We start from the raw sequence: 144,179 nt of genomic DNA on the forward strand, positions 1-144,179 counted from the left end.
CTAAACGTTGCGACAAGATGACGCCACCAATCGGCTGATAACCCGAGAAAAATTCATCATTGGAATACGCTGAGAAAGACTGCAATCGCAAAGGCGTTTTTCGTTGCGACGGGATCTTCTCATGAAATTTCAATCACCAGTTTTCTCCTCCGATTGCAAAAATGTACTGTTGACACCCTCCTACAACAGGAGAAATGATCATCACTATAAAATAACAGAAATCAGGGCTCGCACAGAAAAATTTAAGTGCCAGTTTTTCCCGCACGCCGTTCGAGAGACAGCTTGAAGATGGTTCATTGAACCCTCTGCCAGGCACTTTATTGTGAATATCCGAGTAATCACGTAGATGTAGACTGCTCAAGTGTTGGGAGCCCTACGCGACAGGACTAACAGGGGATATTGAGCGTATACAGAGAAGGGCAGAATGAATTGTCACAGGTTTGTTTAATCCATGAGAGAGTGTCACAGAGATATTGAAGGAATTGAGATGGCAGACCCTTGACGATAGACGTAAACTGTCCCTAGAAAGTCTGTTAACAAAGTTTCGAGAACTGGTTTTATATGATTACTCTACGTATCGTTCACACAGGGGTCCGTGAGGATAAGATTAGAATAATTACTGCACACACAAAGCACTCAAACAATCATTCTACCCGCGCTCCACACGCGAATGGAACAGGAAGAAAACTTAATAACAGGTACAATTGGACGTATGCTCTGCCGTACACCTCATGGTGGTTTACATTACATTATTACATTTTCCATAAATCATGATTGTGACATTCTGTAATGATGTGGAACATGTCAGTTTAACCTAAGTTTTGATTAGACTTTTTTTTATAGTTACTACTTTATGTCTTAAGATTCATCTGTTGAGTAGAAGGAATTGTCATTCAGAATTTTTTTTAAATTTGTTTTTAAATATTGGTTGGCTATCAGTCATTTGACAAATGACCAAAGATTTTTGTGACAGCATAGTTCACCGTCACCCCCTTTTGTGCAGAGTATAGATGCAGATGTAGATGGCCACAATTTGAAATGCACTGTGGAATGTTTTGATGCCGTGGGAGATAACATGTGAACTGACCTTTAACGAAGTATAAAAATCCGCTTTTATTGTTGTTATTATATTTTAAATGTTTTGTATGCGACACGGAATTTAAAAGGACGATGAACGAGGCCATCGATCTGCAAGCAATATCTTTGGGTTGACAGCTGGCGAATAGCAAGTGACAGCGGAGTCTGTGTAGTGTTGCAAAACATGTAATTGTCAGGGAATGGAAGTTATGGACAAGAGGAAAAGGAATAAATGAAGGTTTCTGATTTGAACCTTTTTGGTATTGCATTGTTTTGTTTTTAAATTTCAGGGTCATCAATGAGAGGGAAAACAAAGGGTTAAAACAATTTTGTGACACGAGTTTTATTTTACGTGTTATATCTGCAGATTGCAAGTGAGAGATGGATGATAATACTGTAATTATCATTAGTTACTTGTAGCTACTTACGCCAGTGTATTAGGACCTAGAGGAGGGTTTCATAATATAATTATCACGAGCTTAAAAAATGATTGTATTTCGTTATTAATATATCTTGAGTTGAAATAGAGATTCGTATTTTTGTTTGCGTGGACTGTGATAAGAGGGGAAAGCTGTATCGGTTTCATGTTTCATGGTATAATTACTGGCTTGTTATTCATGCCGAAAGGTTATAATAAACAGCTCCTTCTTTCACCGGAATTGATTGGGGTGGGGAGAGAGATTTGCCATAGAGTTTTTTATTGGGTAAGACTGAATTCCCTTCTCTAATTTTGCGATATAACATACTCAAACAGCAATGCAGTTTTTTGCTATGACAGTTGTAAATAGACGATTCCATTCCTTTGCTAATCCCCTAATGCAAAAGTATTCAAATCTATTTAGAAGTGTTCTGTCTTTTACCATGTTGAAAGCAGTAATTGTCTAAAACTATACCTGCTATTTGCTGTTTTTAATCAATGGCTTTTATAACAGTGGTTATGCATTCACCATCTCAGTTGATTTCTTACTTTGAAACCATGTTGGGAACAGGCTAATACTCCATTTTTGATTATAAAAGTTATTAACTTATTATACTTTCTTTCCAGCATTTTTGGAAACAGGATGTTAATGCAAGGGGCAATGGTTTATCACTTTATCTTTGTCACCAGCTTTGAATATTTTAATAACTTTGGATGTTTTTAGCTGATGAGGGAAGATGCCCGTTTCAAATGAGCAGTTACATGCATGAGTGAGGGGACTCAATAATGTATTGGACAGACAGTTGTAAGATTTGGCTGGGCATGCTGTCAACTCCTGCTGATTATGTTGATTTTAGTTATGTAACAGCCCGGACTGCTTGCTCCTTGCTTACAGATCCACAAACACTGATAATTTACAGCTGTTGATCTGATTTTCTGCTGGCTTCTGATTTCCAACAAAATTAGTTCTCAGTAAATTTTCAGCTATTCCAGTGAAGTAGCTGTTGAATAGATGTGCTATTTTGCTCGATTCAGTAATTACTTTATTTCTTTGTGTAACAAGACAGTTTCTTGCCTGTTTCCGTATTTATGATGTCCCACATTGCTTTTACTTTACTTGTAGAATTTTTATATGCCTGTCAGTCATTCTGCATTCTTTTTGTCTGTATTATAACCTTTTGCAAAATTTTTGTGTTAGTTTTGTAGTGGGCGTGCATATCTGCTGTGACATTATTTTCCTTGCAGATTTGGTGCAGTTCTTTTTCTGGCAAGAAATTCTAATCCCCTTAGTAATCCAGCCATTGTCTCTTTTATTCTTTCTGTATTTACTGTTTTTAGAAGAAAGGCTGTATCAAAGTGCTTTATCAGTTCTTGTAGAAATATTTTGAATTTTGTATTCAGACTTCGATTTTCATAGACATGAGACCAATCTTCATTGTGAACCCTCTCTAGAAGTTCATTTGTCATTGAACTTCATAATCAGTTTGTTGAATCAGACCTGTATCTACTGTTATTGAATGCAATTTACATTGTGTGTATTCCATAGAAAGCGTAATTTGTGATTCACAGTAGATCAACAGTTGTACTAAGTATTTAGCCAACAGTGGGGAGATTTCTCTACTGCTTGTTGCAAGTTTTCAGTCCCCTTTCAAGCAAAATGTAATTGGTTCATGTTTTGAAAGGTTGTGCTTAAATTTTAGTCTCATTTTGTTCCTTTGTAGATTCTGTTCTATTGAATCATTTGTTTTTCATGCTATTCATTCTTGACTCTTATGCTCTTTGGAGTTGTTTATCCCCTTTCCCGGAGGCAGGCTACATGTTCGCAGAGTACATTCCCCCCCCCCACATCTTTGTACTATGCTTTCTAAGTGTAGCTGTTTTTGCGTATGCTCATGTGAATCCAGTTGGTGATTTCAGTATTAGTGAATCAACAAAGTATTTGTTGCACTTCTATTTCAATCTCTCCACATAAAATTAAAAAAAAAACTATTCTTCTGACATTACTTTGTAGTGTTAGGGGTGGAATTTACATTGAAAGTTGTTAAATAGTGCTGGGTTTGGGTCGACAGAAGCGTCCGATCCCACGTGTCGGCTTTGACCCGTGACGTAAGGGTGTTGTCGTGTGTGACGTCATGACGGCGCAGAGTTTGGTTTGAGTGTGGCTGTCTCCAGTGCTGTTTTATCTTATTTTATTTACTTTTCTGATCTGTTCGTTCTATCTCGTGAGATTTTTTTAATTTAAAAACGCTTATTACTTATTTTAATTATCTGTTTCCTCCAATTTCTGTTTTAGTTTATTATATTTATCTTTCTGATCTGTTCGTTCTATCCTGTGAGATTTTTTTTTTTTAAAAAGACAAACACTAATCAGCTACTGAAGCATCGTTATCTTCTATGGGTTGCAGGGGTTTATTTATATTTAGTTTGCCCCCCCCCCCCCCCCCCCCTGCCCAAAACACCCCATTTCCCGCGCTTGTCCCGTTAGTGTCATTAGGCTTCTTGTGGAAAGTGTGTGTGTTTGTTTTTGTTTCCGCCATATTTGTGACGTCATGGGTCAAAGCAGACGGGCGGGATCAGACGCGTCCGTATTTCCCTGGGTTTCTACATTGGTTTCTTTCTTAACATTCATGACCTCAAAATATTTTTTGTTGATCGATTTTTATTTGTTTGATAAATTGTAGAAATGGTGTAATTTAAAACTATAGATTGATGTTTAATTTATTCTTTATCATGTGACTAGTTTTGGTCAAAGAACATTATCCAGCAGAGAACTTTGCTAACAGAATGTTTTGTATGTAAAAAAATACAGATGCAAAAAAAAACACAATGTCAAAATATAATATTTATAAATAATCCAGAATGAGATTTTTCACTCTGCTGCAGAGTGTGTGCTGATATGAAACTTACTGGCCGGCGTGAGTCGTGCTTGGTTTGCTCAGTTGGTAGAGCACTTGCCGTCCGTGAAAGGCAAAGGTCCCGAGTTCGAGTCTCCGTCCGGCACACAGTTTTAATCTGCCAGGAAGTTTTATAAATAATGTTAAGTTGTGCAGCAGTTAGTGGACCTTCTGTGACTTACATGTCCTCTCACTGTTTTTTTCTTTCCTGACCCACCAATGCATTGATGTCCCCTAATAGTATATTAGCAGGTCTGTCAGGGATAGCAGATGTTATCAGCTCAAATTCTTCATTGAAGGCTCAAACTTTTGGCGATTGTCTCCACTGCTGTTATTGACTGAGACATGCATACTTACTTTTGGGGACTGGAAGTCTGTAACTGTTTTTGAAATCCTTTTGTCAATTATGATATATGTTCCCGCCTACAATCCCTAATGGCTGCAGTGATTTCCAGCAACCACCAAGGCACTGTCTTCCGCCAGGGGCAACTTGAGGAACCAGGAACTGTTGATTTATCCAACTGGGGCCCGCTCCTGAATTTTATACACAACCTTTTGTCGCTCCTCACCTTCAGAGTTAGAGTTGGTGCTTTACACACTTCCTCCTGTATTCAAGAGAATAGGATACTGCAGGGCTCTGTACTGAGCGTCCCACTCTCTTTAGTGGTCTCACAGCAACTCTGGGGTCCTCATTATCGCCCTTCTTATATGCTGACAACTTTTGTATTTCATTTTGCTCATCTATTGGTGGGGCTGAACGTCGACACAGGGAGCCCCGCGGAAAGTGCGATCGTGGGCCCTCACCCACAGCTTACAGTTTTCAGCCTCCAAGACTTGCATCATACACTTCTGTCACCGTTGTACAGTTCTCAACTTTATCTTGATGATCATCTTGTTAATGTGGTAGACTCTTAATGCTTTTTAGGATTGGTTTTTGATGTCCGCTTAACACGACTTCCCCATCTTCGTCAGGTTAAGCAAATGTGCTGACAGCACCTTAACATTCTTCGATGCCTGAGTAACACCGACTGGAGTGCAAATCGCACTACACTGTTACAGCTATACAGAGCCCTTGTACAGTCCAGTTTAGACTACGGGAGCATGGCGTATGCTTCAGCATTGCCCTCAGCATGGCAGGTGCTGGCCCCTATACACCACTGTGGAGTTTGACTTGCAAAGGGAGTGTTCCAAATGAGCCCTGTGAGTAGCCTACTCGTGGAAGCTGGCGTTCCTCCATTGCAGATCGGGCGATAACTGCTGCACACATTCGCAGCGTGCCCGACTGTCAAAATTACCATCTCCTTTTCCCTAACACGGCAATCCGTCTCCTGCAATGGCAGCCCAGATTGGGGATTACAATTCTATTCCTTGTCCAGTCCCTTCTCAATGAGCTCTAGTCTTTTCCTGTCCTCTGGGTCCACTCACATACACCACCATGGCGTTTACCTCTACCACAGCTTCATCTAGACCTCTCACAGGTTGCAAAAGACTCGGTTCACTCTGCGGCCCTCCGCAGCCTGTTTCTCTCTACTCTTGTCTCATCCCAGGGTTCAGAGGTAGTTTACATGGATGGCTTGATGGTTAATGGCTACGTCGGGTTTGCTTATGCTCATGCAGGACATACTCACTTGCACTCCTTACCTAATAGCTGTAGTGTTTTCACTGCAGAGCTAGTAGCCATCTCTTGCGATCTTGAGCATATCTGTTCCTGCGCAGGCGAGCTCTTCCTCGTTTGTCGCGACTCCTCGAGTGCCTTAAAACCTCTCGACCAGTGCTGCAGTGCTGTCCTTGCCCATCCTTTGGTAATAGCCATCCAAGAGTCTGTTTGAGGACATAAACAATGTGGACGGTCAGTGGTCTTCGTATGGGCTGTGGGACATATTGGAATCCTGGGAAATGAACTTGCTGACAGGCTAGCCAAACAGACTACTCATAAACCGGGTCCATAGATCCACAATAAAATTGGAGATTTCATTTGACTTGTTTAGTGCAATGAAGTACATGAACCCGTATTTAGCTCCATCACACAGTACCAGAAATTTCGCTTGACCTACGTAGCTCATCTACATCTATGTGATTACTCTGCTATTCACAATAATGTGCCTGGCAGAGGGTTCAATGAACCACCTTCAAGCTGTCTCTCTACTGTTCCACTCTTGAATTGCGCACAGGAGAAATGAGCACTTAAATTTTTCTCTGCGTTCCCTGATTTCTCTTATTTTATCGTGATGATCATTTCTCCCTATGTAGGTGAGTCCCAGCAGAATGTTTTCGCAGTCGGAGGAGAAAACTGGTGATTGAAATTTCATGAGAAGTTCCCGTCACAACAAAAAACGTCCTTGTTTTAATGATTACCACTCCAATTCACGTATCATGTCTATGGCACTATCTCCCCTATTTCGCGATAATACAAAACCAGCTGCCCTTCTTTTTACTTTTTCGATGTCATCCGTCAGTCCTACTAGACGCTGATCCCACAGCACACACCAATACTACAGAATAGGGCAAACAAGCGTGGTGTAAGCAGTCTCTTTAGCAGACGTGTTGCACCTTCTAAGTGTTCCTCCAATGAATCACAGTCTTTGATTTGCTGTACCCACAACATTATCTATGTGATCATTCAAATTAGGATATTTGTAATTGTAATCCCTAAATATTTAGTTGAATTTACAGCCTTCATATTGGTGTGACTTATTGCTTAATTGAAATTTAGTGGATTTCTTTTAGTACTCATGTGAATAATTTCACCATTTTCTTTATTGAGGGTCAATTGCCACTTTTCGCACCATACAGGTATTTTATCTAAATAAGTTTTGCAATTCGTTTTTGATCATCTGATGACTTTACAAGACAGTAAATGACAGCATCATCTGCAAACAATCTAAGAAAGCTACTGAGATTGTCTCCTACATCTTTAATATAGATCACGAACAATAGAGGGCCTATAACTCTTCCTTGGGGAACGTCAGATATCACTTATGTTTTTTCATCTATTACTACAAACTGTGACCTTTCTGACAGGAAATCACAAATCCAGTCACACAACTGAGGCGATATTCCATAGGCACACAGCTTTCTTAGAAGATGCTTGTGAGGAACGGTGTCAAAAGCCTTCTGGAAATCCAAAAATATGGAATGAATTTGACATCCCCTGTTGGATTCACTCAATACTTCATGAGTATAAAGAGCTAGCTGTGTTTCACAAGAACTGCGTTTTCAGAATCCCTGCTGACTGTGTCTCTTCAAGGTACTTCATAATGTTCAAATACAGTATATGTTCCAAAACCGTACAGCAAATCGACGTTCATGATATGAGCCTGTAATTCGACGGATTACTCCTACTTCCCTTTTTGGGTGTTAGTGTGACTTGAGCAATTTTCCATTCTCAAATGAAGTCTATGATACCTATCACTCAAAGTCTACCATACCACAGAATCGCACACAACTCGACAAATCTCCAAAACTTACTCATATAACTAATATCGAAACTCCAACCTTACCAAAGTATGTAAAACAAACTTGTTGATACCTGCCAATCACAGTTGAACATCATTACCAACAGCTAACAACACAGCCTAAAAATTCATAAAAACTGCATTAACATCTATTTCTATGTACAAGAAATGCACAATTATGCACCTTAACAATAAAAAAGACACTTACCAACCAAAGTCAGTTGACACACGAATCTAGCGATAGCAAAAACAATGTCATAAACTCAATCTCTCAAATGGCCAGCCTAAACTTCTTAAATGAGGAACCTCTCCACATAGAAGACCCTACATTTGCGTCTTGCCAACAACACGACGTTATACTGGTCGGTAGCCTGAGATGCGGCAACTTTCCTCAATCATCATATCCATAAATAAAAAATAGAAGAAAAAGAAACGTAAAAGTAAATCTCCAACTATAAACAATACACTGCAGTAATAACCCCAAACATGAAAATGAATCTATTACCCATAACTGCCAACTTGAAAGTAACTCACTTGCAAATTGCCAGAATACTACTATCACAAACAGCACTCAAAAGAGCTCAGTAAATCACTAACATCTTACTCGGTTGACAAACATAAACATCCCACACTAGAGAGCACCACGGCATACTCAAACATGCCCTCTACAAACTTGGTCCATTTCAAAAAACATCACACACACCGTGGCGTCACACCACACAGTTAGGTAACTGGTCAAAGTGGACGCACATTATCACAAACTTTGGTTGATGCATGAGAGACAAAAATTCTCTTTCTTCTGTTGTGCTCTAAGCTAATAAAATTTATCGACAATTTGGGTTGTCGGGTGTTCTGCCGGATATCAGCGTCGTACTTGCACGATATTTCGGTCACGTAGCTCGTGACCTTCATCAGGTGCGACCTGAGACTGCTCCTCTGGACCAGAGACATGGAGATGGAAAACGGGCCCCTGACGGACTGCCAGGCGCACCAGACTGAAGATGGAACACCCAGAAGTGGGACTGGTGGGCGCGGACCGCAGAGGGAACATCCAGAACCACAGCGGACGAAAAACGGAGCGGCAACGCTCCAGCAGGTTGCAGGGAATGGGTGCGGACCACAGAGGAAGCGCCTGCAGCTGTTGGTGGAGGGGGAAGGCCATAGGCGTAAATACTGGACCAGGTCCACTCGAGGAGCAGTCTCAGGTCGCACCTGATGAAGGTCACGAGCTACGTGACCGAAATATCGTGCAAGTACGACGCTGATATCCGGCAGAACTCCCGACAACCCGAGATGTCATTAGATCGCCGGGAAAGCCTGAAGAGTTAATAAAAATTAATTAATTAATTTATTAAAAGATAATACACACAAATCAGAAGTTTACCCTTCAGAAATGTGTTGCTTATAAATAATCTGAAAGGCAAGAGAAATGAATGAGCATTATTTGCATTCCACAGAATTATTTGCAAAAATAAAATAATGAATTTTTCACATTATGGTAGTGTGTACACTGGTTTCAAACTGGCTCCCATTTCTATCCAGGACAGCTATGTATATAGTACTTTTCCTGCAAAATGTCAGTTGTCCAGTTTCAAGTCTCAAATAACAAGTGTTTCAATTTGTCAGTAAGTTTGAAGTATAAACACCATGATGCTGAAAATATGTTAACTTACATGTAATTTCTCATTCTGTTTTATTTGTAAAGACTTGTGCTTATAGTCTCCTTCTTCTTCTTCCTCCTCCTCCTCCTCCTCCTCCTCCTCCTCACAGTGTTAGACATTTGCCAGTCATATTCTTTAGTTTGGTGCCTCTGTTGTCTGTGTTCTGTTGCTATCAGATATCTCCACCTTATTCTTGGAGTACCTATTGATCTTTTCCCTATTGGTTGAGAATTCATTACTATTTTAGACATTCCATTTTCATTCATTCTTATGACTTGATCTCTCCAGTCATTTCTTTGCTCCCTGATCTGTTCATTTATGCTTTTTAACTCCCAAGTTCTTGTCTGATTGTCCCATATCAAATCAGATAAACAATAGCCAGCTGTTATTTTCATAAAAACTCCATTGTTGTGGCTAGTATTTTTCGTTGATACCCAGCTATTATTGCCAAAGTATTCCAGCCATAACTTTAGGTGGTATTGCCATTGTTTTGTAGACCTTCACTGTGGTTTCTTTCCTCACTTTTTATCCAGTGTTCTGTATATGGTTCCATTAATACAACTGAATCTTTCAAATTTTTTGCTCTGTCTTTTTCATTTGCAAAGACGTGGTATTTTCCAAGACATTGGATTCATTCACTTGCTCTATTTTCTATTCATTTATTGCAGTTTTGCTTGGAACTGTGTCTTGACCCTTAAAAGCTATAACTTTTATTTTTAAGTTTAGCACTTGCCAGTAATATTTAATTTATGAATGGGTTTTTGAAGGCTGTCCTTGCTGTCGGCTGTAAGAAGCTGGTAATCGTTAAAGACTGTTGGATACTTCTGCCGGATAGAGTAATGGGTTTAAAACTCGTACGTCTTTCAACGATTGTCTCCACATATTGTAAATGTGCAGTAGATATCGAAAGCATTGGAGACGAGCTGCATCTCTGTGGTAAGCTTAAATTTGTCGCTACTTTAACATTCTCTTTTCTGGTAATGGCAATTTTAGAACCTTATTGCATTTGTTGGATTGCTGTTAGTAAGTGGTGTGGTGTCTCTCTTCTGTTTACTAGTCCCTGCAGTGTTCTCCTATTTACACTGCCAAAGGCTTCCACATAGTCAGTAGGTAGCAAATGTGTTTCTCTATTATATTGTGCATGCTTTTCAATTATTTTTCTGATTACGTGTGTTGCCCGAATGGCAACCGCCCCCTCTGAGCTCAGTTTGCTCCTTTAATAAACTATTCCCAAAAATTGCAGCGAGTTTTCGTGTTACTATCTTGAAAAACATCTTGGTCCAAGGTTGTGTAATGAAATACTATAATTGTCGCAGTATTTTCCTCTCCCCTTTCTTAAGTATATTTGTTACTGTGACTAATTTCCAGCTGTTTGGAATTTCCTTCATAGTCCAGCGTTTGTTGAAGAAGAGAAGTAACATAGATTTCATAAGAGGAGACACAAACTTCATCAATTCAGTGTGTGTGTCGCTGTATCCTGATGTCTACCCATTTTTCACTTTTTGTAGCACATCCTCTAATTCTGTCACCTCTTCCATTTGCTTCGTACTCTTTTGTCCGAAGCTTTTTATAGAAATCTAACCATTGTAACTTACTTATCACTTAAACATTCTTATTTTTTATCTTTATTAAAGTACTTCATTACATTGTGTGAAAATTCTTGCCTTCTATGAATAGAGTTTTCTACTGTCTAACTGACCTGCTGTGACTTTACCCTAATTCACATGTGCTAATATGCCTCCGGTAGCTGTGCCCCTGTCGAGTCTGTCATAGGCAGGCTATTTTATATTGTGTGTTCCAAACCAGGTTTACAGTTGAAAACACTTCAGTTGCATTTTGACATTAAATAACTGTTTATGGCCAGCTTGAGTCTCAATTATCATAATTTAATGTGCAGATAAATGTTTGGTCACATACTATATTCTGATGATGTCCCATAATATGATTGTTCGAGTGCAGTAACTTTGCATAGACATACTGATTCACAATAATTTACGTGTGGTGAGTAAATCCTTAAGACATTTTTACAAATCACTTTCCTTGCAATATAACAGTCAACTTGGTACATAGACAATGTGTACAGTAAGTATGATTTGGAAATAGTGTGGTTCACAGTCCAATACTATTGTCAGAGATTGCAGAATGCATTGTTCAAGATAACTCAGTTCATGAAATTGAGAGTTCACAGTCAATAATTGAAAAATAGTCACTCTATAAACTCTCTAACATGGAATTTACATAAAACTCTGCCCAACGTGATTTATGCTAACTTGTCTGCCTACATTGTGCAGTAATTTTGAGCACAGATCTTGCTCATATTATGACCTTCCACAGACTGACTAAAATGGCTTCCAGCAGTCTCTCTTTTATAGGATTACAGTAATTAAAACTGAAGTTTCTGTTGTTGTTTGCTGGAGTTTTTAAGTGACAATTAAAAATTTACATTCCTAATTAACTGAATAGTGGACAGAGTTTCTTCTGAATGTGAACTTTTAGATACAACAATAACTTCTATTGAATTACGCTGTCTAGCGTGCCAAAATATGGGATCCTACTTCAGTAACAATGTTTTAGTTAAGAATGCTAATTAATCTGAAACTAAAGGTGTGCAAATGTTACTGCCATATCTTCGACATTGGCTGTACAATTGCTTCACTCATTTGTATATATTTTTGATCCATTTTATCAGGTCATTAGTTATTGGGTATATGTTTACATATGAATTATTATAAAAAAGTTAAATGTTACTGGTATTTGTAATTAGCATGGTTTTGAGGTAAACCAATTACACTTATGAGTTCTGATTAACCAGAAGAATCTGATCGATCTTAAAGAAGACATGTTAAGTTGCAGACAGGCACAATTAAAAGACACTTACATAAAGCTTTCAGTCACAGCCTTCATCAGCAAAAGAGAAAAACACACCATTCATAAACACAAGCACACGTCATGCACACATGACAACGAACTCCAGTATGTCGGGCCAGAATGCAACTATCACAGTGGATGCAAGCAGTAATCTGGAGAGGGGGGGGTGGGGTGGAGATTGTTGTAGTGTATGGGTGCAGAGAGAGAGATGAACGCTGTCTGGTGGAATTTACAGAGACTAGACTAGAGTGCCAACAGGGAGAGTGTCAGGAGGTTGAGGTGCAGGGAGGTTGTGGTGCACCACATCATCCTGACTCTCTCCCTGTTGGCACTCTAGTCCTAGTCTCTGTAAATTCCACCAGACAGCGTTCATCTCTCTCTCTCTCTCTCTCTCTCTCTCTCTCTCTCCACCCATACACTACAATCGCTTCCCCTTCTCTCCCCACCCCCCCCCCCCCCCAAAAGCTTTATGTATGTGCTTTAGTTGTACCTGGCTGCAACTTAATGTGTGTTCGTTACAGTAAGTAACAATCTATCTTTTCCTATATTGTTGATATTCCTACCTGAAGTTTCCATTGTTCAGTGAATAATAATAATAATAATAATAATAATAATAATGACATAATAATAATAACCAGACATAACATCTGAGAAAGGAAAGAAATAATAATGATAATTGGGTAACTGTGATTTAATAGTGAAGATTTTGGGTACTGTGCACAGACCATATAAATAATGCTGTAGAAAATATTTGCAAAATCAAATTTTAAAAAATAAAAATTTTGGGGAAAATAAAAACATAATGGGAAAAAATACACCTGCTTTGTTACATCATAGACTTGCTTCACTCCTGTTGTTAGTTATTTTTGTATTCATCTTTACCTTATCTTGTCTGGTTTTGTAGTAGTTTGTGATATACAACTTTTTTCTTTTAAGGAATCTCTCTGAATCATCGTTCTAGTATATTAATGTATTTTAATTTCTTGGACTTCTTCCTTTGATTTCTACAACTAGTGACTGCTTGAGCAGTTTTTGCTATTATAGTTCTGATGTTACCCCACTCTTATTGCAAATCTCTCTCTTATTGTGTACTTATGTTTATACAGTCTACAGTCAGTTCTCATATAATTTTCTGAGGAGGGTTTTATATATATATATATATATATATATATATAAAAAGAAAGATGATGAGACTTACCCAACAAAAGCGCTGGCAGGTCGATAGACACACAAATAAACACAAACATACACACAAAACTCTAGCTTTCGCAACCAACGGTTGCCTCGTCAGGAAAGAGGGAAGGAGAAGGAAAGACAAAAGGATGGGTTTTAAGGGAGAGGGTAAGGAGTCATTCCAATCCCGGGAGCGGAAAGACTTACCTTAGGGGGGAAAAAAGGACAGGTTTACACTCGCACACACACACATATCCATCCACACATACACAGACACAAGCAGACATTTGTAAAGGCAAAGAGTTTGGGCAGAGATGTCAGTCGGGACGGAAGTACAGAGGCAAAGATGATGTTGAAACACAGGTGAGGTATGAGCGGCGGCAGATTGAAATTAGCGGAGATTGAGGCCTGGTGGATAGCGAGAAGAGAGGATATGCTGAAGGGCAAGTTCCCATCTCCGGAGTTCTGACAGGTTGGTGTTAGTGGGAAGTATCCAGATAACCCGGACGATGTAACACTGTGCCAAGATGTGCTGGCCGTGCACCAAGGCATGTTTAGCCACAGGGTGATCCTCATTACCAACAAACACTGTCTGCCTGTGTCCATTCATGCGAATGGACAGTTTGTTGCTGGTCATTCCCACATAGAACACTTCACAGTGTAGGCAGGTCAGTTGGTAAATCACGTGGGTGCTTTCACACGTGGCTCTGCCTTTGATCGTGTACACCTTCCGGGTTACCGGACTGGAATAGGTGGTGGTGGGAGGGTGCATGGGACAGGTTTTACACCGGGGGCGGTTACAGGGGTAGGAGCCAGAGGGTAGGGAAGGTGGTTTGGGGATTTCATAGGGATGAACTAAGAGGTTACGAAGGTTAGGTGGACGGCGGAAAGACACTCTTGGTGGAGTGGGGAGGATTTCATGAAGGATGGATCTCATTTCAGGGCAGGATTTGAGGAAGTCGTATCCCTGCTGGAGAGCCACATTCAGAGTCTGATCCAGTCCCGGAAAGTATCCTGTCACAAGTGGGGCACTTTTGGGGTTCTTCTGTGGAAGGTTCCAGGTTTGAGGAGATGAGGAAGTGGCTCTGGTTATTTGCTTCTGTACCAGGTCGGGAGGGTAGTTACGGGATGCAAAAGCTGTTTTCAGGTTGTTGGTGTAATGGTTCAAGGATTCCGGACTGGAGCAGATTCGTTTGCCACGAAGACCTAGGCTGTAGGGAAGGGACCGTTTGATGTGGAATGGGTGGCAGCTGTCATAATGGAGGTACTGTTGCTTATTGGTGGGTTTGATGTGGACGGACGTGTGAAGCTGGCCATTGGACAGGTGGAGGTCAACGTCAAGGAAAGTGGCATGGGATTTAGAGTAGGACCAGGTGAATCTGATGGAACCAAAGGAGTTGGGGTTGGAGAGGAAATTCTGGAGTTCTTCGTCCGGGTTATCTGGATACTCCCCACTAACACCAACCTGTCAGAACTCCGGAGATGGGAACTTGCCCTTCAGCATATCCTCTCTTCTCGCTATCCACCAGGCCTCAATCTCCGCTAATTTCAATCTGCCGCCGCTCATACCTCACCTGTGTTTCAACATCATCTTTGCCTCTGTACTTCCGTCCCGACTGACATCTCTGCCCAAACTCTTTGCCTTTACAAATGTCTGCTTGTGTCTGTGTATGTGTGGATGGATATGTGTGTGTGTGCGAGTGTAAACCTGTCCTTTTTTCCCCCTAAGGTAAGTCTTTCCGCTCCCGGGATTGGAATGACTCCTTACCCTCTCCCTTAAAACCCATCCTTTTGTCTTTCCTTCTCCTTCCCTCTTTCCTGACGAGGCAACCGTTGGTTGCGAAAGCTAGAGTTTTGTGTGTATGTTTGTGTTTATTTGTGTGTCTATCGACCTGCCAGCGCTTTTGTTGGGTAAGTCTCATCATCTTTCTTTTTAAATATATTTTTCCCACGTGGAATGTTTCCCATATATATATATATATATATATATAGGGTTTCTGCTGCTGTTTGGTCGTACAAAATTTTATTCGGAAATTGTTTGGTCATGGAATGGCTGACTGTTTGTCACTACACTCTTATTGGTTAACTACTAATTACCAGATTCGTGAGAGCTCTATTTCACAAATATGTAGATTAAAACCACCCAAGTCCAGTTTCTTCATTATAATTAGTTACCTGCTATAGCTCTGACTTTGGTGCATTATCCATCTTGATTTGCATCTTTTACCTAAAGAGCTCTTACTTTCTCCCAGTGATGTAACATACCCCCAGTTGTTTTAGTTTTGCGAGGCAGGCAAAATGCATTTGGCCTGGGAAATATCTACAAGACTGACTTTGCAAACTGCCCATCACAGAAACTGATGGAAACTGTGATTTCGATGCACCAGTCAGTTGTTGTCACACCTCTGCGCATGCATGTCCTCTGTATGCTCTGTACCAAGTACTTCACTGAATCATTATGTGTGAGTTAGTGAGAGGAACAGTTGTGTTTTGTCACCAGCTAAATACGACACAAAATGATGGTCGTGATAAAATGCCATGTGTTTGTTGTTGAGTGTTATGCGCAAAAAACAGCGTTCGTGCGAATGTGTGCAGAACTGTTTGTGCGAGCGTCTAAGACGGGAAGTGTTTTGGCAAAACCTCCAGCAAAGTCTGCAATGTAAATCTTGGTGAAAAAGTGACACAAAACAGGCTCTGTAATGAATAAAAACCACAACCATCCAAAAAGTTTGAACATCTTAAACTGTGAATGCTAACTTGTCTCTTCAGAAACATTTAACCCATATGTGGATCAACTCACAGAAGATGAACAACTGTACGGATAGTTTCAGCTAGACGAATCAATGGCACAAATTACGATGACAACCTTGTCGCGAGCACGTGAGTTGTTTGGAAAAGAGTGGACTTTCAGCAGAAACACTGCAATCTCCTGGGTACCTTGATCATGTGGTCTCCCTGTGATTGTTGGGTGTGAGGTTAACTGAAAAGTCAGCTGTACTCAAATAATCCACACTCTACAAGAGCTAGCAAAACACTGAAAACACTGTCACTATTGTGTCTCGGGTAGAGCTGCTAAGCGCACCTCAGTTTAGTAAAGCGATCAAAGCAGTGCATCAACGTCAATGGCAGCATCCTCTGTGATGTTCATTAACAAGGGACAACTTTGTGTCAGTCTTATTATAAACATTTTATGGGGCCATTTTTATTTTGCCCACCATGTATATTTTTTAAAAATGTTTTACATTCTCGAGCCTTAATGTTTTTACCGTGCTTTTTATATACCTCTCATTTTCTTCTAGAAGTTTACTCTTTCCTTCTTAACATTACCAATGTTGCATCTTAGTTCTTGCAAGCAGTTGCTTCTGTATGTGTTTCTGTGGACTGCTGTTGATTCTTTTGTTGAACATTTTGTGTGATGAGGCGGCATAGAGTCTTTCAGTTTGATTGTTTCAAGTATATTGTATATGCCTTTCATATGAAATCTGATAAAAGTAATATCTTAATTGTCAACCGAATGAGGTGCCGCAGTGGTTAGCACATTGGAACCGCATTCAGGAAGACGACCGTGCAAACTCATGCCCAGCCATCACGATTTAGGTTTGCCATGATTTCCCTTTCAGACAAATCCTGGGATGATTCCTTTGAAAGGGCTCAGCTGACTTCCTTCCTCATCCTTATCTAATGCTATGGGACGGATGACCTTGCTGTTTAGTACCCTCCCCCAAACCAACCAGCCAACCTATCTTTATTGTCTTGGAACTCAGAAACAGACACTTCTCTCTTGGCCTGTGCATTTTCAAACAGAGAAAATCAATTCATAACTCAGTGTTTTACAATGTTAGGTCGTACTGCAACCAATATTATTCTGTTTGCCTGGCTCCTGTACTTGCCTTTAGAAATCTGTAATAACTTGAACAGAAGACAGTTGTGACATCCTTAAAAAAATTCATAGGGAGCGTTATTAAGTGCAGGCAGTGTGATCTGACTAATCTTGTGGAAGAACTCCCAGCTAAACTTGAGGTTGCGGTTCCACTGACTTATACCAGAGAAATATTGTGGGAATGTTCTGATCTTTGTAATTTTAGTACATGTACTAATTGCAAGGGTTTCCAATCATACTGTTTAAAAGATGCAGACATGCTTCAACAGATTTTAATGGCAGAGCAGTACTATAGTGCACGGGTTGACGTTCCATTGAGTAAGTAGCTAACATCGCAAATATACAGGGTGTTCAGAAACAGTCTGAAAAGTTGTAAGGGTGTTGCATGGTATGTTGTGCTGAGAAATAAATGTGAGAGAAAAAACTCAACACATACACCATTTCTGATTTAATTAGCACTGAAGTTTGCCAGTCAGGCCATTGTGCGCACAAATTCAAGTGACCCACCAGAGGTGATGTCATCAAATATGTTTTTCATTTAGTTTCCTAAAACTCAACAAGCGAGTGATACAAAAATTGGATGTGGGGCATTAGTAAGGATCAATCCCAAACCAAAGGCTAAGCAGTCTCGTGCAGTAACATGTACACTTTGAGAACAACTGACACTAATTATGTCTAGCGGGCTGGTTGAATTTGCACACACAATGACCTGATTGGTCAACTTCAGAGCTAATTAACTTGGACATTGTGCAGTCTATTGAATTTTCTCTTAACAATTATTTCTCAGCAAAACTTACCCTGTAACACCGTTACGAGGTTTTCAGACTGTTCCTGACCGCTTTGTACACTCCAGGAAAATATGTTTGGAGCCAGCAATAAAACAGGAAATTTTTCAGTACGAAATGTGTCTGTCGTGCTTGTCAGTCTCCAGAATGTTCAGAAAGTAGAATTTTTTTTTAGTTTATAAGTTAAAAGTGTGTTTTTATTATTCTAGAAGGTAAATAGTATTCAAAGATGCCTTAGAGACACTTTGAAGTTGGAAGCTAAATAGTCCAACAGTGCCCAATAAAAAACATTTGAATTTTTTACTGTGGAGAACTGCAGCATATATGCCTGCAAGAAACTAGAATTGTTGGTAAATGCAGTCGTTGCCATTGTAACATTGCAACAACACAATATCAGAATTCCCACCAACCAGCTTTTATTCTGCTTCCACATGAAGGAATATACTAAGGCACTGAATGACACAATAGTCACTACACACACACACACACACACACACACACACACACACACACACACACACACACACACAGTAAGGCACTGTGGCCAGCTGTGGAGACACGCACTGTTTAATTGCTCGCGCTCACTGTATAGGGTTGCAGCATTCCTTCCCTGTGGAGAAAAGAAGTCTGTGTCATCACACGAGAACAGTCTGAAATGGTGTGACAGACACCAACAGCACCCACTCCTCCACAAGAGACCGTAAAGGAGCATTGGTGACGGAGGCACCAGATCCGTGTCCACCTCCGTGCAGGCACTCGACAACAGAGAGGGCAGAAAGACGGGAGAGGCAGTGGTGGTGATGTGCCGTGGAGATGGAGGTGGCACCGTGCCAGTTACTCCGCCCGGTGATGGTCACACCTAGCACAGAGGTGGCGCAGGAGCCGGAGGTGCTTGCCCCGTGCTGCGGGAGCCAGCAAGGTGAGCACTGGTGGCTGGCCGGGCTACGGCTGCCAACTGGAGTGAACCTAGAAGAGCTCAAGAACTTGTTAAGGGCTTCCGTGGGAGGAGACTGCATGATATATTTTTTCATCTTAGTTTTGAAAGTACAGACCATCTGCTCTGCCCCACCATTAGACTGTGTATGAAATGGATGGTTTGGGGGGTGGAGGAGGACGAGGTGGCATAAGTTGCCTTGTTTGTCACAGGGGTATATGGCAATCCTTCCAAGCAAAAAAATCTTTGTGAGAGCTGTGACCATAGCTACTGTGTATGCGAACGGGCAGTGAAACACGTGAGGAAATTTTGAGAAAATGTCAACTACTACAAGCCAAAAGGAGTTAAGGAAGGGGCCTGCAAAATCAGCACAAATATAGTGCCAGGGCCGCTGGAGCTTCATTGGGGAGAGAGGCCCATGCTGCTGCTAAATTGGTGGCACATATCGCACAGGCTGACATGGGATATGTGATAACATTTCCAATTCTTGACCAAAACATGTGGTCACGGGCCAGCAATTTTGTATGAGAAACACTCCATCGGTCCAGGTGGAGAAGTCACATGACGACGTGCCACAGTGCAGACGGGATCACAACACTTGGCATCGATTCTTCATTAGTGGACAGTAACACACCTTCAGGAATGGAGCGGCAGTGGCAGGGAGCATATAATAAATGTGCAAGAGATCTGATGATGCCCGACCTGGTGGTTTATGCAGCCAGTTGCGACGGACAAATTGAACAACGTGGCATAAGACAGGATCAGCTGCGACAGTTTTCAAAATCCGAAAACTGGTAACAGGAAAACTACCCACAGTGTTTTGGGCTTTGACATCCACATGGAAACACAACAGTTCATCCTCATAAAATGCTGGATTGGGTTGCTGTTAATTTTTACAACAGTTACCAATGGAGTAGATCATTCACTAGAGGAGATAGACATGACAACAACCAAGGACATAAGTTGTTTGAATTTTGATTTTACTTGCTCCCATAAAGCTATATGGATTGGGCATCCATGTAAGAGATGGGGTCACCACTGGTTTCATTGTGATGTGAGCCTTGAAAGTGACAGCGCACACTAAGCTTCCAAAAGCAGGAAGGAAAATTCCGAGCAGAGCACATCCAGTTGTTGACACAGAACTTGATCCGATACCAGATGCACTTTGACAGAAATAGAGAATCCACAAATTTTCTGAAGACGTGTAACCCAAGTAAGGTATCAATGTTGGCATCATCCACCAATAGAAAGGCCAAAATGCCAAACAACTGCTTTATACACTGCTGGGGTAGAAAACTGTCCAATATGGGTATTTGGTGTTTGGTTTGACTCACCAACCAACGAGAGATGGGATAATGTTGGTGACCCCAGATACACAAATGTCTTAGAATTTAACATAGTCATTGCCACACATGTGTCTAATTGCATTTTTTACATCTTGTCCATAACAAGTACCTCAATATAAAGTTCTTTTAGGGCTACAATCACTTGGGAAACACTGTTCACATCCATGTTCATGTCTGATGAAGGGGGTTGATAGTTGCACACAGATGCAGTGTACATGTTTTTTCTAAAACAGTTGCACATTGCCCAATAGTTTGGGCATGCGGCGTGCTTGTGTTGAGCAAAACAATACGGGCATGATGAGAGAGGAGCACAGGGCCAGTGTTGTGATGATGTCTGCTGTTGCGGTTAGCATGTTGCTGCCCCGTGTGTCGCGAAGGCTACGATTGCACGCTTGTGATGTCATCTTCGCCCTTTAAACTAACCGACAGTGGCCGAGGAGGAGAAGCAAGAGTGGCTACTTCACATCAAGCTTCTATCTGTTTTCCTGCTTCCATAGATACACTATGGGATCAAAAGTATCCGGACGCCTAGCTGAAAATGACTTAAAAGTTCATGGCATCCTCCATCGGTAATGTTGGAATTCAGTGTGGTGTTGGCCCACCCTTAGCCTTGATGACAGCTTCCACTCTCGCAGGCATACATTCAGTCAGGTGCTTGAAGGTTTCTTGGGGAATGGCAGCCCATTCTTCATGGAGTGCTGCTCTGAGGAGAGGAATCGATGTCGGTCAGTGAGGCCTGGCTCAAAGTCGGTGTTCCGAAACATCCCAGAGGTGTTCTATTTTTATTTATTTATTTTTTATTTACACATCAATTTCCATAGGACCAAATTGAAAAGCAAATCTCCAAGGTCATGGAACATGGCAGTACGTGAAATTACAACATAAAAGTAATAATGGATAAAAATAAATTGTTTATGAAACCGAAAAAAGTCAATCCATAACTTTAAGTAAATGCAATCAACAATACAACACGAATCAGCTTAATTTTTCAAGGAACCCATCGACAGAATAGAAGGAGCGACCCATGAGAAAACTCTTCAGTTCTGATTTGAAAGTGTGTGAATTACTACTACTATTTTTTAATTCAAGTTGTAGTTTATTGAAAATGGATGCAGTAGTATGCTGGACACCTTTCTAAAAGAGTTAGGGAAGTCCGATCCAAGTGCAGGTTTGATTTCTGCCGAATATTAACTGAGTGAAAGCTGCATATTCTTGGGAATAAGCTAATATTGTTAACATGAAATGACTGTAAGGAATATATATATTGAGAGGCCAATGTCAAAATACCCAGACTCATGAACAGGGGTCGACAAGTGGTTCGTGAACTTACACCACTTATGTTCCAAACTGCCCGTTTCTGAGCCAAAAATATCCTTTTAGAATGGGAAGAGTTAACTTAAAATATAATACCATAGGACATAAGTGAATGAAAATAAGGATAGTAGATCATGTCAAACAATCACTCACTTCAGATACCGTTTGAATAGTAAAAATGGCAGCATTAAGTCTTTGAACAAGATCCTGAATGTGGGCTTTCCATGACAGTTTAATATCTACCTGAACATCTACAAATTGGAACTGTTCAGTTTCACTAATCATATGCCTATTCTGTGAAATTAAAACATCAGGTTTAGTTGAATTGTGTGTTAGGAACTGTAAAAAATGAGTCTTACTGTGATTTAGGGTTGGTTTATTTTCTACAAGCCATGAACTTGCGTCATGAACTGCCCTATTTAAAACCGAGCCAATGTTGCGCACAACATCCCTTACTACCTAGCTAGTGTCATCAGCAAACAGAACTATTTTACAGTTACCCGTAATACTAGAGGGCATATCATTTATACAGGGTGTTACAAAAAGGTACAGCCAAACTTTCAGGAAACATTCCTCACACACAAATAAAGAAAAGATGTTATGTGGACATGTGTCCGGAAATGCTTAATTTCCATGTTAGAGCTCATTTTAGTTTTGTCAGTATATACTGTACTTCCTCGATTCACCGCCATGATTTCATATGGGATACTCTACCTGTGCTGCTCGAACATGTGCCTTTACAAGTACGACACAACATGGGGTTCATGCACGATGGAGCTCCTGCACATTTCAGTCGAAGTGTTCGTGCGCTTCTCAACAACAGATTCGGTGACTGATGGATTGGTAGAGGCGGACCAATTCCATGGCCTCCACGTTCTCCTGACCTCAACCCTCTTGACTTTCATTTATGGGGGGCATTTGAAAGCTCGTGTCTACGCAGCTCCGGTACCAAATGTAGAGACTCTTCGTGCTCGTATTGTGGACGGCTGTGATACAATATGCCATTCTCCAGGGCTGCATCAGCTCATCAGGGATTCCATGCGACGCAGGGTGGATGCATGTATCCTCGCTAACGGAGGACATTTTGAACATTTCCTGTAACGAAGTGTTTGAAGTCACGCTGGTACATTCTGTTGCTGTGTGTTTCCATTCCATGATTAATGTGATTTGAAGAGAAGTATTAAAATGAGCTGTAACATGGAAAGTAAGTGTTTCCGGACACATGTCCACATAACATATTTTCTTTCTTTGTGTGTGAGGAATGTTTCCTGAAAGTTTGGCCGTACTTTTTTGTAACACCCTGTATAAATAAGGAACAGGAGTGGCCCCAACACTGATCCCTGGGGCACCCCCCTACTTGACTGTACCCCACTCAGACCCCACATCACAGCCGTTCTCAACATTGTGAATAATGGCCATTTGCTGTCTGCTGCTAAAGTAAGAGGTGAACCAATTGTGAGCTACTCCTTGTATTCCACAATGATCCAACTTCTGGAGCAATATTTTGTGATCAACACAGTCAAATACCTTAGTTAAATCAAAAAATATGCCTAGCATTCAAAACCTTTTGTTTAATCCATCCAGTACCTCACAGAGAAAAGAGAATACTGCATTTTCAGTTGTTAAACGACTTCTAAAACCAAACTGTACATTTGATAGCAAATCGTGTGATATAAAATGATATATTATTGTTACATACATAGCCTTTTCAGTAACTTGACTAAACACTGATGGCATAGAAATAGGTCTAAAATTGTCTACATTATCCCTTCCTCCATTTTTATAAAGCGTCTTTATTACTGAGTACTTTAATCTTTCAGCAAACTGACCATTCCTAAAGGAAAAATTACAAATAAGACTAAATAACATGTGCACCACAGTACTTTAATATTCTGCTAGGCCCTCCATCATATCCATGAGAGTCCGTGGTCTCCAGTGATTTAATTATTGACTCCTGCCCCCCTTGTCTGTATCACAGAGGAGCATTTCAGACATCAATCTCAGAAAGTAATTTGCCAAGAAAGTTATACGATTCCCTGTAGAAACTAAATTTTTTATTTAATTCACCAGCACTGCTCAGAAAATAATTGTTAAATACTTTACATATATCTGATTTATCAGTAACAAATATTTTTATTACAAACTGACTTTATATCATCTACCTTGTGCTGCTGACCAGACACTTCCTTCACAACTGAACATATGGTTTTAATTTTATCCTGTGACTAAGATATTCTATTTGCATACCATACACTCTTTGCCTTACTGATAACATTTTTAAACACCTTACAATACTGTTTGTAATGGGCTACTGTATCTTGATTGTGACTACTTCCAACATTTTTATAATTCCCACTTTGTTCTACATGATATCCTTATCCCACTAGTCAGCCACCCAATCTGCCTATTACTGCTAGTACCCCTTTTACAACCTTCTAATGGAAAGCAACTCTCAAAGAGCATGAGAAATGTGTTAAGGAAGGCGTTACATTTATCATCTGTGGTACTGGCACTATAAGCATCCTGCCACCCTTGTTCCTTGCCGAGGTTTAAAAAACTGTCTGTTGCTGTTGGATTAACTTTCCTACATAGTATGTAATTATATGTGACGTGTGTGAGTACAAAAGACTTTTAGTGTTAAAATTTGTGCATCTTGGTCTGAAAGGCCATTCACCCTTTTAGTAACAGAATGCCCATCCAGTAATGAAGAATTAATAAAAACATTGTCTATGGCTGTGCTACTGTTCCCCTGCATCCTAGTTGGAAAACACACAGTCTGCATCAGATTATATGAATTTAGGAGATCTACAAACATCCTTTTTCTTGCAACATCATATAAAAAATTTTATATTGAAGTCACCACATATAACTAATTTCTGGTACTTCCTACAAAGTGAATCAAGAACCCTCTCTACCTTGAACAAAAATGCTTTGAAGTCAGAGTTAGGGGACCTATAAACAATAACAATTAGAAGTTTAGTTTCACTGAACTCAACTGCCCCTGTACACCATTCAAATATCTGTTCAATGTAGTGTCACGATACATCTATGGACTCAAATGGAATACTGTTTTTTACGTACATAGCAACTCTCCCATCCCGCAAGGAACTCCAGCCAGCTAATCTGTATCCTGGTAAAGTAAGCCTCTGAATTGTCAAATTATTTAAGTGGTGCTTCGATATACCAATAATTTCAGAGTCAGCATCTTTAAGCAGTTCACTAACTTTATCTCTAATACCTCTTATATTATGATAAAATGTACTAATTCCTTCTCCTCTGAGGGTGAGCCCTCCACGAGTGATTCCACCACCACCCACTGCACTGTCACCTATAAGCTTTGCCAGCCTCCCCTTCCCATACCTATTTAGGTGCAGGCCATGCCTAGTGAAACCCGATCTGCTGAGAGACCCATGCCCTCTGCTATTAGCACCCTCTCCAGCCCCATGATAATGCACCTAACAGCCACATTAAGATGATGAGGATTCAGGTCAGGACTCTGTGCAGGCCAGTCCATTACAGGGATGTTATTGTCATGTAACCACTCCGCCACAGGCCGTGCATTATGAACAGGTGCTCGATCGTGTTGAAAGATGCTGTTGCCATCCTCAAATTGCTCTTAAATAGTAGTAAGCACACTGGCAGGTGATGTTTCCATCGGATCGCTACATTGTGTACCATGATTCGTCTCCACACAATGTTTTTCAACTGTTTAGTTGTCCAATATTTATGCTCCTTACACTAAGCGAGGCTTCGTTTGGCATTTACTGCCGTGATGTGTGGCTTATGACCAGCCGCTTGACCGTGAAATCCAAGTTTCCTCACTGTCATAATACTTGTAGTGAATCCTGATGCAGTTTGGAATTCCTGTGTGATGGTCTGGATAGATGTGTGCCTATTATACATTACGACCCTCTTCAACTTTGAGTAGTCTCTGTCAGTCGACAGACGAGGTAGGCCTGTACACTTTTGTGCTGTACATGTCCCTTCATGTTTCCACTTTGCTACCATATCGGAAACAGTGGACCTAGGGATGTTTAGGAGTGTGGAAGTCTCATGTACAGACATATGACACCCAATCACCTAACCATGTTCGAAGTCCCTGAGTTCCGTGGAGCACCCCATTCTGCTCTCTCATGGTATCTAATCACTACTGATGTCGCTGATATGGAATATCTGGCAGTAGGTGGCAGCACAATGCACCTAATATGAAAAACGTATGTTTTTGGGGGTGTCCAGATACTTTTGATCACATAGTGTACTTCAAAAGACTGGGAAATGTTCAAAACCTCTGTGTGAGAAGGATTTTAATGTTATAAAGCACGTTCACAATCTTCTCTATCAGGGGCTAAGTGTATTGTAATATCAAGAGCCATCAAATCAGCGTATGAGTCACACTGAGCTTCAGTGATGACTAGGCCGTTGCCATTCCACTGCCAAATCTCTGTACGACTGTTGTGGCCACTTCTGACAACAGTAGAAATCAAATGTGAACAGCAATAACATCTGTATGTTTACAGTAATAAGTAGATAGCAGCTGACAAATTGCATCAACAGTGAGACAGACAGATTCCTAAAGAGGAGCAAGCTGACACAAAAGTTGATAAATCACGATGAGAAATCCACTACAGAAGAAAGTCTTACACACGTGGGGGTCAGTAACGCTAAAAGGTTGGAAATGTTGCCAAAGGTATCTTTATATGCATCCCAATCTTCTGCAGAATCATTGTGCAGAGGAAACAGTGAGGGTGGCATCAATTGCAGTGAACCCTAGTGCGTCAACGAGGCTGCCAAATTGATTAGTGTCACGGAGAGTGCCTGCTGTCGGCTGGTGAGAGATTGCTGCTGTTCGACATGGGAGTGAAGAATTTCCTCCACTGAAATGCCGGACATAGTGCCCCGTGAAACAAAACACGTGTAGTAGAATACCGCACTCATCACAAAAAATACTGGAACATTGCACAAGCACAGTACCAGAGTTCCCACCAACCAACTTTTATTCCACTTCCACGTGAAGGAGTATACTAAGGTACTGAATGAAATAGTAATCATTATATATACATATAACCAAGGAGTACAATAAGGCACAGTCTAACAGTGAAGTGTACATTTGTCACATAAACATTATAGTGGCTGAAGGTCTGGCGTTGTGGCTTACATCAGTCTTTTTTTGCACACAGTGCTGCACCTGCTGTGCCATCTGTGTTGATGTGAGGCAGCCTCTTCAGGCCAGCCATGGAGGCATTCACTACTTATTAGGCATGCACACGGTGTAGTGTTACAAAAATTACAAAGAATTATACACTGCATCTGTAAAGTCATGCCGTAGTTGTAATCAGTCACAGGAAAGCGATGAAACAAGTTAGCAATGTGAAACAGGATGGAAATGAAAGAGAAACTCTCAAAGTGTGCATTCCTGCTCAGTGCAGTTTGCTGTAGCTTGTATTTGTATGCCTACACACTGTAAACAATATTCTAGTTCTTCCCACACACGTGCAAAGACATCTGGTGTAACAGAATGAATAGCCTCTGTGGTTATCTGTTTTAAATGATAAATGTCGTCGATACATTCAGTGAAGACTTTTGTGTGTAACAGCATTAGGTTCAGAGGACCATGTTGACCGTTACTTATAACCAGCCCTTCCTATCCACTGCTGGAGAAATTTTGTATCCAGATACTCACAAACAGCATTGACGTACTGTGGAGTAGCACTCTCGTGTTGAAAGATGACACCTGGAAATTATGGCACTGCATACAATTGCAACATGTCAAGGTTTGACAGCACAGTCTGCTCAGAAAAGAAAAATGGGTGTATAACTTTATCACTCATCAGGGCACACCACACAGTCACCTTAAGGAGCGTTACTTTCATACTCGATATAACTGTAAGGATTTTTCAGAAGCCCATATTCTGATGTTACAGTGATGAATATGACCACAGACATGGAAAGTGGCCTCATTGCTAAACTTGATCTCCTTCATAAATCGTTTATCATAGTTGATATCATTAAGTGTTTCTGTAATAAACTTGAATCATCTGGGTCTATCAGTCAGTTTGATAGCACGACAGTTTTTTTTGGGGTCTCCTTAGCTAGCTATCCCGTACAGCTTCTGCGGCACCCACCGAAGGCCTATCAGTACAGGGTTTGTCCAGCAAACTGCCAGTATGCTCTAACTGCTTATCTCGCCGATTAACATTATTTCTATGTGGTGACTCTTTGTGGCACACGTGATGATATTCGTACTGAAAGTTGGTCACGGATTCAAATTTAGCAAGCCACAGAACACACTGAACTTCCCTCTGTACCATCCGTATCTCGATTGACAAGGCTTGATCCACTGCAGCTAAGTGGTTTATTGCATTGAGTTGTCACCTGTACGTGCAGTGAACACCACACTGCAGAAACACTTATGATAGCATCCAGCGCAGCACAACTTTCAATCCTTCTGTTTCATTTATGTTAGCCACAACAGGCATTCATAACTGTACCATGACTTTACAGACGTACTTCATTTCATTCACATTTAACAGGCTGGTGAATGAGGCTTGCCAACATTCTGATTATGCTGCTTCTTGAAAAAACTAATGTTGTGTGCTTCTATTCATATTCTATTGTGCCTACATTTTTTCATTCTTCCAGCATACCAGATTCCAGCTAAAGGCTTCTTTCGAATTAATTGTATTTCAAATCTTGTACTCTGTATAATCAACCCTTCCCCCATACACACACACACACACACACACACACACACACACACACACACACACACACACACACACACATTCATGTAGAAAGCACTATAGTATCACATTGTAGTATATACACTCCTGGAAATGGAAAACAGAACACATTGACACCGGTGTGTCAGACCCACCATACTTGCCCCGGACACTGCGAGAGGGCTGTACAAGCAATGATCACACGCACGGCACAGCGGACACACCAGGAACCGCGGTGTTGGCCGTCAAATGGTGCTAGCTGCGCAGCATTTGTGCACCGCCACCGTCAGTGTCAGCCAGTTTGCCATGGCATACGGAGCTCCATCGCAGTCTTTAACACTGGTAGCATGCCGCGACAGCGTGGACGTGAACCGTATGTGCAGTTGACGGACTTTGAGCGAGGGCATATAGTGGGCATGCGGGAGGCCGGGTGGACGTACTGCCGAATTGCTCAACACGTGGGGCGTGAGGTCTCCACAGTACATCGATGTTGTCGCCAGTGGTCGGTGGAAGGTGCACGTGCCCGTCGACCTGGGACCGGACCGCAGCGACGCACGGATGCACGCCAAGACCGTAGGATCCTACGCAGTGCCTTAGGGGACCGCACCGCCACTTCCCAGCAAATTAGGGACACTGTTGCTCCTGGGGTATCGGCGAGGACCATTCGCAACCATCTCCATGAAGCTGGGCTACGGTCCCGCACACCGTTAGGCCGTCTTCCGCTCACGCCCCAACATCGTGCAGCCCGCCTCCAGTGGTGTCGCGACAGGCGTGAATGGAGGGACGAATGGAGACGTGTCGTCTTCAGCGATGAGAGTCGCTTCTGCCTTGGTGCCAATGATGGTCGTATGCATGTTTGGCGCCGTGCATGTGAGCGCCACAATCAGGACTGCATACGACCGAGGCACACAGGGCCAACACCCGGCATCATGGTGTGGGGAGCGATCTCCTACACTGGCCGTACACCACTGGTGATCGTCGAGGGGACACTGAATAGTGCACGGTACATCCAAACCGTCATCGAACCCATCGTTCTACCATTCCTAGACCGGCAAGGGAACTTGCTGTTCCAACAGGACAATGCACGTCCGCATGTATCCCGTGCCACCCAACGTGCTCTAGAAGGTGTAAGTCAACTACCCTGGCCAGCAAGATCTCCGGATCTGTCCCCCATTGAGCATGTTTGGGACTGGATGAAGCGTCGTCTCACGCGGTCTGCACGTCCAGCACGAACGCTGGTCCAACTGAGGCGCCAGGTGGAAATGGCATGGCAAGCCGTTCCACAGGACTACATCCAGCATCTCTACGATCGTCTCCATGGGAGAATAGCAGCCTGCATTGCTGCGAAAGGTGGATATACACTGTACTAGTGCCGACATTGTGCATGCTCTGTTGCCTGTGTCTATGTGCCTGTGGTTCTGTCAGTGTGATCATGTGATGTATCTGACCCCAGGAATGTGTCAATAAAGTTTCCCCTTCCTGGGACAATGAATTCACGGTGTTCTTATTTCAATTTCCAGGAGTGTATAAATGGGAAGAGCAGTTACAAGTACAAGCCAGTATATTTCACATAAGACAAAATAATTTGTTAAATTTTTTGAAGTGGCGATTAAAAAAAAAGAGAGAGAAATGGTTGTATGTACGTAATGTTGATAGTAGAGTCAAATGTCACCGCTGCACTAGCATTTCATTTCAACACTGATCGTGACATTACAGAGCGTGCATTCCATCTAAACTTGAAGACGTTGTGGACTCTTATTGGCCACTGACGTGCTGTACTTTGAGCAATGCATCATTAATTTGTCTGTTCACTATTGACTGTAGAGCTGTGCAAGTATTTAGTGCTTACTTGTGTTTCTCAGCAGTAAAACAGTACAAATTGCTTGTAAGTAGGGAGCAGTATGGCAGCAGTTTAGAGAATCCAACAAAGAAAGCAAATAAAAGGAAGTATCATTGTGTGATAGTACTCAGAGCCTCCATTAGCAAATTATTTTAAGAAAGAAGTAAGGTGTGATCTAGTTGTTTCTCAGAAATCAGCTTTTTGTTTGTAGTGATGGTGTGCCAGAGAACTTCTCACACTGATAAACAATGGTAGAGATTTGAATGAATCGTATCAAATTCAGGGATGTAGTTATGATTCAGTGACGTTTGAGTGATTTCATCCAGCTACCATGGCCGTAAAACTACACGCATAAAAAAAAGTTGCATCACCCTGGTTCCCAGAACTCCTGAAGATAGACATTGACTGTAGATATTGCATCACAGACACAGTCCCTCTGACTGTTCAGAGATGTCACTAATCAACCCACCCAAAGATGTAAACAACACTGCATGAGCAGCGACTATTAGACCGAGGGGCTCCAAAGCTGATTGGTTCCAGTCTTTCCACCAGGAAGGAGGTACACGGCTCATGTTGCCTGTAGTTCAACATGCCTAGACAGTCAATACCGCAGTTCGATAGCATCCACATTCTTACTTTGTGCCAGGAATGGCTCTCGACAAGGGAAGTGTCCAGGTGTCTCGGAGTGAACCAAAGCGATGTTGTTCGGACATGGAGGAGATACAGAGAGACAGGAACTGTTGATGACATGCCTCACTCAGGCCTCCCAAGGGCTACTAGTGCAGTGCATGACCACTACTTATGGATTATGGCTCAGAGGAACCCTGACAGCAGTGCCACCATATTGAATAATGCTTTTCATGCTGCCACAGGATGTCGTGCTACCACAAACTGTGCGCAGCAGGCTGCACGATTCGCCACTTCCCTCCCGACACTCGTGGCGAGGTCCATCTTTGCAACCGTGCCACCGTGCAGCACGTTACAGATGGGCCCAACAACATGCCAAATGGACTGCTTAGGATTGGCATCACATTCTCTTCACCAATGAGTATTGCATATGCCTTCAACCAGAAAATCGTCGGAGACATGTTTGGAGGCAACCCGGTCAGGCTGAATGCCTTAGACACACTGTCCAGTGAATGCAGCAAGGTAGAGGTTCCCTGATGTTTTAGTGTGCCATTTTGTGGGGCCGGTGTATGTCGCTGGTGGTCATGGAAGGCGCCGTAACAGCTTTGCAATACATGAATGCCATTCTGCAACTGATAGTGCAACCATATCGGCGAGGCATTTGTCTTCATTGGCGACAATTCGTGCGCCCGTCGTGCACATCTTGTGAATGACTTCCTTCAGGATAACGACATTGCTCGACTTAGAGTGGCCAGTATGTTCTCCAGACATGAACCCTATCAAATATGCCGGTGATAGATTGAAAAGTGCTGTTTATGGACAACACGAGCCACCAACCACTCTGAGGGACCTACACTGAATCACCATTGAGGAGTGGGAGAATCTGGACCAACAATGTGTTGTGAACTTGTGGATAGTATGCCATGACAAATACCGGACATGCTACTGGGTATCAGAGGTACTGGACCACCACCTCTGAAGGTCTCGCTGTATGGTGATACAAAACGCAATGTGTGGTTTTCATGACCAATAAAAAGGTCGAAAATGATGTTTATGTTGATATCTATTCCAATTTTGTGTACAGGTTCCAGAATGCTTGGAACTGAGGTGACGCATTAAAAAAAAATTTTTTTTTTATGTGTGTGTCTGAGAATTGTCGCTCTGTGACAAACATGAGACACTTTCCTCCTTGTCTTTTTGTGCCACATTGCTGTGTTAGTCAAACTCGTTATAGTCACAGTGTGTCCCCTTTCTGGAGGATAGTATTATCACTGATAGTACTCTAAAATTACTGCTGTTGGTACTTTTTGGATATGAAGATATGGTCACTTATGATAGGATTAATTACAAGACTCAGGGACTGTAAGAGAAGAGAGACTCCCCTCAGGAACACTGCTCCCCTTTTATTTTGAATGTTTATAGTTTTGGTCTTCATGCACATTCCAAATGTAGTGCCATCCCGAGGCATCAGTAAGTTGAATGTACAGGCCCACATGCAAATTTCTACCACTAATTTTAATATACACTTCTAATAGATTAGATTAAACATAGTTTTTGTTCCATTAGATCCTAGAGAGGTGATCATCCAGTATGTATAACATGTTACAAAGCAAGAATATGCTATACATATTTACAAAGATAAACAAATGTGCTAATGTATCTTTTAAAGATCTGAAGTAGAATGGTCATCATGAATGCAAAATAAATAAAAAGATCACAAACATGTTTTCATTTACAAAGTAATATCAGACTTGTTGCAAAACATGTAAATGTTCAATGTACTAAACAGTGACATTAAATCTTTGTGAAGGTTATTTTTATTTCTAGTATTGATTCCTCGAACTGAACTGTTGATTTTAATCAGAAAGTTCAGTATAGAAAAATATATCTCTCAGTTCCATAAACAGGCCTCTGAAAGATGTTCCTGAGCTCACACCACAAATAATTCTTATTACACATTTTTGGACTCTGAAAACCTTTCACTTGGCTTTATGAGTTACCCAAAAAATAATTGCATTTGACATTGTGGAATGAAAGTAAGTATAGTATGCCAGTTTAAAAAAAAAATCACCTATGTCTGACAACAATCGCTTTACAAATACGATTTGTGTAGATGCTTCAGCAGTTTTATATTATACTCCTCCCAGTTGAATTTCTTATCAAACTTTGATCCTCGGACTTAAAACTGTCAGATTCTGAAAGTGCCTTTTCAAATGTTTAGTGACAAAGAATTGGCTGGGAACCATTCACTAATGCCCATGAAAAATTCATTATTTTTAGGACTGTACTTGATTTGCTGTTTGTTGCATTGTTTGTATCACCAGCAAATGAAACAAATTATATATGTCTAGCTGCTGCACTAAACATATATTGCCCATAAAGTTAAAAAATTTCAGAAGTAAATGACAGCAGAATATAATCTTACGAATGGGCGTAAGATCTGTTTTGAAGATGCCACCATTGTACACCATGTTTCAACTGGATTTCTGTAGTAAAAGAAGTGATAGTTATTTGCATGTGCACCAGTACATGTAATAGAGACAGCGGCTATGAACTTGGTGCTGTGAGGTGTAAGCACTAGATGTAGAATTTTCTCCAAGAACAGAACTTAAACCCACTCCAGTGCTACATAGCTTTCTACTCTACCTCATCTTCCCCACTCTTTTTACCCCCACCACCCAGATTGCTTCTCACAACACGCACAGGTGCTCACGGTCCGGCCTCAGTGGCCAGAGGCAGTGGTCGCACGTAGTTCATAATATTGTCATTATTCCATATCAGATTTTCCATTGTTTGACAATGTCTAGAGAAACTGGTTGACACAGAGAGTGGTCACCATTCCCCTTCTGTTCCACAGATCTAGATTGAAGAGGGAGGCAATAGGGTTGGACTGTACTATCTCCCTAACTCCATTGCCAGTTGCTCACATTTTCATGCGTTTATTCTACTCCTGAAGTGATGTCGCACTAAATGCAGAAAGCTTAACTGATTCAGATTTGTCTCTCTTATATAGACACACATTTCTGAATCATTAATAGGTCATATCACGCTGACAAAGACTGTCCAAAAATCCAAATGTTCGAGTTAATTGCATAGTACTGGTTATTGAAACCTCATAATTAGGCTTTTATGGGATAGTTAATGTCTGACTTGGAAAACCCGTGAAAGTTCGCATTTTTCAATTTTACCGTGATGCTCTCCAGTGAGCAAACAATCTGTGGTTATCCCTGCTGTTGTTCTTCTCATACATTCGAGACATCTTCGTAGCCCTGTTTTATATGGGTCCCGTACATTTGTACAATATCCTAGGATGAGTTAGACAAATGTTTCGTAAGCAATCTCTGTGAGATTTTTTGATGGACTGCATTTTTCAGTATCCTACTAACTAACAATAGTCTGCCATCTACTTTATCTACATTTAAAACTAGTTGCCAATTTTTGCCACACTTTGAAGATCAGACTGAATATTTGTGAAGCTTTTTCAGACAGTGCTTCATAGATAACCACATCATCTGCAATAATTCTGAGGTTACTATTAGTATTGCTTGTCAGGTCATTAATATACAGCATGGACAGCATAGGTTCCAACACACTTACCTGGGGCACTTTTGAAATTAATTATATGTCTGTTAACAGCTCTTGATCCTTACTCCAGTCACAAATTTTGTTTGATATCTCATTTAATCTAGTCTCATTAATAAGTACTGGTACTGACTCAAATTGTTAGTGTGGTACTGACTCGAATGCTTTTCGGAGTCAAGAAATACTGTGTCCACTGACTTGCATTGCTCTGTGACTTTCATCGTGTCATGTTAAAAATGTGTTTGTTTGATTTCACGTGACCAGAGTTTTCAGGATCCTTGCTGGTTGGCATGGGGGATGTTACTTTGGTTGATCTCAAAGTATGTTCTAAGATTCTACAGCAGAGAGGTGTTAGTGATGTTGCACAATAGTTTTGTGGATCACTTCTGTTGTGCTTTTTGTAGATAGGTGTGACTTCTGCTTTCTTCGAACCACTGTGCACCATTTTTGTTTTTGGGAACTTCATGTTCCTTCCTAAGCAAAGGACAATAAGCTGGGGAAGGAGAGGGAGGGGGTTGGAGGGAAGGGGCAGATCATATTCTATACAGAATCTGACTGCACATTCACTGTGCCCAATTGCTGTGTTCGGTTTTAGCGATTTCAGCTGTGTTTCTTAATGCTAGTGACACTAATATCTATGTAACTCATCTTTGCAGTGGATTGAGAATTAAGTTGAGGCACTACCCCTGGATCTTCCAGTACAATGTGACATTTCACCATTTCTGGTTTTGCTTTGCTGTCCTCATGTTCGATTTCTGTCATCCATGTCTTTCTGAATACTAACAGCCATAACATATGACCAGAATTTCTAGGGATTGTGAGGGGTCCTTCTATTCAACACTGCTGTGGTAGTCAATGAGTGCTTCACACTTTGCTCCTTTGACAGCCAAACATATTATTCAGCACATCTCCATCTACACTATTATGGCATATTTTACATTTATTGTGCAGTAGCTACTGTTTATTTAGAAATTTATTTACTGTAACTTACACCGTGGAAAATACTCCCATCATTAACTGTTTTACTAAGTACATATGTCTCCATTGATTGGTCATCTATTTTGTTAATTTTGAGCCATAGTTTGTCTAGCTGCTCCTGCCCACAGCTAAATGTTTCTACTTCTCCCCTGAGATACAATGCTACTGTCTCTTTAACTACTTTACGGAAGATTTAGATCATTCTAATTTTTGTAGCTGTGCTGGTGCCACTTTCATTGCCCTCAGAGAGTTCAGGTCTATATGAGGTCATTAAATATAATTTGTTTCTGTTATGAGTGGACCTCTGAACTATTTGTTCTAATAATTTTCAAAGAAAGCATTTAGTACTGTTTTGCGGGATTCTTCTGATAACTACCACTTACATAACTTGCATTAGCTCAGTCGATCTTCAGATGATTAAATTTTCCTCCATTGAGGGGTTTACATTTGAGGAGCATGTCTAAAATCGAGCTGAGGCTTTATTTAAAGTTTTTGGTTTCTTGTGGGGGATAAGTCTCCTGGCTGGTAAAAAATCTGGTTATAAGTTTATGTCCACCCTTGATAATGAGTCTTCCTCAATGTATCTGACATCCAGCTTCAATTTATACCACACTGGGTTTGCATTTCTTGTTTATTGTGACAAATACATCATCTCTATTTTCTTCCTTTCTTTCCTCCCTGTTTGAGTGCTTCAAACTCTAATACTTCATTATTAATGCTTCAGCAGCTGATCACTAAGATTTTGATAGTTTCATTTGCCAGTTTCTTTGGGTATAGTAGTAGTAGTAGCTTTATTTATCCGTAGATCTCTTTTTACAAGTATTTACAAGTGTAGACCAATTTAAAATGGGCTAATTTGTATACACATACCTGTATATTTACAGACTTCTAGTTAGAGACAATCATTAGATTTTACTGCTGGTATACAATATTTTTTTTTTTTTTACAAATAATTTATTAAATAATGTAATGCCACACTGTACACTCATATCTCACTATCAGTCACTGCACACACTATACATACATTGTTTCATAACACGTCATTCAAAACATAAACAAACACACACACACACACACACACACACACACACACACAGAATGGTGATCTCTGGGCCATTTTCTGTACCTCACCTTCCTATTTGCTGTCCTGAAAAACTGAGTCAGCATCCCTCCATAATGAGTGAGATGTTGAACTCAGAAAGAGGAAGAGGTGTTAGTATTGTGCTATGCATAGCGTGAGAGGAGTGTGTTTCTAGAAAGGAAAAAAGAAGGGAAAAAACATAAAGTGAAGGTGTTATGTGGAATGTTGGATGTTTTATTATCATTATTAATATTATTATTTATTTGTGTACATATTTTATCAAACCCCTACTCTGTTTTATCTAAGTAATCCTTCAATGTATAAAATGTATTGCATAACAGGTACTTTTTAGCTGCATTTTTAAATAAGTGTACTTTTGCAATTTCTTTAATCTCTTTTGATATTTTATTGTACAGTTTTATTCCTTAGTAGAAAATGCTGTTTTGAATTTTATGTTTATTTTTTCTTGGTAAATGTAGGTTGAGTCTTTCTCTTGTTGTATGGTCATGGACAGAGCTGTTTGTACAGTAATTACCAATGTTATTTTTGATGTGTACAACTGACTGGTAAATGTATTCACTTGGAGCAGTTAAAATCCCCAGTGTTTTGAACAGATCCTTACAATGAGCCCAACTAGTATTTTTGGTTGTTATTCTTGAGGGAATTCTTGAGGGAATATGCAATAGTTGTAGGTAAACAACTAGAATTCTCTCAGATACAGATTTATTCACACTTAGCTTCTACACAGATACAAGTCCGGAGGCTAACATCCTGCCCAAAGCCCTCTCCTCAAAGATAGCACACTTACACACTGAACAAATATCGATATTTATGGCTCTCTACGCCACATAGCCCCCCCCCCCCCTCCCAGTATGGAGTACGTCCCTGTGAATGGGGGTGAGAAGTTAGTTCTTCTGCGTCAGGCGGAAGCGGTCAACTGGTAGGAGACTGGGGGGTGAAACCCGGTATGTCGACAGCGAAGTCAGCAAGCGACACCCCGTCCTGGAGTGGAGGTGTAGCACTTCGTCAGCCGGCAGGCGGAGAATCACCTTGCCAGAAGGCCTAACAAAGGCACGCAAATAGCCACACGCAGCACTTCTGCTCAATTTAAAGTGGCGCACCACACGAGATTCTGCACTTCCTCCCTCAACATTGTCACACGCAGGTACCACACACACCGTATCGCCATCTATGACAACAGATAATTTATGTATGTCATCAGGGTGTACATGTGTTGTGAATTCTTGGGGGGCACCTGTACGAGCAATGGTAGGGAGGCAGGGAGGTGTGGGAAAGCCATGGCAGGGGGAAGCATCTGCTAAGAGGAGGGTGGCAGGTGCACTGGACTGCGCAGGAGACAACCTCGGGCGATCAGCTGACAGACGAGGGAGCGTGACCGAAGGCAATGAGGAGCAGATGAACGCGGAGAAGGAGCAGTGCTTGGCAGAGAAGCACGCTGTGGAGAATCAATACCCGAATGCATGGTATGGGAAGATGGATGGCCGCTCGAAGCAGGAGTGGGAGAAATAGGGGCAGAACCAGGGAGGTTCACCTGAGGCTCAATGAAAGCTGGTTTCACTCGGTTGAGTGAGACCGTGGTTACAGAGTCTCTTATGAGGAGATCCATGTTATTCTCAGAGCGTTTGACGACCTTGTAAGGACCTATGTAGGGCGACTGAAGCGGGGCTTTGACTGAGTCATCTCTGAGAAACACGTACTCTCAAGAGTCTAGTGTGTGCGGTACGTACACGCGTGGAGGTGTATGAGCAGCCGGAGGTGGCGGCTGAATTTTGCTGCAGTGCAAGCGCACCCACTTGAGAAGTGAAGGGAGTTCAGAGGGCCGTGGAAGTGGGGTGGGAGTGACTAATTCTCCAGGCAAAACCAGAGGTTGGCCATACACAAACTCGGCTACGGAACCCTTGAGGTCTTCCTTGAAAGTCGCACGAAGGCCAAGAAGCACGAAGGGCAGTGCCTCTGTCCATAGTGAGTCATGGCAACGCAGGGCAGACTTTAAGGTGCAATGCCATTGCTCGACGAGCCCATTGCTTTGGGGGTGGTATGCAGAAGTATGAATTTTGACAATACCACACATTTTACATAAGTCAGAGAAAACTGAAGACTCTAATTGTCGCCCCTGGTCAGTGGTGAGGTAAACAGGTGAGCCAAATCTAGAGATCCACGAATTGAAGAATGCTCGACTTACTGTCTCAGAGGTAATGTTCGGAATAGGCACAGCCTCAGCCCACCGAGTCATCCTGTCAATAACTATAAACAAGTAACGGAAACCCTCGGAGGGGGGCAAAGGGCCTACGAGGTCGACATGAACGTGGTGAAACTGGCCTGGCGGTTGGGCAAAACAGCCGAGGGGTGGGGAAGTGTGCCTGAAAACTTTGTTCTGTTGACACACCATGCATGCCCTTGCCCAAGACTGACAGTCACAGCGCATGTCTCTCCAGACAAACCGTTCAGCTACCAGACGGTTGGAGGCTTTGACACTGGGGTGTGCTAATGTGTGTCGTTTGTCAAAGACCTGGCGTTGAAGGGGCTTAGGAATGAATGGCTGCAACGTACCAGTCGATTCATCACACCACACTAAGTCAGATATGCCAGGGAAAGTAGAGCGTACCGGTTGGAGAGAGGAGCTGTGGTCCGAAAGTAACTGCACGGTATCGGGGTCTGCCGATTGCAACCGAGGTAGGTCCATTAGGTCAATTAAGGTTGTGACAGCACCAACACGCGAGAGAAAATCAGCGACCACATTGTCCGCTCCTCGGATGTAGCGAATGTCATTTGTAAATTGCAAGATGTAATCGATGTGACGAAAGCGTCGTGGGGGCGTATCAGCCACAGGATTTTTTATGGCAGGAACCAACGGCTTGTGATCAGTGAGTACATAGAAATCTCGTCCCTCAACATCAGTTCTGAAGTGTCTTATGGCCTCGTAAACTCTGTCGAATGCTGAGTATTTCTTCTGCGCATTGTTTAGCTTTTTTGAGAAAAACTGCAGGGGGGTCGTAACATCGTTGTATGTCTGACTCAGTACTGTGCCGATAGCATTGTCACTAGCGTCAGTAGTGATAAACATTGTGGCGTCCGCACGTGGGTGAGCAATAGTGACAGTGGAGGCCAACAGCTGTTTGAGTTTGTTAAATGCCTTGTCCATGTCTGGTGTCCATGGTACCTGGCAGGTGCCAGAAGTTTGTGGGCCAGCGAGAGCATCTGTGAGAGGAGCCTACACCGCAGAAGTAGCTGGCAAATGTTTTCGGTAATAATTAACTGTTCCGATGAACCTGCGTAATTCCTTATAGGTCTGGGGGCGTAGCATCTCGAGAACAGGCTTGATCTTGTCCTGTGGTGGTGTCAGACCGTCCGATGACACAACATAACTTAGGAATGTGACGGATGACTGGTGCAATTGAGTCTTTTTATTGTTCAGTTCAATACCAGCGGCTGCTAAAATATCTGTCACGACTTGAACACACTCCTCACTCTGTTCCAAAGTAGAAGCAAAAACCAATATGTCCATGTATATGAAACAAAAGTCTAGATGGGATAAAGTTTGATCGATGAAACGCTGCCACGTTTGGGGGGCGTTTTTCAACCCAAACGGCATAAATTTGTATTGTAACAGCCCGAAGGGGGTGGTTATGGCAGTCTTTTCAATATCCTCCGGAGCCCTAGGAATCTGATGAAATGCGTGCTTACAGTCCAAAACAGAGAAGTACTTTGCACCTGCGAGCGCATGATTGAAGTCTGCAATGTGTGGGACCGGATATTTATCAATGATGGTGCGGGCATTTAAACGCCTATAGTCTCCGACCATATGCCAAGTACCGTCTTTCTTTTGGTCAAACAGGATAGGACTAGCCCAGCAACCGGAAGAAGGTTCAATTATTCCCTTTTGTAATAGATCATCCAATTGTTCTTTTGCAATTTTCATAAATTCCAGCTTGAGGCGGCATGGGTGTTGCGATATGGGCGGCCCATCGGTTAGACGTAACCAATGATCTGTGCCATTAGTGACCACTGCAATACGTGGCGTGGCACGACAGTCAGATGTCCGTGAAGCGGAGCAGGCAGTCGCGGACGGGCAAAGCTGTGGCACTGAGGGCACAGAAGTACAGGTGTGCCAACCGCTCGTACGCTATGTAAAGGCTGCACGCGTGTTAACATGGGCGAGGTTGGTACACTGGTTCTTGGTAGCGGGCTGCGCCGCTACGAGCGCTGTAGGCATGAGTGGGCATGGCCGAACAGCAGATGGCCGTAGTTCATTGCCACGAGCTTGGCAAGTTGACTGTCCATTCGGAACACAAGGAGCATGAGCACTCGGGCATACACTATCATTACAAAAGGGGGTGCTGATATAGTTTACAGAATTCACAACATTGTCGTTAACGTGCGCGGGCACGGGAATACCAGATTGGCACAGACTGACCTTGTCTGTAGCCGACGAGTCGTCTGCTTGTAGTGCCGCGAGGCGTTGTTGTGTGGAGGCCAACTCGTGGTGTATGTTGCGGAGATGCAGCAGCATTTCCGTACGTTCCATCCGCAACTTCGAAGACTTGGCGCACTTCACTAGCCGCTTCTTTGTCCAAGATTGCAGCTCCAAGGATAGGTTTACACACTTCTTAGCACAGCACACATGTTTGGTGTTAGCCGAACTGTCACTCGGTGGAGCAAAAGGAATATGTTTGTTAAGGGGGAGGGGGGGGGGTAAAACACAGTATTTTGCACAAAATCTTGCGACAACTGATAGTGCTTGAGGAAATCAATTCCGAGAATAGGTTCTTCAGTTGTTGGCACTAGAAACATCCACTCCAGCTTGCACTCAGGCGAAAGTTTCACTGTATACTAGAGATGGGCAAAACTGTTCTTTTCAGAGATCGGATCAGAACTGATCACTCCCTGAAATGAACTAGCTCTTTTTCATGACTCACCACTCATTCACAATAGAAAATAAATGGAAGGCACATTGCCCTTTAAACTTGGTTTATTCCAGTACTATACCTGTATTTTGATCTTATTTGATCCTATTTTGAAGTAACACAGATAAAGAGTAAGAATTTTGTATTGTTTATTGAAATTTCCACGATATGACAAAGTTTTTGATTATTGATTTATTTTGCACTATCGTGGTTTTTTGGGTGATCGGACAATGTTGTAACTTGAGATTTACATTAACAATATATTTGGCTATAATGTATTAAAATTTCATTAACCTCGTACAAATACATTGCAAGCCATATATTTTTAAAGTGAACGTTTCCTTCCGAAGACGCCTAAAATCACAAAATCCCTACCAGAATAAGAAAAAAATATATATAAATTTGACTGTAAGACTAAAGTGCTGCATATAGCCTTACGCAGAATAAAATAAGGAAAATATTGGTGTATCACATTTTGCGATATGTTTATCGGTTCGCTCGTAATTAAAGCGTAAATTCGAGTGTCCATAATAAAAATCCTATAGTAAGAGGAGTCGTCAGGGACCTAATCTGATCAGTTTAAACAAATAAAAATAAAATAAAAACAAATGATGTATACATAACATAATAATGTAATATACATAGCGGTATTACTACGAAGAACAATATCCAGTAGAGACGAACTCCGATGCAGAGGCGCTGAGTCAAGCAGGTCGAGCTGCGAGCTGTATTACTGCGTGAGCTAAGACCACAGCGACCAGAGTGACACCTGAATTGCTTTGCTCAACGCTCTGGCTAGAGTCGAGAACGGTGGGGTGAGCGTTGAGCGGGCGCGTTCCGAGGGTGGGGGGAGCAGTGAACGGCCACCAGTCACCCGCTCCGAGACAAATCGTCCGTTCTCTTGCGAGTAGGTTGTTGCAAGTAGTTCTTGTGTTCTCTGCTAGGAGGCTCTCTGTCCTGTTGCTCACATCAACTGCCCAGAGGGCAGGACGTGCGACTGAAACGATCGCCGACAGAGTGCGATGCTAAGTTAAGCTGCGCCAGACACTGCAAGCGGCAGACGACGCACAGAGATGGCACGGCATATGTGAAACACAAAATCCAATGGGGCACTGCACAATGCAGGCACCCAAGGTAGAAGCAGGGCAGAGGCCGGCGCCGACTGTGTTGTGTGGCGTGCACTGTGCTCTGACCAGCAGAGGCGCCGCTGATATGCTCCGTCTCTCTCTCTCTCTCTCTCTCTCTCTCTCTCTCTCTCTCTCTCTCTCTCTCTCTGCCGTGGGAAACATTTGGAGCTACCGTTCTTTTTTTCTGAATCACTGATTGTTCACTCCTTTGAAAGATTCAACTCTATGAATCAGTTCAAGAGCGGATCCCCCATCTCTACTGTATACAAAGTGGAACCCAAACACTGTAGGGTAGACAAGTTCACTGCACGAAGTACTGTTTTGTGTGGTTGCACTTTATTGGTTGCTAGGCGAACCGGCAGCAAAGAGACGTCTGCGCCAGTGTCTACCAGAAAACATACACCTGATCGTAAATCGTGAACATAGACTCGACCACACTTACTGTTGTTGTCCGAAACGGAGTGCAACGTGGGATGGTGCCCATTGTTTGCATTGCAGGAGGTAGCACCGTAGCCTACCTGCGGTTGGAGTTTGGGTAAGAACACGGTGACTGGCATTTACGAGCTTGCTCGCTGAGTCTCGCGTGGAAGAAACAGTAAGGTTGGGCGGGCCTGTGCTCCTGTGGGTAGTTGCTAGGTGACGGAGTATGTGCCCCAGAGTCTCCCACAGAGGCCGATGCACTGTCGTTGCGGGGAGTTGAAGGTGCAGGCAGGGCGGCTAGTTTAACGAACTTGTTATTAGCAGCACCAGAAAAGGGCGTGGCGTCAGAAAGCGTCTTAGTGCGGTCATGTCCAGAATGCAGTGCACGGAGCTCACGTTGCCTGGCGGAGTATGCTCTGTCGGCAGCGCGTAAACGTTCATTTACTGGCCTATCTTCATACGCAGTGATTGCAGTCTGGACAGGCAAAGGCAGCTTTTCAGTCCAGATTTCTGCGAGTGTGTCATCAGGCATAACTTGCTCATCGACGAGAAGACGGATGCACCGCCACAGCTGGGACGGAGACCTGTCGCCGAGACGCTCTTCGCAGATGAGCTGTCGCACATTTTCTCTCCTGGTTTTAGAGATGCGCTCCAGTATCGTCTGTTTCGCCACAGCATACTTCCCTGCTAGGGGGTGGTGCTTTGACCGGATCGTAAATTAAATCGACGCGGTCGTGAAGATGGTTCGTGAGGCTTGCGAAGCGTGCGTCGTCGTCCAAAGCACAGATATTGAATGTTTGCTCAACCAGGTTAAACCAGAACTCTGGGTGAGCGGGTTTGAAGTCTGGTAGTTTCGGCAGATTCGGCACTGCAGTCACTGCAGAGGTGCGCCTATTACTTCGGACGGAAGTAGAGCATGCAGAAGATTGCGAGTCCGAATTATTGACGTCCCGTAATGCAGGAATCACGAAATTCACTTGACGCCGGGGGGGGGGCAGCTGAGAAGCGGCGGAAGCTCGAATGGTGTGAGGATCGTAGTCAAAATGTGCATTCTCATGGACATGGTAGCTCGGAGAGAAGCCACAAGTACTTAAGTGCGCCGGTGAATGTCCGTTATGCACACAGTATTCACTCGACCGTAAGTGATGGGGCTGGTTGTAGATGTCGGAGTAATTACTGTCCAGCACAGAATTGTTGACTTGATTGAAAGCAACACAAGGATCCCACACACATCCACTAGGATGCACACTCGTTGTGCTGTTTGGCGAGCATTGAACACCTGTTGGCTAGCCGACGCGGAATGATACACACGTGGCAGGAACTGATTTGAGTTTGAATTTACTACTGGATTTTCCAAAGTAGCAAAACCTCGTTCGACGCCACGAACTGTATTGAATTGTGCGTTCAACACAGGAGTAGGAATGTTCCAACCAACACTCTGTGGAGAACACGTGGGAAGGTCTAGGATAACAAAGCCAGAGTCCACGACTGTTGGCTGTTGGAAGAACCTGGCGGCACTCGATGAATTCCACTGCATGTTCTGGCTGAAGGATTCCGAAGATTCTTGCGACATGTGCTCTACGACGGCAGGAGTACTGGAGAGATGTTGCTGAAATCCGGGCGGCGGTGAGCGCTGAAAGGCCATTGTCTGGAGCTGAACAAAGGCCCTCGCGATCGCGGAGAAATCCGACGCGGTAGGCGCGTAAATAACCTTCGGGCGGTAACTCGGACGCGTATTACACAAAAAAACGGTGTCACCAGTGAGGGAATATGCAATAGTAGTAGGTAAACAACTAGAATTCTCTCAGATACAGATTTATTCACACTTAGCTTCTACACAGATACAAGTCCGGAGGCTAACTGCCGTTAGCATCTAACATCCTGCCCAAAGCCCTCTCCTCAAAGATAGCACACTTATGCACTGAACAAATATCGATATTTATGGCGCTCTACACCACATTCTTATGGCTCTTTTCTGGAGTTTGGAAATGCCATAACTAAGAATGCCATAGCTAAGAATTGAGTCTACATATGAATAATACGTAACTAAAAGACATTGTATGCTACTCAGTGATGATAAGATTGTAAGGGCATAACATGCTGATGACATTCTGTTTGCAAGTACCTTTGTGTTTTCACATCACTTCAACTGAGAATCAATATTCATTCCTAGATATTTTGCATTTGTTACACAGTCTGTAGAGGTGCCATCTACATTTAATTTAACATTGCCATTTTTCCTCTTCAAACTGAAATTCATGGCATTAGTTTTCTTTATGTTCAATGTCACTTTATTGCTTATTGACCAATCATAAACTTCCGTGAGAGTTTCATTTGCTTTCTCAGCAAGGAATTCTCTTGTTTTCTCAGTGACTATAATATTGCTGTCATCAGCAAAGAGAATTTTTTCACCATGAGTAACACTACTGGGAAAGTCGTGGATGTATATCAGGAATAGTATTGGTCCTAATATGCTACCTTGCGGAACCCCTATATTAATGTATGTTGTTTCTGATAAGTGTATTAGTAAATGTTTAGATCTATTTGAAGTATGTGTTATCTCTACTCTTTGTAACCTATGTGCTAGAGTATGATCGAAACCAGTCATTAGCTACCCCTCTTATTCCTAATGCTTCTAATTTATTTAATAGAATCTTGTGGTCGACTGTATCAAATGCCTTTGAAAGATCCAAAAATATGGCTCTGACACACTCATCTTTATCAAGAGCATCAAGTACAACCTTTGTGAATTCTACTATGACTGATTTCGTATTTTTGCCACTTCGGAAACTAAACTGTGATTCGCTTAAAAGATTGTATTTATTCAGGTAATTCATTAATCTGTCTTTCATAATTGCTTCTATTATTTGTGAGAATGCTGACAGCAGGGAAATGGGCTGGTAATTTTCTATGTCTTCTGCATTACCTTTCTTAAGCAAAGATACAACTCTTGCCTGTTTTAGCTGCTCTGGAAATGTCCCTGATGTGAAAGATTCATTTATTATATTTGTTAAGGGGCCTTGTATGTTTCAGTACACACATTGGTACTTCATCTAAGCCTGCTGACTTTTTATTTTTTAGTTTTTGAACAGTTTTATTGACTTCTTTCTCTGTGGTTGGAAATAACATCATTTTATTTAGTGCAACATTATTTACAGGTGTTACATTTGTTTTGGGGAATTTTTGCTGTAACTTCTCTGCAATACTCGAAAAATGCTCATTTACGTAGTTTGCTAAGTGTTGTGGATCATTTATTGCCTTATCCCCCTCCCTTAGCAGTATGCTATTCTGCGTTTCTTTGCCTCTCCCTGTTCCCTTTTTCATAACATCACAGACTGTTTTGCTTTTATTCTCTGCATTATATATTAGTTTGTCATTAAATGACTATTTTTCAGCAATCAGCACATTCCTATAGATCTTTTTGTATCTATGATAGAAATTTAAGAATTATGGATCCTTGTGAATCTTTTACATGGAACTTAGGTGTTTAAGTGTTTGGGAGGACTTCGTAATAGATGCTGTTATCCATCTGTTTTTGTGAGATGTTGATTCAGACATGCATACTTTTGGAAATTCCTTTTCAAAGTTCAATTTAAACAATGTGGTGAATTTAGAGAATTTCATGTTCACATTGGTTTCCTTATACACTTCATCCCAGCTTTGTTTTTCTAGTTCTTTTGAAAAATCTTTCAGCGAAGAAAATCATGGCTTCTGTTTTTTGGGACAGACAAGGCATTCTTCTGTTGGAATTTATGCCTCCTGGAATGACAATTAATGCTGCTGCATATTGACAGACTTTGAAATGTCTTCGAAGGACAATTCAAAACAAGCACAGGGGAATGCTGACAAGTGGAGTCTGCTTGCTTCCTGACAACGCTCAGCCTCTCACAGTGCCCCTTGTTACTCAAAAAATTCAAATGGGACATATTGGACCATCCGCCATACAGCCCGGACCTTGCACCCACTGACTTCCATGTCTTCCGTTACCTGAAGTCACATCTTGGTGGAAAATCATTTCACGATGATGAAGAGATCAAAGACGAAGTTGAAATGTGGTTCTGACAACAGGCAGCAACCTTCTATGACTGTGGGATGCAAAAGCTTGTGCGCCGACTTAACAAATGTTTGGATAATAGGGGTGATTATATCGAAAAATAACAAATAATCCAGTTATGAATATAATAGAGGGAAACATTCCACGTGGGAAAAATATATCTAAAAACAAAGATGATGTGACTTACCAAAAGAAAGCGCTGGCGGGTCGATAGACACACAAACAAACACAAACATACACACAAAATTCTAGCTTTCACAACCAACGGCTGCTTCGTCAGGAAAGAGGGAAGGAGAGGGAAAGACGAAAGGATGTGGGTTTTAAGGGAGAGGGTAAGGAGTCATTCCAATCCCGGGAGCGGAAAGACTTACCTTAGGGGGAAAAAAGGACGGGTATACACTCGCACATGCACACGTATCCATCCACACATATACAGACACAAGCAGACATATTGAAAGGCCTTTGAATCTGTCTGCTTGTGTCTGTATATATATATGTGTGTGTGTGTGTGTGTGTGTGTGTGTGTGTGTGTGTGTGTGTGTGTGTGTGTGTGTGCGTGCGCGCGCGCGGGTGTATACCTGTCCTTTTTTCCCCCTAAGGTAAGTCTTTCCGCTCCCGGGATTGGAATGACTCCTTACCCTCTCCCTTAAAACCCACATCCTTTCGTCTTTCCCTCTCCTTCCCTCTTTCCTGACGAAGCAGCCGTTGGTTGCGAAAGCTAGAATTTTGTGTGTATGTTTGTGTTTGTTTGTGTGCCTATCGACCTGCCAGTGCTTTCTTTTGGTAAGTCACATCATCTTTGTTTTTAGATATAAATAATCCAGTTAATAAGATGTAACTGACGTTTTCTAAATAAATGTTCTATTTAAGGACTGCAAGCCATTGTATCTTTACTTTTTGAAATGCCCTCGTAAATGCATGATCCTCCACCCCTTGCAGTAGTGCTGCAGTAAGAGTTTGCCCTTTCATACAATGATAATACTACATGTTGCATTTCTGTGTCTCTACACCAGTGCTCAGTAATACAAACTACTGTGCATTTCAAACATTGGAGCTCAACTTCTAATAGTTGTATTTTATTTTTTATTGGTTGCATGTTTTGATGGAGGATTGTTAAGTCTCTGAAATGCCCCTTGTTACTCTTTCCAATGTTTTTTTTTTATTTGTGACATCTGGTATGTGTGATATTTGAAGTGTTAAAATCTGTCTTGTGAGTGATTGTTTCAGTATTTTTTTAAACTGCTGGACATACTCTTTAGACAGTACTGTCCTCAGAGCCATCCCTAACCCCACATTGATTCGCCTCACAGCTCCATCAAGGTGTGGTTGATCATGACGCCGGAACAGATCAACGAAGTGTACGTTGGTGCCATGAGTCAGGGAAGCAGTCTTGTCCATGTCACCACCTGTCATATGCCCCATCCCTGCCTAAACTGTTTCCTGCCCCACCATTACTACATGGCCCTCTTTTGTAAAGTCCTTACATAAAGACCCTAGGTCCTCTATCACATGACTTAAGCCTGCATTTGGCTTGAAGATACTGGTGGCCTGGTACGCTGCCCCTAAACTTTCCTGTAACTGAGGACCTACAACTAACCCATGGCTGCTATCTAGCAGCAGCACTTTCTTCTTCCTAACATTTTGTCCATTCCTAGGCTTCTTGGCCTCGGTTGAAGTGTGTTGCACGTTTCCTGCTCCTCGTTCTACCTGAGGCTCTTCTCCACTTAACTCTGGCAGTGGTAGATACCTGTTTTTGGTGTTGATGATAAAACTGAGAGATCATGTTCTATTTCTTCCTATCCTCCTACCAGCTGCCAGTTCCCAACCACCCTCCTCCCCCTATCTCCCTTGATCCTTATCAGTTCCTTCCTTGCTTCTTCCAACTGTGCCTGAAGGGCACAGATTTTCCTTTCCTGTTCCGTAATCAAAATGTTCATACTCCATACTCTGCTACTCCGCAGTTCCAGGAGAGAGCCTCTTCTGTTCTCGCAACATTCTCCCCACTGCATCCCCCCCCCCCAGTGAAAATATCTCCTACAAGAGCAGCTCCCACATTTCTCACTCATAGTCAGATTTGAAAGAATAATTAAGTTTAAAGAATGTTTTAAGTTTGACAAGTACACAAGATTGGCTGTATGTAAGCAACCTCAATACTTCAGCGACCATTATGTGGAGTGGATGGAGAATCACCTAAAAACCTTGTGTAACCCCATACACAGTTAGCTAAATTGGTGACAGCCTCTTTACTTCTCATTCTGTCATCTAGGAACTGTAGTTGATACATTGCTCACTGTGTACTATCTTTGACATGCTGCTGCTGCTGATGATGATGATTATGATGAAGTCCCATACTCCATGACGGAGCGTAGGGGAACGATGCGGGAGACCCGCACCGCCGTACTAGGCAAGGTCCTAGCGGAGGTGTTTGCCATTGCCTTCCTCCGACCGTAATGGGGATGAATGATGATGATGATGATGACGATGATGACGATGATGACGACGACGACGACGACGACGACGACGACGACACAACAGCACCCAGCCATACAACAGCACCCAGCCATACAACAGCACCCAGCCATCTCAAGGCAGCAAAAGTCCTTGACCCCGCCGGGAATCGAACCCGGGACCCCGTGCTCGGGAAGCGAGAACACTACCGCGAGACCACGAGCAGCGGACTTTGACATGCTACACTTTTTAATTGCTTCGCCTGCCCTTGTACTCACGGAATGTGGATCCATATCAGCCTAGGGTCTGACTGATCTGCCCCTTTCTTTCAACCCCCCCATCTGCCCCTCTCCTTCCCCAGCTTATCACACTTTGCTTAAGAAGGAACATGAAGTTTCCAAAAGGTGGTACTGTGATTTTTCAGTAGTCCTACTTAATATTTCACTTCCTCAAGGTAAACACTGGCCAATTGTTCTGTCACCTCCTAATTTTACAATAATTAGTCTTGTTTTATCGTATCTACACAGTAGATATTTCAGTCTAGGTACTATTTATTTTTACTAAGTAACTATTTTTTTTTATTTCCAAATGGCATAATTGAGAATTTTCCAGTATTTGTTCTAAATTACTTTAGTTGATGACTGCAGATAGTTCTGAATCAATAATTCTACTCTGAGCTCAATTACTAACCACCCATTGTCCTAATGTTTGGTATAATTTACACTCTTATGTTTTGACGGACAGTTGGCTCCAAAGCATTTGAGTATTGCATCTAGAGTGTATCAAATTTTCAATTTATTTTGTTCGTGTATTAAACACTTCCACATTGTTTTTGCTTCAGTCTATCTCCAAACATTTTATCTACTGTATCTTTTGTAGGAGTTCAAGTGCAGTTACTGCCTTTTTCTGCTGTGATGGATGAAAATTTTGTTGAAACAGTTAAGAGCAGTGAATGCAGGGCAGATACACTGTTTGTAATATTTTGTATGATCCATGGGCCTGATTTGCAATTTTTTTATATTGTGATGAAGAATATCTTCTAGATACACCGACCGGCCAGAACATTACGATCGCAGACTTACTATCGATATAAATCCGTCCGGGCAATAGCAGCATCACCTGGCAGGGAATGACTGCTAGTCACACACTCGCACGGTGCACATAGTACAAGTGAGCGTGCTGTCCGTGCGAAGAATGGGGAAGACGCGGGATCTGTCTGAGTTTCAGAGCAGATTGTGACGGCACGGAGGCTCGGCACGAGCATTTCAGAAACTGCAGAATTTCAACGGTGTTTGAGGAGTGCTGTGGTGAGTGTCTTCAACATGTGGCGATACCGAGGTGAAGCCACGCCCAGTCACTGTGGGCTCGGACAGCCACCCCCCCTTACTGCTGTCTGACACTGTAGGCTGGGCAGACTGGTGAAATGGAACAGGTGGTGGAACTGACATCAGACTTCAATGCCTTACAGAGTACACGTGTTTCTGTACACACAGTGCACCAAACACTCTCCTAATGGTGGGCCACTACAGCCGACGACCCACGCGTGTGCCAGTTAATGCTGTGACATTGACGACTACAACTGACGTGGGCATATGACCACTGGCACTGGACATTGGGGCAGCGGCAGAGCCTTGCACGGTTTGATGAATCCTGATTCCTTTTTTGTCATTGGTGGGAGTGCACGAATCTGTCGCCTCCAGCTCCTCGACACCTGTACTGTGAGACAGAGACGAGCTGGTGGTCACTCCATTATGTTCTGGGAAATGTTCACGTGGGCATCCACAGGTCCAGTGGAGCTCGGCAAGGTGCCACGACAGCCGAGGAGTATCGTAAACTGGCTGAAGACCTTGTACACCCCTTCGTAACGATCGTGTTTCCCGAAGGCTGTGGCATTTTTCAAAAATATAATGTGCCTTATCACAAGGCCAGGAGTGTGATTGAGTGGTTCCAGGAACCCAGTGGCAGATTCTAATTGATGATGTGCTGGCCCCCCAACTCGCTAGGTCTGAACCTGATCGAACACATCTGGAATGAAACTTCCTGGCAGATTGAAACTGTGTGCCGGACTGAGAATATCTGGAATATGATTGAACGTGGCATCAGAGGTTATCGTCCCCCTACCTTGAATTCACAGGATTTTGGTGAGTTTTGTTTGTAGATGAGGTGCCAGCTCCATCCGGCGACCTACCGAGTCCTCACTGCTGCCGTGCCGTGACGTTTGGCCACTGTTATCCGTGCCAGTGTTGGACGTACCGGCTATTAGGTAGATGATCGTAATGTTTTTGCTGGTCCGTGTATATATATGTGTAAATTAAAAGCCAGGGAAAATTTGTAGATATACAACCATATTATTATAATTCATTGTAGCGCTTGCAGCATAATTTAAATTAATCATCCCTAGTATTATCAGGTGACAGTGGTCAAATGAAAAATATGACAGTAAGTGTAGTTAATTTGCAATCCTTAGAATGTAAACCATTTAAATGTGGTGGCAGATGTATGCAAGTATCATTTATCTTAACAGGTTAATTTTTGTTGGTATCAGTCATGGTGTCCAGTAAATGGGTGACTGTTTCCTGGAGCAGCATTCTACCTGTAGCTAGTGCAGATGTAAGAGACAGCAGCAGTGTGACTTGTACAGAAAACAATTCTGGTCAATCTGATATTCGGTATGTAGAAATATTACATTGTTTCAAGTAAGAATATTTCTTGACCATACTCATTTTGGCTATAGAATGACATTTTCTACATGGATAAAGGACTGATATCAGAATAACCAATGAACAAATTCAGCAGACCAAAATTTCTGTAACATTTTCAGACTCATTTTGAATGTTTCAGGTAAAATGTATACCTCGCCACATAGAGACATCCATGACATCAGAAAGTGGGGATATAATTTGTGTGTCACACTTGTGGGAGATTTTCAACTTTCTGAGTCATGTGTAAGTGTCTGCATGCAATAAGATAAGTTACTTCAATTAATTTTATTTCCGTAACATGCTTGCGCAAATGAGTCTAGATCACTAGAAATTCATGATTTGTTGATGGTGAGTGATATCAGTTGCAGCAGCTGGGAAAATATTTAGACTCCATCTTCAAATGCACCAATTGCTGTTACTTCTATACTGATCATTATTTGTGTCATTGGGCAGGGGTTATCAGTTCTTAAAGTCCATGTCAGTCATCACAGAATTTATGTCTGTTGATTTCTGCCAGTAACATCTTGTCTGTTGTTATCCATATGAATGTTCATTCTGTCAGATGTGTGATTAGTATAACGGTCATAAATATCCATTAATACAAAAATCAGACTTTGAAATGTCCAATAGGATTGTCGTACATGAATATCTGAGATAAAAGAGCTGTAAACAAGCAATTTTAGCAAGTAAGTAGGAGAAAAAAAACTGCATTCTGTCAAAGATCAGAATTGCATACTAGTACAGTATGTGATATGATATGAAGTTATTTGAATGTTCATACTTAATGAAAATTTTGTGTAAAACTACTTCAGTGTAAGTTGAAGGTCTTTTAATACATTTGGTTTACTAATTCAAATTGTACAAATGTACAGAAAAAGGTAATGGTGGAGGGAAAGAGTGGAGGAAGAGGAATCTAAAATAAAGCTCTTATTTTTTTATTTACTTACTTATATTATTGATTTGTGTGTTCCATTGTTCATCTTCACAGTGCATTAATATAATGTGGAACATTCAACATGTGTTCAAAATAACATAGGTGGTGATAATGCAGCAAATTTTACTTTTGTTATGAAATTTACACTCTTTATCAGTTACGACTGGACTGTGTTATAACAGGAAACAGGCTAAATCTGGTCATTATAGTAGCTGCTTAATTTTTATCTAAACATTTTATTTCTAATTTAGGCATCAAGATGCAGACAGGAGAAAGAACAGCTAAAGATAAACGATTACAAAACTCCAATATAAGACCAAAAGGAACTTATTGTGCTGCTTTATGGTGTAACAATAATTTTGGAAGTAATCCATCGCTGTCATTGTTCAGAATTCCCAGAGAAAAATCACGGTAATATTTTAAAATTTGTTTTGTGGTTTCCTTTTGTTTAATGTAATGAACTTTCTGAAAAATATTTTTTACTTATCAGAGCTGCACAGTGGTTAGCAAATGCAGGCCGAGAAGATTTACTGGAAAGAGGTCCCAAGGCTTGGCACGTGAAGTATTTGTGCGAGCAGCATTTCACTGATCGAATGTTTATGAATGAAAAAAGGAAGAAGTTAGTGTGGAATGCTGTACCGACAATTTTTCCACAGCCACCAAATACATTAAAAAAGAATCTTGCCTCAACATCTGGAAAAAAGGGTAATATTATCTAGGAAAAAAAATCTATCAGCAAAATTTTCTTTTATTTGTTTCACAAGTGTGTGTGTAATTTTTTCTACTTTCTTAATTGATGTTATAGCTTATCCTGACATGAATTTCATGTCTTATTCACTCTTTCACAATTGTTTATTATGTTCAGATGCAAGTTTATTTTAAGTACCTCCGGCCTATAAGAACACAACTACAAGACTTACAGAAACTGCACATACATCGGTGGACAAAGTGCCTCTCCAAGTTTATTGCTTATATTAAAGGTGATTCATATGGGTACCTTTTGTGACACTCAAATGTCAGTGTGATAGTTAAACTGTTGCCACATGACCCAGCATGTCACAGTTGATGTCAGTGACTGCGTCAATTATCCTTCCCTGCAGCTCCTCCAAATTAAGTGGCAGTAGAGGCAAAGACACACAATCTTTGACATAACTCCATCAGGAGAAATCTCGAGGATTTAAAGTCAGGTGACCACGGGAGCCACTGAAGAGGAAGACGAGACTCGTGATGGGAAGCACATCCACTCGGATGCTGCAGCAGCTTGGCATCTGAGGGGGGAGAATGTGGTGGAGCACTGTATTACTGTGAAATTAAATGTCCACTGTCTTGCTGTACTTGCGGCATAAGCCATTGCTACAACATGTCCAGGTACGTGAAACCAATCGCTGTTTTCTGTGCGAAGAAAAATGATGTGTAAACTTTTGAAGAGGACATAGCACAAAAGACAGTTGTAGGTGAATTTCAAATGTGTTCCACAATCTTGAGTGGATGTTCTGCACCCCAAGCATCTTTATTATGACAATGCCCCTTTGCAGACACGTGAAACATGGCTTAGTCATTGAAAACAAACTTCTGTGAAAAAGCATGTTCCTCCAGTAGCTGCTGCAAGTCATTGCAAAAGTCAGACTTAATCTCATTGTTCTGAGTAGTTAGCAACCGTAACAACTGTTGCCAGTACGGTTTTATGCATATTGCGTGTGTAAAATGTGCCAGACAGCTGACTGCAGTGTTCTGCTCAGGTACGTCATTGTCATCGGTCTCTTGACGAATGATTCCCTCAAGTGTTCTGCCGTTCATGTTGATGGTCTCATTTGGTCTGTTTTCTTCACACCACAAAAACAACCAGTCTCACAGAATGTGTTAGTACCCCCATGGATTGTTTTGTCTGTTGGAGCTTTTACATGATATTTGGTACAAAACCATCACTGAACCATCACAGCTGATTCATATGTAAGGAATTCAGTGACACAGAACCTGTGCATCATTCCATTACATGCCACATGCCCGCTAGCAGTGTGCTTTGCAACTATACTATATCATGTTTTATGAATTGAAACCTGGAGAGCTGCTCTATTCACTGATGTGTGTGTGATTCTTCTTTATGTCTTCTAGTTTTTACACAGTCATCTAATAAAACCCCAGAGTTATTTACAAGTAACTATGTACATATCACACGTTTAATGTTGAACTTCATCTGTACATCTTCTTGTTTTTAGGTTGACCTTATCTCTTGCAAAGGAAGAATCCTTCATCTTAAACTATTAATTTAATGATATTAAGTGCGATAAGTGATTCTTAAATCTTACTGAAACATCCTAGGGTACCTCTTTTTGTCTTTCCCTAAACCATTTTAGGAAGAGCATAGATGGTAAATGCCAGTGCAGTCATAGTTGATTCACTTATTTATCCTTGTGCAAGAGTCAGTACTCAGTCTTCTGTGCATTGTTTATCATCAGTTTATAGTTACTCATTCAAACATTGTGTGTTGGAAGTAATATACAGTTTTATAGAAATAGAAAGATTTAAGAAAATCAGCAGTTTTTTGCCATTATGGTGTAAAACCATCATCTTGTTGTAAGGTGTTTTTTTGCATGTTCAGTCATTGTGCATCAACTGTTGCAGCCAAATGCATTTGATTGAACACTCTTGTAAAACAGTGCATTAACAAAAGCTAACAACTTAACTTTACTAGCAACCACAAAGTATTTATATTGATAATCCAAAGGTTTTTAAAGCCGGTCACTGAGAAATAGCATTTGGTTACATACAAGCACTTACAATCTTCTTGGAGTATATAGCAATATGTATCTGTTGCCAAAGATTGTAGTATTTTAAGGAGATATTAGTATATGCAATGCTGGTAAAATTGACCACTTCTGTAGTACTAACATAAGCTTCCCTGTAAAGACTTTTACATGGCTATAAAAATCAATTGAAGTGGAGACAATCTGTTTACTTATCCTGGAACATTATGTACACTAAAGCAACCATAGACAAAATTGAGCTTCAACCAGTCACAATTTTCCTGAACTGCAGCTAGTGCCATAAGTGCACTTGTTGTTGTTGTTGTTGTTGTTGTTGTTGTTGTTGTCTTCAGACCAGAGACTGATTTGATGCAGCTCTCGATGCTACTCTTTTCTGTGCAAGCTTCATCATCTCCCAGTACCTACTGCAACCTACATCTGAATCTGCTTACTGTAGTCATCTCATGGTCTCCCTCTACAATTTTTACCCTCCACACTGCCCTCCAATACTAAATTGGTGATCTCTTTATGCCTCAGAATATGAGCTTCTATTCTCTTCTTGTGTAAGCTATTTATCATCCACGTTTCATTTCCATACATGGCTACACTCCATACAAATACTTTCAGAAATGACTTCCTGACACTTAAATCTATACTGTATGTTAACAAATTTCTCTTCTTCAGAAACGCTTTCCTTGCCATTGCCAGTCTACATCTTATATCCCCTCTACTTTGAGCGTCATCAGTTATTTTGCTCCCCAAGTAGCAAAACTCATTTACTGGTTTAATTTGACTACATTCCATTATCCTTGTTTTGTTTTTGTTGATGTTCATCTTATAGCCTCCTTTCAAGACACTGTCCATTCTGTTCAGCTGCTCTTCCAGGTCCTTTGCTGTGTATGGCAGAATTACAATGTCGTCGGTGAACCTCAAAGTTTTTATTTATTCTCAATGGATTTTAATTCCTACTCCAAATTTTTCTTTTGTTTCCTTTACTGCTTGCTCAATATACAGATTGAATAACATCGGGGATAGGCTACAACCCTGTCTCACTCCCTTCCCAACCACTGCTTCCCTTTCGTGCCCTTCGACTCTTATAACAGCCAACTGGTTTTTTGTACACATTGTAAATAGCTTTCCGCTCCCTGTATTTTACCCTTGCCACCTTCAGAATTTGAAAGAGAGTATTCCAGTCAACATTGTCAAAAGCTTTCTCGAAGTCTACAAATGATAGAAATGTAGGTTTGCCTTTCCTTAATCTAATTTCCAAGATAAGTCGTATGGTCAGCATTGCCTCACGTGTTCCAACATTTCTACGGAATCCAAATTGATATTCCCCGAGGTCAGCTTCTATCAGTTGTGTCATTCATCTGTAATGAATTGGTGTTACCGTATTTACTCGAATCTAAGCCGCACTTTTTTCCGGTTTTTGTAATCCAAAAAACTGCCTGCGGCTTAGAATCGAGTGCAAAGTAAGCGGAAGGTGCCGCCACAACTAAGTTTTGCCGTCAAATACGTGTAGCGCTACACAGGCTTGCTTTGCAGGCACAAAGATGAATACTGGCGCCAAAACCTCTGCGTAAGTAAAAAAAAAAAAAGGGTGGAAGACGAGCTTTTTTCTCCGCCCCGAGTTTCGACCACTGCATTTTCATACATTATCCAACGAAACAACGAAGTAAATACAAATTCCGTATTGTTCATCTTCGAATGTAGCAGCATTTCAATGTACTACGAAAATCCGACTGGCACGACTGTTCGGGGTTTTTGTCAATATGGCTAACTCTATGTTCTGAATTTTTTTCTACCTGTGAGAAGAGATGGTTGCTAATAGGAACTTTTATGAATTGTGAATCACATGCAGTATTCTCTTCGCCATAAGAGTAATACGAATATAAACATTTTGCGATGTATTCTTTCGTGTTTGCTGCTATCTTATTTAAATCCTATCTGCCTAATAAACTACGAAACTAGAGTGAGACAACAGCAAACGCGGAAGAATGTACATATCATGTTTTGTTTATATTCGTATTATTCTTATGGCTAATAGTGATACATTCAGAAATGAAGCACGGCAATTGACTAGATTTTTAAATCTAAGATGACTAATTTCTGTGCAGAATGTAATGTAATGTACTAAAGCGGCGTCTGTAAAGATTTTCAAACGACGAAACATTTTCGCTAAACTCTCTTTCAGAACATCTTCTATCATACACAGTCTATTATTTAGTTCTTGTTGATCATTATCAAAGAAAGCAGCAGTGTAAGTAACAATAAATAGCAGTCTCTTGCCATTGTTTCGCTAATGAGACAATTCCTCTCTCTCTTTTAAGCCGCGGTAGTGCACAGAAAAGCAAGCCATGCCGCGAGCGGCGACAGGCCGTGAACACGCACTATCAGAATACGACAAACAATGCACGACACAGTACAGTAATGCATTTTCAGCTTAGAGTGACGTTAACACCTATAACAAAGAAAATGGCACTTATCAGATCAAAGAAAAATAAGCAATCAATTCAAACCAGACGAAGCACGTGAAAAAGGAAGGGTACCCGTATCAATACGGACGGAGCGCCTACCGCATAGCAATGGCTACCTTGTAAAGCTTAACTGCTAAGCTTACGACTTGAACCAAACTACTGTAGTTGTATCGTCATTCATTCGACCTAAATTGTGTCTCATATTAAAATGGACCAACTTTGTTTCGATTTGGAGGTGCGGCCTAAAACTTTTCTCTCCTCTTGAATTTCGAGTCTCAAATTTCAGGTGCGGCTTAGATTCGGGAAATTTATTTTTCCTTGATTTCGAGTCTCATTTTTCAGGTGCGGCTTAGATTCGAGTGCGGCTTAGAGTCGAGTAAATACAGTAGTATTTTGCAGCCGTGGCTTATTAAACTGATAGTTTGGTAATTTTCACATTTGTCAACACCTGATTTCATTGGGATTGGAATTATTATATTCTTCTTGAAGTCTGGTAGAGTTTTGTTAGGCCTGGCTCTCCCTAGGCTGTCAGTAGTTCTAATGGAATGTTGTCTACTCCCTGGGCCTTGTTTCGACTTAGGTCTTTCAGTGCTCTGTCAAACTCTTCACAGAGTATCATATCTCCCATTTCTATAATATTGTCCGTAAGAACATCACCCTTGTATAGACCCTCCATATACTCCTTCCACCTTTCTGCTTTCCCTTCTTTGCTTAGAACTGGGTTTCCATCTGAGCTCTTGATATTCATGCAGGTGGTTCTCTTTTCTCCAAAGGTCTCTTTAATTCTCCTGTAGGCAGTATCTGTCTTACCCCTAGTGATATGCGCCTCTACAGCCTTAAATTTGCACTATAGCCATCCCTGCTTAGCCATTTTGCACTTCCTGTCGATCTCATTTTTGAGATGTTTGTATTCCTTTTTTCCTACTTCATTTACTGCATTTCTCTATTTTCTCCTTTCATCAATTAAATTCAATATTTCTTCTGTTACCCAAGGACTTCTACTAGCCCTCATCTTTTTACCTACTTGATCCTCTGCTGCTTTCAGTATTTCATCCCTCAAAGCTACCCATTCTTCTTCTACTGTATTTCTTTCCTCCATTCCTGTCAATCATTCCCTAATGGTCTCCCTGAAACTCTCTACAACATCTGGTTATGTCAGTGTATCCAGGTCCCATCTCCTTAAATTCCCACCTTTTTGCAGTTTCTTCAGTTTTAACCTACAGTTCATAACCAATAGAGTGTGGTCAGAGTCCACATCTGCCCCTGGAAATATCTTACAATTTAAAACGTGGTTCCTGAATCTCTATCTTACCATTATATAATCTATCTGAGACCTTCCAGTATCTCCAGGCTTCTTCCATGTATACAACCTTCTTTTATGCTTCTTGAACCAAGTGTTAGCTATGATTAAGTTATGCTCTGTGCAAAATTGTACCAGGCGGCTTCCTCTTTCATTCCTTACTGCCATTCCATATTCACCTACTACATTTCCTTCTCTTCCCATTCCTACTATTGAGTTCCAATCACCCATGACTATTAAATTTTCATCTCCCTTCACTATCTGAATAATTTCTTTTATTTCATCATACATTTCTTCAATCTCATCGTCATCTGCGGAGCTAGTTGGCATATAAACTTATACTACTGTGGTAGGCGTGGCCTTCATATCTATCTTGGCCACAATAATGCGTTAACTATGCTGTTTGTAGTAGCCTACTCGCGTTCCTGTTTTCCTATTCATTATTAAACCTACTCTTGCATTACCCCTATTTGATTTCGTATTTATAACCCTGTATTTACCTGACCAGAAGTCTTGTTCCTCCTGCCACCGAACTTCAGTTATTCCCACTATATCTAACTTTAACCTATTTGTTTACCTTTTTAAATTTTCTAACCTACCTGCTCGATTAACGGATATGACATTCCACGCTCCGATCCGTAGAATGCCAGTTTTCTTTCTCCAGATAACAACATCCTCCTGTGTAGTCCCTGCCCGGAGATCCGAATGGGGGACTATTTTACCTCCGGAATATTTTACCCAAGAGGATGCCATCATCATTTAACCATACAATAAAAGTGCATGCCCTCGGGAAAAATTACGGCTGTAGTTTCCCCTTGCTTTCAGCCATTCACAGTACAAGCACAGCAAGGCAGTTTTGGTTAGTGTTACAAGACCAGATCAGTCAATCATCTAGACTGTTGCCCCCGCAACTACTGAAAAAGCTGCTGCCCCTCTTCAGGAACCACATGTTTGTCTGGCCTCTCAACAGATACCCCTCTGTTGTGGTTGCACCTACGGTATGGCCATCTGTATTGCTGAGGTATGCAAGCCTCCCCACCAATGGCAAGGTCCATGGGTCATGGGAGGAGGAAGTACACTTGATAAGATTTTAATAACAGTATTGTACCAATGGAATAACAATCATACTTATTTCAGAGGTGATAATGTGGCAAAATATTTTGTGGAAACTCATTGAGATGGATCCTTCAGTGCCCACACATTACATCGACATCAGAAGTAAAGAAAATTGAGATTCCAACAGTCTGTCAGTAACTGTGACTTATTTCTGTATATTCAACATCATGTAAGATGATGTTAGATTTTATATAAATTATAAGGCATGCAGGAAAACACAAGCCATCTAGTTTGCTTTGTGCATAACTAGATGATGGATTTACAGTGTCATCAAAGTTGCTTAATGTTTGTGCCCCTTTGCACAGCCCAAACAATAAGGAGGGCTGTGATACTATTCATGTGCAGACAAACAGTTCTCTTAAGATTGTATGGTAGAACTAAGGTAATATCTAGATTAAAATTTGTTATTATTGTTTCATTGAGCTATAATGCAGTTGTATTAACACGTCGGGGCAAAATAAACAGACACACATACTGATCACACATTGTAAGATGATCTTTTTATGGAGGACACTGGAAGTGAAAGTTGGGTATCTTCTGCTCAGCTGATAGGCAGTGCCGCAGTGTCACTACACCATGATGTATCTACTTGACAGTGGACCACCTCACATTTCACAGGGGTGGGTGGCTGAAAGAGAGCTCCGAGCTATTCAAGCTACTAAAATGATGTAGTCACTGTTGCGATTACTCTTCTATATTATAAACACAATGTTACTAATGTACAACTTCATTTACAATTGTGGACAGATCACGTAATTTGTAGTTCAAAATAGATCACAATATGAGTTCATGTACTGACATGACATTAAGGAAATAAAGTTCTGATATAACCTTCAGTTTTTCTTGCTTTAACATTATTGCCTTCGCTCTTTGCTCTGTGGCTTTCGAGTTACTACTGAGCTGTGAAGCCAAAGCATAAGCAGCCTTCTGTAGCAGGTGCAAGTGCTCATTCGCCATTGCATCTAGTCAACCCTGTGGGCTGTTGTCTTGTATACCCAGTTTGCATGTATGTCAAACCAAAGCACACACGTTGGATTGTACCACACTTAATAAGTACCTAATCGACATTTCTGGTTTCCACAAACGTGTTTCTTTGGTCTGAGTGGTTAGACGTGGAAAATGTCGTTTTGCAGAATCGACTTGTTTCACCACACAGTTTAATAACATACGGGAGTGACACGAGTCGACGGTGAGCCTCTAGAAAGATAAGGTACAGCCTCTTCACTCATTTTTCTCAATGATAATAATAACCACTACACACAACACTGCACACAAATCAACACTACCTTCACAATCACTACTGCACACAATATTGTTACAAATCTAAGGTTGACACGGAGAGTAAACATTCCCTGGTGGCCCTAAGAAATGGGCCACCTTAAAGTGTGTGATTAGGAAGTGCCCATTATTTGGTGGATACTGTGCAGGAGGTGATATGGGACGAGGGGAATAACTGATCTGAGAATGTAGACCCATTCTACATAGAGTATGTGTGATCACATCACCACCCTGAAAGTTTTGCAAAAGTGGGAGAAACTTCAATACATAGATTTTTTTATGTTGCTGATAGTGGAATAGATAGGTGTACTTTTGTGGAGCCAGTGATGTCCCTCTGTTCCAGTGAAGTAGGGCAGACAAGAAAGTTAAACCAGATGATGAGGTTGCGGGCTTTCAAAACGACTACGCCCCCTCCGACTCAGAGTTGCAGTATTAAAGTTTTGGCTGGTTTTGTTGTCTAGGGGCTGGGATACGTAGTTGCCGCACTACAGGCCAAATACTTCTGAGTCTACAGTGTACAATAAGAATACACACATGAATTGAATGGTCGAAGGTTTCTATCACTCGGCAATTGCGAATTATGAATGTCACATATAAATTTATAAATGAAAGATTGCAATTAAATAAAATCTGCAGGTACTATCTTAACGACTTTAAATGATGAGTACGATAGTAGAAATATTTTTGAGAGTGTGGTATATTTCTGCAAAACACTTATTGGTGTCGATTGTCCAGCAATTAAATAAAATAAAAGTTGAATAACAGGGAAACAATAGATTCCTACAGCACGTAATTAGTTATGAACGACGACATAGCTCACGAGACATTCACTTCTAAACGCACACTATGTCTTCACTGCGGAAGCCACGGAAATCACACAAGAGCACAAGTCAGCAGTCTGAAATATTTCTATCCCCCACGACCGCTCACAAACTGCTCCACTGTCTAAGTCTTTCCGCTGACTGTGCATCCCTCGCATCGTACCATCCCGGCACTTCCCGTGTCCTGTGTTGTACTGCCCAGAACTGCCCCCATGTATCCTCTCCCTAACTTACTTCCATCCAGTCTCCCCATTCACGAGCGCTGTGATTGGCTAGAGCACTCGCACGGTGTCTTCAATTCAACGTACACTCACAAAAATATTTAAATACGTACAAAATACTGGAGTTACATTTAAATAACTTTGAAATTAAATAAATATTCCTACGGCTGGACCATAAACACGTTCTAACACACATTATTAGATACATAAACAAATTAAACAAACATATATCAAAGGAATATAACAAAAGGTAGGCCATAAGCCTAATGTTTCTGTGCTTTCTAAAACACAGTAAATATTTAACTAATTTCTTCATGAATAGTATATATCAAATATAAACAAAGACATAGATGAATAAATATATTTATAAGCATGCTGCTACCGTTTCTTCGTATAATTGTGGAGTACTTATGGCCTGATGCGATCGTTAGTAATTGGCCACTTTGACCTCGAATAACTCATGTGCTATTAAAGTCACATGCCTGTGATTCATACCAATTTAAGTTTACACTTATAGCTTTCTACAGACACGGCGATCGACAAAATCGTATGAAGTATTTATATTTTGGAAATTCGTTGCTGGGTGTTACTTGTATAATTTACCGTCAGATACTAAACTATACATTAATAAAGATATTGAAAATCTGATTACACCATCAGAATAGTCGTGCAAATAATAGTAATGTACATGTTACTTTTTTAGGTATCGTGATTCATCTGGCTACTGTTAATTTCTATACGAACTGTGAAATGTCTGCCATTAAGGTTCCACAAAGTCCGCCATCTTTGGCATTCCCGGCACACAGCATCACCAAGGAATTCCCAGCCATGTGCTCGATGGACCACGTGGTCTGGACATTGTGCAGCATCATGCGCTTGCTAACGTGCTGCACCTTGCCAAGCAGCCCGAGCGGTGGCCACCAATTCTGAACTTAGAATATTTTCAGGGCGCCACAACTCCCTGTTACCTCACACACCTCCACTTATTAATATTCTGAATTGCCAGAATGTTCAGAAGTAGCACCCTTCAGTTCATACCAGTACATATAAAACAAATTTCAAAGAACAGAATTACATGATTAAACGCCAGGCCAATAGTGTTAACAAGATTTTTGTAGTGGTGTGGAAGCAGCAATAATTTCGAAATAAACTAACACAAATTATGAACGAAACGGCATATTAAATAAATGCCTGCAATATTCTTTCTTTTTTTTTTTTTTTTTTCTTTTTACAAGTAAAATTTTTAAATGCACTTTCACTTATGTGTGATTTTGTAAGCACTTCCAGTGCCACTCACTCAGCGCTAAGGCACTTTCTCGCATTAGTTTTTTCCATCGCACTACACACACTCACATGGATTTTAGCATGAGGTATTGATCAACTCACATCAGTCTTTTGACCAAGTGCCTCGCAGAAATCGTGTCTGCCTCTGAATTCAGAGTCCCACCATTTATCATGAGAAATCTGTCTACAACAAAAACCAAAGGTAGAAACCCCCCAACGAACCATTTCTCGAAACCAACCAAGATCCTTGCTAAAGATTCCCTCCAGCGGAAAACGATACTTTAGGATCATAGTCACAAGCAGAGTGTATATGACCCAGGACAACAGGGAGATCTGGGAAAAACCCGGGAATTTTTTCATCCAGGAGATAACCGGGAAAAACCCGGGAATTGTTTAGAATTCTGTGATTTTTTTATTGTTTTTAGTTTTCAGTTAAATTTCTGTGTTTTTGACTGGTAAGAACCAATACTCTAACAAAGGATATTACTGTATCCCGCTACTGCAGAATAATACTGCAGCAACAAAACATGAGCAAGAGAGAATATAAGTAAATAAATAAATAAAACTTAAGTCACAAAGGAAATGCACCATATACAGCAAGAAAACAGTGCTCATACAAGCGTCTGCCAACCGCAGAGTGTGTCAGAGGCTTTAGGAAGACTATGCAAAGCTTTATAACAACAAATTGCCTCCGATGAGCGTGACATGACAACTGTTTAAATTAGATTCGTTTGAGCAGTTGCTGGCGGGTTCTTGCGCTTCTAGGTACAGAAGTGTGGCTGGGCGCCACTACGTAATATTGCCCCGGTTCGGAAATATAGTAAATCTGGGGCTGATGCACAGAGCAGTCTGAGTTTTTGTGGGGAGGTGGGTCGTCTCCACGTGACCTGTGTTTACGTTCAGTGATTTTGCTGTTTCCTCTTCATTTATTGCTCTCGCATTCAATGATAACAAAACGGATTTTTGTGGCCGGGAGTTATCAAATAAATTAAGTTACGTTTGCATAATTACAGAAGGCTAAAATATGTTATTAGTTTCAGATTTTATTTCCTGACAATGAAGTATTAATCCCCTTACAGAACAATGAAGTTATTTTGCCGGTTTGTTAAAGAGATTTGGCTTTTATTAATCTTTTCTGCTCAGGCAGTTAATTTATTTGAAACGAAGTGTTTAATTTCACACTATTGGCTAGTTTCAACTGTTCGCTGCATTTAAAGTGCACATATGGCATTATGCCATAGTAAAGAACCAAACACGAGATAATACAGTACTGGTACTCCAAGAAAATTTACATACGAATGTGCATTTTAAGCCGAATTATGCATTTTAGTATGGTTCACAAAATTCCGATGCTCTTGAAGTATCCTCTGATTTCTTGTTTCTTTTATGACATAATGTAAGATCTAATGTTTTACAGGTACGAACATATGGGCTTCCTGCGTCATCGAAGCTGCCCAAGCATGGTGACGCTTGTTATCTGGCGCTTTCTTGCAACTGCTGAAACGAACCTATTTCTAACAGGTCGTGGGAAAATATTGCAAATGATTTGAAAAGTGTTACATTCAAAGCAGATTTCCTTTTACGCAGGATGAACTATGGCCTGGTATAGGTTTATAGATGACATCTTTGTGGTCTGGACTCGTGGTGAAGAAACACTCCTTAATTTCCTCCATAACCTCAACTCCTTTTCGAATCTGAATTTCACCTGGTCCTTCTCCAAAACCCAAGCCACCTTCATGGATGTTGACCTTCATCTTCTTGAAGCTCACATCCACACCTCTGTCCACATCAAACCCAGAAACAAACAACAGTACCTTCACTTTGACAGCTGCCATCCATTCCACATCAAATGCTCCCTTCCTCATAGCCTAGATATTCGTGGCAAACGTGTCTGCTCCATTGACGAATCCCTCAACAATTACACCAATAACCTTACCAGTGCTTTCCTCTCCCACAACTATCCTGCAGACCTTGTCCACAAACAGATCTCCCGAGCAATACATTCCTCCCCGTCCAACAACAATGTTCCTACCCCCAGACCACACAGAAGCATCCCATCCCCCTTGTCACCCAATATTAGCCTGGCCTCGAATACATCAAAAATTACTCCGCCAGGGATATGACTTTCTCAAGTCAACCCCTGAAATGAGAGCATCCCTTGACAAAATTCTCCCCACACCACCCAGAGTTGCCTTTCGTCGCCCCCCTAACCTCCGTAACATCCTTGTCAAACCCTACAATATTCCCAGACTACCTTCTCAACCCAGCGGTTCCTACCCCTGTAACCGACGCCGCTGCAAAACCTGCCCCATGCATCCCCCCACAACCACCTACTCCAGCCCCACTACTGGTAAAACATACACAATTCAAGGCAGGGCCACATGTGAAACAACACATGTCATTTATCAGCTGACATGCCTGCACTGCACAGCCTTTTACATCGGTATGATGACAACTAAACTGGCTGAGCGCATGAACGGGCACAGACGAACTGTCGACCTAGGAAATGTCCAATACCCAGTAGCAGAGCATGCCATCCAGCATAATTCTAGGGACCTAGGAACCTGCTACACCGTGTGTGCCATTTGGCTTCTCCCACCCAACACCAGTCCCTCTGAACTGCGAAGATGGGAACTTGCACTCCAACACATCCTTTCATCCCGCCATCCCCCTGGACTGAACCTACGTTAAACATCCTCACTCCCATTTGCTCTTCAGTCTTCTCCTCTTTCCCTTTCCTCTTTAGCCATTCACGCATCTTTTCATCCTACATAGTTGTGTTTATCTTTATACTATATATCTCTTTACTTCCGTATGCGTCCTCTTTGGTTTGAAGCTGGCACAGTACTTACAGTAGAATATCTTTGGATTCCCTCTGACAACCATGCCTCCATCCTTGCTACCCTCCCTGTTTTCCTTTCCGTGTTACTTCATAACCTGGGTTGTGAGAAACTGAATCGACCTTACCTTCTTCCCTTTCTTTCCCCTCTCTCCTCCCTGATGAAGGAATAAAGTTCCAAAAGCTAGGAATGTAAATTTTCTGTTCTGTTTTGTGTATCTATCGGCTGTACTGAGCTGAGGTAAGTACATCTACATCTACATCTACATCTACATTTATACTCCGCAAGCCACCCAACGGTGTGTGGCGGAGGGCACTTTACGTGCCACTGTCATTACCTCCCTTTCCTGCCCGCGTATGGTTCGCAGGAAGAAAGACTGTCTGAAAGCCTCCGTGCGCGCTCTAATCTCTCTAATTTTACATTCGTGATCTCCTCGGGAGGTATAAGTAGGGGGAAGCAATATATTCGATACCTCATCCAGAAACGCACCCTCTCGAAACCTGGCGAGCAAGCTACACCGCGATGCAGAGCGCCTCTCTTGCAGAGTCTGCCAGTTGAGTTTGTTAAACATCTCCGTAACGCTATCACGGTTACCAAATAACCCTGTGACGAAACGCGCCGCTCTTCTTTGGATCGTCTCTATCTCCTCCGTCAACCCGATCTGGTACGGATCCCACACTGATGAGCAATACTCAAGTATAGGTCGAACGAGTGTTTTGTAAGCAACCTCCTTTGTTGATGGACTACATTTTCTAAGGACTCTCCCAATGAATCTCAACCTGGTACCCGCCTCACCAACAATTAATTTTATATGATCATTCCACTTCAAATCGTTCCGCACGCATACTCCCAGATATTTTACAGAAGTAACTTCTACCAGTGTTTGTTCCGCTATCATATAATCATACAATAAAGGATCCTTCTTTCTATGTATTTGCAATACATTACATTTGTCTATGTTAAGGGTCAGTTGCCACTCCCTGCACCAAGTGCCTATCTGCTGCAGATCTTCCTGCATTTCGCTACAATTTTCTAATGCTGCAACTTCTCTGTATACTACAGCATCATCCGCGAAAAGCCACATGGAACTTCAGACACTATCTACTAGGTCATTTATATATATTGTGAAAAGCAATGGTCCCATAACACTCCCCTGTGGCACACCAGAGGTTACTTTAACGTCTGTAGACGTCTCTCCATTGATAACAACATGCTGTGTTCTGTTTGCTAAAAACTCTTCAATCCAGCCCCACACCTGGTCTGATATTCCGTAGGCTCTTACTTTGTTCATCAGGCGACAGTGCGGAACTGTATCGAACGCCTTCCGGAAGTCAAGAAAAATAGCATCTACCTGGGAGCCTGTATCTAATATTTTCTGGGTCTCATGAACAAATAAAGCGAGTTGGGTCTCACACGATCGCTGTTTCCGGAATCCATGTTGATTCCTACATAGTAGATTCTGGGTTTCCAAAAACGACATGATACTCGAGCAAAAAACATGTTCCAAAATTCTACAACAGATCGACGTCAGAGATATAGGTCTATAGTTTTGCGCATCTGCTCAACGACCCTTCTTGAAGACTGGGACTACCTGTGCTCTTTTCCAATCATTTGGAACCTTCCGTTCCTCTAGAGAATTGCGGTACACGGCTGTTAGATGGGGGGCAAGTTCTTTCGCGTACTCTGTGTAGAATCGAATTGGTATCCCGTCAGGTCCAGTGGACTTTCCTCTGTTGAGTGATTCCAGTTGCTTTTCTATTCCTTGGACACTTATTTCGATGTCAGCCATTTTTTCATTTGTGCGAGGATTTAGAGAAGGAACTGCAGTGCGGTCTTCCTCTGTGAAACAGCTTTGGAAAAAGGTGTTTAGTATTTCAGCTTTACGCGTGTCATCCTCTGTTTCAATGCCTTCATCATCCCGGAGTGTCTGGATATGCTGTTTCGAGCCACTTACTGATGTAACGTAAGACCAGAACTTCCTAGGATTTTCTGTCAAGTTGGTACATAGAATTTTACTTTCGAATTCACTGAACGCTTCACGCATAGCCCTCCTTACGCTAACTTTGACATCATTTAGCTTCTGTTTGTCTGAGAGGTTTTGGCTGTATTTAAACTTGGAGTGAAGCTCTCTTTGCTTTCGCAGTAGTTTCCTAACTTTGTTGTTGTACCACGGTGGGTTTTTCCCGTCCCTCACAGTTTTACTCAGCACGTATCTGTCTAAAACGCATTTTACGATTGCCTTGAACTTTTTCCATAAACACTCAACATTGTCAGTGTCGGAACAGAAATTTTCGTTTTGATCTGTTAGGTAGTCTGAAATCTGCCTTCTATTACTCTTGCTAAACAGATAAACCTTCCTCCCTTTTTTTATATTCCTATTAACTTCCATATTCAGGGATGCTGCAACGGCCTTTTGATCACTGATTCCCTGTTCTGCACATACAGAGTCGAAAAGTTCGGGTCTGTTTGTTATCAGTAGGTCCAAGATGTTATCTCCACGAGTTGGTTCTCTGTTTAATTGCTCGAGGTAATTTTCGGATAGTGCACTCAGTATAATGTCACTCGACGCTCTGTCCCTACCACCCGTCCTAAACATCTGAGTGTCCCAGTCTATATCTGGTAAATTGAAATCTCCACCTAAGACTATAACATGCTGAGAAAATTTGTGAAATGTATTCCAAATTTTCTCTCAGTCGTTCTGCCACTAATGCTGCTGAGTCGGGAGGTCGGTAAAAGGAGCCAATTATTAACCTAGCTCGGTTGTTGAGTGTAACCTCCACCCATAATAATTCACAGGAACTATCCACTTCTACTTCACTACAGGATAAACTACTACTAACAGCGACGAACACTCCACCACCGGTTGCATGCAATCTATCCTTTCTAAACACCGTCTGTACCTTTGTAAAAATTTCGGCAGAATTTATCTCTGGCTTCAGCCAGCTCTCTGTACCTATAACGATTTCAGCTTCGGTGCTTTCTATCAGCGCTTGAAGTTCCGGTACTTTACCAACGCAGCTTCGACAGTTTACAATTACAATACCGATTACTGCTTGGTCCCCGCATGTCCTGACTTTGCCCCGCACCCGTTGAGGCTGTTGCCCTTTCTGTACTTGCCCGAGGCCATCTAACCTAAAAAACCGCCCAGCCCACGCCACACAACCCCTGCTACCCGTGTAGCCACTTGTTGCGTGTAGTGGACTCCTGACCTATCCAGCGGAACCCGAAGCCCCACCATCCTATGGTGCAAGTCGAGGAATCTGCAGCCCACACGGTCGCAGAGCCGTCTCAGCCTCTGATTCAGACCCTCCACTCGGCTCTGTACTGGCCAGCCCCTCTCTCTCTTTGTTAGTATTTGTTTCACATCTTTATATGAGATTTTCCATTAATCATTTAGATATATTGAATCTAATTGATGAAAGAAGAAAATATAAATATGTAGTAAGTGAAGCAGGCAAAAAGGAATACAAACGTCTCAAAAATGAGATCGGCAGGAAGTGCAAAATGGCTAAGCAGGGATGGCTAGATGTAGAGGCATATCTCACTAGGGGTAAGACATATACTGCCTACAGGAAAATTGGAGGGACCTTTGGAGAAAAGAGAACCACTTGTGTGAATATCAAGAGTTCAGATGGACACCCAGTTCTAAGCAAGGAAGAGAAAGCAGAAAGGTGGAAGGAGTATATAGAGCGTATATACAAGGGCACTGTACTTGAGGAAAATATTATGGAAATGGAAGAGTATGTAGATGAAGACAAAATGGGAAATATGATACTGTGTGAAGAGTTTGACAGAGCACTGAAAGACCTAAGTGTAAACAAGGCCCCGGGAGTAGACAACATTCCATTAGAACTACTGACCAGCCCTGACAAAACTCTACCATCTGGTGAGCAACATGTATGAGACAGGCAAAATACTCTCAGACTTCAAGAAAAATATAATAATTCCATTCCCAAAGAAAGGAGGTGTTGACAGATGTGAAAATTACCAAACTATCAGTTTAATAAATCACGGCTTCAAAATACTAACGTGAATTCTTTACAGACGAATGGAAAAACTGGTAGAAGCCGACCTCGGGGAAGATCAATTTGGATTCTGTAGAAATGTTGGAACACGTGAGGCAATGCTGACCCTACGACTTAGCTTAGAAGCTAGACTAAGGAAAGGCAAACCTATGTTTCTAGCATTTGCAGACTTGGAGAAAGCTTTTGACTGTGTTGACTGGAATACTCTCCTTCAAATTCTGAAGGTGGCAGGGGTGAAATACAGGGAGCGAAAGGCTATTTACAATTTGTACAGAAAGCAGATGGCAGTTATAAGAGTCGAGGGGCATGAAAGGGAAGCAGTGGTTGGGAAGGGAGTGAGACAGGGTTGTAGCCTATCCCCGATGTTATTCAATTTTTATATTGAGCAAACAGTAAAGGAAACAAAAGAAAAATTTGGAGTAGGAATTAAAATCCATGGAGAATAAATAAAAACTTTGAGGTTTGCCGATGACATTGTAATTCTGTCAGAGACCGCAAAGGACCTGGAAGAGCAGTGTGATGGAATGGATAGTGTCTTGAAAGGAGGATATAAGATGAAAATCAACAAAAGCAAAATGAGGATAATGGAATGTATTCGAAATAAGACGGGTGATGCTGAGGGAATTACGATTAGGAAATGAGATGCTTAAAGTAGTAGATGAGTTTAGCGATTTGGTGAGCAAAATAACATGATGGTCAAATGTAGATTGGCCATGGCAAGGAAAACGTTTCTGAAGAAGAGAAATTTGTTAACATCAAGTATAGATTTAAGTGTCAGGAAGTCGTTTCTGAAAGTATTTGTATAGAGTGTAGCCATATATGGAAGTGAAACATGGACGGTAAATAGTTTGGACAAGAAAAGAATAGAAGCTTTCGAAATGTGGTGCTACAGAAGAATGCTGAAGATTACATGGGTAGATCACATAGCTAATGAGGAGGTATTGAATAGAATTGCAAAGAAGAGAAATTTGCGGCACAACTTGACTAGAAGAAGGTATCGGTTGGTAGAACATGTTCTGAGGCATCAAGGGATCACCAATTTAGTATTGGAGGGCAGTGTGGAGGGTAAAAATCGCAAAAGAGATGAATACACAAAGCAGATTCAGAAGGATGTAAGTTGCAGTAGGTACTGGGAGATGCAGAAGCTTGCACAGGATAGAATAGCATGGAGAGCGGCATCAAACGAGTCTCTGGACTAAAGACCACAATGACAACAACAACAACAGGTCTGTAATTTTAGGGATGGTTTGCGTGTATCTAGTATTGCAGATGGAAAATGTGCCCATGGTCACTGATTGATTACAAGGAATATTAATATCATACCAAGTCGACAGCACATTTTAATATTTTTCTATAAACACCATCATGGCCAGCAGAATTAGTATCTTTTAATTATGTGATTAATTTTCTAATCTGCATATATATTATATTTCTTAAATTAATGTCTGTTAAATGCATTGTCTTAACAGGTTCATCTAATGCCCTGCATTTAGTTGTTTATTGTGAGTGCAGTATTTCCTTCCACTGTGAATAAGTAATGTTGTTTTTTATTATTTGAGCCTAGGGCATGGACTTAAAGAAATTGTAAGGTTTTATGATACACAAGGTACTGGAGTTTGAACTCCTGACTACAGTTTATCTGCTGAATTAGATAGATATCTTTCTTCCTAGCACAACATACTTTAATCTAAGGATTTATGCTTGATTCTGTTTTATTTTAGCCTTGTTTGTTCTTGAGGAAAACAAAGACTCAAAATGCTGTTGGAATATATTTAAGAAAAAGTTAAATTTTCTGCCCACACTGTTGCTCTATAAATTTCTTCATAGTATTCTTTCTGTAAACTCTATCTAAACATGGTATTCATTTCACTGTTTATGATTCTGCAATACTATATTCTTCTTTTGTGATCCGTACCTAACTGGACTGCATATTTTAGTGTTAACATTTGTCCACCATGGTCCAATAAACCATTGATTACTGGTCTGACTGCTACACCTCTACTAGGTGTTGGATCCGAAAAAACAAATTGTCAGTGACAGTTGCACCATGTCCTTCAAGCCTTGTACGGAATTTTACTGTTAAAAATAATCCAAAACTGGACATTATTGACTGTAGATGCCCTTGAGCAGTACTACATGACAGAAAATTAACACTTAGTAAGTTGATGTTTTTTTTTCTTCTTTTTTTTTTTTCTTTCTGTCACTATATGTATTCTACAGTTCTTTGTAAGAAGAATAATTCTGAAAAAATTGTATGGGACACATTCAAAAGCAGTAGGATAAGAGGGGCACTGTGTTGGTCACACTGGATGCATTAGGCAGTCATTCGTGCAAATAGCTTCTTACCAGAAGCATTCAGGTGCGCACAGTGACTTATACAATGTGATCTAGTGAGGGGTGATGCATCAGTCACACTGATATGCGAAGGTCTCTCGCTGCCCTGAGCAATTTTTCAAGCTCTGAATTCGTGCATTCCTCAGAATGCTTTATCCAGATGTTATCAAACTCTCAAAGACTAACATAATCTTCCCACTAGCATGAACAACACTCTCACCATTGGCCTTGATATCATCCTCATTTGTATAATTAAGGCTACAGTCTAAATTGTTACCTGCATGTCCTACTATTATTATGTTATCTCTTCTTCCAAGATCCTTCTTCAAAGGTCCTAAACCACAGGTGACATTGCTGGGCCCTTCACTTGGCTTAATAATATCAATTACTTAGTAATTACTTCCCAAAATTTTATGTGCCATTTATGGCACTCCCCTCCCTGTATTACTACCCAGCAATAAGACCTCGGTCATCTTAAACTTTTTCTTCCCTTACTTACCTTGCACTTTATGCCCTGTACTATCAGACTGATTCTGAACTTCTTGTAATGAATCAATGCTTTTATCCGTGATCTCCAAAGCCTTGAAGCTGCTGGAGAAAGCTAGACTGAAGCTATCAGACTTACAATATCTTGTGGATCTTATTAATGATTTGGAAGTCTTGAATGTAATCCAGTCTTCCTGTCTAGCTCCAACATCATTACTGCAAACTGCAGCTTGCAAAACTACAAACTCTTCTTATGCTAACAGCCAAATCAGCTTGAAGCTTCAAGATAAGCTGCCATTTATCCAGTCTTGCCTGAGCAAGGCCTCTGTAATATGGTCAAAAAGTCAGTTTTATAGTTTTTAATTAAAAATATTTTGTACATGATGCAGTACAGCACTCAGAAGAATTTTGGCCGTCATGACACTGGCGATAAAAACCCTAAGTACAAATGCTAGTTACTGGTGGAAGTAATATCTTTTACACAAGGATGAGACAAGTTACCTGAAAATCAGGAATTTGCTTGACAGCAAGTCTGTTATATGGAGTGTAAATCCAAGCTGCCATCTGTGAATTTAACTTTTCACTATTCAAATGGAAACCTTTTAGATATTTTACATACTTTTAGATCTTCTTAATTATCTTACATATACAGAACATAGGATTCATTCAGCTTGCTACATCATGCTGTTTTCATACACTATTTATTTCTTTATTAACTACATTTCATCTTAATGTTTAGTGGAATGTAAAATAGTGTTCAATATTAATTTCTATATTCCAGTTATAATAGCTTTGCTACACTATGTGATCAAAAGTATCCAGATAACTGGCTAAAAATGACTTACAAGTTTGTGGATCCCTCCATCAGTAATGCTGGAATTCAGTATGGTGCTGGCCCACCCATAGCCTTGATGATAGCTTCCACTCTTGCAGGCATACATTCAATCAGGTGCTGAAAGGTTTCTTGGGGAATGGCAGCCCCTGGAGTCAGTGAGGCCTGGCATGAAGTCAGCATTCCAAAACTTCCCAATGGTGTTCTATATGATTCGGGTCAGGACTCTGTGCATGCCATTTCATTACATGGATTTTATTGTCGTGTAACCACTCTGCCACAGCTTGTGCATTATGAACAGGTGCTCAATCATGTTGAAAGATGCAATCGCCATCCCCAAATTGCTCTTCAACAGTGGGAAGCAAGAAGGTGCTTAAGATGTCAGTGTAGGTCTGTGCTGTGATAGTGCCACACAAAACAACAAGGGGTGCTAGCCTACTCCATGAAAAAGAGGATCACACCATAACACCAACGCCTCCGAATTTTACTGTTGGCATTACACACACTGGCAGATGACATTCACTGAGCATTCACCATACCCACACCCTGCCATTGAATCGCCACATTGTGTACCGTGATTCGTCACTCCACACAACATTTTTCCACTGTTCAGTCGTCCAATGTTTATGCCCCTTACACCGAGTAAGGCATCATTTGGCATTTACCAGCGTGTTGTGTGGCTTATGAACAGCTGCCCGACTACGAAATCCAAGTTTTTTCACCACCCGCCTAACTGTCGTAGTACTTGCAGTGGATCCTGATGCAGTTTGGAATTCCTGTTTGATCGTTGGGATAGATGTGTGCCCGTTACACATTGTGACCATCTTCCAATGTTGGCGGTCTCTGTCACTCAACAGACAAGGTCGGCCTTGACAGTTTTGTGCTGTGTGTGTCCCTTCCCATTTCCCCTATACTATCACATCAGAAACAGTGGACCTAGGGATGCGTAGGTGTATGGAAATCTTGCACACAGACGTATGATACAAGTGACACCCAATCAGCTGACCACGTTCACAGTCAGTGAGTTCCGCGGTGGTGCCCCATTCTGCTCTCTCACGATGTCTAACGACTACTGAGGTCGCTGATATGGAGTACCTGGCAGTAGGTGGCAGCACAATGCACCTAATATGAAAAACGTATGTTTTTGGGGGTGTCCGGATACTTTTGATCCCATAGTGTATGTCCAACACTGTATGTATCATAACTTGCAATATATTAAAAGAAATCTTTTGGAATACAAAATATCTTATGCCAGTCAGAGAAGTTCCATAAAAACTGATACAAAGTTGAGTAGTAGAATTCAATAATGATAATTTCTAGAAGATTATGTAACTGTTACTAATGTCCAAGCTGACATAACATAACATATGAGATGTGTTCAAAAAATTCTGAAACTTTGTCCACATAACTTTTCTGCGCTTACCTTTGTGTACGGTCTTCTCTAAATACTCTCCTCCACAACTGATGTTACAGATTTGGCAGCAACACAATGCATTCCAAGATGTTGTGTAAGGATTTCTTGACGTGTTCGAACTGAAATTTTACATTCTTCTGCAATCTCTTTGACAGTCATTCTTCGATTGGCACGCACAATTTTGTTGATGTTTCTGACACGAGGCTCATCGGTGGACGTCAAAGGGAATCCTGAACAAGGGTCATCTTTAACTTCTGTCTGCCGATTTTTAAAACCTGTGGACCATTTGTAACACTGATTATGGCTTAAGCACTCATCACTGTAGGCTTGCTGTATCATTTGATGTGTTTCTGTAAAAAACATGCTACTCAATACAGCACTGAACAATAACTAACAGACATACACAATTAACTTCCAGTAGTTACACATCAAACACAGACATGTGCAGGGATGCCAACAGCATTTCGCTCCAACACACCATTGGCTTGAAATTATGAATGTTCCAGAATTTTTTGAACAGGCCTCTCACTTTAAAATTTGACATAATCAGTGACAGCATTGCAGTACTATTTTTTGTATCCTTCTGTAAACTAATGGTACAAAGCCTGTTGAAGAAAAAGCGCTCAACAGTTGTTCCAGTTGGTACACAGAATAAAAGTTACCTAAAGAGAAGTCATCATCTTTGGTTGTTTCTCAGGAATCCACCACTGGTCACCACTAAATCAAAATGAGAGAAACAAGAGTCTCCAATTGCAAGTGTGATGCAGCACTTTACAGAAATTTAATTCAGGTTTTAGCTACAAGCTACAGCAATGCTTGGCAGCACAGCCATTGCCCTTGCCACACACGTACGGAAGGTCCCATATTTGTCTCCCTGCAGGGGACAATGCGGGTACCATTTTCATCCAGTTCTGAGAGTTGCTCTACACATGCATAATTTCTTCTTCTGTGTCTTAATGAATTTGGATGCCAGTTGTGTCTCGCATCATTAACTCCTACAACCAAGTGAAGAGAAGATGTCAAACAGTTCTCAGACAGTTGGACTGGAGTGCCAGGGCTGTGTAGCTCTGTGTGTGTGTGTGTGTGTGTGTGTGTGTGTGTGTGTGTGTGAGAGAGAGAGAGAGAGAGAGAGAGAGAGAGAGAGAGAGAGAGAGAGATCTGTAAGATCATAAAGAGATCAGGAAGTTATAGTATGCCACCCATTGTACATCTGCAGGTGAAGGAGTTGCTTGTAAACATTTTATTAAGTTGTTTGTTGTTTTAATCATTGAGTTTCCATTATCAGAATATATCATAAGGTGCAAGTAGGTTGACTCATCTAACAAGGTTTCCTTCATGTGGGAATCTACAGTATGAAACACATGTGGAATTAAAATTTTTTGTTTAATCCATATAGTACCCTGTCTGTAAAAACTTCATAAAGTGGGATTTAAAGGTAATTCTGTGTTTGATGTACACTGTTTTTTTTATATCATTACAGATATGTTAAATCAGCCGTCACTGCAGGCTAAAATATTGCGCAAAATACTTCCAAAACCAGTCTCCCTGTAAGTAATGTTTGTTCTGATAAATTGTTGAACTTATATATTGTAGTAAGAAAGAAACCACTATTGACAGAGACCTTTTTTTGTAGGAGTTCTGGAGAAGTTTCTGTCAGGGAGACCTTCACTGGGTCAGCTACTTCTACTGACGAAGAAATGGCAACAGTCTGTGCCGTCACTGCAGCACCGGAGAATGCTAACAGCCAGCTGCCGATTGAAACAACCAATAATATCTCACTTGTGGAGTCAGCTGAAACAAATGAAATAGATAGTTTTGCATCCCATTTGTCTGATGTTAAAGATTTTAGTTTTGAACCATATGGTTTTCATTTTGATTTTAACTGTGAGGAATCGGATGAAAAAGCCTTTCCATGTTCATCATGTGGAGAAATGTTTCTTTTTAAGAACAGTCTAATTGCTCATGAGACAAAATATCATCCAGAATGTTACTCGGTTACGGAAAATGTGTCCAAGTAGTTAAGCAGAGAGAAAGAGTTCGTTGAAGATGAATATGATTGTAAATTTAAGCCAAAATCCGAGACCTCCTGTTGAAAACTTTGTTGGAACATTTCTTATTCTTACTCAAATGTTTCCCTAAGTCAGTATATTGCCTAGATGTCAGACTGAAGTACACTTTGATTTATTAGGTGTGCTTCAACCCTTTGTTAAATTTTTTCAGTATGGGATTGTGTTTCAAAAGAGATGACATATCAACTGGTAGTTTCCTTATTTCATTAGGGCAATTTTCATACAAAATGTGGCATGGATTTTTTAAAATTATTGTTAGAAATGGCTTATTATTTATTAGAAAAGCCAGATAACTAATCACTTCGTAAAAAATTTCATCCAGTCATATCCTGTTCATCCAGCATTGATGAAATTTCAATTCTTTGGATTTGGCAGCATTTAATCAAGAACTTGTCATGAAAAGTGACTTGTAATACTGATAATACTCAATGTGTTACATATAAATCCATTTTATTGTTCATGTTAATTTTTTCCTTGCTTCTCCTTCTGTAATGTCTTTACATGTTATTAATGTGATAAGCTGTCCAAGTAAAATAAAATAAATTGTGTATAAGCTGGTATTGTCAAAAACCTTTTGTTACAGTGGATGTATGAACTTAAAATAATGCATGCTGATAGACACATTCACGTTTTCATGTTATAATTTACGAAAATAGTTTTATGTCCTCTGCAAATATTTTTTATTAAAGGAAAAACAACGATAAAAACTTATTTCACGGCTATATGTAACTTAACAACTTAAAACTGTGCACTGGAATGACACCCGGACCTAGATCCCTGCATTTCCTGAACAGTGCACCACCAACTACACAATCTGAGCACAAATCGTGGACTTAAAGGACATTGTATTCCTACTCAGGCTGTTCTTTTATTTTGAAATAAGCACTTTATTTCATTATTTAGCAATGAGCTAATGTTGCTCTCTTGGATATTATTAAGCTATATCACAGTGAAAACTGCTATGCTTACAACACATTGTATTCCAGCACCAGGATGGGAAAAGAATAACATTTGATGGAGTTTCACACAACAATTATAGGTATGGGCACAACTATTATAGATGAGAAATCCATATGTATAATGGAAAAGTGCAACCCTTGTGTGAGATGTTGGAAGACTTAGTTGGGGGGAGGGGGCATACAGCTCCTGCCCCCCCCCCCCTCCCCGCTTCCAAAAAAAAAAAAGTCACTTGGACATTTGCATGCTCTAAGGAAGGCAGAGCTGACAGTAAAAATGAGTAAAGTGAAGAAATATGCTATTTCATTGTAAAAATACAGCAACCAGCCACTTTTTAATGCGTTTTATTTATGCCAATATGCATTTCGGGTTTGCACCCATCTTCAGCTGGCAAATTACATGGATCTTCAGTTACTACAGTAGTACAATCTCGACAGCAGTTTGGATGCTGCAGCAGGCCTGTGCAAAAGCAACGATTCCAATCATTTACTTCAATTTCGCGAGTTTAAAGTTACGCACTATCAGTTGTTCATTTTACTTACATTCTCCTCTCCTTGTTTTTTCTTGGCATAAATAAAAAGCAGGCATGGCTAGAGGACAAATGTAAGGATGTAGAGGCTTATCTCACTAGGGGTAAGATAGATACTGCTTACAGGAAAATTAAAGAGACCTTTGGAGATAAGAGAACCACTTGTATGAACATCAAGAGCTCAGAGGGAAACCCAGTTCTAAGCAAAGAAGGGAAAGCAGAAAGGTGGAAGGAGTATATAGAGGGTCTATACAAGGGCGATGCACTTGAGGACAATATTATGGAAATGGAAGAGGATGTAGATAAAGATGAAATGGGAGATATGATACTGCGTGAAGAGTTTGACAGAGCACTGAAAGACCTGAATCGAAACAAGGCCCCCGGAGTAGACAACATTCCATTGGAACTACTGACGGCCTTGGGAGAGCCAGTCCTGACAAAACTCTACCATCTGGTGAGCAAGATGTATGAAACAGGCGAAATACCCTCAGACTTCAAGAAGAATGTAATAATTCCAATCCCAAAGAAAGCAGGTGTTCACAGATGTGAAAATTACCGAACAATCAGTTTAATAAGCCACAGCTGCAAAATACTAACACGAATTCTTTACAGACGAATGGAAAAACTAGTAGAAGCCGACCTCGGAGAAGATCAGTTTGGATTCCGTAGAAATACTGGAACACGTGAGGCAATACTGACCTTACGACTTATCTTAGAAGAAAGATTAAGGAAAGGCAAACCTACGTTCCTAGCATTTGTAGACTTAGAGAAAGCTTTTGACAATGTTGACTGGAATACTCTCTTTCAAATTCTAAAGGTGGCAGGGGTAAAATACAGGGAGCGAAAGGCTATTTACAATTTGTATAGAAACCAGATGGCAGTTATAAGAGTCGAGGGGCATGAAAGAGAAGCTGTGGTTGGGAAGGGAGTAAGACAGGGTTGTAGCCTCTCCCCGATGCTATTCAATCTGTATATTGAGCAAGCAGTAAATGAAACAAAAGAAAAATTTGGAGTAGGTATTAAAATCCATGGAGAAGAAATAAAAACGTTGAGGTTCGCCGATGACATTGTAATTCTGTCAGAGACAGCAAAGGACTTGGAAGAGCAGTTGAACGGAATGGATAGTGTCTTGAAGGGAGGATATAAGATGAACATCAACAAAAGCAAAATGAGGATAATGGAATGTAGTCAAATTAAGTCGGGTGATGTTGAGGGTATTAGATTAGGAAATGAGACACTTAAAGTGGTAAAGGAGTTTTGCTATTTGGGGAGCAAAATAACTGATGATGGTCGAAGTAGAGAGGATATAAAATGTAGACTGGCAATGGCAAGGAAAGCATTTCTGAAGAAGAGAAATTTGTTAACATCGAGTATAGATTTAAGTGTCAGGAAGTCATTTCTGAAAGTATTTGTATGGAGTGTAGCCATGTATGGAAGTGAAACATGGACGGTAAATAGTTTGGACAAGGAAAGAATAGAAGCTTTCGAAATGTGGTGCTACAGAAGAATGCTGAAGATTAGATGGGTAGATCACGTAACTAATGAGGAAGTATTGAATAGGATTGGGGAGGAGAGAAGTTTGTGGCACAACTTGACCAGAAGAAGGGATCGGTTGGTAGGACATGTTCTGAGGCATCAAGGGATCTCCAATTTAGTATTGGAGGGCAGCGTGGAGGGTAAAAATCGTAGGGGGAGACCAAGAGATGAATACACTAAGCAGATTCAGAAAGATGTAGGTTGCAGTAGGTACTGGGAGATGAAGAAGCTTGCACAGGATAGAGTAGCATGGAGAGTTGCATCAAACGAGTCTCAGGACTGAAGACCACAACAACAACAACAAATAAAACGCATTAAAAAGTGGCTGGTTGCTGTATTTTTACAATGAAATAGCATTATCCACGGCCACGGAGCTCAACAGTCCAAATATAATGGACAAATTGTTGAAGAAATATGCAATCGGTAATTTTCATTGACAACAATTTTTGTCCATGAGTGAATCAAACTGTCACATCCTTGAAGCTACTATCAGTCAGTTAAACGTCTTTGGCATTCCAGTCTGAACTGCCAGGTTTGGCATTCCAGTCTGAGCTGCCAGAGAGGGCGGTCATGTGTGCTTGAGGTGTGCTTGCTTGCTTGTGTGTGTGTGTGTGTGTGTGTGTGTGTGTGTGTGTGTGTGTGAGTGAGTGAGTAGGGGGGGGGGGGGTGTTTCTTTTCTGAAAAAGGTTTTGGCCAAAAGCTAAATGTGGAACAATATTTTCATTGTGCCTGTCTGCAACTCAACGTGTCATCTTCATGGTAAGTAGCAATCTGTCTTTTTCCTAATATTGTCAAATTGTTTGTGTCTTATCCATGACTACATTATGGAGAAAAGAGTGACAGCATTCTCTGCTAAGACTGCATTAGGTCTACCCACTCAGTTATCAAAAGAAGACCACAGAAAGAAACAACTTTTCTTAATGTTTCTGTAAATGGAAAAAAAAGCTACAGAAAAGTTCAAGTACACAAGAAAAGTCTTTTCCATAGAGCATCTGTCACAGTTACTCAGCAATGTGGAAACAGCATACCTGCGATCAGCTACTCGCGCAACATCTGCTGTATGATCAGGAGAAATGTGTAACCACTTTATAAGTAGTTACCAGTTCATGTGTATTCCTAGACAGAACAGGAAACACTTAGGTCATTTGAAATGAAACAATCACTGGAAACCTTGTGAGTCTTCATGATGAGAGAAAGAGCAGTGTACCAGAACTGAAGATCTGAATGGAGCCCTGTAACACTTGTGGTTGGCGCCAACAGTGTGGAAATATATATCCATTTTATGGAATTGTGGTAGATTCAGTGAAGGGGCTGGCCAGAAGCGATACATTCTTTATGTATATTGTGTCAGCCCTAAGATGATAGAACTGAACGACCTTTTTTTGGGTGTATACAGACTGCCCCCCCCCCCCCCCCCCCCCATAAACCATAGACCTTGCTGTTGGTGGGGAGGCTTGCGTGCCTCAGCGACACAGATAGCTGTACCGTAGGTGCAACCACAACGGAGGGGTATCTGTTGAGAGGCCAGACAAACGTATGGTTCCTGAAGAGGGGCAGCAGCCTTTTCAGTAGTTGCAGGGGCAACAGTCTGGATGATTGGCTGATCTGGCCTTGTAACACTAACCAAAACGGCCTTGCTGTGCTGGTACTGCGAACGGCTGAAAGCAAGGGGAAACTACGGCCGTAATTTTTTCCCGAGGGCATGCAGCTTTACTGTATGGATAAATGATGGTGGCATCCTCTTGGGTAAAATATTCCGGAGGTAAAATAGTCCCCCATTCGGATCTCCGGGCGGGGACTACTCAAGATGACGTCGTTATCAGGAGAAAGAAAACTGGCGTTCTACAGATCAGTGTGTGGAATGTCAGATCCCGTAATCGGGCAGGTAGGTTAGAAAATTTAAAAATTGAAATGGATAGGTTAAAGTTGGATATAGTGGGAATCAGTGAAGTTTGGTGGCAGGAGGAACAAGACTTCTGGTCAGGTGACTACAGGGTTATAAACACAAAATCAAATAGGTGTAATGGAGGAGTAGGTTTAATAATGAATAGGAAAATAGGAATGTGGGTAAGCTACTACAAACAGCACAGTGAACGCATTGTTGTGGCCAAGATAGACACGAAGCCCACGTCTACGACAGTAGTACAAGTCTATATGCCTACTAGGTCTGTAGATGACGAAGAAATTGAAGAAATGTATGATGACATAAAAGAAATTATTCAGATAGTGAAGGGAGATGAAAATTTAATAGTCATGGCTGACTGGAATTCGACAGTAGGAAAAGGAAGAGAAGGAAACGTAGTAGGTGAATATGGATTGGGGCTAAGAAATGAAAGAAGAAGCTGCCTGATAGAATTTTGCACAGAGCACAACTTAATCATAGCTAATACTTGGTTCAAGAATCATGAAAGAAGGTTGTATGAATGGAAGAACCCTGGAGATACTAAAAGGTTTCAGATAATTATATAATGGTAAGACAGAGATTTAGGAACCAGGTTTTAAATTGTAAGACATTTCCAGATGTGGACTCTGACCACACTCTATTGGTTATGAACTGCAGATTAAAACTGAAGAAACTGCAAAAAGGTGGGAATTTAAGGAAATGGGACGTGGATAAACTGAAAGAACCAGAGGTCATACAGAGTTTCAGGGAGAGCATAAGGGAACAATTGACAAGAATGGGGAAAGAAATACAGTAGAAGAAGAATGGGTAGCTTTGAGGGATGAAGTAGTGAAGGCAGCAGAGGATCAAGTAGGTAAAAAGACGAGGGCTAGTAGAAATCCTTGGGTAACAGAAGAAATATTGAATTTAATTGACGAAAGGAGAAAATATAAAAATGCAGTAAATGAAGCAAGCAAAAAGGAATACAAACGTCTCAAAAATGAGATCGACAGGAAGTGCAAAATGGCTAAACGGGCATGGCTAGAGGACAAATGTAACGATGTAGAGGCTTATCTCACGAGGGGTAAGATAGATACTGCCTGCAGGAAAATTGAAGAGACATTTGGAGAAAGGAGAACCACTTGTATGAATATCAAGAGCTCAGATGGAAACCCAGTTTAAGCAATGAAGGGAAAGCAGAAAGGTGGAAGGAGTATATAGAGGGTCTATACAAGGGCGATGTACTTCAGGGCAATGTTATAGAAATGGAAGAAGATGAAGATGAAATGGGAGATATCATACTGCGTGAAGAGTTTGATAGAGCACTGAAAGACCTAAATCGAAACAAGGCCCTGGGAGTAGACAACATTCCATTAGAACTACTGACAGCCTTAGGAGAGCCAGTCCTTACAAAACTCTACCATCTGGTGAGCAAAATGTATGATACAGGCGAAATACCCTCAGAGTTCAAGAAGAATATAATAATTCCAATTCCAAAGAAAGCAGGCGTTGACAGATGTGAAAATTACCGAACTATCAGTTTAATAAGTCATGGCTGCGAATTCTTTACAGACGAATGGAAAATCTGGTAGAAGCCAACCTCGGGGAAGATCAGTTTGGATTCTGTAGAAATATGGGAACACGTGAGGCAATACTGACCCTACGACTTATTTTAGAAGCTACATTGAGAAAAAGCAAACCTACGTTACTAGCATTTGTAGAAATAGAGAAAGCTTTTGCCAATGTTGACTGGAATACTCTCTTTCAAATTCTGAAGGTGGCAGGTGTAAAATACAGGGAACGAAGGGCTATTTACAATTTGTACAGAAACCAGATGGCAGTTATAAGAGTCGAGGGACATGAAGGGGAAGCAGTGGTTGGGAAGGGAGTGAGACAGGGTTCTAGCTTCTCCCCGATGCTGTTCAATCTGTATATTAAGCAAGCAGTAAAGAAAACAAAAGAAAAATTTGGAGTAGGTATTAAAATCCATGGAGAAAAAATAAAAACTTTGAGGTTTGCCGATGACATTGTAATTCTGTCAGAGACAGCAAAGGACTTGGAAGAGCACTTGAACGGAATGGACAGTGTCTTGAAAGTAGGATATAAGATGAACATCAACAAAAGCAAAAGGAAGATCATGGAATGTAGTCGAATTAAGTCGGGTGATGCTGAGGGAATTAGATTAGGAAATGAGACACTTAAAGTAGTAAAGGAGTTTTGCTATTTGGGGAGCAAAATAACTGATGATGGTCAAAGTAGAGAGGATATAAAATGTAGACTGGCAATAGCAAGGAAAGCGTTCCTGAAGAAGAGAAATTTGCTAACATCAAGTATAGATTTAAGTGTCAGGAAGTCATTTCTGAAAGTATTTGTATGGAGTGTAGCCATGTACGGAAGTGAAACATGGACGATAAACAGTGTAGACAAGAAGAGAATAGAAGCTTTCGAAGTGTGGTGCTACAGAAGAATGCTGAAGATTAGATGGATAGATCACATAACTAATGAGGAGGTATTGAATAGAATTGGGGAGAAGAGGAGTTTGTGGCACAACTTGACTAGAAGAAGGGATCGGTTGGTTGGACATGTTCTGAGGCATCAAGGGATCACCAATTTAGTATTGGAGGGCAGAGTGGGGGGGGGGGGGGGGGGGGGGTCGGCATTTTTTACTCTGTACTCATTTTAACCTTTTACATTTTAAAATAACAGCACTTAGAAACCACAATTTTTTTTAATATTTTGAATAACTTGCTAGTTTAAATAAGCCTTAAGAACGAAATTCGACAATACAAACTTGGAAAAGTACAGTGTTTACTTGGTGACTGAATATAAATTTAGCACTGGATTTCTGTCTGATATCATCTTCATGATTGTTCAAAATATTTTGCAGTAAGCTGTCAGGCCGGCAATCTACAATATAATATTTGAAACGTTATTATTCCAAGAATGTTGTCGGTTCCTACTTAATCCTACCATATTTTCCCCGTGAAAATACTGGGATCCCAGAAAAGCTGTGATAAACTAATCAGCAGTTCCTTAAATACTGTAACGTGTGGGCCTTAGTATGTGAAACCCGACTCTACTTAAATTTCTTGTAGAAATTACGAGGAAGTATCAAGTCAACCCTGTCATTATTGAAATTAATGTGAAAGTTCTGTTGTCTTCAATATCTGAGCTTTGATTTAGTGACACCCGTTTAATGTCTATCTTCTGGTGTCGTCCCAGACTTCCTTAGACTGGCGCACAGAGTACCAATATATAAGAAGGGGGATCCATGCGAGGTGTCCAGTTTCAGACCAATCTCAGTGGTACCAGTACTAGCCAAAGTTACTGAGTCTGTGATGCACTGCCAGGCACTGAATAACTTTGAGGAAAATAACTTATTCCAAAACACACAGCACAGATTCCGCAAAGGGAGCTCAACAGAGTTTTGAAGAGAGAGAGAGTGTGCCACTGACACACTGTGACCTCAGCAAAGCCTTTGACTGCATCTCACACACAACACTAATAGCCAAGTTAAGATGCTGTGGTGTTGGAGGTGTCGTTCTATCAACACTCCAATCTTATTTGGAAAACCGAAAGCAGGTAGTATCAGTGCACGGAGCAACTTCTCTTGAACAAAAACTGGAACATGGTGTTCCCCAAGGATCAGTATTAGGACCTCTCCTATTCCTCATATATGTCAATGATACGAGCTGTAATAGTCAAATGTTGCAATTTCCAGATGACACTACCCTTATTGCCAAAGGACATACAGCTGCAGAAGCTCTTGGTGCATCAAATCTGATGTTTGAAGAAATAAAAGAATGGTTGATCATAAATAAAATGAAGATCAATGAAGAAAAAACCCAACATTTCATATGCAGTCTAACCAACATTGAACACCAAGAAAACATGGAGACTGTCAGACTACTGGGCTTCAAGATTGACAGCAAACTCTCCATGAATGATCACATTGCATATGTATGCACCAAACTTTCTCGTGTGATATATCTCCTGAGAAAGCTGAAGAGGGTAATAATTGACCAGTTTCTCACAATAGTCTACCATGCACTCTTCCCCAGCCACATTAGCTATGGACTGTTGTTGTGGGGACACTCCTCAGGCTGCAAAGATGTGTTGCTATTACAAAAAAAAAAAAAAAAAAAAAAAGCCATCAGACTCATATCCTCTAGCAAAGGAATGGACCACTGTAAGCCTATTTTCGCCAGGCTGGGCGTAATGACTGTTTTTAGCCAATATGTATTTTTCTGCCTCATTTATATAAAAGAAAATCAAAGGAATTTTAACATAAGACAAGAAATACATAATCATGACATGCTCTGTAAGAGGAACATTGAAGTGCCAAGGTGTCGCCTATCAAGCACACAAGACAGCTTTCCAACAGTCGCCCTAAAAATGTACAATCAACTGCCTCCAGAAGTGAAATACCTGCCACCTGCATTATTTCGGAACTGCTCAGGACTTTGAAACAACATCCACTATATTCCTTGGAAGAGTTTTTCAACAGTGGTTCTAGTGAATGGACAGAATAATAAATATTGTTATGTTTTATATATAATTTTGTCTAAATTCAATCTTCATTTTACGTTCTCAGTTAACTGCACATTTAATTTTGTGTTTTACGTAAAGTACATATTTTGCCAAAACAAAACTTTATGTGTGTGATCTACATGGTTTTGTAAACATTTTGCTTTATGGTATTTTCATTTGCTGCTATTAAGTCTTACTTTCCTGTTAAGTTACATTTTCTCTACGTTCTATGTGTTTTTGTGCACTGCATAAATATTTTGTTTTATTTGCAATATAAATTTTGTATATGGTGTGTATAAATGATAGTTGATAAACATTGTATTTGTGATGCAATCTGTCCAGCCACGGCTGGTAAACAACAAAGATATAATAATAAAAGTAATAATAACAAAACATGTTGATACTGGGAATGTTTTACATTTTTAAACAAATATTTATACAGAAAGAACATACACAGAATATCTAATGATGTGTGAAATACACTTCACAACAGTTTAAAAATTTTATTTATTTTTGTCTCATTTATTGTGCTGCTGCCGGCACGATATCGAAGTTCCCACTCTGTGCAATCGAATAGTACGTGACATTCAAATTTTATATTAAACTTCTTAACTAAGCTTTTTTTTCTTCGAGGAAAGGTTATTTTTATTTTATGTTGGAACAAAAGGTGCATCTGTGTGTAGACATAACAGCAGTGTTTGCACAAATGCCAACACGCCACATCAACTGCCAACGAGACTATCGGTACTTATTCTTATAACATTTTAGCGGTTTCTGTAGGCAGAGAAGACAGACTACAAAGTTTATGTGGGATAAGAGTAATTCCAGCACACCTCACTGCAAGAAATTGCAAAAATTATTTGATTTTTAAGTTAGAAAGACTGTCAAAAATATTCAAAACATATTTGCGTCCCAGCTAAAATACCGGCAACGCAGGAAACATAAGTAAAAAAAGGGACTGTCCCGTTTTCTTTACAAAACTAATTCCAGCCAGCAGGTGTGCTTCTACTGTTCACTGACAACAGAGAAACAGGTGACAATGCAATTAAATTATTCTGCGTTGACGTTCTTTCGTAGCACAGTTATGTCGAGTAATCCGGGTTGGTCCGTTTATCGCTCAGTGTTTAAAGGAAAAATCTTTGTGCTCGTGTGCCATGTTTAAAGTAAAAAGCTTTGTGCTCATGTGTGGTATAGTATGATTGGAACTGGATACAGTCTTTCTTTCCTTTTACAATTTTTTTCTTTTGTTTTCACTGTTGGTTGACAATTTTATAAGTGCTTTAACATGAATAACAGTGAAAAAAGCAAATGTGCAAAATTATCAAAGGAAAGGCAAGAACGAGAAGCCAATGTTCTAAAAACGCTTAGCAGAGCAGATTAATTTTTTGCAAAAAATGTTGCTGGTTTGAGTACAACTAGTACGGATGATATTTCTGGTACTACAACTATTGTAAAAGAAGTTAATACAGACGAAACTAGTTAAAAATGAAGTAAAGCATATTGTTCATGATTTCGAGTTTCACGAAAAACTAAATGTCGAGTCAGACATTACAAAAAGAAATAACCCCATTAGTGATGATCCTGCAGAATGGTGTGTCAATGAATCAACAATCGACATTCTCTTACAAAATGGCATTAATCCAAATTGTATCGATGATTTTTCTAATTCAAGAAGATCAATAGGCGATAAAGCCAGATACCGTATTTACTCGAATCTAAGCCGCACTCGAATCTAAGCCGCACCTGAAAAATGAAACTCGAAATAAAGGGAAAAAAAATTCCCGAATCTAAGCCGCACCGGAAATTTGAGACTCGAAATTCAAGGGGAGAGTAAAGTTTTAGGCCGCACCTCCAAATCGAAACAAAGTTGGTCCATTGTAATATGAGACACAATTTAGATCGAATGAATGACGATACAGCTACAGTAGTTTGGGTCGAGTCGTAAGCTTAGCAGTTAAGCTTTACCAGGTAGCCATTGCTATGCGTCAGGCGCTCCGTCCGTATTTATACGGGTACCCTTCCGTTTTCACGTGCTTCATCTGGTTTGAATCGATTGCTTATTTTGCTTTGATCTGATAAGTGCTGTTTTCTTTGTTATAGGTGTTTGCGTCACTCTAAGCTGAAAATGCATTACTGTACTGTGTCACGCATTGTTTGTCGCATTCTGATAGTGTGTGTTTACGGCCTGTCGCCGCTCGCGGCGCGCGTGCTACCGCCGCTTATAATTTAAAAAAAAGAGAGAGGAATCGTCTCATTAGCGAAACAATGGCAAGAGACTGCTATTTGTTGTTACTTACACTGCTGCTTTCTTTGATAATGATCAACAAGAACCAAATAATAGACTGCGTATGATAGAACATGTTCTGAACGAGAGTTAGGCGAAAATGTTTCTCCGTTTGAAAATCTTTGCGGCCGCTTCTTTAGTACATCAAATTCTGCACAGAAATTAGTCATCTTAGAATTAAAAATCTAGTCAGTTGCCGTGATTCATTTCTGACTGTATCACTATTAGGCATAAGAATAATACGAATATAAACATGACACGATACGTATATTCTTCCGCGTTTGCTGTTGTCTCACTCTAGTTTCGTAGTTTATTAAGCAGGCAGGATTTAAATGAGATAGCAGCAAACACGAAAGAATTCATGACAAAATGTTGATATTCGTATTATTCTTATGGTGAAGAGAATACTGCATGTGATGCACATTTCATCAGGTTCCTATTAGCAACCATCTCTTGACAAACATCCCAAACAGTCTTGCATGTCGGATTTTCGTAGTACATTGAAATTCTGCTACATTCGAAGATGAACAGTACAGAATTTGTATTTACTTCGTTGGATAATGTATGAAAATGCAGTGGTCGAAACTCGGGGCGGAGAAAAAAAGCTCGTCTTCCACCTTTTTTTTTTTTATTTATTTATTTACTGGCGCGGAGGTTGCCTACAAAGCATGCCTGTGTAGTGCTACATATATTCGACGGCAGAAGTTAGTTGTGGCGGCACCTACCAACATTTTTCAGAACTTCCACTTGCTTTGCACTCGATTCTAAGCCGCAGGCGGCTTTTTGGATTACAAAAACCGGAAAAAAAGTGCGGCTTAGATTCGAGTAAATACGGTATTTAACCAAAAATGTATTTACCCGTAAACATTTAAATGGTGAATCAACTTTGCGTTGTTTTCTAGTATACTCCTGTAGCATCAGTGCTGCTATCTCTTGGTATTGTCATCATCATCATCATCATCATTTAAGACTGATTATGCCTTTCAGCGTTCAGTCTGGAGCATAGCCCCCTTATAAAACTCCTCCATGATCCCTTATTCAGTGCTAACATTGGTGCCTCTTCTGATGTTAAACCTATTACTTCAAAATCATTCTTACCCGAATCCAGGTACCTTCTCCTCGGTCTGCCCCGACTCCTCCTACCCTCTACTGCTGAACCCATGAGTCTCTTGGGTAACCTTGCTTCTCCCATGCGTGTAACATGACCCCACCATCTAAGCCTGTTCGCCCTGACTGCTACATCTATAGATTTCATTCCCAGTTTTTCTTTGATTTCCTCATTGTGGACACCCTCCTGCCATTGTTCCTATCTACTAGTACCTGCAATCATCCTAGCTACTTTCATATCCATAACCTCAACCTTGTTGATAAGGTAACCTGAATCCACCCAGCTTTCGCTCCCATACAACAAAGTTGGTCGAAAGATTGAATGGTGCACAGATAACTTAGTCTTGGTACTGACTTCCTTCTTGCAGAAGAGAGTTGATCGTAGCTGAGCGCTCACTGCATTAGCTTTGCTGCACCTTGCTTCCAGTTTTTTCATTATCTTGCCATCCTGTGAGAATATTCATCCTAAGTAATTGAAACCGTCCACCTGTTCTAACTTTGTTCCTCCTATTTGGCACTCAATCCGTTTATATTTCTTTCCCACTGACATTACTTTCGTTTTGGAGATGCTAATCTTCATACCATAGTCCTTACATTTCTGATTTAGCTCTGAAATATTACTTTGCAAACTTTCAATCGAATCTGCCATCACAAGTAAGTCATCCGCATATGCAAGACTGCTTATTTTGTGTTTACATACCTTAATCTCACCCAGCCAGTCTATTGTTTTCAACATATGATCCATAAATAATATGAACAACAGTGGAGACAGGTTGCAGCCTTGTCTTACTCCTGAAACTACCCTGAACCATGAACTCAATTTACCGTCAACTCTAACTGCTGCCTGGCCAGACCTTTAATTGCTTGCAAAAGTTTGCCTCTTATTCCATAATCTCGTAGAACAGACAATAACTTCCTCCTAGGAACCCGGTCATATGCCTTTTCTAGATCTATAAAGCATAGATACAATTCCCTGTTCCACTCATAACACTTCTCCATTATTTGCCGTAAGCTAAAGATCTGGTCCTGACAACCTCTAAGAGGCCTAAACCCACACTGATTTTCATCCAATTGGTCCTCAACTAGTACTCGCACTTTCCTTTCAATAATACCTGAGAAGATTTTACCCACAATGCTGATTAAAGAGATACCTCTGTAGATGTTACAATCTTTTCTGTTTCCATGTTTAAAGATTGGTGTGATTACTGCTTTTGTCCAGTCTGATGGAACCTGTCCCGACTCCAAGGCCATTTCAGTTATCCTGTGTAGCCATTTAAGACGTGACATTCCACTGTATTTGATGAGTTCCGACTTAATTTCATCCACCCCAGCCGCTTTATTGCACTGCAATCTATTGACCATTTTCTCCACTTCCTCAAATGTGATCCTACTTCCATCATCATTCCTATCCCATTCTACCTCAAAATCTGAAACATTACTGATCGTATTTTCACCTACATTGAGCAACTCTTCGAAATATTCCCTCCATCTGGCCAAGGCATCCACAGGATTCACCAGCAGTTTTCCTGACCTGTCCAAAATACTTGTCATTTCCTTCTTACCTCCCTTTCGAAGACTGCTAGTTACACTCCAGAATGGTTTCCCAGCAGCTTGACCCATAGTCTCCAACCTGTTTCCAAAGTCTTCCCAAGATTTCTTCTTGGATGCTGCAATTATCTGTTTGGCTTTGTTTCTATCTTCAACATAACTTTCTCTGTCTACCTGAGTTCTAGTATGTAGCCATTTTTGATACGCCTTCAGGCTGCCTTGACTGTGTCATTCCACCAAGCTGTTTGCTTCATCCTACTTTTACACACTACTGTTCCGAGACATTCTTTAGCCACTTCTAGTACTGTGTCCCTGTACCTTGTCCATTCCTTTTCCAATGACTGTAATTGACTACATTCAACTAACTGGTACCTTTCTGAGATCGCTGTTATGTACTTGTGCCTGATTTCCTTATCCTAAAGTTTCTCCACTCTTATCCTCCTACATATGGACCTGACCTCCTGCACTTACAGCTCACAATCCCAATTTCACTGCAGATTAAATAATGATCAGTGTCATCAAAGAATCCCCTGAATACACGTGTGTCCCTCACAGCCTTCCTGAATTCCTGTTCTGTTATTATATAGTCAATGACAGATCTGGTTCCCCTGCCTTCCCAAGTATACCGGTGAATGTTCTTATGTTTAAAAAAGGAGTTTGTGATTACTAAGCCCATACTGGCACAGAAGTCCAAGAGTTGTTTCCCGTTCCTGTTGGCCTCCATATCCTCTCCAAATTTAGCCATAACCTTTTCATACCCTTCTGTTCGATTTCCAATCCTGGCATTAAAATCACCCATGAGCAGAACACTGTCCTTGTCCTTTACTCTAACAACTACATCACTGAGTGCCTCATAAAAACTATCCATCTTATCTTGATCTGTCCCTTCACAATGCGAATATACTGACACAATCCTAATTTTCTTGCTAGACACTGTCAAATCTATCCACATCAGTCGTTCGTTTACATACCTTATTGCAACTACACTGGATTCCATTTCTTTCCTGATGTAAAGCCCTACACCCCATTGTGCTATTCCTGCTTTGACTCCTGACACGTAGACCTTGTATTCTCCCACTTCCTCTTTTTTCTCACCCCATACCCGAATGTCACTAACAGCTAAAATGTTCAGCCCCATCTTACTTGCAGCCTCTGCCAGCTCTACCCTCTTCCCAGAGTAGCCCCCATTGATATTAATAGCTCCCCATCTCATTACGATTTGTTTGCCAAGTCGTATCTTAGGAGTCCCTAGTTTGTCAGTTAGAGGTGGGACTCCGTCACCTCTGAAGGTCCAAGGCATTTTGCTCTGATTGTTGCCAGCATCATATTTAAAGTACCAGGGAAGCAGGTTGCTAGCCTTACTTGCCCAGAGTCCCATTGGGTTTTACCCCTAATGGTTGAGGGACTAACCGGTGGATTTGGTAGTCTTTGCCATATGAGCACAAAGGTGACCATGACTCAGAATATGTCCGAGATGCCCAGCTTTATTCCAAAGTAACTGGTATCTCGACTGTCGGGACCACTTACTTGGCCACTCATACGTTGCCCGTGGTTCATGATTACAGGAACCCACACCATGAACCTTGGTATTGTAGATTGGAAAAATATTTCCAATATTTTATCGCATCATGAGAATTCATTTGAACACAAAAATTCTGAGTTGTCACTCTTAACAAGAAACAAGTCACTTGGAACAATAGATAACCATTTCAAGTTATATGTTGAGACACAAAAAATTACTGGCGCAGTGTGTTGAAAAGGGTGTTTGCAGTAGTGAAGAAGCTAACAAGTCGTGGACTTCCCATACGTAGACACATTGAAAGATTCCATTCATTACATAATGGTCAATTTATGATGTCTTTTGAACTTTTAGCCGAGTTTGATCCTTTTCTCGCAGAGCACACTGAACGGTATGGAAATCCAGGACAGGGACATACAAGTTATCTTTCTTCAACAATCTGTGATGAAATAATAGAACTTCTTTCTGAGCGAATAAAATGAATTACCATAAGTGAAATAAAACAAGCCAAATATTTCTCTATAATAGTAGATTCTACTGCGAACATTTCACGTATTGATCAATTACTGTATCTTTCATATGAAGATAGTGAACGAGAATGGTGAACCTGTTGAGGGTTTCCTTCTGTTTTTACCAAACCTGGGAGACAAGTCCGAAAACTTAGCTGAGGCCGTACTAAAAGTCCTGTCTACAAATTCCATTGATATTACTGACTGTAGAGGCCAGTCATGTGACAATGCAAGGAATATGTCAGGAACCTACACTGGTTTGCAGGCACGCATTAAAGAACGAAATCTAAAAGCGCATTATGTGTCTTGTGCTGCAAACTGTTGTCGGAAAGCACGTTCATTTTTCAGTATAGTGCAAAACCTTTATAATTTTTTCTCTGCTTCTACACAGCGGTGAGATAAACATCTTTCTTTGATGAAACCAGAAAGCAAAACGGTAAAACATTTATCAGAAACATGTTGGTCAGCAAGAGAGGAAGCATGTGTAAGTCTATATGAAACCTGGGAGAGTGTGCCCTCACAAATATTGCCAATAAAATGTTTGAAAAATCACTTGTGCCAAATGAGGCTTCAGTTTTGTTGAATCAACTCAGACTAGAAACAGTTTTCATTATGACAGTTTGGAAGGGCATACTCCAGAGATGTAATAGAATAAATCTGAAACTGCAAAGTGTAAATATATATACTAAAATAGTGCATGAATTATATGAATCATTTGCAAGATTTATTGCCTCTATTCGTGGCATGTTCTACTATTACAAAAATAAATTGTAATATTGGTAATTTTCGCCTCACAAACATTAGTGTACACTCAATAGTAAACCCCTGATGGCCTGAAGTTATCAAACAATTGTAATGTAAAAGAAATGAAGCGTCGCATAGCAGTGACAGACTTTAATATTCTTTATCTTTGCTGCTCCTGTGCGGCGGCTGTAAATCTCTATATACACTTATCGATTAATGATATAAAAAGAATTCTGTTGTTTCAAGACAAATGAGGCCTTGTGTGCTGCACCTTTTACTGTTTCTATTCCATGAAAGGCGGACACAGATTTGCTGCATTCCACAATCTGTGTTTTATAATTTGTGAAAATATCCTGTAAATGTGCTAATAGTCTTCTCAATCAGAGAACATATATGTTTATGTAATTAATTATGAGCAGGCACCATCAAGAGGATATTAATCCCAAGTATTGCCTGTTATGTGCAAAGCTTTTGTTAATATGCAGCAGCAATTGTATCTATTATAAAAAAAATACATAGCATTAAAAATGTGTGTTATATATGAAATGTGCTTATTTAGACAAATTATCCTTACGTATCTCCATCTCCACATTACTTGAATGGTAATCATTTTGTATCAGTTTATCTCCAGAACTTACGATCACACTGATGGACCGAACATAGCACTGAGGCAGGAGGAACATTATCGTTTTCTTATCCTTTTTGAATAAGTCGTTTTTAATTGTGTAGTGTTGTTTTTCTTTTAAAGTCAGTAAATCTTTTGGTCCCTTAGTGTTGATCCAGGTATGACTGCATCGCAGTCATGAAAACACGCGGAAATGATTGCTTCCTATCAATCTCAAATAAATTAATCTGCTGCTCTATGTCGAAAGAAAGTCAGGTATTTAAAAATATTTATCAAGTGAAATAATCGTTACAGTGACTTGTTACAATAAGACAACACAATCAGTCTCTGATTCTGTTGCCAAATTACACACAACATTTCATTATATCTTCAACACTATGTTTTTCATACCACTACACTTGGTGCTCGAACAGGGACTGATCAGAAATCATTTCATGAAAGTGTTTAAAAAATTTCAATGTTTGTTCTAATAACTGTTTCATTTTTTCATGTGCATACAATTCATCCAAAAAAGAGAAGTGGGAAAAACCATTTAATCGATCCGGAAGAACGAACATAGGAAATACCAAAAATTGCCAGTATCCAGCTGTACAGCTATCAAGACAGCAAAAAGTAAGTGAAATTTTTATACGCAGTAGCCAAGCTTTCGTAGTGACATAGCATCTTTTGAATCGATCAAAACTTAACCCTGTCTATTCCTGCCTTGAAACTGCTTATTACATGTTTTCCATAGTCAAGTCTTTGGTGGTTAAATTCAGTGAAAGTGTACTACTGTTGTCACTGCAGTGCAAAAATTTTTACAGTATAGTGGATAGTTATGCTCATAAGTGGTAAAACATGTGTCATTTCATTTGGATGTAATAAATAGGAACCATCTTGTCTTCTTGACGTACATGAACATCAGTTGTTACCCACACTTAAAATTTCATCTCATATCCCAGCAAGCCATAGCACCACATCACAGGCAAACGCCTAACAGCAGTGACAAATAATATCTGTGGCATCTTGACGTCTGACAAATAATTTGCGAACGTGGCTGACAGTAAACAGCAGACACAGACAAAAGCAGATGACGGCGGTGATTCGAATTGGAGCTGTCACGGTCAAATGCAGGTATTGGCATGCGGTGCGGGAATGTGGGACGTGGATGGAAACTGTCAGGATTCGCCGTATTAAAACTCGGCCATGATCTTCAAGTGTTTTATCATTCCCAGCTGCCGCATTCCCCTGTGTCTGCGTCACAGGGTCCTGCAATGTCGAGGACACCACTTTGCTGTCAGCGAAACAGCTCGGCGTGGAATGGCTACCTCAGCGACCCACATGCCAGCCGTGTACAGCCGCGGTGTTTCGACGACACCAGGATGCGCCGGCAGCCGACTTGGCAGCCTCCGTCCCGTCGCCTCAGCGCCACTCGCTGGGAGCCGTCGGGCATCCCACTGTGTGCTTCTTCACTGTCACGGTTAAGATCGCAGGCGACGACATGCGCCGCCGAACCGACTGCCAAATCTGCGGCCCTCACCTCGGGGTGCCTCCGGCACGTGTCGGGAGCCAACAAGACTGCGTGCGGTAGCGAGCTGTCGAGTGTCCCGCCACAGGCTGGCTGCAGACCCTGCGTTGGCCTCAGAGGGTCGAACCAGCATACCGCCGTAGACTGGAACATTCGTGCCCCATCTGCTGCCGCGTGTAGCTGGTGGAGCCGTTGTGCCAATGCGCCGCTGTTGTGCCAATGCGCTTGTAACACCTAGGTTGGGCAAGTGGGCTGCTTCTGTCTGTAACTGGCGCCATGCAAACTGCTGCATTTACTCTTTTCAGCAGTTCGACGGCCCTGTGGCCTCCATTCTGCTTGACAACCGCTGGTAAGCATAACTTACTGTCAACAGGCCCGCGCCTGTCTGTAACTTGTGAGCTCCGAAATATTGCACCGAATCTAACTTTTTCCTATCTCAAACGAAGGTGCCGCTACATTATTCCCCCCTTCGGAAAGACCCAGTCCCCGGGTCGACCCCTAACAACTCTTAACCTCGTTTGGATTGGCACGTACTTATGATATATGTACTACTACTATTAGAAAACTTAGATGTGGTCTAGTCCTCACATGACATGACATGAGACAAAACGAAAAAATTCCTTACTGGATGACCACTCCACTTAATGCTCGATCAACTCCTTACCTACCTGTCTTACGCCCTCGGTATCCAATCCACTGGGATTTGGACTACCGTCGGTCCCCTCTTGGAATTGGCTCTCTGCCTGATCAGAATGAAAGCAACACACAACAGAGTCAGGGCTGCGATGGCACTTGGCACAGAGGTGCTCAAAACGATCATTACTTGTCGTTGCCTTTCCCTATATTGAGCGACATGCTGCACAAGCTGTTCAGCTGATATGAGCCCCTCTTGCTCTGAAATGAAATGGTTTACGGATCTCAACAGACTTGAATCCAGAGTTTGATTTATCAAGTCAGATTCTGCCTTGGCGGAAACTCTAAAGTTGCTTCAGGCTAGTACAACTGGGGCTGTGAAACATTCAATTGTGTGACTCCTGAAATTTTCGCTGGCAGATCGAAGGTTGGTCTTATTATGTTACACACAGTTCCACTGATTAAAATTCCGCTCCCCTCGAGCTCTATACGTTTCGCTTCTGCAAATACTCCCTGCTCAAAACAACTTGCTACTACTATCAAATTTTCGTAAGTAAAGAGGATCGAATGCATCCCGACACATTGCTAGCTCAATTTTGGCTCCAAGATGTCCCTTGGACAGTCTGTTTCTTTCCCCCTGGCTAAAAACAACTGCACCGTGCACGTGTCTGGGTTGGTGCTTATCACGCTGGCTGGACATACTGTTACCTTCACTCTATGGCAGCCCTGTAATGGATTTTCTCTGCCTCTTCATGACTGGGTGTTGTGTGATGTCCTTAGGTTAGTTAGGTTTAAGTAGTTCTAAGTTCTAGGGGACTGATGACCATAGCTGTTAAGTCCCATAGTGCTCAGAGCCATTTGAACCATTTTTGAACAGGGATCTCCATCGCCCTTCCTCCCTCTTCAAAAAGTCTGCTATCCCCAGCAGGCTCACAATACTCGAAAACACATACAACATATGAAATACAATGCCTAATTAATCTACGCAAATCCAATGACACATAACAAAAAACAAAAAAACTACAAATACTCTACTACTTTCTGGATCGCAAAGCATACGGTACATCATGCTGTACTCTATTTTCCTGGTTTTCCCTGCATTTAACACCTCTCTCCACTCTTTCTTCCTCTCCCCTTCCTATGACGTGTGTGGAACCACATCCGGACAACCCTTTAATGGCCGCAACTGCCCAATGTGTACTATCGTTGCTCTAGTTGGCAGCTGAAACTTAACATTAACGGGGGACGTGGTTTCAAGTACTTGGTGTGGCCCTTGATACCTCATGACAAACTTGTTCATTTTCCCTTTAGCCGTATAGTGTTAGCCATTGCCCTACCCTATACTGTAGTAAACTTCCTTTCCGCCTCATTGTGTCTTCCCTGCCTTTCCAAAGCCTTTGTATTCACCTTTGTACCCGTTTCCAAACATCCCGAATTGTCCTCGCGACTTAATGTACAGATTCAGCGGTCCTTCCTTTCTGTAGCTTCACTAAACCAAACAGTGATGGCATTTTTCGCCCGTACACTACCTCATCTGGAGACAAACCGGTATTGATATGGATTTCTGCATTGTATGCGCATACAATATGCTTCAAATACTCGTCCCACTGACGGTGATGAGAATCCACAAAATAACTAAGCATCTTACCGATTGTTCTGTGTACCCGTTCTGTCCTTCTGTTCGCCTTTGAATGCAACGCCCTTGTCCTCAACTTCTCTACAGTCAACAATTGACACAGTTCCTTCATTAAATCCGACATGAAGTTGGTCCCTTGCTCAGTAATTATTTTCTCTGGTACAACGAACTTCAAGATCCAGTTGTTAATTAACACTTGTGTGACCATTGCTGCCTGTTGATTTGGCATAGCCACCATCTCCACATACTTCGAAAAATGGTCTATTATTGTCATCTGTTCCCGGATGGTTTTCGACTGAAAGGTCCTAAGACATCAATTCCAAACACAGAAAATGGACACGTCGCTTCCGGCAATCGTTGCAGCTGTATCCGTTTCCGACTCAAATCTGCTCTGCGCAAATGGTATACAATTCTTGAAATACTGATCCACACCTGCTTTCCTACCCCTCCACCAATACCTCTCCACCAGTCTCCTATTCGTTGCTCTACTCGCTCCATGACCAGGTAACACGTGACCATGTGCTTATTTTAAAACTTCATCTCTCAGCTTAGGTGGCACTACTACCCTTGGCCCTAACTTCTTTTCCCTGCACAGAAGACCGCCGTACATATTAAATTGTGGACGTGTCCAATACAATTTACAATTGTTGTCAGCGTCCTGTAATTCTTGCCACACTGCGAGGTCATAACGTGTGACTTGTACTTTTGCCGCCTTTCTGCTCAGTGCATCCGCACTACAGTCCTTCTTCCCAGGCTTGTGCACCACCTCGCAGTCGAATTCCCTAAGCCTCACAGCCCATCTAGCGAGTCTAGTGGACGGATCCTTCAACCCCAACAACCACTTTAACGCAGCATCATCTGTCACTATCCGAAATCTTCTCCCATATAAATAACATTTAAAATATGTGATTCCATAGATTACGCTAAGCGTCTCCCTCTCTGTTGTTGAGTAATTCCCCTGTGCTGCATTCAACTGCCCAGACCCATACGCTACAGGATGTTCTTTCCCATCAATTTCCCGACTAAGAACACACCCTAATGCTTGATTCGATGCATCTCATGCTAGAATAAATTCATTTTCAAAATCTGGAAACACAAGAACCGGACTTGATGTTAACACTTCTTTTAGTATGTCAAACACTTTTTGATACTCTTCTGTCCACTCAAATTTCACACCCATCCGTAACAATCGCGTCGATGGCAGTGCCAAATCTGCAAAACCCTTTACGAACTTTCGATAGAAATTGCAGATTCCGACGAATGATTCCACTTCCTTAACTGTTTTCGGCTCCCAAAAATCCCTTACTGCCTGTACCAGCCTCGGATCTTTTCGCACTCCGTCCTTACTGCTGATATGACCCAAATATTTCACTTCTTCCAATGCAAAATGACACTTCTCCAGGCTCAACGTCAAACGAGCTGCTCTTAACCACACAAAGACTTCTATTAAGCGCTGTCGATGTTGCTCCATACTACTTAAAATCACTATAATGTCATCCAAATAGACTAGACACTGCTTTGGTTTGAAACCCCTCAAGACACTGTCTAGCAACCTCTGAAACGTTGCCGGAGCGTTTTTCAAAACGATGGCGTTCTGCTGTACTGGTAATGGCCTCCAGGAGTAGAGAAAGCAGTTTTTGGACGATGCTCTGTGGCCACCTCTAACTGATGATAGCCACTCCTCAAACCCATCGTAGAAAAGTGCCGCCACTGTCCTGAGTGATCCAAAGTCTCCGATATGTTTGGAATGGGGTATGCGTCCGCTACTGTCTTATTATTGAGGTATCGACAGTCACAGCAGAACCTGTATTTCTTAGTTCCATCCGTAGATTTTTTAGGCAACGACAATGCCTGCTCCCCAGCAACTATTAGTATGCTCTACAATACTGTCTGCAAGCTACTGGTCAATGAAATCCTCCACAATTGGCTACAAATACCTCGGTATTCTGTATGGTTTGCAGTAAACAGGTGCTTCATTCCCTGTTGGTATCCGGTGTTGAACTAATGGAGTTGCTGGTAACGGCCCTTGCAGAACAAACAAATGTTTAAATTCCCACAACAATTCTTACATATGCTTTCTTTCTCCTCCTTTCAAATGCTTAATTTTGTCACGCAATGCAATTCTATTGGCAGTTAGTGGTTGATCGCTTTGCCTACCTTTCGAACTCCAGTCTTCGGCATCTGGCACGTCCAAATTTGCTACAAAAACTCCTTTTCCCAAATTCGCGTCTAAAGCGCTAAAATTATCCACGTTCACAGGGACTAATCGCCCGTCGTTTCCCTCTTGTACATGTACAATACTATGTTTCACAGAACAACCTAATGGATCCAAAACTTCATTATACTCCAATGGTTCAATAACACATACAGCTAGATTTGACTGTACCCTTACCAAAGCGACTTCCCGGTGCCACTAGAAACGCATTCATCATGCGAATTAAGCTTTAATGCTAATGTACGCGGCTTAATTGGTTTGTTCATTACGTCGAACGCCCCTCGCGATAGCTCTGCATCGACAACAGTTTCCCCTAACGGAAATAACATTCCACCAAGTTCCACAGTTCATTGTCCAAGGTCAATTTTGGCATGGTATTGATGCAAGAAATCTATTCCTAGGATCATGTCGTAGCCCTCGCTTACCCATGGTACTATCTCCAAGCATGCATCAAATCGGACTTTCCCTACGCGAAAGTCAACTGTCACTGACCCCAAAGGTGTGACCTCCTTACCCCCACCCCCCGCAACCTATAACGTGGTGGGTCTAACTTCCTTTGTCCCATTAAACACTTAGTAGCCACTGACAGTTGCGCCCCTGTGTCCAACAAAATCATAAACATTTTAGTTCCTATGCATCTTACCACTGAACATTCCACCTCTGCATACGTATTTGTAGCATTAAAATTGAACGGGAGCGCCCTTAGGTTGGCCTTGGGCCCCCTCTGCCCTTTATCGATTGTCCACCTCTACTAACTCCACTTCTCCATCCTCCACGCTGCTGATTTCCACCCCTTCCTCTATTCCTCAGTGGCTGGGTACATTGCCTTTGCACATGTCCCATACGATAACACTCATAACATTTTATACCCGCTGTGAACAATGTTTGTCTATCACATACCCCCACTGCGACGTCTGTTTCCTCACATCAGGTTGCCAGCTGAATGGCTTTCAGAATTCCTTCATGCACTTTCTGCGCCATATGTGCCGGTAGCCCCCTCAAAAATGCCTCTAGTGCCCTTTTCTCGGCCTCCTGCAACAGAACACCATTCACTTCATAGCTCTGACCCAACTCGTAAGTATACTCGTTAATTTCTCTTATTCTGGCTGCAAATTTATCTACCGCCCCCCCCCCCCCCCCTGTCTCTTTGTCATTGTACTCGACCACTCCCTGTTTCTTGTACCTCTGTAAAAGCCCTTCCTTCAACTGCTTAAACTGTCTTGCCATCCTTAAGGCCTGAGAACACCTTACATATGTCTTTGCTTCACGTGTTAATCTAATCTTGGCTACATGCAATAAATGTTCTTCAGACCAACCAGTCATCACAGCTGAAGTTTCCAAGTCCTCCACAAATGAACGCACATCCCCAGATGCCTTGGAAGAAAATGGAATAATCAACCTTGTGACAGCTGGATCAATCTCCTGCTGCGACACCGTAGGCAACAACGACTGATTAGATGCGGTTTCCCACTCACTCCTAGGTGTTAATTCACTTCTCAACTGCGTATTGGCCGCTGTCAATTGTGCTACCTTTTCCAACAAAATTCGTACCGCTTCTGGTTTCGACACGCCTCGCGTCCCTGACACTGCCATTGTGTCACTTTCGTTCCCAGTTCCCTATAAAATCCCACAGAAACAAAATATTTAACTACAAAAATAAACTGACTTCCTACAGCTCAGTATCTCATATCACGTTTTAGGAGGAGATAAATAAAACTCAACCCATACATACTCAACCCAACGCAAAAATAATTAAATGCCACGAAAGAAAAAATCGTATTGCCACAAACACACCGACACTTAACTCTGACAACGCAAAGAAAGAAAATGTCCAACACTCGAAAATAAAAATTGGTCAACACTCACCACATTTTGTAACTGTAATGCAGGCAATGGCCTCGAACATCGTACTGTACAGACGACGCCCGCTATTCTGACGCCACTTCGCTGTCTGCAAAACAGCTTGGCGCGAAATGGCTACGTCAGCGACCCGTGCAGTGTAGTGTGGCGTGCCGGCTGTGTCCAGCATGGAGGTAAGAATAAGGGGAGATGGCGGTACGTATCCCAGCCGTACTACGTTTTGAAGCCATGGGGGCGTGGCTCGCTGCCATGACACTCTGACCAAAATATTGCCAGTGTGCTATAGCGCTGCGTGTATTACAGTCACTAATTGCACCATATACGCATGTAACGTCATCAGATTGGTTGTTTCCAAGTTTTTGTTTAAAATAAAATCTCGTAAAGGCGAAATTCCGCGTTTCTTCTGATTAAAAATAATTTTTAATGTAATATTACGAATAGCTAGCCTTCAATGTAAACGATACAATTTTGTTGCTTCAGTAATAAACGTGTATCACAAACTAAATAATAGAAACTGAAAACTAAGTTAGCTATACCCTCCCTCCAAAGCCCCATAAATACATCTTGTTTGTAATATGTACTGAGACATTTCAATTACGTTACACTACTGGGAAACACTGTTCATTACCACCAATATTTACTGAAATGCGGTACATAGAATGGCAAATCTACACAGTGTCCTGTTTAGGCCTATACTTTACGCCAGTTAATGTAGTGTTAGCTTTTAATTTGGTACATGATGAAGACAAAGTGAGTTACTCAACACTTCGATTATCGACGATACGTACGTATTATACTGAAACGTGAACTTGAAAACTAAGAATTTAATTCTTTGAATTAACATACCTTTTGCAAATGTTTTGGGTGTGTAGGGAAAACTGATGGTACAGCATTTTCTCGGAGCCTTACTGTTGAAAGGGAAGTTCGGTCTATGTCCTCTTCTCGGAAATGCTGAGAACATATAGTGCTCCATTTAGACACACGCCAATTCTTCCTCCTCACGGCATTCTCCCACAGAGCTTTCCGACTTTCATTTTTAGGAAATCTAAAATCATGCAGCAGAAAAACACGCTATAGTACAAGTACCGATGTAGCACACGTTCATTCACAATGAAGTGGTAAAATCACACTTAACAAGACAACTTACACATGAAATGTTATTCCCTTCGATTTTGCATCACAATCAGAACGATTCGTACATCCGAACACCACACAAGTCACCATAATGGCGCAAAATCCTTCAAAAAGCGAGCGACAAGCCTATGCACACAAGCTTACAGCAGCAATGTTTTGGTCGGACTGAGATGGCTACCCTCGGCTTCACATAGCTTCGCAGCTGTGACGTCACGGCGTCTCCCTCTATTCTTACCTCCATGGTGTCCAGCCGCGGTGTTTCGACGATGTCGGGACGCGCCGGCAGCCGCCTCGGCGGCCTTCATCCTCGTTGCCTCAGCGCTCCTCGCTGGGAGTCGCCGGGTGGCCCGATGCCTGCTTCTTCGCCATCGTGGTTAAGATCACGGGCGACGACGAGCGCCAGCGATCCGACAGCCAAATCTGCGGCCCTCGCCTCGGGATTCCTCCGGCGTGTGTTTGGAGGCCACAAGACTGCCCGTCGGCTGTCCTGCCGCGGGCTGGCTACGGACCCCACGGTGGCCTCAGAGCGTCGAGCCATCTACCGACATGCACTCGAACGCTGGCGCCCCATCTGGTGCCGTGACGTGCCCCACCATCCAGGAGAGCTGCCACACTTGAGTCCACCTCGTTAGAAAATCGGCACCTATTTATACGCGGCTGTGCATCTCTGTTTTGCTAATGCGCCACTCCGAGTCTTGTTGAAATGTAGCCGTATTGTGATTTTGTTGCACAAAGGTTGGCTACGGTATAGCGTGTGGCACGTTATTGTTGTCGCCGCGCTCTAGCCATTGGTGCGGCTGACTGTTTTTATTTACACGCAGTGCATGATTTTGAGATGAGAGATTGAAATTAGCTTGTGGATGGTAATCGTTCCTGTTATACGGAAAGTTTTGTTTAAATCTTTTGTTCTTGCCATTTCCATTCCCATATCCATTACTGCGGTTAATGTACCCTTGTGGTTGCACATACCAACTTTGCTGTATGTTTGCGTCTGACTTTTTGTACTGACTATTCATGTTATGTTGTTGTGGTGTTTGGCTGTCTGACGTTCTATTTGTTATTACTCTCTCCTCATATACCAAGTGATCAAAAAGTCAGTATAAATTAGAAAACTTAATAAACCACACAATAATGTAGATAGGGAGGTAAAAATTGACACACATGCTTGGAATGACATGGGTTTTATTAGAATAAAAAAAAAAGAAACAACGTCCACAAAATGTCCGAGAGATGGCACTGGACAGCAAAACGTCAGTGACTGCGCATGACAATCGTGTATAAAAGGAGCTGTAATGAGAGACAGAACCAGCTGTGCCAGCAGTCGCAGCATGTTGAAGTTACCTGAAAAGGCGCTTTTAGTCAAGCTGTATTATCAGAATGGGGAATGTGCTAGTTCAGCGTTACGATGCTATCGCCATAGGAAGGGGAGTCGAACGGGTAAAGGTCCGTTGACAAATGCAGCTGTGGCGAGAATAATTTTGAAGTTCGAAGCCGCTGGTTGTTTAGACCCACTGGGCACAAGGTCTAATGCTGCTGAGACAGTTCAGGAAGAAATGGAGACTGTAGCGGGTTCGTCTACGCACGGGGAAGTCAGTGGTCGTGCAGTCGCACGTCGCACCGGCGTTCCATACACTACTTTTTGGTTGGCACTGAGGCATACCCTCCGATGCTATCCGTACAAAATCCATCGGCATCATGAACTGTTACCTGGCGATTTAGTGAAGCGGAGGGCATTTGTGGTGTGGGCGTTTCAAAAGATGGCGGAAGATGACGATTGGTTGAGTAACGTGTTGTGGACCGACGAAGCTCATTTCACGCTCCGAGGGTCTGTCAACGCCCACAACTGCAGAATTTGGGCTACTGAAAATCCTAGAACTGTCGTGGAAACTCCATTGCACGACGAGAAAGTCACGGTATGGGTTGAATTTACCTCGTCTACCGTCATCGGGCCTTTTTTCTTCGAGGAAATGCGTGATTCTGGTTTTGTAACTGCTACCGTGATGGGTGAGAGGTACGCCGATATGTTACAGAATCGCATCATTCCTAGCCTGGCTGATAAACACCTGCTGGAATGTACGATGTTTATTCAGGATGGCGCTCCACCCCATATTGCTAGATGCGTGAAAGATCTCTTGCGCGCGTTGTTTGGTGATGATCGTGTGCTCAGCCGCCACTTTCGACATGCTTGGCCTCCCAGGTCCCCAGACCTCAGTCCGTGCGATTATTGGCTTTGGGGTTACCTGAAGTCACAAGTGTATCGTGATCGACCGACATCTCTAGGAATGCTGAAAGACAACATCCGACACCAATGCCTTACCATAACTCCGGACATGCTTTACAGTGCTGTTCACAACATTATTCCTCGACTACAGCTATTGTTGAGGCATGATGGTGGACATATTGAGCATTTCCTGTAAAGAACATCATCTTTGCTTTGTCTTACTTTGTTATGCTAGTTATTGCTATTCTGATCAGATGAAGCGCCATCTGTCGGACATTTTTTGAACTTTTGTATTGTTTTGATTCTAATAAAATCCCATGTCATTCCAAGCATGTGTGTCAATTTGTACCTCTCTATCTACATTATTCCGTGATTTATTCAGTTTTCAAATTTATACTGACTTTTTGATCACCTGGTATTAGGTCGATTGAGTCTGAAATGGACAGAAATATTCTGTGTCGTGCTCAGGTGTAGTAACTAATTTTTCACGAATGTGTGATGGCAAACGACTTTTTAAAATTTTTAACATGAGAAATAGGATTCGTCCAATAAAGTGTTTTATTGAGATATTTCTCAAAATACCCTGGCAAGCTACCATATTTGCTATTAAAAGGGGCGGGGTTAAAAACCTCTCGCCTAACTCCCTCCTGTACGGCTTCTGACCAATATTTGTCACGAAATGCCCGTTCAAATTGTAAATATGTGGCCCAATGCTCGGCTACCTCGGTTGCCCACAAAAGTACATCGCCTTGCGAGTACCCAACAACAAACCTGATCTTTTGTGCTTCCGTCCAATTTCTAGGAAATACATGTCCAAAAGTACTAATAAATATAATAAGGTTCCTCCTCTTACCTTCACTCATAAACGTCGGGAATTGACGGTGTCTTAATAGACTTTCCTCAGCAAATATAGTGGACAAGCTCTTTGAATTTTGTGCTGTGTTTACATATCTGTCATAATTGTTTACATTTCTCGTAGGTACTGGTTCTGGTGTTATGTCATGTAAACTTACACTTTGCTGTCTGTCATTACTAGTGACATTGTTTGTAGGGTTTGCAATGATCTGTGTGCATACATTACATTGGCTTGCTGTGGTTAGCTCTTTGTTTATGTCTACAACTTGTGTCTCTGTAACACTTTCACCTAAGTAGTTGCATATCCTGTGTTCTGTAGCTTGCAAATTGGTGTTCACTTTGTCAATGATGTCATTTTCCTTTTGCTGAATAACTTTTTCAACTACATTATTGACTAATCCACATTCCTTCACTACTTTTTCCGCTGCGGTACTGGTTTTGTCCAAAGTACTTGCTTCAGCTTGTGAAATTACATCAGATAAATTTTGTCTCTTTCCTTTTTGGCACAGACTGATTCGATTTCAAGTGATGCTACTTTTAAAGTGAGTTCTTCAATATTTTCGTAATACTTATGCAGTTTGTTCACTACGGTAGTGATGTTCTTTACTACGGAAGTTATTTGTGTTTGTGTAGCTTCCAGGTTTGTGTGTGTGTGTCTTTAATCGCTTTTATTTGCTGCTCTACTATATCATTCTGCTCGTTAAGAGAGTCTAATTTCCGTTTCATTTGCGTAATATCATTGATTACTTCGAAATGTACATCTTGCTTTAGCTGTTTTTCCATGTCTTCAAATTTTACATTCATTTCTTCGTGAAAATTCTTTGTCAAATCACTGATGTGTTGTGTGACTGTATCCTGAAAATCTTTTAAAACTTTTTCTGCTCTTGTTTTATGTTGTTTATGTCTTGTGTGATTCTGGTGAGGTTTTGCGACAAACTGTCAAATTTTGTATTTGTGTCCGTATGCAAATTGGTGTTGGTATTTTTTATGTCTGCATGCAAATTGGTATAATTGTTGTTCATACTATCTAGTTTTTGAAGTATCGCGGCAAGTGCGTCATTTTGGTTGCTATCTAATGTACTTTGGTTGTTAACAACTGTACTTTGTAAATTGACATTTGGATTTCATATGATGGGTGACGGTAAAGTGTCGTCAAAAATCATGTTATCTTCGCTTTCTATGTTTTCTTGTGCGAGCAGAATGTTGCTCGCGGAGATACTTAATGTATCCAGAATGAGATTTTCACTCTGCAGCGGAGTGTGCGCTGATATGAAACTTCCTGTCAGATTAAAACTGTGTGCCGGACCTAGACTCGAACTCGGGACCTTTGCCTTTCGCGGGCAAGAGCTCTCCCAACTGAGCTATCCAAGCACGACTCACGCCCCGTCCTCACAGCTTTACTTCTGCCTGTACCTCGCCCCCTACCTTCCAAACTTTACAGAAGCTCTCCTGTGAACCAGGGAGTTTCATCTATTGTCATCAGCGTAACATCAAAGTTAGAACTCTGTGAAAGCTCACTAGCACTTGTTACTTCGATTATGTTCATCTCTGATCTACTTAATACTTCTGAGTGTGGAAGACATGGCGCTGGTACTTCAGATGTTCTGTCTTGCAATTGTACGCCATCTTGGCTCATTGCATTTTCGCCATTGTCAACAATGATGGAAACTGATTTTTGTGCCATTTTGATTGAATATTAAAATTAAAATTTGGAAAAATAATAAATTGAAATATATTACTTTTGGAAATTTAAACATACGAGTTGTGATACAAAAACTTCAAACTTTTCTCTCGCTAATCATTACGTAAAATTTCTGAAAATTCATTACAATACATTTAGGAAGGGAAATTAAGGAAAGGGATGTCTAATTACTACGCAGGAGATGCTACCACGCATAGCTAAACAAGCAGTTGTGTAGCAGTCCTACCTTTACTGCGACGAAACAATTAGCGTATTTCCAAAATTTTCCGTAAATTCCGGTTTCGCTTTTGATTCCCATTTGAACTGGTTATTTTATCCACAAGAATTTTTGGTTCTGGTTATTTTGCAACAAGTTTTGGTTCTGGTTATTTTGCTCCCAGTCGTGATGTTGCACTTGGAAATTTAAAAATAATTATTACATGCAAAAAATTTCATACAATGTCATAAATATTTTTGAACAATTTACTTTATACACAACTGGTTTCATGGCTTTCTCAATGTCCTGTCACCAGGTCGCCAGTTGTGCAAATATATATAAAAAGTAATAAATATTATTATTATTAATCGAATTAATTACAATTGTATCAAATGTGATATTTATAAATTTTGCAGTGAATGAACTGTCTTTCAGTCTTAAATTATGCGCGGAAGAAAATAAAAACTTCCGTCGTTTTGCACTAATAAGAATCGTCACACTTCATATTTTCATAAAAATTATTATTCAGATGTCACAAATTCTACTACACACTTCTCACAGAAAATACGCCTTCTCCCTACGAGGACTAAAGACAGAGTCTGTTAAATAACTGACAAAAAAAAAAAAATTGAACGAAGTTTCCATCATCTGTCATTCGCCTTCCGGCGTAGCAAAACACATCTTTTCCGACGTTCATAGCGATCGCGGTAGTGTTTATTATCACTGGTTTTAACTTCTGTCGTAGAGTGTTGGGGCTTTTCCTTATGTGTCTATACAACGTCTGAAGAATGATGTGAGACCGACAAACCTTTCAGTTGCCTCTTTGTAACAGGGGTTGGGAAGTTCTTCATTGCAGACAATTTTTCCGAGTCAGGTTATGATGTATCCTAAAAATTTAATTTTGCTTTTCCTGAACTTGGATTTCTTGAATTTGCTGTAACACCATACTCTATGAATCGTTGAAAAACCTTTTGCAAAATGGCCACATGATTTTTCCAATTTTTCGATGCTACAAGAACGTCGTCTACATAGACTGTTACCTCATCCAAAAATTCAAGACCTAGTACATAGTCAAGAATTGAAATAAAAATTCCGGAGTTCAAATTTAGTCCAAACGGCATGACTTGGAAATGGTAAGATGTACCTGCAAATATAAACGCAGTGTACTTGCTAGATTCCCGCGGAAGTTTTACTTGCCAGTGACTGCTTTTCAGATCAAGGGTAGTCAAACACCTAACTCCATTAAACTTCAAGAGCCTGAGGTCTCGTTCTTATGGGTACTTTTATTATTTATTAATATTGCATGCAAGACTAGCCTTACACTACCATCTGATTTTAGTACAGACAATCAAGTACTCGAATAAGATGAATGAGATAATTCTATCACATTCCAGTATAACATTTTCCTATTCTCGCACTTGACAGCTTCGCATTTTGCATATGGAATTAAATAGCTTGTTTTACAATACATTGAATGGGGCAGCACCTCCATTCGATATTCAAAGCCTTTTATTAGTCCAGGTTTCTTAGAAAATATTTGAACGTATTCTGTTAACTAATTGTAAAGTTCATTCTTCTGTTGTTTGGACAATTAAGTGGATTCACCAGCTTTGACGTTTAATTCATTCTGATCGGGAATTAGGTCTTTATAGTCATCGTCATTAGCAATTTCAGACTCTGTCATGTCTCTTGTCTGACCGTACCGTTGTCTTTTAGTCCATTGTACTGTTATTTGATGCGCGCTAAACTTTGCCTTCACTTTACTTCTTAACAAATATACTGTTACCTGTTGCTGACTTACTACTCGAGTACAGGTTCCAAACTCGATATCAATTTTAGCTTTCGTCTGTCTCAAGAATTCCTTGTCCAGAAGACATGGCACTGATAGGTTTTTAACAATGAGAAAAATGCATGCTACTGAAATAGACTCTATTTGGATTTGGAACTGAGTTTGCAGATTTACGCTTTGTGTTAGTGGACCAATTGCTCCCGAAACGGCGCAAGCTTGAATTGAACGTGATAAAACTTTGCATACGGAAGATATTTGCTTAAATAATAATAAGACATTTGTATTAGCTCCTCTATCTACGATGGCTGTTAACAGTATATTGGCAATTGATATTCTTATGGAAGCTTGAACTTGTTCATCACAAGCGTCATCATTGTCTTTCGTCCCATTGTCTGCCACTAGATCATCCTGTAAGTTCGTCTCTCTGTCATACCTGATTGCATTAATTTTGTATGGACTAATGGACATGGTGCCGTCATTCAAACGTGCAGTATCCTCTAGGTGGCTCAAAGGCGGTGTATTTAATTTTCTGCTTGGCGTGTACTTTCCTGCTCGTTCATGTTTCTCAAAGTTTCTTCCATCTCAAACTGGTGTTGGTTTTGTGGCACGAACTCGGGTGGAAATGGGTCTTGTTCTTCTCGTGTACTCGCTTCAGCATAATAAATTTGCATATTGTGCTGGCATTTAGGCTTCAGAATTTCCGAAGGTCAATTCGCTTGTTGCGTTAAGTGTACATTTTGTGGCTGAAAGTTGTTTTGCTGTGGCTTGTGTGGAGTGTAACCGTTATTGAAAGATGGATGTTGGGTCCACCTTGATTATGCCATTTATTTCCTTTCCACTGGCGATTTGAATTGCAAGACTGATTGTTTTGATAATTGCGTTGGTCGGTTGCGTGTTTCCATATTGCTGGGACTGTGTGTTATAATGTGCGTTTCCGTACTGCTGTGGTGACGAATTATATATTGGACTTTATCTCTGCCTGTTATTGTACTTAGTTTTGTATTTACTGTTGGAGAACGTGCTCTGTTTATTTTTGAAACCGTTGTGGGGTTGGTACTGGCTGTCGCTCGGCTACCATTGTTGCCTGCGTACTCTATGTTGTGCTGGCTGCCTGCACTTAAGTGGGCGTTGCCAACATTAACTCTAGCGTCCTCGTAAGTCTAACACCGATGGGAAGGTGTCAGTATCTTTCTCAGAAGCGTTTACTATCTTTTCTCTTATCACAACTGGTAGCTTTGTTTTAGGATCACAATAACGTTTCGGCGGCGATCGACGAAACCCAGAACTTAATTTTCATTAAAGATTTCTCGAAATATCTTCTCAGGCTACCGTGCTGGCTGTTAAACACTTCGGCGTTGTAAACCTCTTTTCTCAGGCGCTGCTGCACACCAGAACTCCATAATTTAGCTAGAAACATCTGTTCGAACTCCTTGTAACTTTTACAGGAGTCGACTATTTCGTTCCCCATAAGACAGCATCCTACGATATATCCAGTAACGAATTGAATTCGTTGGCGGTCACTCCAGCTATTCCGAAAAATTCCTGAAAAATTTCGGAGGAATACTATAGGATGAATTTCTCTTTTCTGTGGGTGAAAAGTCAGAAAAACACGATGCTTGATCACACTTTCCTTCTGCATCAAACTGACTAAAGTTGGTGGGCTGGTACTCTGATTGAATTGTGTTTCTATAGAATTGTGGGTTTGAGCGTTGTCAAGTGGTGAACGGTAATGTATCTGCAGTTGTCCATCACGTGGGGGTGAATTATTCCACTCTCCTGACACGTGATGTGGGGAATTTTCGACTTGACATTTGAGTGTACGAACTTCATCAACTATCTTTTGACACCATTCAGGTAAATCCTGAGCTAACGTTCGTCTTATCTGGCCTAATTCTGACATGACCGTGTCTCCTGTTTCTCCAGGGGCTGCCAGTATTTCAAAGGTTACATTTTTGACAGTTTCCCTGAGTTCGTTCTTGACCTCCTTTTGTATGACTCCGTCTTTGTTTTTAATCTACTCCTGGTAGTGGTCGGACAATGCTTCGGCATGTGCCTTGACAGTATTCCTTACTTGATCCTCCATATTGAGAGTCCCAGTCTGTTTGGAGAGATCATCAACAGCATTCTCGAACGTGTCTATTGCGGTTTTAACTCCCTTTACCTTATCAGAGATTGGATTATAGCCTTCTTTTAATGTCACAGCTTGATGATGGTATTCCATCTCTCCCTTGGCTACATCGATTTTGGCATCTAACCGTTTCGATATGTCCTCTAGTTTTGATCCTACTTGTGTGTCAATTTCTAACCTCTTGGCCTTGATATGAGTACTGATTTGGTTTTGTGTATTACCCAACTGAGTATTTAAATCAGCTGTTATGTCTGCTTTCAGTCCGGTCTTTACTGAGTTTAACCGTGTATTTAGGTCATTTATCTCTGTTTACAGGTCTGATTTTACTGAATTTATGTCTGTTTTTACAGAATTTATACCTGAATTCACTGAAATTATGTCGGTTTTGATACATTCTATAGTGTAGAGAACGCAAAAATCGACGTAAGTTCACGCTACTACTGACTTACAATTTACGAGATTTGTAAATTAAGTCTGAAAGACAATTCATTCGCTTCAAAATTTATAAATATCAGATTTCATACTATTGCAATTAATTCGATTAATAATTATATATTTGCACAACGTTTTGTTTCCAATCAAGTATTGCACAATCCCTCTCTTCACAACCTTTTGAAAGAGAACTCACATTGGAATTGGACACCAGAATGCCAGGACGGATTCCAGGAAATTAAAGACAGTCTGATTAACAGTAACATTCTCCATCATCCTCAGATGGATAAGGAATTTGGCAGTACATCTGACGCTTCCTTTGTGGGTATCGGCGCTTGTCCTTTCAGATTCAGTTAGTACATGGACGCGAGCAAATCCAAGTGATCAGCTTTGTGACTCGAGTATTATCTGAATGTGAAAAGCCTTATTCAGTTGCGGAGTTGGAGGCACTCGCCGTGGTGTGGGCTTTTAAACGATTCAACTACTATATCTATGGAAGAAAAATTAAAGCATATTCACCATCAAGCCTTATCATTTCTCCTCACATGCAAGTTGCAACATCCCCGTCTTACTCAATGGTGCTTATTCCCACAGGAATACAATTTTGACATAGTATATATAAAAGGTAAAGATAATGTGACAACAGACGCACTTTCTCGTTCACCTGAGGGCTTACCAGAAACCAGTGAACTGGTGGAACAAATGTCTAATAATAAATTTTGTTAATTAAAGATCCAATTCACAGAAAATATTTTCTTCAATTATGTAGGCAGATTCAGATTCTTCAAAATACAGATCCCAAATGGAGGAAGGTTAAACAAATTCTTCACGAAAATTCAGCCCACAAGTTGTCAAAGATTTATAAAGTTCATAACCAAGTGCTATTTCATAAGACGTCGGAGTCATCTGAAAGATGGTGTGTGCATCCCCCAAAATTTCAATGAACATCTTCTGTGGTACACCCACATTTCATGCGGCCACTATGGACCAGAGAAATTTAAAAGAAAAATCTCGACTTACTGTTATGTTCCGAATCTACATCAGAGAATCCATCAATTATTGAGGAACTACGTCATCTGACAAAAGGCAAAATCCTTAAACATTTCCACTTTAATCCCATTAAATCCAGTAATCGACTTGGCAGGTCCACTACCCACGAGTAGGGGAGGCGCTAAATACTTAGTAGCAATTCTGGACAATTTTTCTAAGCACTTAAGACAGTATGCAAAGAAATCTTCCTGTGCAAATCCAGTAATTTGTCGCATTGAAAATGATTATTTCCCACGATTCGGTGTTCGCGAGTCAATCCTGTCTGATAATGCTTCAAATTTCACATCACACCAGTGGCGTACTTGATTGCCATATTGCCATGGGATCAAAAAAATTTGGATATCCCGATTCTGGCCCTAATCGAATCCGACAGAAAGAATATTCAAAGAATTTAACAGGTTTATAAGGACGTACATTCCGAATAAGCAGTATAAGTGGATACACTTCGTAACACCTTTCGAACAGATCGTAAACCACCTTCCCCATCTATCGACCAGATTCACACTTCATGAGTTAATGTCAAGATCAAAAGAAAGGAATGAGTGGACAGAACCTCTTCCAAAGTTACAAGGCAATGAATCGGACCTAGAAAATCAGGTAAGCTTTAATATCATTGACAACATATGCTAACCTCCGAAAAAAGCATTTGATAAGAAAGTAAAGAGAGTTATCGATTTTAGTGAAGGAGAAAAGGTATTAGTCAGGACTCATTTTAAACCATCCCGTTTGTTAAAGAAGAATCGTAAGTGGCCACACATTTATGAACGTCCTTTTGCGATAATAAGGAAACCACGCATAGGTAGCTATTTGTTATCTGACCCTGCCATAATAAAATCAAAGGATTGTTCCACCATCATGATTTAAGAAAACGCCAGGAATTAATTTAAGGCGTAAGAAAATTCTAAGGTATTGGAGATCAGGATTAAACACTGAGTGACAAGAATTGAACTGAACTGAGCCGACTACGGACGTTAACTGGTGCTAAAAGCTTATGCATTAAAATAACGTGTCTGGAAAATAAAATACAGACTAGGCTGTAGCCAAGTATTAATTTTAATAGACTTTATGCAAGCAGGAAAACATGTTCCAGAGCCGATTTCCAATTTTAATTATAAATTAGTATGTAAGGGAAATGGTGCACTCGAGAGGTATTAGCCCCGAGATACTAAAATGAGGAGAGAGGAAGGAGCAAACAATACACTTCTCACCAAATAGTAAAATGAAAATGATGATTATATGCTCTTACTATTAGTAAGTGAAATTTAATCGAGGACAAATCAATGACCTGTTATCGAAAGAAAGGGCTTAACGTCCAGACAAAGAAGGAATTGTTGTTGATGTGGTCTTCAGTCCTTAGACTGGTATGATGGAGCTCTCCATGCTACTCTATCCTGTGCAAGCCTCTTCATCTCCCAGTACCTACTGCAGCCTACATCCTTCTGAATCAGTTTAGTGTATTCATCTCTTGGTCTCCCTCTACGATTTTTACCCTCCACGCTGCCCTCCAATACTAAATTGGTGATCCCTTGATGCCTCAACATATGTCCTACCAACCGACCCCTTCTTCTCGTCAAGTTGTGGCACAAACTTCTCTTCTCCCCAGTCGTATTCAATACTTCCTCATTAGTTACGTGATCCACCCATCTAATCTTCAGCATTCTCCTGTAGCACCACATTTCAAAAGCTTCTCTTCTCTTCTTGTCCAAACTATTTATCGTCCATGTTTCACTTCCATACGTGGCTACACTCTATACAAATACTTTCAGAAACGACTTCCTGACACTTAAATCAATACTAGATGTTAACAAATTTCTCTTCTTCAGAAACGCTTTCCTTGCCATTGCCAGTCTACATTTTATATCCTCTCTACTTCGACCATCATCAGTTATTTTGCTCCCCAAATAGCAAAACTACTTTACTACTTTAAGTGTCTCATTTCCTAATGTAATTCCGTCAGCATCACCCGACTTAATTCGGCTACATTCCATTATCCTCGTTTTGCTTTTGTTGACGTTCATCTTATACCCTCCTTTCAAGACACTGTCCATTCCGTTAAACTGCTCTTCCAAGTCCTTTGCTGTCTCTGACAGAATTACAATGTCATCGGCGAACCTTAAAGTTTTTATTTCTTCTCCATGGATTTAATACTTACTCCGAATTTTTCTTTTGTTTCCTTTACTGCTTGCTCAAATACAGATTGAATAACATCGGGGAGAGGCTACAACCCTGTCCCACTCCCTTCCCAACCACTGCTTCCCTTTCATGTCCCTCGACTCTCATAACTGCCATCTGGTTTCTGTACAAATTGTAAATAGCCTTTCGCTCCCAGTATTTTACCCCTGCCACCTTCAGAATTTGAAAGAGTGTATTCCAGTCAACATTGTCAAAAGCTTTCTCTGTGTCTACAAATGCTAGAAACGTAGGTTTACCTTTCCTTAATCTTTCTTCTAAGATAAGTCGTAGGGTCAGTATTGCCTCACGTGTTCCAACATTTCTATGGAATCCAAACTGAGCTTCCCCAAGGTCGGCCTCTACCAGTTTTTCCATTCGTCTGTAAAGAATTCGCGTTAGTATTTTGCAAGCGTGACTTATGAAACTGATAGTTCGGTAACTTTCACATCTGTCAACACCTGCTTTCTTTGGGATTGGAATTATTATATTCTTCTTGAAGTCTGAGGGAATTTCGCCTGTCTCATACATCTTGCTCACCAGATGGTAGAGTTTCGTCAGGACTGGCTCTCCCAAAGCAGTCAGTACTTCTAATGGAATGTTGTCTACGGTCTTTCAGTGCTCTGTCAAACTCTTCACGCAGTATCATGTCTCCCATTTCATCTTCATCTACCTCCTCTTCCATTTCCACAATATTGTCATCAAGAACATCGCCCCTGTATAGACGCTCTATATACTCCTTCCACCTTTCTGCTTTCCCTTCTTTGCTTCGAACTGGGTTTCCATCTGAGCTCTTGATATTCATGCAAGTTGTTCTCTTTTCTCCAAAGGTCTCTTTAATTTTCCTGTAGGCAGTGTCTATCTTACCTCTCATGAGATAAGCCTCTACATCCTTACATTTGTCCTCTAGCCATCCCTGCTTAGCCATTTTGCACTTCCTGTCGATCACATTATTGAGACGTTTGTATTCCTTTTTGCCTGCTACACTTACTGCATTTTTGTATTTTCTCCTTTCATCAATTAAATTCAGTATCTCTTCTGTTGCCCAAGGATTTCTACTAGCCCTCATCTTTTTACCTAGTTGATTCTCTGCTGCCTTCACTACTTCATCCCTCAAAGCTACCCATTCTTCTTCTACTGTAATTCTTTCCCCCACTCTTGTAAATTGTTCACTTATGCTCACCCTGAAACTCTGTGCACCTCTGGTTTAGTCAGTTTATCCAGGTCCCATCTCCTTAAATTCCCACCTTTTTGCAGTTTCTTCAGTTTTAATCTACAGTTCATAACCAATAGATTGTGGTCAGAGTCCACATCTGCCCCTGGAAATGTCTTACAATTTAAAATCTAGTTCCTAAATCTCTGTCTTATCCATGAGGTTACTCCATAATTTAAAAAAAAAAACGAAGTTAATAAGGCACCACCTGTTAGCGCAAAGCAGTCGCTAGATTTAATTTGTAAGTTCCAGCACAGTGCTGTGCCAGCGAGAGACTAACATCTCTTCTAAAGTAAACCGATACCTAGGGTGAAGTATGAAAAGATATATAACGCAGCGCAATAATTAAAAAAAAAAAAAGACCTGACGCTGACCAAAATGAAAAGAGTGATGGATTAAAAAGGGGGCTAATTATATAATACAAAATAAGATAAGTCCAAATTATAAACAAGCCGAGGAAAACAACGCATGTGTAACATCGTTTATTATGGTAACTTCACGGTACTATATAGCACACTGATAACTGCAAGCTAGCAGCAAATAGAATAAGACTCGCCCAAGCTCGCCACGGCAGCAAACAACAACGCTCTAGTGAGAGGCTTATATAAATATACAAATGACAATTAATACCCAAATGCGTAATGCATAAACTTGACTTAGTCTAAGAAATGAACAAGGAGCAGTAAGCAAGCTGCAGCAAGGTGCATATTAAATATACATACTTGAGGTGATAAATTTATTTTGAGTGTGCACTGCAATATTAATAGTTTTCTCTGTGATTATGTGGATAATGAATCCCTTTCCTAAGTGCAAATCCTTTTTGATCCTTCACCCTATCCACTCCCAAGGATCAACTAAACTGCACGTGTGCTTGGCAAGTGATGCACTACTGATGAAAATGAAAAGGTTCACGCCGCGTAAATTGCTTTTGCATTGTGTAGGCTAATGTAAATCAATCTTCAGCTCCCTTTGAGGAGTAATTTAGATTTCGTCGACTATGTTTGTATTTATATACGAAAGCAAGAAGTGGATCTATTGGCTCCAAATCTGTCCTCGAATTTTTTTTAAAGACAAGCGCACACGAAAGAAATTTTGAAATAAACGAGGCACTGCTCACAAGTCACTAAGTAAAATGAGCATTAAAAACGTGTTGGATCTTCAAAGTGAATAAACAAGTGGCATAAAGATTACTATGAAAGAAATTAATTCGTAAAGGCGATTGGAATGAATTTAGTCAAAGAATAAGGACTTTTGAAAGCTTACATGTGAGCGTAGTCGCAAATGGTAAAAAGACGAAATAAGAAACAGTTGCTCTAATTCAAAGTGACCAATTAAATTAATCCTAGATTTTAAGTGAATTCTTATAAATATTAGTACACAAGTCAACTTGTAAACACAGTGTAATGTTATGAAGTGAGAATTTCACCAAATACAACGTTCACGCAGACACTCACCACAGTGCAAGCGAAATTGTAAAGTTCGACGATTTTCAGTGGCAGTATTCTACTGCACAATATGTGTGAAAAGTTCCTTGATGTGTGCAACAAGTCATAATCAGTGTCGATCCACACGTGCAGTTGCAGCGATAGCTATCACTTACCTGTGTATCCGTAACTGGATAGTGAACAGCGAGTGATGTGAGGCAGCTTCAGTGGCAGCAACTTAAAAAGCACAAAGCTACGATCCGACGAACGAAAGCGAAGGACGGCACATCAAACGCGATATCAACGCACCGTAAGTAAGCATTGGTAACGTGCTCATGCAGACTGAATTGTAAGACCATTCGCAACACTGGAGGCGGAAAGCCACCGTGTGACGAAATAATGCAAGCGTTCAACTGCTAACAGCCGTTGCTGTACATTACACCATGTAGCATAAACATTGTCACCCAGTACTGAAAACATTTTTTTGTATATACCATGAACATTCTGAGAGACTCTAAGATAGAGAAATTAGCGTAATCAGTCCAGTGAATGACTGGACTGTCATAAGTCACAAGGTCACCACAGACCACTGTTGAAATGCAAACTTTAATAAAAAGGTCACGATTCAAATGAAAATAACCACACGATAAAATGTCAAAGGATCCAATCCTTTCTATATCCCAGCCCACACTTATATAAAATTAGTTTTGTAAGCTATTTTAATATAAGATATTTATCTGTCTCATATGTGAAATAATTCGGAGAGACACTCTCGAGCCCTGAAAGTGAAAGATACGGACTTCCTTGTCGAATCCATCAGCAGTGGCTGCTCTACGATCCAAGCCTATGATAAACAGTGTATGTGTGATGGAACGAAATGCACAATTAAATGTGACAGAACTAATGAAGGTCGGCAAAACGACAAAGCAATTAACTGATAAGAGGATGAAAATATAATGATTACCGTTGAAAAAGTTATGTACTAGTTGTGATTGTAAAATTATTTTAGCTGTGACGAAAGGTGAAGTGTGATTTTTTTATTGTAACATTTGTAAATACGTATACCTATAGCTTTAATTTTAAGAATCATCAAGAAAGACTGAAACCACGCAAAGACTGAAAGAAACACAGAACAAATTCACAATGATCAACAGTCAGTAATTGCAAATTGTAACTTCAATTCTTTTATTATAGAACGATTATGAAATGAAAACTCTTTTTTAATAACCTGTATGTTACACTCGAAAATTACAAATATTCCAATGGGCATGAGGATGAAAGTAATGGTATTACTTCCCTCCTCATGGGAGGCAGTGTTAATATCGGAAATTCTCTCCTCACAAACATTAGTATACGCTAAATAGTAAACGCCTGATGGCCTGAAGTTATCAAACAACTGTAATGTAAAATAAATGAAGCGTCACATAGCAATGACAGACTCTATTATTCTTTATCTTTGCCGCTCCTGTGCGGCGGCTGTAAAACTCTATGTACATGTATCGATTAATGATTTAAAAAGAATTCTGTTGTTTCAAGACAAATAAGGCCTTGGGGACTTCACCTTTTACTATATCTATTCCATGAAAGGCGGACACGGACTTGCTGCATTCCGCAATCGGTTTTTTTATAATTTGTGGAAAATATTCTGTAAATGTGCAAATTGTCTTCTCAATCAGAGAACAGAGATGTTTATGTAATTAATTATGAGCAGGCTCCATCAAGAGGACATTAATCTCGAGTATGACCTGTAAGCTTTTCTTAATACGCACCAGCTGTTGTAAATGTAATATACGAGAGGGAGTTGGAAAACAAGTTTCCCCTGACAACTATGGGCAGAGTTGTGTGATATGGGCGAAAGACGTCGCTACAGGTGAACGCGCAGGTGGAAGACACCGATACACCATTGGGTGGAGGTCGACCGCGATCAAGCAGATGGCGCTGTCGCAGTGCCCGCGCGTGCGTTTTGGAGTTGTGGTCAAAGTCGGAAATAATAGCTGTTATCCGGTTTGAATGGGCACGTGGAGTATCCGGCACAGAAATTAATAATCGCCTTGTTGAGGTGTATGGGTCAGGTGTGATGTAGAGGCAAATGATGCGGAGTGGGTGCCAGCAATTCAGTGGCGGACGTCAGCAAGTGCAGGACATACCGACACCTGGACGGACGTGCGCGGCCACTACAGATGCAAAAGTCAGGAAGGTGGATGACACGATTAAAGCGAACCGGCGTATCGCAGAACTTGGAATCGGACATGAGTGAGCTCCCAAGATCATCCACGACATTCTTCGATACATACGAACGTCTCAATGTACTTGGAAATTATGTAGAAAAATGAAGATATGTTTTATCTTTAATGTCTCATTCTCTTTTTTTTTCTTTCACGCACAACTCTGACCACAGTCGACAGGGGAAACTTATTTTCCAACTCCCCCTCGCAAAAAGGTACGTAACATTAAAAAACGTGTGTTATATATGAAGTGTGCTTATTTAGACAAATTATCCATAAGTATCTCCATCTCCTCATTACTTGAATGTTAATCATTCTGTATCAGCTAATCTCCAGAACTTCGATGACACTCATTGACCAAACGCAGCATTGAGGCAGGGGGAACATTATCGATTTCCTATCATTTCTGAATCAATCATTTTTAATTGTGTAGTGTTGTTTTTCTTTCAAAGTAGGTAAACCGTTTGGTCCCTTAGTGTTGATCCGTGTATGACTGCATCATGGTCATGAAAACACGCGAAAATGATAATGTTGCTCGTGGCCAGATTACACACAAGCTTCCATAATATATTCAGCACTATATTTTTTATAACACTACAAAATCCATGGAGATTGTGTCTGATTTAGACTATGAGTGCACCTATAAGTTGTTGTTGTCGTCTTCTGTCCTGGGACTGGTTTGATGCAGCTCTCCATGATACTCTATCCTGTGCAAGCTTCTTCATCTCCCAGTACCTACTTCAACCTACATCCTTCTGAATCTGTTTAGTGTATTCATCTCTTGGTCTCCCTCTACGATTTTTACCCTCCATGCTACCCTCCAATACTAAATTGGTGATCTCTTGATGCCTCAGAACATGTCCTACCAACCGATCCCTTCTTCTACTCAAGTTGTGCCACAAATTTCTCTTCTCCCCAGTACTATTCAATACCTCCTGATTAGTTATGTGATTTACCCATCTAACCTTCAGCATTCTCCTGTAGCACCACGTTTCGATAGCTTCTATTCCCTTCTTGTCCAAACTATTTATCGTCCACGTTCCACTTCCATACATGGCTACACTCCATACAAATACTTTCAGAGACGACTTCCTGACACTTAAATCTATACTCAATATTAACAAATTTCTCTTCTTCAGAAACGCTTTCTTTGCCATTGCCAGTCTACATTTTATATCCTCTCTACTTCTACCATCATCAGTCGTTTTGCTCCCCAAATAGCAAAACTCCTTTACTACTTTAAGTGTCTCATTTCCGAATCTAATTCCTTCACCATCACCTGACTTAATTCAACTACATTCCATTATCCTCATTTGCTTTTGTTGATGTTCATCTTATATCCTTCTTTCAAGACACTGTCCATTCCGTTCATTTGCTCTTCCAGGTTCCTTGCTGTCTCTGACAGAATTACAATGTCATCGGCGAAGCAAAAGTTTTTATTTCCTCTCCATGGATTTTAATACCTACTCCGAATTTTTCGTTTGTTTCCTTCACTGCTTGCTCATTATACAGATTGAATAACATCGGGGAGAGTCTACAACCCTGTCTCACTCCCATCAAGAATCAAGAATTTGATCACCGTAGATCATTTTACAACGATATTGGCTTCGTCATACAAGATGTACTAGTGCATACAGAATAATAAAATAAACTTCTGTCAATACATTATAGAATACATTTGAAGCATGGCAGTGTACCAAATTACAAAGGATAGCTTTTAAAAGTTAACGCAACAAGCTATCTTATAATCTAATATAATATGGTATTTTATTGTTTATAGTATAAACTTTGTAATTACACACGATTAACCACAGCACAAAATATATGTTTAACTACAGACAACTTTTAAATGCTTATATTCTCCTCAGGCATCTCAAAGAATTCTTTAATGTCATAGAATGGATGATCTGACAGCCAGCTGTACCACTTAATTTTAAAAGAATTTGTATCCATAGACTGAACATGAACTGGCAGTTTATTGAACATTTTGAGTGGGTTAACTTTGTGGGAATTTCCTGTTCTCGCTAATCTGTGGTGCGGTATGTCTAAATTACCGTTATCCCTGGTGTTGTGTTCGTGTATTTCCCTTCTGGCAATAAATTCTGATATATTATTTTTAATATAGAGTACAGACACATAGATGTATAGATTTATAATTGTAAGTACATATTATACGTATGACTTTTTTTGTAATTTCAATACGTTTTTGATGTGAGGGGACTGCCCCCATATAATCAGACCATATGAAATATGTGACTGGAATAGCCCAGAGTATGTCACCCTGAGGTACTCCAAGCTCACTACCTCCCTTAGTTTCAAGAGAAGGTATGCCACCCGAGATATTTTTTCACATACATGATTGACATGTTCCTCCCAATATAGTTTTGAGTCAATGTGAATACCTAAGAGTTTTACCGACTTATTGCCTACTTCATTTGATGTTCCCATTAGAAGTTGTTGTGTTTTGTCAGGGTTGCATAGGAGCTTATTGCCTGCAAACCAGTCCAGGGCCTTATGTAGTGTTTCTTTTGTTAGGTTATTCAGATCTGAAATGTTCTGATATGTGGTAAGTAGTGTTGTATCGTCATCATAACACACAACAGGGTGAGCTATATTTTTAGGTAAATCATTAATAGCGACAATGAGGAAGAAGGGTCCAAGGATAGACCCTTGTGGTACACCTGTGCTGATTTCCATGATGGAAGAATTTAAATTTCTGACTGAAACGAATTGTTTTTGGTTACTTAAATAAGAATTTATCACAGCTAAAGTGCTCCCTCTCCCCCCATAAAACTCTAGTTTCCCCAGTAGTATGTCAACAGGAATGCAATCGAAAGCTTTGCTTAGGTCACATAATACCAGTGATACCATGTTATTATTTTCAAAAGCTGTTAAGGTTTGGTCAATGATTTCCAAGATGGCCCCTGTTATGTTCTTCCCCTTTCGAAAGCCAAACTGATTGTTACATAGGATGTTGTGTTTTTCAAAGAAGTTGTTTATTTGTGTGTGTATCAGCGCCTCAAATAGCTTTGAGAATATTGGAACAATGGAGACTGGTCTGTAGCTTTGGAGGAGATGTTTGTCTCCTTTTTTAAAAAATGGGGCAACTTTTGATACCTTGGGTGCATCCGGAAAAAATCCAAATTCTACACATTTATTAAAAATATAAGGTAATGGTTTGGCGATTGAGTGTATTGTCTTTTTAATTATGTTATTTGGTAACCAATAACATTCCATACTTGTAGAACCTGAAAATTTGGATACAGCTTTTATAACATTAGCAGGTGTGACAGCCCTCCATTGAAATGCCAGGTTAACAGGCAGTGGTGTTCCAACAAGGTTCATTGCAGATGAATTTGTTGCTTTGATACTGTTACTTATTTCTTTAACTGATTTTAAAAAGTACTCATTTAATTCTTCAGGATCAAGCAGAGCTGTTTCTGTGCATTTCGGTGTATTCTCATATTTTATTATTTGCCATTCTGCTTTGCATTTATTGGGAGCTCTTTCTATATAGTTCTCCGCTGCCTGCTTTTTTGGCAGAAGAAGTTTAGCTTTATAGTATTTTTTGCATTTCAGATATGTCCTATGAATGTTCACACTCTGTTCTGCCCCTTGGGCAGAGGCTTGTTTATGCATCTGGTACAGCATATGCAAGTTTCCTCTAATTTCTACTAGCTCTTGTGTGAACCAGTTCAGACTTTTCTTTTTCATTTCATTTGGATATCTAATTTTTTTTTACTGGTGAGCAAGAATACCATAAATCTGTGTATTTTTTAAAGAAGTTACCAAAGCTAATTTCAGCTTCCCCTTTTCCAGATTGACAATTATATATAAAGTCCCAATCTGCACTTCCTAATCTATCAACAAACATATTTATGTACTCTTCCTTTTGTCTTTGTACCACTACTACTTTAGATTCTTCAGTTTTAACTGGCTGCCTCTTACAGAGTGTAAGGAGTAGTGGCTCATGAGCTGCAAGTCCACTTCCTGCAAGTCTAACTGTAAAATCCTCCCTATGGAAATTCACAATAATTGTCTATACAGGCATTCTTACATGTGGCACAGTTATTTGTACAATAGAGGTCTAATGATCTTAGCATATTCAAAAATGTCCTAGCAACTGGTCTCTGCGTGTTTACCATTTCTATGTTGAAATCACCACATATAGCAATTCTCGTTTTACTCTTCAATATTTTTTTAATTCTTAATTCACATTTTTCAATAAACCAATTTACATCACCATCTGGCGACCTATATAGACTAACTACCACTATATTTTCATTCATTAGTTTTACACAACTAAACTCCCCATCTAGTTCTGAGGAGTATGTAGATACATCAATTCTGGAAAACATTATTCCTTCTTTGACAAAAATACCCACCCCACCATTCTTTCTCTGTTTTCTACATATCATGTCTCCCACAACATACCCTTGGGGAATAACATATTTACTTGTTCTTGTGTTAACCAGTGCTCAGATACACATATAACATCTACATGCTCAGTGTTACATAAATGTTCTAATTCTAAAATTTTATTTCTAATGCAACGTATGTTAACTTGTAGAAAAGTAAGTAGTTTGTCTCTGTCTGTATTCCTCTAAGAGCAATATGACTTTATATTTGAAGTTGTAGGTTCCGTTAATGTCTTTAATCTTGATGCACTGTGATCATATGTGTTATGATAGTCACATACCTGTTCATCCACATGATGACTCACTTTGTTAACTGCTTTCGTCTGTGAAACCACTGCTGATCCCACCAAAAATCCTGGTCCCTTGGTTGTGGTTTCTTTTTTTGGGTTGACTGCCGTACTCCACGTGTTGGTATTCTCATCTCTTGAGCTTGATTTGCTGTTCTTCTTTTTGCAAGTAGGTCTCTCTTCTGATATGGTGCCTTCTTTCTTGCCACCTTATTTGCTGCTTCTTCAAACTTTTGCACTGTCCTCTTGGGTAAGTTTATTGCTTGAGTAATGGTCCTCTCCACACAAACAGAGTTCACTTTTAAGGATTCTGTTGTTATTTGTGCTGGAGTTGTGTCAGTAACAAACCTCACTGATTCTTTATCTGAGACTTCAGTATCCTTCCATTTAAGTTCTATTCCTGTTTTGTACACTTTCCTGTTTGTTTCCACTGATTCATAAATCCTTGTGGCAATTAGTTCTTTACCAGTTGCATTAAGGTGTTGTCCATGCGCTGTATAAAGCTCCTTGTTACTAGGAGTATCAATAAAACAAGTGTTATGGAAGTCTTTCACTATTTTTTTAGTTTTCTGTTTGCAGATTGAATTTCTTGGTTTACACAAGACCATTCAGGCAGGTCATGTCTATGTGGTACACCAACTAGAATCAACTTTGTATTAGTATTTTGTAATGCTGACAAGGCTTTATGTAGTGAACGAATTGCCAACTTGGTTTCATTCTTTGCTACATCATTAGCCCCTGCCCAGATAACTGCAAAATCTTCACTTGTCAACTTATGAAGGTCATTGCATTTTTTTAGTATTACACTAGTGGGGGCACCTGGTATCACCTCCCCTTCAACATCATATTTATTTGAAGCTAAGTTTAAAATGTTTCTTGCACAGTCTCTGCCATGGCTATCTGAGGCAACGAATATTTTGGGTCTCCTATTCACTGACTGACTCTCAGGAGCAAAGGTTCGCATTTTCATTGCTGCACCCATAGATTGATTTCCTTTTTGAACTGCGTTCTGTGTTGTGGTATGCACACTGTGTTGTGAATCGTGATTTATGATGGGTGCATCAAATCTGTAGTTTTTGCACATTTCTATCTTGCCTGATTCTCGCTTCTGTAGTTCATTTGTTAGCAAACATATAATTGTTTTCGAATACTTAAGTTCTACATCTACATTTATACTCCGCAAGCCACCGAACGGTGTGTGGCGGAGGGCACTTTACGTGCCACTGTCATTACCTCCCTTTCCTGTTCCAGTCGCGTATGGTTCGCGGGAAGAACGACTGTCTGAAAGCCTCTCTGCGCGCTCTAATCTCTCTAATTTTACATTCGTGATCTCCTCGGGAGGTATAAGTAGGGGGAAGCAATATATTCGATACCTCATCCAGAAACGCACCCTCTCGAAACCTGGACAGCAAGCTACACCGCGATGCAGAGCGCCTCTCTTGCAGAGTCTGCCACTTGAGTTTGTTACACATCTCCGTAACGCTATCACTGTTACCACATAACCCTGTGACGAAACGCGCCGCTCTTCTTTGGATGTTCTCTATCTCCTCCGTCAACCCGATCTGGTATGGATCCCACACTGATGAGCAATACTCAAGTATAGGTCGAACAAGTGTTTTGTAAGCCACCTCCTTTGTTGATGGACTACATTTTCTAAGGACTCTCCCAATGAATCTCAACCTGGTACCCGCCTTACCAACAATTAATTTTATATGATCATTCCACTTCAAATCGTTCTGCACGCATACTCCCAGATATTGTACAGAACTAACTGCTACCAGTGTTTGTTCCGTTATCATGTTGTTGTTGTTGTTGTGGTCTTCAGTCCTGAGACTGGTTTGATGCAGCTCTCCACGCTACTCTATCCTGTGCAAGCTTCTTCATCTCCCAATATCTACTGCAACCTACATCCTTCTGAATCTGCTTAGTGTTTTCATCTCTTGGTCTCCCTCTACGATTTTTACCCTCCACACTGCCCTCCAATGCTAAATTTGTGATCCCTTGATGCCTCAAAACATGTCCTACCAACCGATCCCTTCTTCTAGTCAAGTTGTGCCACAAACTTCTCTTCTCCCCAATCCTATTCAATACCTCCTCATTAGTTACGTGATCTACCCACCTTATCTTCAGCATTCTTCTGTAGCACCACATTTCGAAAGCTTCTATTCTCTTCTTGTCCAAACTATTTACCGTCCATGTTTCACTGCCATACATGGCTACACTCCATACAAATACTTTCAGAAATGACTTCCTGACACGTAAATCTATACTCGATGTTAACAAATTCCTCTTCTTGAGAAACGCTTTCCTTGCCATTGCCAGTCTACATTTTATATCCTCTCTACTTCGACCATCATCGGTTATTTTACTCCCTAAATAGCAAAACTCCTTTACCACTTTAAGTGTCTCATTTCCTAATCAAATTCCCTCAGCATCACCCGACTTAATTCGACTACATTCCATTATCCTCGTTTTGCTTTTGTTGATGTTCATCTTATATCCTCCTTTCAAGACACTGTCCATTCCGTTCAACTGCTCTTCCAAGTCCTTTGCTGTCTCTGACAGAATTACAATGTCATCGGCGAACCTCAAAGTTTTTACTTCTTCTCCATGAATTTTAATACCTACTCCGAATTTTTCTTTTGTTTCCTTTACTGCTTGCTCAATATACAGATTGAATAACATCGGGGAGAGGCTACAACCCTGTCTTACTCCTTTCCCAACCTCTGCTTCCCTTTCATGCCCCTCGACTCTTATAACTGCCATCTGGTTTCTGTACAAACTGTAAATAGCCTTTCGCTCCCTGTATTTTACCCCTGCCACCTTCAGAATTTGAAAGAGAGTATTCCAGTCAACATTGTCAAAAGCTTTCTCTGTGTCTACAAATGCTAGAAACGTAGGTTTACCTTTCCTTAATGTTTCTTCTAAGATACGTCGTAGGGTCAGTATTGCCTCACGTGTTCCAACATTTCTATGGAATCCAAACTGATCTTCCCCAAGGTCGGCCTCTACCAGTTTTTCCATTCGTCTGTAAAGAATTCGCGCTAGTATTTTGCAACCGTGACTTATGAAACTGACAGTTCGGCAACTTTCACATCTGTCAACACCTGCTTTCTTTGGGATTGGAATTATTATATTCTTCTTGAAGTCTGAGGGAATTTCGCCTGTCTCATACATGTTGCTCACCAGATGGAAGAGTTTTGTCAGGACTGGCTCTCCCAAGGCAGTCAGTACTTCTAATGGAATGTTGTCTACGGTCTTTCAGTGCTCTGTCAAACTCTTCACGCAGTATCATGTCTCCCATTTCATCTTCATCTACCTCCTCTTCCATTTCCATAATATTGTCATCAAGAACATCGCCCCTGTATAGACGCTCTATATACTCCTTCCACCTTTCTGCTTTCCCTTCTTTGCTTAGAACTGGGTTTCCATCTGAGCTCTTGATATTCATGCAAGTTGTTCTCTTTTCTCCAAAGGTCTCTTTAATTTTCCTGTAGGCAGTGTCTATCTTACTCCTCATGAGATAAGCTTCTACATCCTTACATTTGTCCTCTAGCCATCCCTGCTTAGCCATTTTGCACTTCCTGTCGATATCATTTTTGAGACGTCTGTATTCCTTTTTGTCTGCTTCATTTACTGCATTTTTGTATTTTCTCCTTTCATCAATTAAATTCAATATTTCTTCTGTTACCCAAGGATTTCTATTAGCCCTCGTCTTTTTACCTACTTGATCCTCTGCTGCCTTCACTACTTCATCCCTCAGAGCTACCCATTCTTCTTCTACTGTATTTCTTTCCCCCATTCCTGTCAATTGTTCCCTTATGCTCTCCCTGAAACTCTGTACAACCTCTGGTTCTTTCAGTTTATCCAGGTCCCATCTCCTTAAATTCCCACCTTTTTGCAGTTTCTTCAGTTTCAATCTGCAGTTCATAACCAATAGATTGTGGTCAGAATCCACATCTGCCCCTGGAAATGTCTTACAATTTAAAACCTGGTTCCTAAATCTCTGTCTTACCATTATATAATCTATCTGATACCTACTAGTATCTCCAGGATTCTTCCAGGTATACAACCTTCTTTTATGATTCTTGAACCAAGTGTTGGCTATGATTAAGTTATGCTCTGTGCAAAATTCTACAAGGCGGCTTCCTCTTTCATTCCTTCCCCCCAATCCATATTCACCTACTATGTTTCCTTCTCTCCCTTTTCCTACTGACGAATTCCAGTCACCCATGACTATTAAATTTTCGTCTCCTTTCACTACCTGAATAATTTCTTTTATCTCGTCATACATTTCATCTATTTCTTCATCATCTGCAGAGGTAGTTGGCATATAAACTTGTACTACTGTAGTAGGCATGGGCTTTGTGTCTATCTTGGCCACAATAATGCGTTCACTATGCTGTTTGTAGTAGCTAACCCGCACTCCTATTTTTTTATTCATTATTAAACCTACTCCTGCATTACCCCTATTTGATTTTGTATTTATAACCCTGTAATCACCTGACCAAAAGTCTTGTTCCTCCTGCCACCGAACTTCACTAATTCCCACTATATCTAACTTTAACCTATCCATTTCCCTTTTTAAATTTTCTAACCTACCTGCCCGATTAAGGGATCTGACATTCCACGCTCCGATCCGTAGAACGCCAGTTTTCTTTCTCCTGATAACGACGTCCTCCTGAGTAGTCCCCGCCCGGAGATCCGAATGGGGGACTATTTTACCTCCGGAATATTTTACCCAAGAGGATACCATCATCATTTAATCATACAGTAGAGCTGCATGTCCTCGGGAAAAATTACGGCTGTAGTTTCCCCTTGCTTTCAGCCGTTCGCAGTACCAGCACAGCAAGGCCGTTTTGGTTAATGTTACAAGGCCAGATCAGTCAATCATCCAGACTGTTGCCCCTGCAACTACTGAAAAGGCTGCTGCCCCTCTTCAGGAACCACATGTTTGTCTGGCCTCTCAACAGATACCCCTCCGTTGTGGTTGCACCTACGATACGGCCATCTGTATCGCTGAGGCACGCAAGCCTCCCCACCAGCGGCAAGGTCCATGGTTCATGGGGGGGCCGTTATCATATAATCATACAATAAAGGATCCTTCTTTCTATGTATTCGCAATACATTACATTTGTCTATGTTAAGGGTCAGTTGCCACTCCATGCACCAAGTGCCTATCCGCTGCAGATCTTCCTGCATTTCGCTACAATTTTCTAATGCTGCAACTTCTCTGTATACTACAGCATCATCTGCGAAAAGCCACATGGAACTTCCGACACTATCTACTAGGTCATTTATATATATTGTGAAAAGCAATGGTCCCATAACACGCCCTGTGGCACGCCAGAGGTTACTTTAACGTCTGTAGACGTCTCTCTGTTGATAACAACATGCTGTGTTCTGTTTGCTAAAAACTCTTCAATCCAGCCACATAGCTGGTCTGATATTCCGTAGGCTCTTACTTTGTTTATCAGGTGACAGTGCGGAACTATATCAAACGCCTTCCGGAAGTCAAGAAAAATAGCATCTACCTGGGAGCCTGTGTCTAATATTTTCTGGGTCTCATGAACAAATAAAGCGAGTTGGGTTTCACACGATCGCTGTTTCCGGAATCCATGTTGATTCCTACATAGTAGATTCTGAGTTTCCAAAAACGGCATGATACTCGAGCAAAAAACATGTTCTAAAATTCTACAACAGATCGACGTCAGAGATATGGGTCTATAGTTTTGCGCATCTGCTCGACGACCCTTCTTGAAGACTGGGACTACCTGTGCTCTTTTCCAATCATTTGGAACCTTCCGTTCCTCTAGAGCAGGCTGTTCCAACCGAGCTCCAGGGAGCCGGAGCGCTCCGGAGCGCTCACTGCGGCAGCTCAGAGCCCGCGTGGAGGGGGAAAGCGAACTCACTGCCCCCTGGCCGCATGCAGCCGCAACTGACGCAATAATCCGTGTTCAATGACAGCTATGATTAGCCGCGGGAGCCCTGTACCTCTATTGGAGGATACCTTTCTATTCATTGAGAGGGATGGTCGTCCGCAGTGTCTTGTATGTCATAAAGTAATTAATTCTGCGAAGAGGTACAATATACAACGACATTATACACGTCTTCACGCAGCGCACTACGATTAGGTAGAAGGCGTTGCACGCAGAGAACTGGTGGCCAGGCTTAAGAACGACATACCAGGAGACGTTAAGTTTAAAAACGGTTTCGTAATACGGAGGGTATCAAAACATGCAACATAGTTCGTGATCTGTAATGCGTTTATAATTTTCAGGTGAAAGAGAGCGGAGAAAACACTACTGAGTCTGCAAATCGAGCAAGCTGCAGGGTGGCTCACATCATTGCGACGAGTGGCAAGCCGTTTTCGGTGGGACCACTCGTAAAATCGTGCATGGTAGCCGTTGCAGAATGTTTGTTTCCAAGGGAGGTGCAGGCAATTGAAGGGGTTTGCCTGTCGAAGCAAACAATGTCTTGTCGAATCCTAGACATGGCAGCGGATTTAGAGACACAGCTCAGGAAAAAGGCGGAGAGCTTTGTTGCGTTTTCGCTAGTGCTTGACGAAAGCACCGACATATCGGACTGTGCTCAGCTTGCAGTTTTTGTGCGTGGAGCTGCAAGTAACTGAAGAACTCTTGGATGTGGTACCACTCGATTACACCGCAACAGGACGTGACATTTTTGAAGCTGTTTGTGAATCAGTGGACAATATGAATTTCCCGTGGGATAAGCTCCATTCTGTAGCGACAGACGGTGCACCACAAACGATCGGGTGTCACCAAGGTTATGCTTCTCGTTTGAAAAATAAACTCAGGGACGAATTCGGGAAAGACATTTTGACTCTTCATTGTTTTATTCACCAAGAGGCACTGTGCGCTGAAACAATAGAGCTAGGTGGCGTAATGAAAGATGTCGTGAAGTGTGTGAATTTTGTGCGGCGTCACGGTATGAATCATCGCCAATTCAAAGGATTCCTGAAAGATATGGAAGCGGAGTATGGGGATATACCTTACCACAGTACAGTTCGTTGGCTGAGTCGGGGAAAATTTCTTGATGTTTTCTTTGCCATTCGTGATGAAATAACCCTTTTTCTCGAAATGAAAGGGGAAGAAATGCGTTTTCTGAAAGATATAAAATGGATATCAGAGCTGGCGTTCCTAGCTGACATAACTATGCATCTAAATAATGTAAATCTGTCATTGCAGGGCAAAGGGCAGCTAATAGTTGACATGCACGACCAGATCAAAGCGTTCATGCAAAAGTTACTTTTTGTTTGAGAGGCATATGAATTATGGACATTTAACGTTCTTCAATCGTCTTGCTTCTTTAAAACTACCTGAAGGTACTACTTTTGGCGATTACCAAGCAAAGTTAAAGCAGCTCATCACGTCGTTTGAAACACGATTCCGAGACCTCACTAGTTTGGAAATGGAACTTAAGGTGTTCAGCATTCCTTTTTCAGTTTCCCCCGATGACTTGTCATCATCACTTCATTTGGAGATTATTGATTAGCAAAATTCAACTTTGTTGAAAGACAGGTGCTACAACACGTTGGATTTGTCATGATGGTATCGTTCATTACAGCAAAAAACATTTCCCAAGCTTCACAACAATGCTGCTCAGATCATGGGCATGTTTGGATCTACGTATTGTTGTGAGCAGCTTTTCTCAGCAATGAAAAGAGTAAAAAGTAAGGAACGATCGTTTCTTCAGGATGCAACAATGAAGGCCATCCTCCGCATTACCGCTGCGAACACTTTGACGCCAGATATTTTCGATCTTGTAATGAAAAGAAAAGTCAAGCTACAGAGGCCCAATAAATTTAGTATGCAATTTCTTATAAAACAGTTGTTTCTTATTTATTTCCTGAACATCGTATTTCCTGGTGTAGCATGTCACCACGTCTTAGGAGCTAAAAGTATGAGGTTGTCGATCTTGTAAGACGCAACTGGCACATCAAAACGCTTGCCTTGCCGCCTGCCTCAGCCTGCCGTGCCTGCGTGCCGGCCCACTTGAATGGTTACAGCGAGCGACACGGCTCCCTGGAGCAGGGAGCGCTCCGCGGCTCACAACGGAGCCGACGAGCTGGAACAGCCTGCTCTAGAGACTTGCGGTACACGGCTGTCAGAAGGGGGGCAAGTTCTTTTGAGTACTCTGTGTAGAATCGAATTGGTATCCCGTCAGGTCCAGTGGACTTTCCTCTGTTGATTGATTCCAGTTGCTTTTCTATTCCTTGGACACTTATTTCGATATCAGCCACTTTTTCGTTTGTGCGAGGATTTAGAGAAGGAACTGCAGTGTGGTCTTCCTCTGTGAAACAGCTTTGGAAAAAGGTGTTTAGTATTTCAGCTTTACGCTTGTCATCCTCTGTTTCAATGCCATCATCATCCCGGAGTGTCTGGACATGCTGTTTCGAGCCACTTACTGATTTAACGTAAGACCAGAACTTCCTAGCATTTTCTGTCAAGTCGGTACCTAGTATTTTACTTTCGAATTCACTGAACGCTTCACACATAGCCCTCCTTACGCTAACTTTGACATCGTTTAGCTTCTGTTTGTCTGAGAGGTTTTGGCTGCGTTTAAATTTTGAGTGAAGCTCTCTTTGCTTTCGCAGTAGGTTCCTAACTTTGTTGTTGTACCACGGTGGGTTTTTCCCGTCCCTCACAGTTTTACTCGGCACGTAGCTGTCTAAAACGCATTTTACGATTGCCTTGAACTTTTTCCATAAACACTCAACATTCAGTGTCGGAACAGAAATTTTTGTTTTGATCTGTTAGGTAGTCTGAAATCTGCCTTCTATTACCCTTGCTAAACAGATAAACCTTCCTCCCTTTTTTTATATTCCTATTAACTTCCATATTCAGGGATGCTGCAACTGCCTTATGATCACTGATTCCCTGTTCTGCACATACAGAGTCGAAAAGTTCGGGTCTGTTTGTTATCAGTAGGTCCAAGATGTTATCTCCATGAGTTGGTTCTCTGTTTAATTGCTCGAGGTAATTTTCGGATAGTGCACTCAGTATAATGTCACTCGATGCTCTGTCCCTACCACCCGACCTAAACATCTGAGTGTCCCAGTCTATATCTGGTAAATTGAAATCTCCACCTAAGACTATAACATGCTGAGAAAATTTATGTGAAATGTATTCCAAATTTTCTCTCAGTTGTTCTGCCACTAATGCTGCTGAGTCGGGGGGTCGGTAAAAGGAGCCAATTATTAACCTAGCTCTGTTGTTGAGTGTAACCTCCACCCATAATAATTCACAGGAACTATCCACTTCTACTTCACTACAGGATAAACTACTACTAACAGCGATGAACACTCCACCACCGGTTGCATGCAATCTATCCTTTCTAAACACCGTCTGTACCTTTGTAAAAATTTCGGCAGAATTTATCTCTGGCTTCAGCCAGCTTTCTGTACCTATAACGATTTCAGCTTCGGTGCTTTCTATCAGTGCTTGAAGTTCCGGTACTTTACCAACGCAGCTTCGACAGTTTACAAAAATGGTTCAAATGGCTCTGAGCACTATGCGACTTAACTGCTGAGGTCATCAGTCGCCTAGAACTTAGAACTAATTAAACTTAACTAACCTAAGGACATCACACATACCCATGCCCGAGGCAGGATTCGAACCAGCGACCGTAGAGATCGCTCGGTTACAGACTGTAGCACCCAGAACCGCACGGCCACTCCGGCCGGCGACAGTTTGCAATTACAATACCGATTGCTGCTTGGTCCCCGCATGTCCTGACTTTGCCCCGCACCTGTTGAGGCTGTTGCCCTTTCTGTACTTGCCCGAGGCCATCTAACCTAAAAAACCGCCCAGCCCACGCCACACAACCCCTGCTACCCGTGTAGCCGCTTGTTGCGTGTAGTGGACTCCTGACCTATCCAGCGGAACCTGAAACCCCACCACCCTATGGCGCAAGTCGAGGAATCTGCAGCCCACACGGTCGCAGAACCGTCTCTGCCTCTGATTTAGACCCTCCACTCGGCTCTGTACCAAAGGTCCGCAGTCAGTCCTGTTGACGATGCTGCAGATGGTGAGCTCTGCTTTCAGCCGTTAGTGAGAGAGGATTTCCTCCAATCCATAGCGACACACATCATTGGTACCGACATGAGCGACCACCTGCAGATGGGTGCACCCTGTACCCTTCATGGCATCCGGAAGGACCCTTTTCAGATCTGGAATGACTCCCCCCGGTATGCACACAGAGTGCACTTTGGTTTTCTTCCCCTCCCTTGCTGCCATATCCCTAAGGGGCCCCATTACGTGCCTGACATTGGAGCTCTCAACTACCAGTAAGCCCACCCTCTGCGACCACCCGGATCTTGCAGACTGAGGGGCAACCTCTGGAACAGGACAAGCAGCCACGTCAGGCCGAAGATCAGTATCAGCCTGAGACAGAGCCTGAAACCGGTTCGTCAGACAAACTGGAGAGGCCTTCCGTTCAGCCCTCCGGAAAGTCTTTCGCCCCCTGCCACACCTTGAGACGACCTCCCACTCTACCACAGGTGAGGGATCAGCCTCAATGCGGGCAGTATCCCGGGCAACCACAGTCGTAGTCCGATCGGGGATGCGTGGGACGAGCTGGCCGTCCCCGACAAACCCCCATCCGGACCCCCACAGTGATGCCCATTGGCAACAGCCTCAAGCTGTGTGACCGAAGCCAACACTGCCTGAAGCTGGGAGCGAAGGTATGGCAACTCAGCCTGCATCCGAACACAGCAGTTGCAGTCCCTATCCATGCTAAAAACTGTTGCGCAAAGAACGTCTGAACTAATCTACAGAGAGCGCAATCAAATCGACACAAAATTTAAACGGTTATTAAAATACAAGATTGCCTAGTAAATGCAGTAATGCTGCTACTTGCGCACTGCTGACACACTGCTCGGCGGTGGAAGGAGACTACGCGATTTTACACTATTCAGGTACTCAAACGCGATGCTACAACTCTCAAATACTATAATACGCCCGAAATTTATGAATTAAACAATGCAAGTACCAAAAACTCGCAAAGAAATTAAGAATTAAACTATGTAACAAAAGAGTGAGCTAGGAGTATACGACTTGCTGCTGCAGCTGCTTATCCAACGGCGGCAAGGAGTTCATTCTGTAACTTCTCGCACACACGCGTTTTTAACGGGTCTGTTTTGATTTCGTCCATATCGTCACCGTCAGTACGAAAACAATCACTGCATTTCCAGATTTTCACTCCATTCGTTGAATTTACACATGAGTAATGGAATTTCCTGTTACACTTTACACAACACACGCCTTTTCTTGCTGTTTTGTTACAGGAACACGGTTTATTCCATGCTTCTTCACTTATTTCGTAAATAGTATTCAAATCTTCCGAACTGGTCGCGGCCATTGTGCACTAGTTAGTTTCAAAGCACAATATGTCCCTGTTCTTTCAACAGATCGCCGTATTTTTAGTTACTCACCGAGAACAATTACTGATCCACATATGCACACTATAATATTTTTAACTTAAGCTCGTTAAACGATCAAAGTATCTTATTTTGTTCACACATTTATCAGCACACTGCTTCCCTTTCATGTCCCTTGACTCTTATAACTGCCATCTTGTTTCTGTACAAATTGTAAATAGCTTTCGCTTCGTGTATTTGACCCCTGCCACCTTTAGAATTTGAAAGAGGGTATTCCAATCAACATTGTCAAAAATTTTCTCTAAGTCTACAAATGCTAGAAACGTAGGTTTGCCTTTCCTTAATCTAACTTCTAAGATAAGTCGTAGAGTCAGTATTGCCTCACGTGTTCCAATATTTCTACGGAATCCCAACTGATCTTCCCCGACGTCGGCTTCTATCAGTTTTTTCATTCGTCTGTAAAGAATTCGTGTTAGTATATTACAGCCGTGGCTTATTAATCTGACAGTTCGGTAATTTTCACATCTGTCAACACCTGCTTTCTTTGGGATTGGAATTATTATATTCTTCTTGAAGTCTGAGGGAATTTCGCCTGTCTCATACATCTTGCTCACCAGATGGTAGAGTTCTGGCTCTCCCCAGGCTATCAGTAGTTCTAATGGAATGTTGTCTTCTCCCGGGGCCGTGTTTCGACTCAGTGCTCTGTCAAATTCATCACGCAGTATCGAATCTCCCATTTCATCTTCATCTACATCCTCTTCCATTTCCATAATATTGTCATCAAGTACAGTGCCCTTGTAGAGATGTTCTATATACTCCTTCCACCTTTCTGCTTTCTCTTCTTTGATTAGAACTGGGTTTCCGTCTGAGCTCTTGATATTGATACAAGTGGTTCTCTTTTCTCCAAAAGTAGGCAGTATCTATCTTACCCCTAGTGAGATATGCCTCTACATCCTTACATTTGTCGTCTAGCCATCCCTGATTAGCCAATTTGCACTTCCTGTCGTTCTAATTTAGAGACATTTATATTCCTTTTTTCCTGCTTCATTTACTGCATTTTTATATTTTCTCTTTTCATCAATTAAATTCAATGATTCTTTTGTTACCCAGGGATTTCTACTAGCCCTCATCTTTTTACCTACTTGATCCTCTACTGCCTTGAGTACTTCATCCCTCAAGCTACCCATTCTTCTTCTGCTGTATTTCTTTCCCCCATTCCTGTCAATTGTTCCCTTATGCTCTCCCTGAAACCCTGTACAACCTCTGGTTTAGTCAGTTTATCCAGTTCCCATCTGCTTAAATTTCCACTTTTTTGCAGTTTCTTCAGTTATAATCTACAGTTCATAACCAATAGATCGTGGTCAGAGTCCACGTCTGCTCCTGGAAATGTCTTACATTTTAAAACCTGTACCTAAATCTGTCTTACCATTATATAATCTATCTGATACCTTCTAGTATCTCCAGGTGTCTTCCATGTATACAACCTTCTTTCATGATTCTTGCACCTATATAAGATCACGAGAACCCAAACTTCATGATGATGATGAAGTAGACTCTGAAGAAGTTTTTCTGCCTGGAAGGGAAAAATTTAGAGTCGAAACATTTCTCCCAGCACTTGACAACGTGTACGCCGAATAGTGAGGAGGAAGGAAAGCTATAGAACACGGTTGGACTCCTTCACAGTTTTCAGTAACCTTAAGAACAGTTCACCTGATGATATTGCTGAAAGTGCAGGAAAACTCCAAGCGCCATATGACACATACTTATACCTACCGCTACATATATACTCCGCTAGCCGTCAAGCGGTGTGTGGCGGAGGGCACAATTTGCGCCAAAGTCATATTCCCCCCTGCCCTGTTCCACTCGAGGATCGCGCGACGGGAAAACGACTGTCTGAACGCCTCAGTACCAGCTCTAAGTTCCCTTATCTTTGATTGGTGATCATTGAGCGATATGAAAATTGGTGGTAGTAATATATGCTCTACATCCTCGGTGAATATCGAATTTCGGAATTTAGTGAGCAGCCCCTTCTGTTTAGCGCGTCGTCTATCTGCAAGTGTGTCCCACTTCAAACTTTCTATGAGATTTGTAACGCTCTCGCGATGGCTAAATGTACCAATCACAAATCTTGCCACTCTTCTTAGGACCTTCTCAATCTCTTGAGTCAGACCCAACTGGTAAGGGTCCCATACAGACGAACGATACTCTTAAGACTGGACGAACTAACGTAATGTAAGCTATTTCGTTTGTTGAAGGACTGCATCGTTTCAGGATTCTACCAATAAACCGCAATCTAGAATTTACCTTACCCGTCACTTGTGTAGTCTGATCATTCCATTTGAGATAAAGACTGGGCATTTATTTTGTACTCGTGCATTAATGGGGATTCTCGCCTTGTTATACGCAGTAGGTTACACTTAGTATAATTGAGAGATAATTGCCAGTCAGTACACCACGCATTTATATATTTAGACCCTTCCTTCCCTAGTGAATGTGTAAATTTCACGGAACTTTCGAAATCTTCTGAGATTAGTGATATACCAGTGGAAATGAGTAAATTTTTACGAAGAGAGAGGTTGCAGTCCGTGTTTCCGAATGTTGACATTCCTCTTAGAATACTTCTATGTATGGCACTTACAAACTGTTCAGCAAAACGCTAGTTTTCGGCTCTTAAAAGACTGAAATCATACCTACGTTCTACATTGTCTGAGGAGAAACTGACTGCCTGGTCCATTCTTCACCGACCTCCTAACTGATAACCGTCTGAAGTGTGAAGATATGATCAACAAGATTTCTCCCGTCAAAGCCAGAAGCAAACTTTGCTGACTGATGTCTTTGTTTATTTATTCATATTAGTTTTAAAAATTTAAGATTATGATGTGATTTTTATTATAATTTAGAGCACATTTATTGGATTTACAAACTATGTATTACCTGTTTATTTTACAACTGCCAATGGCAGAATGCAGAACGAAACCTCATTTACGTGCAGATGTGACCGAAGTCGCCCGACAACACTAAACAATTAGTCCAGTCAAATAGCAGATATACCTTGCAAAAGGTGGGGTAGAAGAGTTTATTTTTTCAACTCTTTCATATGGTTGGAAAGATTAGAAAACCGATTGCCAACAAAATTTTGCTTGGAAAAACTTTCTGCAGTCAAAAAACTTGGAAAATTTCGGCCTTTTTTCAGTTTTTTCAAAATATCTCAATCTTTTTGCTTCTATCGCTTTAACGTCTAATTCATTTTTTAAAGAGCATAAAATTCTCTACAAATTTGATTCTTGCTATTTTTTTCTACTCCCAATATCTAATTCGCTACAACGCCTCAAAAAATACCAATTTTTCAAATTTTAAGCATAGTGGCAAGATACCTTATTTTTAACACTATTTTTTCAGTTTCTGTTTGTGTAGTATAAATACATTATACATCATGTTATATGTTGGAATTTACCACCTCACTTTCAGGTATTCAATTTCTTTGTATGCAGCATGAGGATTCCTGGGCACCCAACTATTGTGATTCTTACATCACTACCTGAAGTTCACTATGTGCCACCTCAGCCCTGGTATTTGTAAAACTATAAATATAAAAATACATCATTAAGAGACATAGACACACACACACACACACACACACACACACAAAATAAATTGTCTCAGGAAACTGAACTATTATTAGCTGCAATAGGCAACCTAATTCGGTAGGTAATTATTCTTGTATATAAAAGCCACACAGTTGACATTAAAAGTAAGTAGCATTATTACAATTAAAATGCATTGTCAGTTACTAAAAAATGTTGACAGTTCTGGGTGTGTAATAGTTGTAATACCACACTTCAGCGCACTTGAGACAGATATGAGCATCACTTCCAACGTTTTGATGGGCCAGGTTCCTCAGTGTCGCCAGAAATACCTTGAGTTACGGATTCAGTGTCTATACATAGAATTGATCCCAGATTGACCTCTTCTTTAAACAGCGAGTCAGCCTCAGCAGGTTCGTTGATTTCGTCAGCGGTTTCCTCAACATCCTCCATAACATCTTCTTGACTGTCTTCATATAAAAATTTTGGCACGTTTTCACAGTTGACCCCAATACATTTCTTGCAAATTGAAGAACATTTCAAACCCGCTTTTCTTCAGGAGCACGCTCCGCCACAGTTCAGCTTGCATGAGCATGAAACAGTGTGAAGAAGTGCTCCAGGTGCTGGATCTTGGCTCATTATAACGGGTATTGGACCGTGGTCACTGCGATTCCAGCCCCCTTTCTGAGGAGATTTCCAGTTTCCCATCCAACTTTAGACTTGTTGGTAAGTCCGCAACGAATGATGTTGTGCAGCATCTTGTGTAGGTGGCAACCGTGCAAGATTCAGTTTGCTTTTTGTGGCAGAATTGGCGAATAGCTGGTACCGCAAATAGTCTAGTGTTTGGGAACTGCTGACACCTCCACTATACAATGCGATAGTAACCTGTTCTCCTGCTGTTATTATTTCTTCACAGGTAGCATGTGGTTTATTGAACATGCAAAGTGCTGAGTTTAGGTGTTCATTTTTCGCAACAATATTGCAGCACTTAATTTTTCCTTGACCAAAAAAAGCGGATGTTGTATCATATCCGCTAAAGGCGTGAGTGAACAGAGGATATTCACTGTCAAACTTGTAAGATACAGTGGAAAACCACCTGTCTTCTGCATTTCCTCTTCCTGGCTTTAAGAAAAATAAGTTTGAAAATAAGTTTTCAGTGCCTTGCCCCAAACCAGTCATTAGCACAATCAGATCAACATCTTCTCCTACAATGACAACACTTCCAAAATCTTTGGTTCTTGAAATGGCAGATGTTACAATCATAACGTCAGCATCTTCTTGTGCCTGGTGTACTTCAATGCTACACTCCAGAAATTCCTTTTTAAGAAGTGTGATCAAACGCATCTTGTTTCGTTCGTTGTACAATAACTTGTCCTGAGGGACTTGGTTTACCATCTCTGATTCAACCACAACGTCAACCGAAGAATGTTTTTTGGAACTAAGAATCCTCTCAGAACTCTTTGTGCTACATTTGTGTCCCTCACATGGATACCCATCAAATACAATAGCAAATTGAGATCCAAAATGACGTTGCAGGTAAGAAACATAGCTTTGACGATTCGTAGTCTTTCTTGCTCAGGATCTGAATTTCTTTTGGTGTACCAATTTTCACTGACTAGTTGGTGCCCAACATTCTTGAAACATACGACTGTTGGCTTTGAAGCTGTTTCAGCTATCACCACATCGTCACCATATTTCTGTAAAAGGCGAGCCTTGACAGTTCGAATATCAGGACGAGGTGATGTGGGTATTTGCTCTAACAGATCGTCCATAGAAAACTGACATTCTTCCGTATTGGTTTCCAGGTAGGCAAATATAGCCTCCATCTACTTGTGTTGCAGGTCGGT

General features: G+C 41.1%; 1 protein-coding gene across 5 annotated transcripts; it reads left to right on the top strand.

The window, feature by feature from the left end:
• Positions 1–1,073: 1,073 nt before the first annotated feature.
• On the top strand, positions 1,074–78,492 carry LOC126188113 (uncharacterized). 5 transcript variants are annotated; one of them, XM_049929581.1, is made up of 7 exons: positions 1,074–1,097; positions 52,131–52,275; positions 52,448–52,551; positions 53,494–53,653; positions 53,733–53,947; positions 77,895–77,961; positions 78,048–78,492. In XM_049929581.1, the coding sequence occupies exons 3-7, from the start codon at positions 52,548–52,550 to the stop codon at positions 78,430–78,432; spliced, it is 831 nt and encodes a 276-aa protein (XP_049785538.1). In that variant the 5' UTR covers positions 1,074–1,097; positions 52,131–52,275; positions 52,448–52,547; the 3' UTR covers positions 78,433–78,492. The 5 variants fall into 5 exon arrangements, with proteins under 5 accessions (XP_049785538.1, XP_049785541.1, XP_049785540.1 ...); XM_049929580.1 differs by lacking the exon at positions 1,074–1,097 and adding an exon at positions 1,153–1,315; XM_049929582.1 differs by lacking the exon at positions 1,074–1,097 and adding an exon at positions 1,153–1,315 and having other exon boundaries at positions 52,152–52,275.
• The last annotated feature ends 65,687 nt before the right edge of the window (positions 78,493–144,179 follow it).

Source organism: Schistocerca cancellata, chromosome 5, assembly GCF_023864275.1.
Source record: "Schistocerca cancellata isolate TAMUIC-IGC-003103 chromosome 5, iqSchCanc2.1, whole genome shotgun sequence".
Taxonomy (NCBI): Eukaryota; Metazoa; Arthropoda; class Insecta; order Orthoptera; family Acrididae; genus Schistocerca; species Schistocerca cancellata.

Coding starts and splice junctions, on each gene's coding strand:
- LOC126188113 (XM_049929581.1), top strand. Junction 53,948..77,894: donor CTCAACATCTGGAAAAAAGG/GTAATATTATCT, acceptor ATATCATTACAG/ATATGTTAAATCAGCCGTCA. Junction 77,962..78,047: donor CTTCCAAAACCAGTCTCCCT/GTAAGTAATGTT, acceptor CTTTTTTTGTAG/GAGTTCTGGAGAAGTTTCTG.